The following is a 144179-nucleotide window of genomic DNA, read 5'->3' as shown; positions in this document are numbered from 1 at the left end:
TGCGTATAGTTATGTCTATTAGTAGTTTCTGGACATTTACTATATTTGCGGTTCATTATCCATGCGGCGGGAATTCTGAGATTCCCTCCCACCTGAGCAGTTTGATATAGTCACAGCCCACCTGTTCAAACTAACCTATGACCTTTTGTTATGATGCGAGGAGACATTCCTGTGTCCAATGAACAATGAGATTGTAGGTCCCTTTGTAGTATACTGTACGCAGTGTATATAAGGACAGCCAGCCTGGCCAGCTCAGTCTTCTCTCCACAAACGGTTTTCATCTTGACTAACTCGGAGCTGGTACCAGGACTGCGCAGCGATCATTCCCCAGTGTGTGTAAGTTATTCTCTGTAACCATTCTAAATCTCTGTTTGTATTGCCATATTCTCTCTCTCTGTTATTGTATAAGATTGTGACGCTATTGTATATTTATGTGTAGTTATTCTGCTTAGATATTGATGTTAGCCTGTAGTGTATGAACTGTTAACTGTTTTTTAACTTTTACATAGCTAGATATTGTTAGTAAAGGTGTTGGAACCTTAGCAAGGTATTGTGTGTTTATTACATTGCTGAGAGTATTCAGAGCGTCTCAATCGCTCAAGAGGCTTTCATACAATAGAGGTTAATTAGCATTGCATTGTGCTCACATTACAAAACCAAGGTTTACAGTACAAACTCAATCTTTCACTGTGTTGCATACAAGGTTTACTGAGTGTCATGCCGTGAGCGTCTGCGCCGCTCGTGTTCCCCTCGTGGTCACGAGCGTACGCTACGCTGGTAGCGTAGCATTACGGTAGTCGGCCGCCTATAGCGTGCTCGACACCAAGCGTTAAGCTGTGTGCGTCTCGACCACGGCTAAGCGTCTGTTACGCTAAGTGCGTACCCTTACGGTACCCCATACGCCAATTGCGTACTGAGTCTCTTACCCATTTTATAGTGAATGTAATAAGATAAATAGCTAGCTTTATCAATTGGCGGCTCGTCCGTCCTCCACATATCCGCACCAGCGAACACAGACTTTATCTGTCAGCAAGGGCGGGAAGGCAGTATCCCTTCGTATCGGGATACAGTAGTGCTGGCTAGATAAGCGTCTGTTTCGCTACGCTGTAGGAGTGCTGGTGGAATCCGGAACCGGAAGGTAAGAACAGTACGCTATAGTCTTTTAAAACTGTTTATTTCTGTTTTGCGTACGCACACACGCACGCACGCACACACCTGTATTTCTCTTTTCATTTGTGTATTTTCACACCTCACTTTCCTGTTTGCCATTTCACAATTGATAACGTGCTGAGAAAGATTTGTTGCTATTGGTAGTTAAAAGTAATATTAATACGTTAAGGAGTAATTTGTAAAACACGCGCACGGCTTGCCTAAGATACAAGGAAGTTCGGTGTGGTGTTCAGTAAATGATTACAGTTAAAGATAATCTACATTGATATAAACGTGTTAATTGTATTTCTGTGGATATACCTGGCTTGCGTACATGTGTCTCTAACAAAGGGCGGGACTAGCGTACGCGACGCAAGGGCCGACGCACGGAGAGTATATTACGCAACGGAGCGTCTGGGTACGCCCACATAATACAAATCACACGATAGTATTGTTTTAGTTAGGCGATAAGGAGGCAACGCGATAATAGCGCAAATCAATCTCAGTGTCCAAAATTTTAAGCTAATAGATCCTTCTCTAGTTGCAACTCCTTGGGATTAGCCTGCGATACTGAATGAAAGGGATTTCTGCGCAGAAACGAAAGTAAAGAGTATATGAGGTGAAAGAGTGTGTATATATATATGTTTCTAAAATTTTGGGGTTGAACCACAGGAAATCATCGAGTTCTCGTGAGGTACATACGTGTAAGTGACGGCACGGTGGCTTGGGAGGCATCCCTTGTTAAACATATTAAAATAAGAGCATTAGAGTATAGCAGACCAGGAGGTCTACTGTAGTACAGACCAGGAGGTCCAGACAGACCAGGAGGTCTAGGTACAGCAGACTAGGAAGTCCGCTATAGATAAAGAGATAAAGAAGCACAACACCAGGAAGGGTTGGTGCGGTACCCATATAGGCCATTAAGCTCTGGCTGAAGGAATTCGCAGCCACAATTTTCGATTCCACTGGTCGCTCCGCACATAAGATTAGTTGCTTATGTGCAGAACGATTGTACCGCACGTAATTGTGTGCATTAGTTAGTAACTTGACCCAGTACCATTTGCGTACGCTAGAGGGGTCATAAACGCTATTTGTACATTCTAACGTGATTTGTGTAATTTATTTTATTTTAAGGGAGATTCGCTGGTCACTCGGGAATTCTCTAACAACCAATAGTTACTGGGAAGGGTAAAGTGCTCTTCGGATCACACCCACATGTTCCAGTAAATAGAGGTTCAGGTCGCAGGGGCCCTAGGTTGAGTACGCCAGCGCTAAGGCAGTGTGTGGGTGTATTGGTCGACGTGGGCGAGTGAGTGGAGGTACTCGGTAAACTTCCGCCGCCGGCCTACCCCGGACACCTTGGTTTTTGTAAGGGTTCGCTGAAGACCCTGATTTGAAGGTCAGAGGTAGTGAAAGCAACACCTGCAAAGATGGGGGCCAGTTGTTCAGGTAGGGGGCGATCAACCTCGGTTCGGGTTGACTTAGTAAACCGACCAATCGGGTCGGCAAGGTATGTCATGTGTGAGAAATACGGTTCACACACAGAGGTTTTGTGCGATGAATGGGAAAGAATGACTGTGCATGATGGGGAAAAGTTCCCACGGGTAGGCAGTTTTAGTCCCGAGGTGTTACAAAATTTAAGGAGAAGGATATGTCTCATTAAATCTGCAAAGAGACGGATCAAACATTATGATTATTTACAGTTATGGCAACAGGAAGGTGAAATACAAAGAGGATTGGCTCAAGCGGCTGGATCTAACCCTATCAGAAAACTGATAGCCACCGTGCCACCACCACCATACATAACGGGAGAGAAGGTGGTTACAGAGAATGGCACACTGGTGAATGATAAACATGCACTTAGTAACTGTATAAATGTTAAGAATAATGTAACCAAGATTGTTGATGCTAATATTAACCCGTGCAAGCTGTACCCTGTTTTAAACTTTCCCCAGAATTGTGACCAAGAGGATGAGCCAACAACAATATCGGCACTCTCTCTAGCAGCCACCATAGCAGAAACAACAGTGGGCACGTCCCAACCAGTAAGAGCAGTATCAAAGGCCCCTAGTGGAGGGACAGGTGAGGTCGTATCAACTGGTAAGTACGGCACCAGAGCCGGCCTTAGCTATAGGCAGGCTAGGCATTTGCCTAGGGCATCCAAGCATGTCTAGGGGCATCCAAGCATGTCCCTGCAGTATCTCGTGCTGGGAGGGACAGTCCGCAAACTAACTGTTACTTTCCAAATGTATTCAATCAGTACTTGTATACACTGCTGTTTACATTTGTAAAAAAATGCACACTGTGCCTTAAACTTCCTCTGACATGCTTGAATGCCCCTGACTTGTGAGACCTCAGACAGACAGCAGAAGCCAAGTAAATGCAATTCCTGGACCTGTGACATTTTCACTGACTATATAAGGTTATTACTGGATGGCTTCTATAACACATGTGTATTTTGGAAGACTGCTTCACAGAAACCTGACATCACCTATACTGCTTGTGCACATAGGGAAGGGGGACCCTGTTATCCTGTGTCCCTTATCCCTGTGCAATTCCCAGGTGTCTGCAGGGACATAACATAGGCAATGTTCTCCCCACACTTTATTTCCTAGTCAGTCCATGCCGTAAAATTCCCCTGCCACCCAGCACTGTAACGTGGTCAGTAAGTTGCGTTGTGCTTTTCTATATGAAACATCAGTGCAGCATGACTTTCGGACACATCAGACTGGAGGGCAGAGCATATAACTCCCACAGTATAAAGTAAAGGGCATGCAGTAACAGACACCAGCAAACACACTGAATAGTGAAGAGAATGGACAGTTTCTACATGTTTGATACTGGTCTTTTTGTATAACCAGCAAGTGTGGCAGTATCTGTGGCAGTATATGTGTATTATGGGCATTACTAATGTGGGGCATATGTGTAAGGTGCATTACTGTGTGGCATTATGTGTATTATGGGCATTACTAATGTGGGGCATATGTGTAAGGTTCCTTTACTGTGTGGAATTATATGTATTATGGTCATTACTGTGTGGCATTGTGCAGAGTTGAACTGGCCCACAGGGTAACCCCCCGGTGGGCCCCACTACCTGAGCGGTGCAGGTACAGATGCAGAACTAGCGGCGGAGCTAGGGGGCACCAGACAAAATTTTGCCTAGGGCATCAAATTGGCTAGGGCCGGCTCTGTACGGCACTATACACTATGCTGAAACCATTACACCACATGTTGTAGAATCTACTCAGAATGATGTTATTGAACTTAATCCCGTTAGGGTAATTGCAGTGCCAAATGGGAAAACTGACACTTCAGGACTCACTCCTGTCAGACACATCGCCATGCACTGCCCCTTTTCCCGAATGGAATTAAGATCAATGGTGTCTGAATTCCCTGATCCTAGGAAAGATCTAGTTGCAAGCCAGGAATACATTAGAGAGCTAGGAAATACTGTGGAGCCCAATAACAAAGACTGGCAGATATTGCTGAGGGCATGTTTACCCTCCAATGTCGACTCAGCGAGATTTATAGCTGACTGTAAATTAGATGAAGAGGTACCCCTTACGGATGTGTACAACCAAGATAATGTAAAGAGAATAAATTTACAGTTAAAAGAGTATTTTCCAGCTGTTGCCAAATGGAACAAAATTTTCTCCATCAAACAAAAAGAGGGAGAAACAGCTGCTGATTATTTTCATCGGGCACTACAGGATATGGCTAAGTATACAGGCATAGAAGACATTAAGACAAATGTGAATCATAGAGAAGTAGCAGTATATGTGTTAATGGATGGTTTAAAGGAAGTATTGAGGACGAGGGTACAGACCACCCAACCATGTTGGCGAGGTCTGTCGGTGGCTACTTTGAGAGAGGCCGCTATTGATCATGATCGGAATATAACCAGACACAGGGAGTCACAAAGTGATAAGTTAACGGCCGTAAGTATACAGGCCCTGACCACAAGGCCACCTCAGTATAAGTCTCCGACCCCTGTGGCTAAGTCAAATGTGGTAACTTGTTATTACTGTCATAAAGAGGGACATTTTGCACGAGACTGTAGATCGAAAAATGCACAAAAATCATATCAACCCCCTAGACAACGACATGACACACGAAATTGGGATCAAGGACCGCAGAGACGGAGTTATGAGCCACACGCAGGGGAAACAAAAAGGTATCCCCCAAAAAGAGACTGGCAAGTCACTGATAGTTCCCATTTACCCCCTTCACAGGTAATAGCTGCCAGCGCAATGCAGGGAGGTCACCACGCACCATAGGGGCGGGGCCACACCTGTAATCTGCAGCCAGTAAAATTAATTGCGAGCCTTGGAAGTGAACCCGAGGTCACAATTGATGTAGCTGGTAAATCTCTAAATTTCCTTGTAGATACGGGGGCGGCCAAGTCAGTGATAAATTCGACCGTGGGCATGAGAACCACTGGTAAAACAATTCCAGCCATGGGAGTAACAGGAGTAGTACAGCACTACCCTTTAAGCAAACCTGCAGAGATTACGATAGGGCCTTTGCATACCAAGCATTCTTTTCTGCTGGCTGCATCGGCTCCGACTAATCTCCTAGGGAGAGATTTACTGTGCAAAATGGGATGCGTCATATACTGTACTCCTGAAGGTGTGTTCTTGGACATACCCGAAAACCACGCTCAGGAAGCGCAGGATATGCTAGACTCCCCAACAAGATTAATGTCACACACTGTTGTTGTAAATAGGTGTCCGTCCAAGGTAGAGGAAATGATTTCCCAGATACCGGAATCACTTTGGACCAAGGATGGACAAGACACTGGATTGATGGCAAACGTAGCCCCAGTAGTTGTGCAAGTAAAAGATGGTAGGATAGCTCCAAAAATCCCACAATACCCTCTGAAGCCAGAGGTGGAGTTAGGAGTTTACCCTGTAATAGAGCGCTTGCTACAACAGGGCATTCTGGTAAGAATGTCCAGCACTGCCAATATTCCCATCTTCCCTGTTAAAAGAGTGGGGGGAGGGGTTACAGATTAGTGCAGGATCTAAGAGGGATCAACAAAATAGTTGAGAGTCAATTTCCCGTAGTTCCAAATCCAGCTGTCATCCTTATGCAAATCCCTCCCACTGCCAAATTTTTCACTGTGATTGACCTCTGCTCCGCTTTCTTCTCGGTACCTCTGCACCCTGACAGTCAATACTTATTCGCATTCACATACAGAGGAGTTCAGTACACTTGGACTCGATTACCACAAGGTTTCATAGACAGTCCAAGTATTTTCTCACAGGCCCTGCTTGATTGTTTACAGTCTTTCCAACCAGAGAGTGGATCAATATTGATACAGTATGTGGATGATTTACTGCTGTGTTCAGATTCACTGGAAGCGTCCCTGAGAGATACGAAACAACTCCTGTTTCATCTTTCAGACACAGGATACAAGGTTTCCAAGGACAAGTTACAATTATGCCAAACCCGTGTGAAGTATTTGGGACACTGTCTAACACAAGGACTGAGACACCTTACCGCTGATAGAATTCAAGCAATTCGTGACATGACCCTGCCACAAACCCAGCAACAGATTAGAACATTTTTAGGAATGTGTGGGTATTGCCGTAACTGGATCCCAGGTTTTTCCATACTAGCCCTACCTTTACAGGAGATGGTTTCCTCAAACAAACCTGATCGGATTTCGCACACAGACGAGTCTGAGATGGCATTTGAGAGACTTAAACAGTGCCTAACGCAGGCACCGGCATTAGGTATGCCTGACTATGGGAAACCCTTTGAGCTGTACGGAACAGAGAGTGCTGGGTGCGCAGCAGGTGTCTTAACCCAAAAGCATGGTGATGCCAGCAGGCCGGTAGCCTACTATAGCGCCCAGCTAGATACGGTAGCGTGATCCCTCCCCACATGCTTGCGAAGCGTTGCAGCAATAGCATTGCTAGTCACAAAGAGCGAAGATGTAGTGCTAGGACACAATCTCACAATTCATACACCACATGCAGTGTCAGCCTTACTGAATTCGGCCCAAACCAGACACGTCTCATCAGCGCGGTTTACAAGATGGGAATTGGCATTGATGGCCCCCGTAAACATCACCATAAGGAGATGCAGCGCATTAAATCCTGCAACGTATCTCCCAGGTGTGCCTGGACAGGCACAAAGGGTGGAGGATGAGAGTGATGGTGAAGGAGGATTTAATACAGGGGATGACACGCATGATTGTATGGAATATTTGACCCAAAATTTCACGGCAAGGCCTGACATCAGTGACAACCCACTGGAAGATGTAGATTTTAAATCTACACTGACGGTAGTTGTCACAGACAGACGGACTCGGGAGACTTGTGTACTGGATACGCAGTCGTAGATGACCAAGGTGCCATAGAAGCGGAACCGCTAGGCCCACCACACTCAGCACAAGTTGCTGAACTGGTTGCCCTAACCAGAGCATGTGAATTGGCTAAGGGCAAATCAGCCAATATTTACACAGATTCTAGGTACGCCTTCGGAGTAGTCCATGATTTCGGGGCCCTATGGCGCCTCAGAAATTTCATGACGGCAGCTGGCACACCCGTAGCGCATGCAGCCCACATCAAAAGACTTCTAACAGCGATACAGGAACCCGACAGAGTGGCTGTTATCAAGTGTAAAGCTCACACATATAGCCAAGACCCGGTATCACTTGGTAACAGCCGAGCAGACGAAGCTGTTAAATCAGCAGCTAGTAACCCCATACAAACAGACAGTACACAACTGATGGTATTTAATACTGTAAACACACAGAAATTGTGTGAAATGCACAATTTGTGTTCACCACAAGAAAAGGCAGTTTGGAGGTCAAAAGGATATGGCCAGGAGTCCTCAGGACTCTGGACAGACGGACAGGGTAAGCCAGTGGCACCCAGAGCATACCTTCCAAGTCTAGCGGAAGCGGCACATGGGCTGACTCATCTAGGCAAAGAAGGAATGTGTAAGTTGGTAAGAGCTTATTGGTGCGCCCCAGGATTTTCTTCCCATGCGGGTAAAAGAGCGATGACATGTCTCACCTGCTTGAGGAAGAATATCGGAAAGGCAATACCGACAGAGCCATCCCATATCCCTCCGACAGATGGCCCTTTTCAGGTAATACAAATTGATTTCATACAATTGCCACCTTGAAGAAATTTAAAATATGTATTGGTCTGTATTGATGTGTTCTCAAATTGGGTTGAAGCATTTCCCGCGGCCACAAATACCGCTGTATTTACTGCAAAGAAAATTGTGCAGGAATTTGTGTGTAGGTATGGTATCCCTAGAATCATTGAAAGTGATAGGGGTACCCATTTTACAGGAGAAGTCTTTCAGACAATGTGTAAGTTGATGGGAATTAATAGTAAGCTGCACACTCCGTACCGCCCCCAGGCGAGTGCGAAGGTGGAAAGAGTAAACAGCACTATTAAAAATAAATTGAGCAAGGTAATGACTGAAACAGGACTTTTATGGCCTGAAGCTTTGCCAATCGTATTATACAGCATCAGAACCACTCCCAGGTCCCCTCTTAATCTGTCTCCTTTTGAAATTCTGTTTGGTCGACAACCCCATGTTATGATTAACCCCCAGGATGATTTGAAATGTAACAATGAAGTAACCGTAAAGTACTTGGTTAAGATGAGTAAGCAATTGAGGAATCAGAATGATAATCTAAAGTTGGTGATTCCTGATCTGCCAGACAGTAATTGTCATGACATTGAACCTGGGGATTATGTAATGATACGGAATTTTCTACGCTCAGGTTGCCTTATTGACAGATGGGAAGGACCATATCAAGTCTTATTGACAAGCACAACAGCATTGAAGGTTGCCGAGAGAGAGACTTGGGTCCATTCGTCTCATTGTAAAAAGGTCACTGACCCAGAGAGGTCCCGTGATAAAGAACAGACGGTAGAGGTTGTATCACTAGAGTGTCTGTTCAGGGAGGATGGAGACGACACCTGAGCGCTGAGAATAATAAAACCAGAAGCTTGTCGAGCCAGATTTCTTTTTCCCATTTGTTATTTTCTCCAGTTCCCACCTCCCTCCTATTTCCTTTCCCCCTTCTTATTTTTCTCCTTTTACTCCTCTAAGATGGACTTGCCCCAAGAGACTGTGATCCGGATTTTCCTGTTGACCATGATGTTGACCAGAGCAGTCTGTTTCGGTGAGAGTACCATGGAGGTCGAGAAAGGATCGGGAATGGGTTCTGATGACCAGGATGCAGGCGTAAATTTCCAAGAGCGACATAATCACCGAGTAAAGGCGAGTATCAGAAAACGATCTGGTAGCATTGACAATAGAAGGAATTGTGAAGGATTGTTAGCTGAAGAGAACTGCATCTGTAGGCATTGTGACCATATAGTTGAGGATGGGTGCATAAAGAAATGTCAGTCCAGTTTTAATGTCCACATGGACCGGCATCCATTGAGTGACTATCACTCCTTAGTGGGTAAAGTGTTAAATCAGACAGACTGTTGGGTATGCTCTCAAGTACCTCAAGGTCATAGCAAATCAGGACTAGTACCATTCCCTTTAACTGTAGGAGAGGTACTTGAGCTAAGTGGTGGGAGGCCGGTGGACAAGAGGTTTAATATCTCTAGTCCTCCTAGTTTGAAGCTCCACCAATATCATGTGGATAGGTCCTTAGTGTGCTTTAACATTTCCAATCCCCGAAAGCCGGGAAATTGGGAAGTGTCATGGAGTAATCAAACCATGACCTTTTCATACAGACCCGACAGAATGCCCATAGACACAGAACTTATACGCCAGATAGCCGACCATGGAAGATTTTTCCGGTATAGGTACACTCTAGGAAGTAAGACCATGCGAGTTGGAGAAGTATCACCAGGATACTGTGCACATATCGTACAACCTGATACGTGTACTAAACAGATGGGAGAATTAGGGTTAGGAGATTTCACATGGAAAATCTGTAACATGATAATGTCATACTCCGTCCCATATGTTCTCCCCGATGATGCATATTTCATATGCGGGAGGAAGGCGTATAAGTGGCTTGCCCCAAACTCAGAGGGATTGTGCTATATTGGAAAAGTACTGCCTGAACTAATGACTGTAACCCATAACAAAATGAAAGATATTCACCGCAGTGCTCAAGCTCCTTATACTCACACTCATTACGAGCACGTCGTTAAACGGCACCTGATAGAGAGGACAGAGCATTCAGCCTCTGATCTGGTCCATGAATCCACCGGGATTCAATTCCTACTCGCGTTAGATATCACTCGTACCGCCAGAGGAGTGATAAATTATAAATATATATCTGCGCTAGCGAACTTGTTAGACAATATCACCGAAATGTATGACGACACGTTCAGGTACACTGGGAAAGAGTTACAAGCCTACAAAACAGAACTGGTTCAGCATAGGATGATTCTCAATTACCTCACAGCTGTGACAGGCGGATATTGTGTTACCCTAGCAACTCAATATGGAATAAAGCGCTGCACGTACATTACAAACAGCACGGAGGACCCAGCCGAGGTCATAGACCAAAAGATGGATGACATTTTACAATTAAAATGGGAGTTTCGAAGGAAACACAATCTCACACTCGCTGCTGTGGGTAATGAGCTGACCAGTTGGGTGTCATGGTTGAACCCACGAAATTGGTTCTCGGGCTTAGGAGAATGGGCCCAAGGTATTATTATGGATGTAGGGAAATTTCTTTTGTGTATTCTGGGAGTCGTCATATTGGTTGGCCTGATATTTAGATGCGTTCGGGTTTTAACGAAGAGTAAAAGTAATACCAGGGTGATGAGTTTAAGGAGCGAAGACACTGTAATAACAACAACTAATTTGATTTATGACCCAACGATAGAGACAATGTTGTGATGAAAATGTGATTCCACGGCCCGTTTCTTTCACCCGTTTCTCCTTTGTTTTCCTCCAAGGCACAAAGACATCCGCTTGGAAGAAGAATTTGACAACCTCTTTTATACAGACCATTGATGAACTATGCCACAGACCCCCAATTTCCCTAGTGACTTTAACTTTTACGATAGCCCAATACTTTAGAGACTGTAACTTTATGGACAATGGAACAACTTTTGCTCGTTATTTATAGCAAAAGCACAGAGAGACATCAGACAACATGTACATCAAGACAAGACTTCAGACAAGACATCAATCATCAAATGCATATTAAACTCACATAGTTTACGACTGCATGTATAATAATTGCTTCTTATCTTCACCTCTACAACCTCCAGGTAATGACACACATAGTCGATAGGGAATATAGATACAGATATCAGCACTCACATATCCCCCCATTCATGTATCATCAACTAAATGTGCTCCCCCATTTGTTGCAACCAAAAGCCGAAAAGAGCTCGGTAAAGTTTGACAGGCCATCCACAGACCCGTAATACGGGATAAGAAGGAATTCAAATGTATACTTCGCAATACCTCGAAGCTTGATTTAGAAGACGTACGGCACGATGATACATGACCCCGCAAACATGGATTCATACACACATGCTTCTACTATCTCACTAGGTCATACCTTTTTCCCACCTGCTCCTCTCCTCCCTTTACCCAATCATAAAAATGGTATTTACATTATGACATATATTTTTCTTTTTTGAACTGTTTTTGGAAGTGGCAGTTATTGATGACTGCCAAAGGGTGGACTGTCAAAGTCGGAAAAATATCATGCTGCACGTTGCCATATATTCACCTCATGCGCTTGCCCGCTGCACGTGCACATTCTCTACCGTGCGTCCGGATACTCGCAGCTGCGTGATGGCGCCTCCTCGGCCATGCGCTCGAGCGCGTGGTATGTACATTTACGGTAGAGTTTGTGTGCATCTAGCGGGCGACTCAATCGTTAAATAATAAAACCAAATAGTATGTTTTATAGATAATGTTCCCCTTAATAATGACTGTAAGTTTGTTTAATGTAACTGGTCGCTGGACAGAGAAATTCCTCTTTGCGTGGTACGAAGGGTCAGACAGGGTTTGAGCAGTGGTGTCTGGTACCTAACTAAAGAACATTTTATTAGAAACAATCCGGTGCTGGTTAGGAAAAGATTAATCGCTCCTGCGTATAGTTATGTCTATTAGTAGTTTCTGGACATTTACTATATTTGCGGTTCATTATCCATGCGGCGGGAATTCTGAGATTCCCTCCCACCTGTTCAAACTAACCTATGACCTTTTGTTATGATGCGAGGAGACATTCCTGTGTCCAATGAACAATGAGATTGTAGGTCCCTTTGTAGTATACTGTACGCAGTGTATATAAGGACAGCCAGCCTGGCCAGCTCAGTCTTCTCTCCACAAATTGTTTTCATCTTGACTAACTCGGAGCTGGTACCAGGACTGCGCAGCGATCATTCCCCAGTGTGTGTAAGTTATTCTCTGTAACCATTCTAAATCTCTGTTTGTATTGCCATATTCTCTCTCTCTGTTATTGTATAAGATTGTGACGCTATTGTATATTTATGTGTAGTTATTCTGCTTAGATATTGATGTTAGCCTGTAGTGTATGAACTGTTAACTGTTTTTTAACTTTTACATAGCTAGATATTGTTAGTAAAGGTGTTGGAACCTTAGCAAGGTATTGTGTGTTTATTACATTGCTGAGAGTATTCAGAGCGTCTCAATCGCTCAAGAGGCTTTCATACAATAGAGGTTAATTAGCATTGCATTGTGCTCACATTACAAAACCAAGGTTTACAGTACAAACTCAATCTTTCACTGTGTTGCATACAAGGTTTACTGAGTGTCATCCCGTGAGTGTCTGCGCCGCTCATGTTCCCCTCGTGGTCACGAGCGTACGCTACGCTGGTAGCGTAGCATTACGGTAGTCGGCCGCCTATAGCGTGCTCGACACCAAGCGTTATGCTGTGAGCGAGCGTGCCGCATGTGCGTCTCGACCACGGCTAAGCGTCTGTTACGCTAAGTGCGTACCCTTACGGTACCCCATACGCCAATTGCGTACTGAGTCTCTTACCCATTTTATAGTGAATGTAATAAGATAAATAGCTAGCTTTATCAGGGGATACTGAAGGAAGGGTTGTCCACCAACAGTATCTCCATTACTGTATTCAATTATATATATAACCAGCATCCACGGATAGCTACGTTTTATCATATTCCGAAAATCCATAAGAATCTATCCCACCCCCCAGGGAGACCTATTATTAGTGGCATTGAGTCACTGACCTCTAGGATGTCAGAATTTGTAGATTGTTATATAAAGAAATATGTTCCGTGCTTGGAATCATACATCCAGGATTCTACCTCGGTTTTACATATACTAAAAGAGTTAGAATGGAAGGAATCTTATAGGTGGTGTTCTATAGATGTACAATCACTTTATACATCTATTCCACATAATAAGGGAATCACAGCTGTTGAGGCCCAACTAAGAAATGGTCCTGAGGTTAGTGACATGAAGTGTAAATTCATCTGTCAATGCTTAGAATTCGTTCTTAAATATAACTACTTCACATTTTTAGAGGAGTGGTACCAGCAGATGTGTGGGTCGGCCATGGGCAGTATATGTGCCCCGAGCTTGGCCAATATTTATATGGGACAATGGGAAATGGAAACCCTGAAAGGATAGATGAGGTCTAAGATAATTATGTATAAAAGATACATAGATGATTTGATTATTGTATGGAACGGGAATGAACAAGAATGGAACGAGTTCCTGGGTAGTCTAAATGTGAATACTTACAATCTAAAATTCACGGGTACTTTTAGTACTAATAGGCTGGAATTCCTAGATTTAGTAATTTCAACTGAAAAGTTTAAAGAAACAGGTGAGATAGAAACGTACACGTTCTTTAAGAAAGTTGATAGTAACAGCTATCTGGAATTTAAGAGCTGTCATCTCCCTCAGTGGAAAGAAAATATACCCTACTCTCAGTACACTAGATTACGGAGGAACTGTACAGACCTCTCAAAATTTGACGAACAAGCAGAGGTTTATACAGATAGGTTTGTGGAGAGGGGGTACCCAAAGGAACTTACTCAAAATGCAATGCTTAGAGCAAGAGAGAAGCAAAGAGAATCCCTGTTGGTTTATAAGAAAAATGACAGGGGTGATATCAAGAAAACCTTCAGTCCCTTTGTTACACAGTTCAGTACAGGTTTCAAAGAATTAGAAAAAATAGCTCAAAAAAACTGGCATATCTTACAACTTGATCCTATATTGGGTCCGGAACTCCCGAAAAAAAACAGAAGTTATCTATAGAAGGGCAAAAACGGTTAAATCGATGGTAGCAAAGAGTAAGCTACAAAAAAGACAGATAGATAGAAGTGATCATTTTTTGATACCTACAAAGGGTTTCTTTCAGTGTGGGAGCTGCAAAGTCTGTAACTGGGCTGACAAAGGTGCTAAAAATATAGTGGGGAAGATTGCGACATGTCCCATTGCTATTCAATCATTTATAAACTGTAATACCAGCTTTTGTATCTATATATTAATGTGTCCCTGTGGACTTGGCTATGTCGGTAAGACCAAGCGTGTATTAAAGATACGAATATTGGAGCACAGTAGAAACATTAGAAATCGTGTTATGAACCATAGTGTTCCACGACACTTTGTAGAGAAACACAATGCCGATCCATCTCTCCTGAAATTTGCGGGTATTGAACATGTAGCAGCAGGCAAAGATGGTGGTAACAGAGAAGAACAGCTGCTTAGAAGGGAAACCTTCTGGATTCTGACTTTGAACACACTGATCCCACGTGGCCTAAATGAGAATTACGAGATCACTCCGTTCATTAGGGAACGGTAGGGGATCCCGGTTCCTCTGTTTCATTTATATACAATTGGTTTACTTCATTATAATACTTTCTGGCTCTGATCGAATCTACAATCAATGTGGGTAACGGTGGTAATAGAAGGATGAAAGTAGTATCAGGCCAATATGAGAATGTTCTGAGAGCTGCTTGATAGTATGTTTAACAAGAATGAGATACTTACCATTGGCTCTCTCAGTGAAATCTATATGGCGTGGTATAAACGTGTATCTCTTCTATTATTACTAGTATATATTTCCTATGCTAGAGTATAGTTATATAGCCTCTCTAATTATAGATAGTAATCCAACTGTTACAGAATTGACTTATGCCTCTTGGGACCTGATATAAGTAAATAAGAAAAAAGGAAAAAATGATTTAAAATGGGCATTTAAATATATGTCCCTGTACATTATGATTTTGCCTTTCTTGATATGATCCTTTATGAATCCAGAAATATATATATATGGATGGTGTATAGAATAAATCTGTGGAAAATAAAATATATGTACATTTAGGATACTATGATAGTTTTGATGAATTGGTTGAAGTCATTATTCATGTAGCAGTCAGTGATATGATTCTTACTAACACTAATTAATGGTGTAACAAGTTGTGTAAGTAAGAAAACCTGTCCGTCTTTTTTATTGCAATTCTTTTTTATCATATATCTTGTTTTTACCATGTATATTTTTTTATTATATAGGTATTATTAGTATTGTTTAACCCATTGCAGTAAATGTTTGTAAACTGCCGGCTGAAGCACTTTCTGCTCATCACTAATTATTGTAAATTATTTATACCACCTGTGACAATGTGTGATGGGGTATATTAGGATCTAGATGACATCTGACAAGCCAGCCTCCTGACGAAGTATCCACGAAACGCATTGGGGCGGAGCTTGCCAGACGTGTGTGCTCGCTTTCACTTAGCTCTTACCTCTCCCTGTGCTCGTTACGAGTGGCCAGACGGGTTCGGATTACCGGCGCGGTGTATGGTCCCGGCTTCTGCACACAACGGTGGAGGTTTGCCTTGTGGATGTTTTTATGCTTATGAACTGGCCCAAAGAGTGGGTCTGATTTGGTACGAGAATATCTTAGCTTGTGATGTGTGTTTTTTATTGATGCATTCATGAAATAAAAATAATCTGCACTATGGGCGCATTCTCTTAAAATTCTTGTTGCAGACATCTCTGCTCAAGGGGGTTCTGAGCACCTGGGGAATTGCTGCGGTGTTCGTTACAGCAGTGCCAACAGTCCAAGGGGTGATCACCTATGAACTGTAAACAATCAATTTGAAAAACACCAGCGCACCTGTACATCGTTTTGTCCAATAAATACTCATGTAGTTTATTCTCCGCTATTTCTTGTTACACATATACGTTCCTTTTATTGGAATGTTTCAATGTTTTATTTGTGGAAAATTTTTAAAATGTGTTTTCATCTCTCCTGGTTCTATTGTGAGACTGAATGTTATATATTCTACTGTCCTCTAGACGGACGACCATGTGTTCGAACTGTTATATCTTACTATCTTGATATTCTCTGTCTAGAATTGCTATATTTTCATTTTTTGTAATGTGAGAGATTGGAATAAAAATATAAAAAAAAAAAAAAAGAAAAAGCACTATAAACCGAAATATATATATCTATATATTTATTTGTCTTTATATTTCCTGGTCCATATATTACCGCGGTTACAAAGTGGGCCCCCTATCGAATAGTAAACGTGTATGTGTAGGCCCTAACAATCCCGAATCTTAGCCTAATAAGATTGTTATTCATGCTATATTGTGTAATGTAATGTATTTTATGTCCGTAACGTGTTGAGTGAAATGCAAACTCTGTTTATGGTTTAACCATTTCTAAGTTTTCACAGTGAAGGAAGCGTTCCAGTTGAATAAAACTCTAATTTTCCGATAAGAAGTCGGAGTCTCCAGTCCCGCTCCAGGAAATCCAATGAGCCTGTCATACTTACCCGTAAATTGAATCTAACATGGCACCTTTATAGCAGTGTCACAATTTGACATGGGGACCATGCAATAATGTACTTTTGTCCCAGTTCAGGTATGGTTGGGAGATACTGTATGTCCCACAAAGTGATGGTTCTCCAATGCAGTGTACCAGCAGCAAGTGCATGCAGCATTGGAGGGGTGTTTTTAGTTGAGGAGAAGGAGTCTGCAGAACAAGACTTGTCCCTGTGCAGTATGACCATGTCATTGTGTGCATTTGAGTATTGGGAAGTATGCATGTAGTGGGGCCCAAGCACTACTCATACATACGAGCTCATTAAATCCATTAAACACTTTTTCTAGGTAAACCAGGATATCCAGGGTGCATCAGTATTGGGTTTGAAGATGGTTTTAAAAGCATCACTCTGGACTGTTTCCTAGAGAAAATATAATCCAAACAAATGTGATATAACAGTATTAGGGGTATAAACGATCAAGGTCTGATGTTACCCAGTCTCGATCAAATACTGGCAAGGTGAAATGTTACATGTCTATGAGTAAGCACGGCTGACCTTTTAGAGAAACACCACCAAACAGAACTTCAGCATAAATTATGGAAAGAAGTATTACAGAAATTATATTCCTACCACATCTGCCCACACTGTTTTCTGTAAATGACATTTCCTAATCTGTGGACTAAGTCTGCATATATTATTGTGTGAGAATTTTTAAGTTGAACAAGTGAAGAGACCTCATTTTGGCCTTGATAAAAGAGGAAAGCATTGAGAGAGAACTGAAGGCAGACTGGAAAAATGGCAAATTGGCAAATTTAGCAGTTTAGCAAAGCAGAGATTGTTTGTTTATTAAGGATTGATAAAGAGGATAAGCAATAAGATCCTTGTAAGATGGAGCACAAGTTTGTATTTCTGCACAACGTACCTACTCCCTTAAAATTTGTTTGGAGATGGATTTGTCATCTCCGTTCCCTCAAACAAAGTGTGAATAAGATTTAGTGGAATAAGAGTGCTGGGTGAATAAACCCACAGTTCGTGGCTAAGTCATACCTCCCAAATGGCCCGATTTTCGCGGGACGGTCCCGGTTTTTGGGTCCTGTCCCACTGTCCCACCCGTGGGCCGCAGTGTCCAGCGGTGAGGGGGTACAGTTGGGAGGCTCTTGTCAGTCACTGCTCTGCCTAGCAGAGCAGCGGTGGATAGACGCTGTGCGCATGGCGTCTATTCACTAGAGACGGAGGGACAGGTGGCATCCCAGCAGCTCATAGAGAGGGTGTGGCTTGCAATCGTGACACTCCCACGAAGCCATACCCCCTTTTCTATAGGCCCCTTATCGGGCGGTTTCGGACTTCTCCCAATGTTGGGAGGTATGCCTAAGTACCTACATAATATTATAAATAGCAATAGCTACTTGTAGCATTGACCACCCTGTATATGACCTATGTAATGCATACTTTATAACTAATGAACACGGCATCATTGAAATGAAATTAATATAACTTTATATGAACCTATGCTATCAATTGTATAGTTAGAAGAAGGCTATGAAAGTCTGCTAAGATAGTTAACATGAGTGATATTTCCCAAAAGCCTTCCCTTGTCAGTTATTATTCTGGATCCTCAGGTGATGAGACCTTTGAAACAGTGACGGATGGTGGGGTGAGGCAGGTGAGGCAGAGCCTTTCCTGTCATACTAATGTTTGCACCAGAGTTTTGACTGTATAAAGTAGTGCAGGGGAACTTTTGGCACGCTAGCTGTTGTTGAACTATACATCCCAGCATGCCCTGCTACAGTTTTGCTATTTGGCCATGCTAAAACTGTAGTAGGGCATGCTGGGATATGTAGTTCACCAACAGCTGGAGTGCCAAAGGTTCCCCATCCCTGGTATAAAGTATATGAAAATACAAGGGCTGGGATTAAAGGGGCAATCGTGTACAAGGCTGAAAGATGCCTTGTACACAGTGCCAGATTAAGGTCCATATGGGCCTGGAGCTGAAATTTATGAAGGGCCTATTTTTTGTAGGGAAAAGCGATAGTAGTGAGGGTTTTGGGATATACAGATGTGCCCTTATACAGCTTTCCCTATAAACGGCAGTACAATGTACTTTTGTTGGCATGCGTACATACTCACTGCAAAACAAACCGAAAGTAAGCAAAACGATGCTGCGGGTAGCGTGGAGCGCTCCACACCTGGAAGGAGGAGCAAGCAGCACTACATTAATGTGGATAGCGAAAGGCTGTGCTCCCGCTACCAGGAGATCTCACAGCTGGGTCCATCGGAGTGAGTGGGAGCATGCGTACACACATAACTGCTGGCTATTGTACTGCAGGCGCTATGCTGTGTGGCAGCACCAAGATAAGCTGCATGAAGCGGCAAAGTTACAAGCACACACATCTGTAGGGACAGGGTGAAGGGGTGATTGTACCTGGATGCTGGGACAGGGTGTAGAGGTGAACGCACACTGCACAGGGACAAGGGACACACTGACACACAAACATTATACAGGGACCAGGTGCACACTGACACACACACATTATACAGGGACCAGGGGCACACTGAAACACACACACACACATACACACATTATACAGGGACCAGGGGCACACTGACACACACATTATACAGGGGCCAGGGGCACACTAACACACACATTATACAGGGACCAGGGGCACACTGACACACACACACACACCATAGTTGCCGACTTCTGGGCTGCTCTCTCCGGGAGAGAGCAGCCCGTCGGCTCAGCAGGGGGGGCGGGCAGTGAGGTGACGTGACAGGGGGGCGGGCCAGAGCCGGAACAGAGGCGGGTCAGAGGTGGAACAGGGCGTGGCTTCTGGACCACATCATTTAAGCCACGCCCCCCGCTGTGTAATGCCGCGATTACCGACATTATACAGCAGGGGGCGTGGTTACGATGACGCGATTCAACAAGAATCGCGTCATCGCCTGCCCGGACCGCCCACTTTACTCGTTAAGTGGGCGGCGGGCAGGGGGTGACCCGCGGATATCGGGAGACTTGCCTGCTCTTCCGGGGGGCCGGGAGGGTCACCTGTTTTTCGGGAGCCTCCCGGCCATTCCGGGAGGGTAGGCAAGTATGACACACACACACTATACAGGGACCAGGGGCACACTGACACACATATTATACAGGGACCAGGGGCACACTGACACACATATTATACAGGGACCAGGGGCACACTGACACACACACATAATACAGGGACCAGGGGCACAGTGAAGAAAAGGGTCCTGTTGGCGGGGGATGTAGGTATGTGACCGGTGGTCAGGAGACCACCGAACACAACACATCCCCCTACATCCCGCACTCTCACAATCCCGACGGTCGGCATGTCTACTAAATGGGACTATTCCCACTCGTGGGTGTCCATGACACCTATAGAGTGGGAATAGAACCTGTGACGACTGCAGGTCATGCATACCACACCCGTTGGAGGGTTTGCATTTTACTCTGCATAGTTGTTCATACTGTAGTCACACAGACCTGGGACATTATTACTGAGCAGCAGCAACAGCCTATACTGTACAGTATATATAACCTGAGACAGACAGCAGCTCAGCAGATCCAGTACCTGCGGCTTGTCAGATGTCAGTGAGAGTCACAGCAGGTGGGAGGGTGTACTGTACACTAGCAGCTTCTCCTGCTGCAGTCAGCTCTCCTATTGGCTGGTTGGCGAGAGAGAGGCCTGGAAAGCAGGGATCACCGTATAATAGCTGCTGAGGATGAGACAGCTCCGCTACACCCCCCGGTCTGGCTGTCACATACACGGAGCTTGAGAGCGGTACAAGTTATGAAAAGCAGTCATACTGTACATGTGCTGAAGGGTCCCGTATGTGTCATGGTTCCCATATGTGCTATTGCCGCCGGCAGGAAAGCGCACACTCGGTTCTAGGATTCCCCAGGCTGCGGCTGCTGCCTCATCATGTTATTATCACATACTATATAATATATGTGTCACTGTACAGTGCCCGCGGATATGGTGATCTGTCTGTAACAGCGCCCTCTACTGTACGCGGCTCTATGTGGCCGCGTACAGTACCTTGCATGTGTGTCGGCCGGCCCTGTGTATGCATGGTATATAATACTATATATACCTATACATACTGCAGAAAAGGCAGCTGGGGGGGGTTAAAGGAGGGGCTGCTACATCCAGAGGACAGAAATATAAGGCAAATGTACTGTAGGTCAGGAAGGGGGGAGGTCACACTTATAAAAGTGATTACCCTGTACAGACTATACACATACTGCATAATAGTGTGTGACACACTGACACTACACTTACCATTTTCCGTGTGTGTTCAGGTTGTACTTCTGCCTGCAATTTCATTCTTCAGCCTCATGCCCGGGCAGTCAGTGTATGAGAGTGGGGATTGGCTGAGTGACTGAGTGATGTGTCACTCAGCCAACAGGAACACAGCAGACACTGCTGAGGAGTTCCTGCACAGATCAGGAATCTCCTCAGCGTTACAGCAGCAGAACAGTCCATTGGGCACAGCACAGCAGCTGATGTACTGAGTGCTGGATACAGCTTGTCCCTGACCAGTCACCCGCTGACCTTGCATTGGCCACGCCCCCGATTTTGGTGGGCGGAGCTACAGACCGGGAGTGGGACACACACAGAGAATTTACCAGCAGCCCAGCCAGAGTCTGAATGAGCCATAACTGTTCTGTTGCCTGATGAGGGGGCGGAGCTACAGTCGAGACCGGGGGCCTAGCATAGGATGCGGGCCGGCCTCCTGGAGCAGTGACAGGAGGATTCAGACCCCGCAGAGTTTAAGATAGGCCGTGCGTGGTGTGGTTGGGACGTCTGCAGGTCGGTTTTGCGGTCCTGTGGGCCTATTTTCAATGGGGGGCCTGGAGCTGCAGCTCCATCCGCCCCATTGTTAATCCGGCCCTGCTTGTACATGATTGGCCCTTTAAAAAAACGTCCACGTTTGTCCTGCATCCTGCACGGCCTCCGAACTCGGACTTCATTACATCTTGCCCCTAGACTATGAGAGAAATATCTTCTTTGTATTATTCTACTAATTTTTATAGTCCACACTCTGGAGTAAAAAGTCTGTGGCAGATGAGGACCTACCTTTACTGCATTTCTCTGATCAACACTCACCAAATTTCCAGGAGTTTATACCTCTGCACCTTTGCATAATGCCCACATGAACCCTTTGTCTCATATACTGTGTGTAATTCTGGCTCTGGTACTAGCCAGCGCCTCTTCAGACATTTACCTCACCACATGTCCCTGCTTTGTAATATTCTCCTGGTCTCTATAGGAGAATTATGAAAAATTAAGAGTTTAAAAAAGAAACCTCACCAATATATGATCATCCCTCTCTTAGCTTCTATGTCATTATTCTTAAGATCCTCCTGCTTGCAAAGTGGATGATGCTAAATTAGAGAATCATTTTGCAGAAATTCCATCTATATGAATAAAGATTATCTGGCTCATTTAAACTGGATCTCAGAGAAATATTTTAGTCTAATGGCTAACAGCCCCTGGTGGTGCTTTAAAGTTTAACTAAGGGCCTAATTCAGACCTGGTCGCACGAAGGCTATTTTTTGCACTGCTGCGACCAGGTAATCATCGCCTACAGGGGAGGGGATTAGGGCTTTGCAGTGGTGCGTTCGGCTGTGCAGTGAGCTGCAGAAACAAAAGTTTGTGCAGTTTCTGCACAGCCCAGGACTTACTCAGCCGCTACGATGATCGAGGAAGCAGCCAACGTCAGGAACCCTCCCAGGAAATGGCCGGGCACGCCAGCGTATCTCCGGACACTCCTAGAAAACCTTGAGTTGCCGCCCACGAACGCCTTCTGCCTGTCAATCTTCTTGCGATCGGCGGTGCGATCGCTTTCTTCGCTCGTTTCATCACTGCCCGGCCCGCACGCATGCGCAGTTCAGACCCGATCCAACGGCTGCAAAAAAATGCAACGAGCGATCGGGTCTGAATGACCCCCTTAAGGGCCCCATACACTAGAATGATTATGCCCGATTTCAGCCTAATTCGGGCCGATATATTGAGTGAAATCGGGCATTTTGGCTGTGTATCCGATCCGATGTGCGGCCCCGTGAGGGTCGGATTGGCTCCCCTAGATCATTAGTGCTGCACTCGTCGTGATATGTTGGTTCCCGCAGGCATGGCTGGGATCGCATACGATATATTGCATGCAAAATATACCAAATCGTATGGAACCACTCTTGGGAAGCTCCCGGGAGAGTTCAAGGGAAATCGCCCCCGATTTCAGCCTCAGACATATCGTTGTAGTGTATGGGGCCCTGGTCCTAATGGGCACTGTCTGTAAGAATATCACTGACACATGAAGTGCTTTTTTCAAGAACAAGTCAATGGGAATTCCACTTTGGGATTTCATGGATATGTCACGAATACTATTTCTGCATGTTTGATTATCCACAGCTCGTGACAGAATTATTTTTTTTCCCCAAGTCTTCAGATTCCATTTTTGTTACAAGCAGCCTTATCTGATTTCTGAGGGATGGGTAGTGCTGCGGATATAGGGGGTGATTCAGACCTGATCGTTGGGCTGCTAACTTTGCTATCCTGCTTTCAGATAGTAGCCGCCCAAGGAGGAGTGTAAATTCGCTGTGCAAGTGTGCGATCGCATGTATACACCGAGCTGCAAAAATCCAGTGTGTGCAGTCTCTGCACAGCCCAGGACTTACTGCTACAGTGCGATAAGAACAGGCTGATCGGGGCCGGAGCTGACCTCACACACCCTCCCTGAAGACGCTTGGGCATGACTGTGTTTTTCCGGACACTCCCAGTAAACGGTCAGCAAATGGCCTCTTCCTGTCAATCACCTTGCGGACGCCCATGCAAATGAAATTTTCACACCATCTTGTCGCTGACCGGCGATGGCCGTTGTTGGCCGACGCACGTGCGCATTACGATGCATACGCATGCGCAGTCTATTGCTGATTGCCTGCTGTGCAAAAACGCACAGCATCGATCAGGTCTGAATCATCCCCATAGATCTAATCCCAGTTGTATGTATTTGTTTTTTACAGACTATAGCTTTGCTAGCAGCTGCCTTACGTTTATTTTCCAGGTTCTTGAGAAAATGGATTATGTGACAGGAGGTAGTACGTCACATGATAAATAACTCTTTCTCTTATGTCCTAGAGGATACTGGGGTCCACATTAGCATCATGGGGTATAGACGGGTCCACTAGGAGCCTTGGGTACTTTAAGAAATCAATAGTGTGCACTGGCTCCTCCCTCTATGCCCCTCCTACCAGACTCAGTTTAGAAAATGTGCCCGGTGGAGACGGTCACGCTTGGGAAGCTCCTGAAGAGTTTTCTGCATTTATTTTCTTTATTATTTTCAGGCAGCTCTGGCTGGCACCAGACTGCCTGCTTTGTGGGACTTGGGGAGGGGGGGGGGGTGACGGCCCAACCTCCCTAGGGTTAAAGGTCCCGTTCCCCGCTGACAGGACACTGAGCTCCTGAGGGTCTTTTTCGTAAGCCCCACCACGGCGAACGTACAGACCCACAGCATGCCGCCACCCCTAACAGAGCCAGAAGACAAGAGTGGTGAGTAGGTGGCCGGCGTCCCGGTTAGCGGGTCGCCGGCTGTAATGGTGGCATGAGGGTAGAGCTGCATGCACGTTGCGCTCCAGCTTTAGGGACACTGCAGTGACCGCTGTGAGGGGCAGCTGAAGCAATGCTTATTATTACCCACGACTGGCACTGTTTACAGGGGTTCAACCCACTGTAACCATTTTAATTCAAGTTACCTCAGCCAGCATAAAAGCGGGAAGGCCGCACGCCATTAAGGGGGCGGGGCCTTCACTGTGAGCGGATCCAGCGGCTCACCAGTGTCATTTCCTTTCTGCAGCTCCCCACGCGGACTCCAAAGCACCTCAGTGGTACCAGGGGGTCATAGCAAAGGGGGGGGGAGCAATAATTTGGTATACTAAACCCTATTTAGGGTTTTTAGTTGGCGACCCAGCTAGGTGTATACCTTAGATATAGGGGCGCTGTGTGGCTGGCTCCATTTCTCTGTGTCTCCCTAGAAGGGCTCTGTGTGGGTTAACTGTGCTTTTAACCTATTTCTCACTGTGTGGGTGTGTGGCCTTTTGCATTATCATATCAAAGGATTGTGTATCATGTACAGCAGAGTGCTTTTCTCAATCGGGGGGATCATTACAGTGTACTCAGGATAGTATACATTCTCAGGCTAGTGGATCTGAACCAGTATGGTTAGATTCATTAAAAGTTATGATTTCAAATATTTCAAATAAATTATCCCAAAATGAGAAGGAGACGCAATACTGTAGATTACCTGATGAATAGAGATTCAGTGGTCGTTCCAGCATCTCAGACCCCTGCTATTTGTCCACAGAAGCGTACTCTGGCCCAAATCATGCATGCTGATACCGATGATGATCTATCAGACCCAGAGGAGGGGGAGGTGGACTTGGTGAGCGAGGGGGGGTGCAGCTTTAGTACAGGGAATACAGGCCCTGATTGAAGCTGTAAGAGAGGTTTTGCATATTCCTGACAAGGTGTCAGAGGACGAGGAGGAATCCTTTTTTAATGTAATAAAGAAATCCTATGCTACTTTTCCTGCTTCCAAGGAATTAAATGCCCTTTTTGAAGCAACTTGGGTTAATCCTGACAGGAAGTTTCAGATTCCAAAACGGTTGATTACATCCTTCCTGTTTCCTCAGGATGACAGGTAAAAATGGGAAAACCCGCCGATAGTGGACGCATCAGTTTCCAGGCTGTCACGTAAGATTGTTTTACCGGTTCCTGGGGCAGCTTCGTTGAAAGATGCTGCAGACCGCAAAATTGAGACCACTCAAATCTCTGTACACAGCTGCAGGGGTGGCCCAGAGACCCACTATAGCTTGTGCGTAGATCTCTAAGGCCATTGCAAAATGGTCAGGTAATCTAATTGACGGGTTAGATTCCTTATCCAGGGGGGAGATAATTTTACTCCTACAACATATACAGAATTATGCTAACTTTATGGTGTAGGCCAAAAAGGAAATTGGTTTGCTCAATGCACGCACCACTGCCATGGCAGTGTTAGCATGTAGGGGCTTGTGGCTATGCCAGTGGACTGCGGACACGGATTCCAGGAAAGGCGTGGAAAGTCTACCTTTCACAGGTAAAGCCCTTTTTGGAGATGAACTGGATAAGTGGATATCCAAGGCTACGGCGGGTAAGTCTTCCTTCCGCAGCTCCCCCGGCTAGGAAATCCTATTCTGCACCAATGTTGCAGTCCTTTCGGACAGCAAAGTTTAAAGGTAAGGCCAAAAGCTCTTCTACTGCCTTCAAAGGTAATAGAGGTAAGCCCAGAAACCTGCAAACACAGTCTCACAGGATCAGGCCTCCGGTTCTGCTTCCACAAAGCCTTCAGCATGACGGTGGACTACACTGCCTGGCCAACAGACAGGTGGGAGCCCGGTTATGATATTTCGGTCACGTATGGACCACCTCATGCCTGGATCCATGGCTAAAAGATCTTATCGTCCAGGGCTACAGACTGGAGTTTCAGGAACTCCCACCTCACAGATTTTTCAAATCCGGCTTACCAGCTTCACCCAAAACAAGTATGACCCTCCAAGCAGCAATTCAAAAACTGGTACAGACTCACGTCATTGTTCCAGTTCCACTTCACCTACAAAACAAGGGTTTCTCTTCCAACCTGTTTGTGGTACCGAAACCGGATGGTTCGGTAAGACCCATTTTAAACTTCAAGTCACTAAAACCGTATTTACGGGTGTTCAAATTCAAGATGGAGTCGCTGAGAGCGGTGATCTCAGGTCTGGAGGAGGGAGAATTCCTGGTGTCTCTGGATATGAAGGATGCGTACCTTCATATTCTGATTTGGCCGCCTCATCAGGCTTATCTAAGGTTTGCGTTGCAGGACTGTCACTACCAATTCCAGTCCCTGCCCTTTGAGCTCTCCACGGCACGAAGGGTGTTTACCAAGGTTATGGCGGAGATGATGTTTTTCCTCCGCAAGCAGGGAGTGAACATAATACCGTACCTGGACGGTCTACTGATAAAAGCACCATCCAGAGAAAGGTTGTTACACAACATTACCCTCTCCACACGACTACTCCAGGATCACGGGTGGATTCTGAATCTGCCAAAATCTCACCTGGAACCAACACGGAGGCTTCCATTCCTAGGGATGATACTGGAAACGGGGGTACAAAAGGTGTTCCTTTCTCTGGAAAAGGCATTGGTAATTCAATCAATGGTAAGGGACGTCCTACGGCCGCCCCAGATATCAGTACATCTGTGCATTCGCCTCCTGGGAAAGATGGTAGCTTCTTAGGAGGCACTGCAGTACGGAAAGGTTTCACGCAAGACATATCCAGCTGGATCTTCTGGACAAATGGTCCGGATCGCATCTACACATGCACCAGAGGATCCGTGTGTCCCCAAGAGCCAGGATCTCTCTTCTGTGGTGGCTACAGACTTCTCACCTGTCCAAGGGCCGAAGGTTCGGGATTCAAAATTGGATTCTGCTAACCACAGATACAAGCCTCAGAGGGTGGGGAGCAGTCACCCAAGGGGAACGCTTCCACGGAAGATGGACAAGTTGGAAGCCATTCTTCCAATCAACGTGTTGGAATTAAGGTCAATATACAACACCATTCGGAAGGCGTCTCATCGTCTTCAAAATCGAGAAATCCAGGTTCAGTCGGACAATGTGACGGCGGTGACGTACATAAACCGACAGGGCGGAATGAACAGCAGAGCAGCAATGTCGGAGGTGACAAGGATTCTTCTCTGGGCAGAGGGACACGCTGTTGCGCTGTCCGCAATCTTCATTCCGGGAGTGGACAACTGGGAAGCAGACCTCCTCAGCAGACACGACCTCCACAAGGGAGAGTGGGGCCTTCACCCGGAGGTGTTCGGGTGCTTGACACGTCGGTGGGGAATTCCACAGATCGACATGATGGCCTCTTGTCTCAACAAGAAGCTCCAGCAGTATTGCTCCAGGTCAAGAGACCCACAGGCGGTGGCGGTGGACACTCTAGTGACTCCGTGGGTCTACCAGATGGTGTATGTCTTTCCACCACTTCCGTTTATCCCAAGAATTCTAAAAAGAATATAAAGGGAAAGGGTTCAATCAATTCTCATTGCTCCGGATTGGCCAAGAAGGGTACGCAGATCTACTGGAACTACTTCTGGAGGACCCGTGGCCTCTGCCTCTTCGGGTGGATCTTCTACAACAGGGGCCATTCGTCTATCAAGACTTATCGCGGCTACGTTTGACGACATGGAGGTTGAGCGTCAAATTCTAGCCCGGAAAGGGATTCCGGACAAGGTAATTCCTACCTTGATCCAAGCTAGGAAAGGGGTAACGTCTAAACATTACCACCGGATTTGGAGAAAATATGTATCTTGGTGTGAGAACAGGAAATTTCCTGCGGTAGAATTTCAGCTAGGTCGTCTTCTGCTTTTTCTGTAGTCTGGTATGGATGTCGGTCTGCGCCTGGGCTCCATAAAGGTCCAGATTTCGGCCTTGTCCGTTTTCTTCCAGAAACCGCTGGCGTCCCTTCCTGAGGTTCAGACCTTCTTGAAAGGCGTTCTGCACATCCAACCACCTTTTGTGCCTCCCACGACACCTTGGGATCTTAACGTGGTGTTGCATTTTCTGCAATCGGATTGGTTTGAGCCTTTACAGGAGGTGGATGTAAAGTTTCTTACATGGAGAACCGTCACATTATTGGCCTTGGCTTCGGCACGGCTTGTTTCGGAATTTGGGGCCTTGTCTCACAAGAACCCCTATTTGATTTTTCATGAGGATAGAGCTGGATTCAGAACTCGTCAGCAATTTCTTCCAAAGGTGGTGTCTGTGTTTCACATCAACCAACCTATTGTGGTTCCAGTGCTTACTCACACCTCTGCTACTTCAAAGTCCCTGGATGTTGTGAGGGCTTTGAGAATCTATGTCAAACGAACAGCTCGTCACAGAAAATCGGACTCGCTGTTTGTTCTCTATGATCCCAAGAAACTTGGGTGTCCTGCTTCTAAGCAGTCTATTGCTCGCTGGATCACGCTGACTATCCAGCATGCTTACTCTACGGCAGCTTTGCCAGTTCCTAAATCAGTTCATACCCACTCTACTCGGTCGGTGGGTTCTTCCTGGGCAGCTGCCCGGGGTGTCTCGGCTTTACAGCTCTGCCGAGCAGCTACTTGGTCTGGTTCGAACACATTTGCTAAGTTCTACAAGTTTGATACCATGGCCTCTGAGGGCCTTCAGTTTGGTCAATCAGTTCTGCAAGAACCTCAGCACTCTCCCAGCCGGTTTGGGAGCTTTGGTACATCCCCATGGTACTAATGTGGAGCCATGGCCGGATTAAAGGAGGGGCGGCATGGGCTGTCGTCCCGGGGCCCCCACACTTTAGGGCCCCCCATACACTCTCCCCCTGAATCGGGCACTGCCGGCACTGTAATTGGAGAACAGCATGATCCAGCTGTGTCTCCGATGCGTTGTCCCCACTATACGACCCGGCAGTTAGTGTGGCTGGCGCTGCTGGCTCCTACTGCGACATTGCAGCAGCAGCGGTTCTCCAGACAATCTTTCATGAGGCAGCAGCAGCTGGAGCACAATTGCGTGATCCAAACAAGTTCCCTATGCGTGGCGCAGCCGGAGAGCACCCAGTACCGCGCCGTGTCTACCTCGACCACTCTTACCCTTTGTGCTCCTGCCTCCTGCACCATTCTCTCCCTGTGGCTGATGTTTGGTGTGCAACTTAGACCTCTGCAACCTCCGTATCTCTGCTGACAATGGTGAGTGAGGGTGGCTATGATGTGCCAGCCGCTGGGACCAGGCATCTATGTATCACCAGCTCGCCATGGGGCTGCCAGGATGGGGTACCCCCGTGCCATTGCTGGCTGATAGGCTGGGGGAGAGAGGGCAGTATAGATGAGGCAGGAGGCTTCTGACCTCACCTCCCTTCTCTCCGGTCATGGGGCCAGGTAAAAAAGAAACCCTAGCAGCATCCCGAGTAATGAACCCTTACCAATTAATAGGGGCCCCCACAAGTTTGTTGTCCAGGGCCCCCACAGACCTTAATCCGGCCCTGTGTGGACCCCAGTATCCTCTAGGACATAAGAGAAAATAGGATTTTAATTACCTACCGGTAAATCCTTTTCTCGTACTCCGTAGAGGATACTGGGCGCCCGCCCAGTGATTCGTGTTTCCTGCAGGGTTACTTGGTTAAGTATTATTGTTGGATCAGTGGTTGCTGTTCTTGTTCATGTTGTGTTTACATGGTTTTCTTCTTGTTTGTGTGTGCTGGTTCGAATCTCACCACTATCTTTTTCTGAATCCTTCTCTCAAGAAGTCCGTCTCCTCGGGCACAGTTTCTAGACTGAGTCTGGTAGGAGGGGCATAGAGGGAGGAGCCAGTGCACACTATTGATTTCTTAAAGTGCCCAAGGCTCCTAGTGGACCTGTCTATACCCCATGGTACTAATGTGGACCCCAGTATCCTCTACGGGCTACAAGAAAAGGATTTACCAGTAGGTAATTAAAATTCTATTTTAAGGGACACACCTAGGTCAGGTGCAAAGGTTTTAACAGTGAGGGCTATTATGAAAGAGGGAATGCTAGAATTTTTTTTTTTAATTCAATAAATTTGATTTTACTTATACATTGAACAGTTAAAACAAAAACTTTAACATATCTTATACAGTATACAGCAGCACTGTAATTATCATTGAGTTACGCATATCAGTACACTAAAGATTATACACACGAAACTGTGATTATTGTCTGTATCTTCTTTGAGGGCACAACCAGTGGGTTTAACACTAAATACATATGGCAAGGTCTCCGGATCAGAACCAATAAACAATGAACAGTTATCTAGCCACGATGAAACAGCGAATCCAGCCATCTGTCCCATATTTTATAATATTTAGCCTCCGCTTGTCTAGATATGTATACGAATTTCTCATGCCTAACTACCTCATTAGACAATGTTATCCAATCTGTAAGCCTAGGGCCATCTGACGACAACCATGATCTAGCCAAACAGATCTTTACTAGCGTACAAAGATTAACAATATATCTCTTAGTATTATTATCAAGAAAGTCATCATCGAATGCAGCCAGCAAACATACAGATGGGGTACATGCATCGCGTGGGACTCCAGTGGCGGCAATAATCCTTAAAGTCTCAGACCAGAATGCACTAACTATTGGGCAAGCCCACAATAAATGCCAAAAAGTACCCTCCAGGAATTGCATTTAGGGCACCTGGAATCCTCTCTACCTCCCATTATAAGTAAACGTACAGGTGTCAGGTATACTCTATGAAGGACACAGTTGATCGACGTGTGTGGTAGGACCCACAGCTCACCGATAAAAGAAAATTCATTTGTTTGGAGCACTCTTTTAGGTAATATGTATGTGATGATGAAATGTTTATTCAAGATTAAAACGTAACCTCGTAATCTCTAGTTTATATACTCTATGAAGGATAAATAGCTGAATTTGCTGAAACCTAATAGAGGTAGAGGACCCAAATCAGCATCCCATTGAATACAGAGGCGTGGCAAGTCATTATTATAATAGGCCTCAAGCAAGTTGGAGTAAATCTGTGAGATATGATGTGTGCTACCCATCGATTTCAGCAATTGTTTAATAGGAGAGTCCTGTATTGTGATAGAGTTATTGGGAAATTGTGCATTACATGCATGTCTCAATTGTAGGTATCGAAAAAAGTAGGTGCGTGGAACCAGATAATCAATCTACAACTGAGAAAAGTTTTTAAAAATAGAATCAATATACAATTGACCAATAGAGGTGACACCCCAGCCGCTCCATACCTCACGGAGCTGTAACCCCACTAATTCTTTAAAGTCACTCGTGCCATCTAGTGGAGTATCTGGGTCCCATCCCTGCGTCTCTACAATAGCATTAGCCCGTTTCCAGATCAATATTGCTTGTTTAAATAACGGTAATTTAATAGTCCCAATATTGCCTGCCAATAAGCAATGTAGAGGCGTATACCCGGGAGTCATTGCAGAGACTATCAGAATGGGTAAAGCCACTCCGGTTTCATCCGTTACCCATTCCAGCACACGTGCCAACTGTGCAGCAAAGTAATACAATTGGAAAAAGAGCACTGCCAGACCCCCTCTCTCTCGTGCGGGTCAATGTATCCAATTTAATTCTCACACGCTTACTAGACCAAACAATTGAAGACAAAATGCCATCTATTCGTTTAAACATAGATTGGGGAATATATATTGGGGAGTGCGCCAAGTTAGGCTGTGCTGGCATTTTAATAAAGTTAATGTGCCCAGTAACTGTGAGCGTAAGTTTCCCCCAGACCGCTATTCTGGACTTTAAGTAATATAGTTGGGGTTGCACATTCAGGGCCATATATCTAGACGGACTATTAGAAATCCAGATGCCTAGATATTTAAACTTCTCCACCCACTGTAGTGGGAGGGAGACATCTGGGTTCTCGGGACAAGACCCAGTAAACGGCATAATACAAGATTTGTCCCAGTTGACCAATAACCCAGAAAATTTCCCAAAATCAGTGACAATAGCCAATATGTTGGGCAGAGTATCCACATAATTAGAGACACATAACAATATGTCATCCGCATATAATGCAATTTTGTCCTCCCTCTGGCCCAATACTAATCCAGAAACACCAACATTGTGACGAATGAGATAGGCCAGAGATTTCCACTGCCAGAGCAAACAGGGCAGGGGAAAGGGGGCATCCCTGTCTAGTCCCCCTATATAACGGGAAGGAGGGGGAAACAAAGCCATTGATCGAGACCCTCGCAGAGGGATCCGAGTACAACAATCTAACCCATTTGATAAACCCAGGGCAAATTCCAAACCTCTCCATAACCCCCCACAAGAATGCCCACTGCACGGAGTCAAATGCCTTAGCGGCATCCAAGGAAACAATGACAGAAGTGCGAGCATCCCTGCAGGGGACCTGAAGATGCGTAAAAAGTCTTCTAAGATTAATCATAGTGGATTTACCAGGCATAAAGCCCGTCTGGTCTTCATGTATTATTTGAGAGATAACAGAATTCAGTCTAATCGCCAATATCTTAGCTAAAAAATGTATGTCTGTAGGTAACAATGAAATGGGTCTATGTGACTCAACCCTAGTAGGGTCCTTAGCTGGCTTCAATAATACTATAATCAGTGCCTCTGACATAGATCTAGGTAACACCTCCGACTCAAAGATTCCATTAAAGCGTAATAGCAGTCTAGGTGCATAAAAGTCAATATGCTTCTTACATAATTCAAGAGGAATGCCATCCAACCCTGGTGCTTTGATCCCCATAAATGCTTTTATGGCCGTTTCTATCTCAGGGGCTGAGAGTGGAGCATCCAGAAAGTCACGTGCCACCTGAGTCAAAGTAGGCATAGGGATTACATTAAGGAAGGCCTGCATCTCTGACTCCGTACACATAATTTTCGAAGCATATAATCTACTATAATAAAACATAAATTGTTTAGTGATATCAGGAGTCTTATCATATACAATGTCATCCTGACCAAGGATACCAACAACAGTATTGCTTAATTGTTCAGTCTGGCCAAACAACCACCCGGCCTATCCCCAGTGGCATAATGTGAGTGACTAACAAATAACAGCTTATGTTTCGCCTTATTCACTAGGCATTCATTCCACTCCTTTTGAGCACGCAACCAGACTTTCCTAGAGGAATCTAAATTATTGGTTAAATAAGCCAACTCTAATGACCGACAAGAAGCCTCTAGATCCATCTCTTCTTTCTTATAAGATTTCTTTAAAGTTGCAACTGTTTGTATGAGAGTACCACGTAGAAAAGATTTAAATGCATCCCATAACACAGAAAGGGAGGCAGTGCCTTCATTGAATTCCATAAATTCTGCCCATAGTTTCTCTAACTCTACCCAAGAACCCATACGAGTAAGCCAGAACTGATTTAATTTCCAGAAAGCTTGACCCCGCATACCCCCCACATCCATAATCAATGCAATCGGAGAGTGATCTGATATGCCCCTAGTTTCATATTGTACCGGCTGCACTCTCGGTATTAAATTAAAAGACATGAGGGCCAGATCTATCCTGGAAAAGGCAGAGTGTGTGAGCGAGAAGCAGGAGTATTGTTTAACATTTGGGTATTTATGTCGCCACACATCTACCAATCCCATGCCCTCTACAATAGCCCTAAATGAGCCGCAACCCTGCCTAGAAGCTTCCCTTGAACCAGGAATCCGATCCATAGCCGGATCCAATATATTATTGTAGTCTCCCAAACTAATCACAGGAGAATCAGGAAATTTGGCAATAAATTCAGCAGCTTTTTTAAGGACATCATGTGAGTATGGCGGAGGTATATACACCGCCAGTAGTATTAAAGATATAGAATGTATACAACACTTAAGGAATACCGACCTACCCCAGAAATCAATTTGTACTTGCTCCACAGAGAATGGGATCGAATTCTTAACCAGGATAGAGACCCCCCTGGAGAAGGATGTATGAGTCGAATGATAAGCCCATCCCACCCACGGCCGTTTTAGGGACATCACTTTAGCCCCCACCAGATGAGTCTCCAAAAGACAAATAACATCAGGCTCATATCGCCTCAGCTGCCTTAGAACTAATGCCCGTTTAATCCTATCATTGAGGCCCCGCACGTTCCATGAGAGAAATTTAACTGTGTTGGATGCCATACCCACCGAGTAATACATATAGCCACATGACAGATAACTGGAGTGCCCTGGAAAACTTGGTCAGTCGAGCCCAACAATCACATATGCAGTAACATATAGACATCAATTGAACAGTGCAGTGATAAAAATACACAAAAAGTAAAACCTCACACACCCAACCCAAACCCCCCACCCCGTATACCATCCCAAACTTCGGCATACTTGGATCCCTACAACTCAGCACAAACCCCCCCCCCCCCTTACCATAAACTATCCCAAATTACCTAAACCTAGTACTAGTGGGCAAAAAATACAGTGGTGACTAAACATGCCGCAGAACCCTCCGTGTAAGAGATGGAGCTCTCGGTGCACCAGCACCTATAGGAATATTCAAACGTATACCTCAGTGCAAGAAGCCAACTCTAAGATAGTCCTAGCCCCTGAGCAGCTCCTAGGAACAGCTCCAAAGGTAGATGCCCAGTGGACCCGACCATAATACCCCTAATAAAAAATAAATAAAAAAAACGCCGGTAAGGCAGGCCTATAAATGGGAATCAGGCATTAATTTCAGTGAAACATCTCTTGCATTGTAACAGAATGGAAATCGAACCAATATCAAACGGAGGCAAGAAGGATTATAGCAAAAGGGGCAGTCACACAGTGTTAGTCCGCGACCATAGCACGTCTCTCCGGCCTAGCAGTGTCCAACCACATAGAAGCCTCCCGTGGAGTGGAAAAGAACTTTGTCTCCCCATTGACAACAATCCTGAGTTTGGAAGGGAATGGCATTGCGAAGGAGATGTTCAGTTCATGGAGACGTCTCTTAATAGGAGTAAACTGGGTCCTGGTCTTTTGAACTTCCACAGCAAAGTCTGGGAATACAGACACTCATGATCCATTCCATAATAGTGGGCCCTTAACACGATTTAGCCATAGTATAGCATCTTTGTCCCGATAATTAAGAAACTTGGCTATCAGGGTCCGAGGCGGTGCCCCCGGTGGCAGAGGACGAGAGGGGACTCTGTGAGCTCTCTTTACAGTGAAAAAGGGCAAGAAGGAATCCGCCCCATATGTATCACACAACCATTTCTCCAAAAATTTCTCAGGAGCTTGACCTTCTTCACGTTCAGGCAGGCCCACAAAGCAGACATTACATCTCCTCAAACGCCCCTCCATATCCAGCAATTTGTTTTGTACATCAGTTAATTGAGCAGACACAGCAGTGACTTTAGTACACAGCAGGGTCACGGAGTCCTCCAGGGTGGATGTACGGGCCTCCACTTCACCAACACGTTCCCGAACTTTTTGAAGTTCTATGATGTATAATAGAGAGGTCGGATTGAACCTGACCAATTTTATCCGCTAGTCTGGCTTCGGACGCAGCCATAGCATCTAAAACTTTCTGAATGGCGGCTTTAGGAGGAGTATCAGGGGCAGCAGACCCGCGAGGGGATGGTGGCGATGAGATGGGATCACGATCGGGGGTCACCTCCTTACGACTAGGGTTCGATGTCCTGGAGTATTTCTCTAGCTTAGCAGCAGCAGACTGCTGCGGCTTCACCATTTTGCTATAGTAAAAGGAAAATCACTCAAGTACAGTGCGGTAGTACAGATAATAACAGTGGAGGTTATATGTAAACCGCACTCCAGGCCAATGATGTGTCCAAGCTCAAGCAGGTGCCTGCAATAACTGAGTACACATGTAGTAGTCCCCAGGACACACCAGAAAGCAGCTCACATGGACACCAACAGCAGGGTAATTTAAGATTAAACTGTAGCTTGAAAGAGTATGTTCACGCACAGGGCAAGTAGATATATAGAGCAGATTCAGCCTCCTAAGTAGTATCAGAATTCCCCCAATACGTCTGGTGGAGGAAGCCCGTGTCTGTGTCACAGTGTGCAGGTTATTTATAGACAGGATAGTTCCCTCTGCATGAGTAAAATGGTGGCGTTTCCTGCTCACCAGCACTTCACAGTGCAGACAATAGGGAGACCGCAACTCCTGGAGGAATCCAACAGTATGTAGCAGCGCAATCCGCAGCAGTCTCCAACCACAGGGTGCAAAGTCAGGTGGGCCCCCCCAGAGATCCCAGGGTAATAGAGCTGTAGCAGGCTCCAATATATCTCACCCCCGATAGCTTCCAATTACACCCCAGGCTACTCAGTATTGTACCAGAAGGCAGCGTTGTCGGGTCACGGAAGGGCAAGTATGGAGGCCCCCAACAGCATGCCCGGATAGCAGAGTCCGGGTCACTGGCAGCGCTCACCCCTCACAGCCTCCTTTCTCCTCTCTTCCTGACTGCAGAGTGTCTCAGCGCGCAGTTCACGGCTCCCGCAGTCTCTGACGAACAATGGCGCCGGCGTCTCCCCCTCATCACCGTCCTGACGGGTAAAGCATCCACCACACACGGCCGGGGGGAGTAGCAGGGTAAGCAGCAAAGGTTCCCACACCCGTTCAGCCAAAGGTGATGCACCGGAGAGCTATAAGGAGGTATAAGTCGGCCCATAACTTTATTCTGACACACTTACATTTATAACTTAGTGCTAGCTTAGCACTATGAAATAAACACACGCACACCAATAGCTAGATTTAAAAGGTCAAAACTGGTATTTATTGTTTGATGACCTGTATTTTAAACTAAATATTGGAGGATGGCAAGAAAAGGCGCTACCAACTCACCAGCACTAGTCAACTATAATAAACCAATTAAAACTAGGAGGGGACTCACAACCGCCTCCTAAAACATAAACCGCACTGTGCAGGACTCACCCCCTTTACTCTAGCAGAGCCGTGGACGAAACCGCACGGTAACGTCCGTAGTCCACCCGCAAGGGGAGGACACACTCGCTGTTCTATCAAAAGGGGGTGCCCCACAATGACCACTTATGTGAACTTTGACCGCTGGCTGGTAGCGACTTTCCGCCCATCTGGCTATCAAAGCCGACCATAAATTGAACGTGAGGCCCGCGAAGCGGACCGAAAGCACAAAGTTAACGGGCAGGTAGGAGGGCATCCAAAATGGCAAGAGGAAGATGCTGCCTATCCAGACACTGTATACCCCTGTATACACTCCTCCTACCCAAACCTGATAGGCCCACTCGGTCACCTGACCCCAAACTGTCCATCACTAAGGCTAGCCCAGCCTATCCTTAACCAAATAGTCACAAAAACTTTGGGTGCTTATGTGGCTTCAAGCCTATGCAGCTCTCTGCACTGCCTAAACAGGATTTTTGTAGTGGAGAGCGCTGACTACAAGCTGCTACTCCATGTCCGTGTAGCCACACACCTCCAGAATGCTAGAATTTTACCTATTTAATACAATATGGTACATATGAACCATAGCTTTGAGAGAGATAAAGTACCAACCAATTTGCTCCTCACTGACAGTTTTCCGGCTGGGTATGAAACATGACAAGAGCTCATTGGTTGGTACTTTATCCCTCTCCCACTTTATCTCTCTTCCCAAGCTTTGATACATATGCCCCTACACAGTGCCGTTTCTAGGGGCGGGCGAGCCGTGCAACTGCACGGGGCGCCCGCCGCGGCACGTTAGTTACTCCTTCTCGCCTCTCCCGAGCGCTCCTGCTCGGGGGGCGGAGTTTCGCGGAATGACGCGTTGCGTCGTGACGTCACGACGCAAACGCGTCATTCCGCAAAGCCCCGCCCCCCGAGCAGGAGCGCTCGGGAGAGGCGAGAAGAAGCAAGAAGGAGGAGGTGGCCGGCGCGGGACGTGAGGCGGCGGGACCGAAGAGCGGGAAGACGTAAGTATTCTCTCTCTCTCCCCCTTCCTTCTCCTCAGCTTGAAACCTGCCTGCCGCTGCCGCACTGTGTAAAATGGGGGCACCTGCCTATGGGGATACCTGCCTGCCACACTGTGTAATATGGGGGCACCTGCCTATGGGGATACCTGCCTGCCACACTGTGTAATATGGGGGCACCTGCCTATGGGGATACCTGCCTGCCACACTGTGTAATATGGGGGCACCTGCCTATGGGGATACCTGCCTGCCACACTGTGTAATATGGGGGCACCTGCCTGCGTACTGTGTTATATGGGGGCACCTGCCTGCGTACTGTGTAATATGGGGGCACCTGCCTGCGTACTGTGTAATATGGGGGCATCTGCCTGCGTACTGTGTAATATGGGGGCATCTGCCTGCGTACTGTGTAATATGGGGGCACCTACCTGCGTACTGTGTAATATGGGGGCATCTGCCTGCGTACTGTGTAATATGGGGGCATCTGCCTGCGTACTGTGTAATATGGGGGCATCTGCCTGCGTACTGTGTAATATGGGGGCATCTGCCTGCGTACTGTGTAATATGGGGGCACCTACCTGCGTACTGTGTAATATGGGGGCATCTGCCTGCGTACTGTGTAATATGGGGGCATCTGCCTGCGTACTGTGTAATATGGGGGCACCTACCTGCGTACTGTGTAATATGGGGGCATCTGCCTGCGTACTGTGTAATATGGGGGCATCTGCCTGCGTACTGTGTAATATGGGGGCATCTGCCTGCGTACTGTGTAATATGGGGGCATCTGCCTGCGTACTGTGTAATATGGGGGCACCTGCCTGCGTACTGTGTAAAATGGGGATATCTGCCTGCCGTGCTGTGTAAAATGGGGATATCTGCCTGCCGTGCTGTGTAAAATGGGGATATCTGCCTGCCGCGCTGTGTAAAATGGGGATACCTGCCTGCTGCACTTTGTAAAATGGGGATACCTGCCTGCGTACTGTGTAAAATGGGGGCACCTGCCTGCGTACTGTGTAAAATGGGGATACCAGCCTTCCGTGCTGTGTAAAATGGGGACACCTGCCTGCCGCGCTGTGTAAAATGGGGACACCTGCCTGCCGCGCTGTGTAATATGGGGACACTTGCCTGCTGTAATGTGTAAAAAGGGGACATTTTTATTTTTTCCGTACTGTGGTGGGTGTGATGATATCAGATGAGGCCATGCCCACTTTAATGAGACCACGCCCATTTTAATCAGGCCACACACCCTTGTCGGGAGCGCGCGCGCCTACGGCGCGCGCATTCTTTTTCTTTTTATGGCTATATGGGGGGGCACACTTTTTTTTTTTTTTTAGAGCAATAGGGGGGGGGGGGGGGGGGGGGGCGCATTTTGAAATCTCACACTGGGAGCCAAATTGTCTAGAAACGGCCCTGCCCCTACATTGGTATCACATAAGAATGTATGTGAGAGTCCATCACAGTTGTAATTAGAAATAGAAATAACAGTTGTCATCCAGGGGGTGTGCAGAGCAAAGAATTGTAGATTGCTGCATACTGGACAATGAATGTATACATACTGTGCAGTATATGTCAGTTTTTCCCCCTCATGGTTAATTTAAATCTCTGGGATTTAGCAAACAAGGAGGAGTTAAATAATCCCTAGGCAATAGGATGTTGCAATGGTCAGTGTGATGTAGCCTCTATCTTCTGGGCATTTGATCCCAAAAAAACGGGACTGTCCCGCGAAAATGGTGAATGGCATGTTGGCAATTTTATGTTTTACTGCAGTAAACTTTCCCTTTATTAGAGGTGTTTTTTTATTTACCAGTTTAAAACAGATCCTGCGATACTGCACACCTTACCCCAAGGCAGAGACATATGGGGGGCAGGGAGTTTGTGCAGGAATGTTCCTGGCCAGCGTTCCCGGAAACGGGGTTGTTTCAGATGGGTGGCACTCGTTATACCGGCTGTCAGGATCCCGGCACTCATCATACCGGCGCCGGGATCCCGACTGCTGGTATACTGACAAATTTTCTCCCTCTTGCGGTGTCCAGGACACCCCCGGAGGGAGAATAAATAGCGTGGCATGCGTAGCGCGCCACCATGCCCGCAGCGAGCCCGCAAGGGGCTCTTTTGTGCTCACCCCGCTGCCGGCATTCCGGCTGTCGGGATCCCGGCGCCGGTGTGCTGGCCGCCGGGATCCTGACAACCGGCAATTCATAGTACACCCGTTTCAGATAGATGAGCTCAGCAGCACTGGAGTGGATGGGCACTGGACAGATAGGTCAGCTCAGCAGCACTGGAGTAGATACTGGACAGATAGGTCAGCTTATCAGTATTGGAGTGACTGGACACTGGATAGATAGATAGATAGATAGATAGATAGATAGATAGATAGATAGATAGATAGATAGATAGATAGATAGATAGATAGATAGATAGATAGAAAGAAAGGTCAGCTCAGCCACACTGGAGTGGATGGACACTGGATAGATAGGTCAGCTCAGCCATGGACCGATAGGTCAGCACAGACCATCAGCGGCACACAACTCTCTGGCATCTGCTGTAAAATGGCTCCCGAATCAATACTGCAGGAACTTATATCAACTACAAAACCCGCGAGACCCGACACCAGGATGATGACGTTTTTCCATTTTTGGAATCTGAGCCTGGCTGGTGCTCAGATTCCTTCACATCCCGAAATTCGGCTGAGCTGAGTTTTCCAAAAACCAAGCCAACACATCTCTAGTCAGCATCACCTTAGCAGAGCCTCCATGATGTTGCAGGTGGCTTACAATATATTTGCTAATTAGTTTAACTGAGTCTTCTGCATTTTATAATAATGTAGAGTGCAGGTCTTTTTTGCTGTATTATTGAAGCATACTGGGGGAACATTTGTGGGGGGTTTTCTTGTCTAGATTAAGCCCTCCCAACACGTACCTGTGGTAAGACAAGAAATGTATTCAGCAACTTGCATTTTGTATAACATTGTACGGTGTGAGGAAGATGTATGAAGCAGTGAAAAGAGTGGAGAAGTGAGCCAGTGGAGAAATTGCCTGTGGCAACCAGGGCCGTAACTAGGTATGGGCAAGAGGGGCACTGCACACAGCGCATTCGCTGTGAGGCGGAAAAATCTCCGCAGGCACCCGCCGGGCCACTCAACACTACCGCCCACCAGCCAGCGCCATTTACTGTTGCTGGATGGAGAAGGGGAAAGATTCTCTCCTCTGGCAGATCGGAAGGCCACCTCACCTCCTCCCAAATTGGGATTGCCAGTACCTGCCGTCTGCCAGCTCTGCCCGAGGAGAGGAGCGCCGACTCCCTCCCTCTCTCGCTGAAGTTGTAGCCGAGCGGACAGATGGTTGGTTTGTGTGCAGCTGACGGTAGGACGGCGGCTCCGCTCTGGCTGCCAGCTGTGATCAAAGCTCTCAGCTCAGCTCCGATCACACTGCAGCACAGACAGCAGGGGCAGAGCAAGCTGCAGTTAAGTGCCCGCAGCATTATACAAGGAGGCCAAGTACTAATGAGTCAGCCTGACTCATTTAGTAGGCTCACACTGGCAGGCCGACAGAACTTAATTAGTGAGGAGGTGAGGTGGCCATCCGGTCCACCAGATGAAAGGACCTTTCCCCTTCCCCATCCTGCCCCGGGTATGATTGGTCTCTGTGGGCTGACCTGTCCCTCCCCTCTCTGAACATGCAAGCCGGGGAGAGGGGGTGGGGGTCCGACCTCTATGCTTCTATCCTGGAACCAATTCCCCCCCCCCCCCCCCCCCGTGCAGCGATTTGCGGGTATTTAGGGGGCGGAGCTTAATGCCGTGAAGAGCCCGCCCCCATCAGAGACTTGTGGCTGTGTGCTGTTGTTGGCAATGGTAACTGTCTAATGCTGGCTCCTATCTCCCCCCCCCCCTTCTCTCTCTGACTGACCTAGCCTTTCTCTCTTTCTCTCTCTCCATAATACTCTCTCTATCTTGCTCCTCTCTCTCTATTTTGACACTCTCTTGCTTCTCTCTCCCCTCTCATCCATTTCTCCCTGACACTGTCTCTCTCTTTCTCTAATTCCCTCTTTTTCAATGAAACCCTCACTTTCTTTTCCTGATTCCCCCCTCTCCCTCCTTCTCTCTCTCTCTTCCCCTGTTAACCTCTGTTTCTCACTTTCACTCTCCCCTAAGAAGAATTGTAGTGACAACAGAGAGAGGGGGACGGGGGCCCATTCAAGATCACACCTTCCTGAATCAGCCGCCTTGCCACTGCCTATCCTCCCCTCCTTCCAAGAGCCGTAACTAGGTGTGTGCCGATGGTGCCTTGCCCATAGCGCAAATGCACTGAGGGCGCACCGTCAAGCATCACACCCGCACGGCCGCAGATTCACTGTTTTAGGTGGCGGCGCCGCCTGCGTCCCGCTGATGTTGGCAACGCCTGCATCCGGCTGAAGCCGCTGCCGCCCAAACGACTGAGTCCTGCTGCTGAAGCCGCCACCCGCCCACCCGTGTCCCAGTGAAGCCGCCCGCCTGTGTACAGCTTAAGCCGCTGCTGCTGAGGTCCCGGCAGTGCTGCGGCTGAGTTCTGTGAAGTGGACAGGGGGAGTCAGGAGCCGGTAACAGCACGTAAGTGCTTACACAGACACTACACTATACTACAGTACACTACACTATATTACACTACACTTCACTACACTATATTACAGTACACTTCACTACAGTATATTACACTACACTTCACTACAGTACACTACACCACAGTACACTACACTACACTCTAAGGGGTAAGGGGGGGGGGGGGTAAGGGAGAATCTGCCTGCCGTACTGTGTTAAAGGGGAACTCTGCCTGCCATAATGTGTAAAAGGGGGACCTATCCTGCCGTAACGTGTAAAAGGTGGGGCCTGCCGTAACATGTAAAAGGTGGACTCTTTCTGCTGTAATGTGTAAAAGGGGACGCTGTCTGCCGTAATGTGTAAAAGGTGGACGCCGTCTGCCATAACGTGTAAAAAGGGGACGCTGTCTGCCGTAATGTGTAAGAAGGGGACTCTGCCGTAATATGTAAGAAGGGGACTCTGTCTGCCGTAATGTGTAAAAAGGGGACTCTGCCGTAATGTGTAAAAAAGGGGACGCTGTCTGCCGTAAAGTGTAAAAAAGGGGACCCTGTCTGCCGTAATGTGTAAAAAGGGGGGCGCTGTCTACTGTAATGTGTTAAAAAGGGGGACGCTGTCTGCCGTTATGTGTAAGAAGGGGACTCTACCTAGTGTAGTGGTGCTACTGTGCGGTGTAATTTGAATAATGGAGACTACTGTGCACCATTATATGAATTGGTATTATTTTGTGGTCACACCCCTTTCCTGTGAAGCCACGCCCCTATATTTTTTGCACGCGCCTACGGCGCGCAATGCCACCAGTTTACGTTAAGGGGGGCGCCGATGCCATTTCTTGCACACAGCGCTAAAATGTCTAGTTACAGCACTGGTGGCAACAATCAGCTTTGAAGTAACATTTATCAAGTGCATTCTATAAAATTATAGATAGCAGATTATTGGTTGCCATGGGCAACTTCTTCACTGGCTCCCTTCTGTACTCTTTTCACTGCTTCATACATCTCTCCCTGTATTTTATGTTCACAACTTTGATGGGAATATTTTAAATTTGGGGTTAAGAGGTCCTTTAAGGACTTCTAGTATGGACTTCTAGGACTTCTAGTATGCAGACAAGAGTACACTATACTGCCTGTTACTAACTGAAGCATAGTAATGCATATAACATTATAAATGCAGGTATTTATTTCACTTGTCTTTCCACTGTTCCAGGCAGTTAGCCAAACCACGCACATTGTGTAACAGCCCTTTGCCATCTGATGCAATCAGCCAAGATAAACATTTGCATGAGCAGTTAGAGTACGATAAAACGGAACCATTTTCCCCAACTGTAACTGCTGTCTGTTGGCCAGAGCTCACTATAACTAAGCAGGCATTGAAAGCTTGAGAAAGATGGAAACTAGATTGCATTTAATTCAGATTGACGCAATAAATCATTAGCACACTTAGTGGCAACAGTGTTTAAAGGGTTACACTGAAAAGAAATATAATGCAGAGGAATGCAATGGCTATAATACAGCATCCAGTAAGGTTATATACTGTAAAATACTGATGATGCCTCAGTGGAGTCCCCCGGACTTCATCCATGTCGAGCTGTCCAAGAAAAAAAATCATGTATAAATGTAAACACAAGCAGTGGGCGTAAAAACATGTATATCAAGTAAAAATAAAACAGGTATATACTGTAACAATCCTCTCAAGAGTGAACTTTGTTCTATTCACCTTTAGTCTCACTCTGGCCAGTTGTAGTCCTGCAGCACTGTTTCTGGAATCACTTATGGACCTCATAGCTTTATTCGTCATATGTCATTTGCCATGTGTAACGCGTTTCATCAATCCGTTTGATTTAATCAGGGGGTGTGTTACAAATTGCCTCCCGGGTTTCCTTTTATACCACTTCATATACATAACTAATCAACATCACTTTCAGAACATCTATCAAGCAACCTGGGGTGCTTATAACATTTACAGTGTCTTAATTACAATACATAACATATTTTATTGATTCCAAAACAGTCATGAACACGTGACCAGCGCCATTTTTGGTGACAAAAAAAATCACAGTGGTAGCCATCTTTTTAGTTATACTGCCATAATTTCACATGCACAATCATGTGACCGTCATCATCTTTAAGATTATCTATTTGCCACACAGAAAACCACATTATGAATGTGGACCTGGTTACTGCTGACTGGATGCCCCTGGTGATACTTTCCAGCAATCCAGAATCCAGGACAGGGGGACGAGTTAGTTACACATGTGGGGAGGTGACTGCCAAACTGCCTAATATTGCACAATTCTTTCCTGCTTCCATTAAAGGAGACATATTACCTAAGCCTGTTTGATTTAGCACTGGAACTATAAGCACACGTAGCTATAACTTCTTCTTATATTTCATTTATAGTTGTTTTCTTTTATTTATTTTTTCCCTGATACGAATGACATTACAAAGACATTTTTTCTTTATGTGTTTTTGTGTTGTTGTTGGCTTTGTTATTATCAGTGTTCTCTCCTTTACCTCAAGCAGGATAAATGAAGGGAAATGGGAATTTTCTGTTTAGCACATAGTGATGTCACCTCCTCAGACTAGTTATGTTTATCCCCTGATAAGCCTGATGAAGGTTGAGAGGAGAAATAACGATAATGTTACAGTAGTTAAAATGGGATTAAGTGATCTGTGTTCCAAATCATTATGAGATGTGGAATCAATAGATTATGTATAAATAAATGAATAGAATTTATACACCATAGAAGATGACCTAACGCCCATCATTCATATGAGGACTGATTCAGGGCTGGACCATGTGAGTTTTATGTTAGGATCTTGTCCATTACTGATACCCCTTTCAGACTGACAGAGCTGGGTCACACCCGGGAATGTGTTCCTGGACGCATCCTGGGACACAAATCGGGAAGGACCCCTTTCACACTGCACTTAGACCTGGGATTGACCCGGGACAGCCCCGTTTACACTGATCCCTGGAAATCCCTGCAAATATGTATGTATATCATTAGAAATTTACATTTTTCTGGCTCACATAGATGAGGTCACAATAGGCAAGCAAAGGGAGAACTGCTTTTTCAGAGTCTTCATTTTATTAACAACTTGCTGTTGTGTACGGATAATTCCTCTGGCTTCAAGCAGCTTTGCAATGTTCTTATAAACAATAGCATCCTTCACTGTGCCTGTGATCTGTCTCTTTATTTCCTCCTCCCCCCTTATGCTGAACAGCTCTCTGATCTCTTGATCTGTCCAAGTCGCCATACTGCCTGTCTCCTCCGCTTCCAGGGCTTCTCCTCCGCTTTTCCGGGCTCTGGATGATGACATCATCTTTTCTGAGCCCAAGAAAGCTCCAATGAGAGGCCTTTTAACAGTTCCATGTACTGAATACCGGGTAGGTCCCATTCACACTGCACCGCATCACGGGTCGATTCCGGATTCAACCCAGGTCGAGACCTGGGATGAAATGCCGGGATGCTCGACCCAGGATATTCTTTCAGGACCCTTTCACACTGAGCAAATTCCCGGGTTGATGCGCGTTCATGTGCAATAACCCGGGAAATATATGTCAGTCTGAAAGGGGTATAAGTGTATTCAACTATGGTACTCTCATATGTTTGCAGCGAGGGGCATACGTGGGTGGTAATGGAGCATCTGCACATAAACTAAACTTAGTGAGTGTGTGTCAGATGAATTGCGTGCCATGCAAAGTAGAGATGTGCGGTTCAGTTCACCAGAAATCCGAATCCACATGAATTTTGTGGATCCAAACCGAACCAAAACCTGGTCCAGAACTCCCGAGGAGATCCGATCCGGTTGGTGTCCCGGTTCCGAATTTCATGTTTTGGTTATCGATTTTTATCAATAATTATTGATTTTTTTAAATCACTTTTTAAACCGAATCCGAAACCAAAACACTTGAGGGTGGTTTTGCCAAAACCAAAACGCGATAATGAATTAGAACCAAAATCAAAACATGAGGGTCCGCACACAACGCTAATACTGTAAGTTGTGCATATGTGTAAATCTGCCTGCTCTCAGACATGAAATACAAAAGGGATTTATTTATTGCTCTCAGACATGCCTATTGCAACATGGATAGGGCAGGTGAAAATGTGCATTAATAATGATAATGGTTATTAAACCAAGTCTATGGATGATGTAAGTCATGCATACAATTTTGCTTACGGGCGAATATCGGCATTTCTGTGCAGGCAACGCGATGCAGTTACAGCCAGCTTGCGTTCAGTTCTGCACCACTTTGCATGGCTCATTTGCATTGCACTAGCATTATCTCAGCAAACCTGCATTTGTGGTTACTCTAACGCACATGCCCTGGGAGAGGCTAAGCTATATGACTGATGGGTAGGTGTTACAGAGGATACCCTAACACCACACACCTGTGCCAATACATTAACACCAATAGGTCTGTATGGGTGTGGTATAAAATGTTGACTTTTAGGATTTCAGCATTCAGAATGTCAACACCAGAACATTCATATGTCCTGAATTCTACATGGATGGGATGTCGATATGCCAAATGTTGACATTTTCATAATGTAGCCACTGCCAGAATGTCAATATTATGAAAATAGGTGGCATGTTGACCATGCGGATTTGGTGCTGAGTTGAGTATGCCTAACTTTAGCCCTAAATCTAACCATAACCAAAGCTTAGCACTAACCCTAATAGCAGCTTAAATCTAAGACTAGACCTAATCACAACCTAACCTTAATCCTAACCCAATCCCTACAATCGTTAAAAAACACAACTCATTGTCAACATTATCATTTTGATATTCTGTTATTGTCGACAATGTGAATGAAGAAATTCCTTAATGTTGACATTATGAACATATACTCAAGGCTGTCTTAACAACAGTGTAGGCCCCTTGGTAAAGCAATGCACTGGGGCCCCTACTCATCCTCCAGAGGTAGAGGTGGGGGGTGCTATCAGTGGCAGCTTTGATTTCCCGGTAGGGGGTGTTCTATCTTCCGCTCAGCATGTAGGATCTGGAGCAGTAGTTTCTGATAATTACTCCTTTACTGCATAGATGGTGAGAGATTGGACGGGAGGGAAAACACTAAACTGAAGAAGGGGCATTGGGCTGAATGAGGGGGCCCCAGTACGTGACTTCCAGGGTGGTAGGGGGTGTTTAATACGCTGGGGAGGGGTGGATAGTGGAGTGGGCTTATTATTCATAATTTTCCGATGGGAGGGCAGCTTGCTTGACTGCAGATATCTCCAGTTCCTGGAAATAGATTTCTTAGCTTTCAATGGAATAAAAGACTAGAGAGTTCCACCTTTCAGTAGGTACTGGGGACTTGGGTACTGGAAGGCTGATATCTCTGGGTCTGGACATAGCAGAGACAAGAAGCCAGTGTCCACCAAAAGGGGAAAGTCCCAGCTTTTGGAGTCAAAATTTCTGGCTGAGAAGAGCAATTAACAGGCTCTGATAGAGACCACTGCTTTGAAGTCGGATATCTCCAGTTCCCCAGGGCTGATTTTAAAATATCTGGTACCCCTGGAAAAAGAGGGTCCTCCGCTATCAGCCTAGGGCCCTTATACTCTTGGGTCCCTTGGGCAACTGCCCATTGAGCCCATACGAAAAGTCAGCCTTGCATCATATACTATCCGTACTATCATCCATACACTGTGATATTCCATATTTACTGGGCTTATATTGATTAGGTATATATAATTATCATTTTGATTGTATTTCAAATGATGAATTTGCAATTTTATTTATACCCTTTCTAACTACATATCCTGTGCTGTAAATTGCCATACAATATGTGTCGTTTTTTTACCTATAAGCTGTGATTGTCTTTCTGTGAACTGATGTACAGTATTCTAAATAATGAATTCAGTAAAACATTAATTTTTTTTTTTTCATTTTGACCAAACTCTTCTACAAAAATAATGTACTGTATAAGGCTCAGAGAATAAATGATGAGAATTGCTTTGTACAGTACTGTACTGTCCAGTTTGTCAGTAGTGAGAAATGAGGGCATTTTAGGGACAAAAATTCATAGGAACAAACCTGCAAAACCTGGAAATGTTGAGAACACAGTGACATGTCTACTGAGGCACCAATTTCCCACTGGCCAGGATGTGACCAGTGAGAACCGTAGCTAGATCTCTTTTTGTGAATGAGCATCACGGCAATGTGTACCCACACCAAGGGCTTGTCATTTATACATTGTGTTTGATAGGAAGGTAACTGGAGACATCTGAGAAACAGGATACTGTGTGAAATCACAATCAGCCTGGTTCTGTGGATTTACTGGAAATGTAAACCATATCTATGACGTCTAGGATCTTTTGCAATTATCACTTTTAGTGCACAAAGCAAACTATATACACACCCCACCTATTATTAAAACAAACCATGCAAATAATAGCCTTGCCAGTGAGTGTGTATATGAATTCCCCATTGTGCCATAATGTAACACAGTCACTTTATGTACAAGTAATCTGACCCATATAAACCTTTCTAAGGAAATACTTTGCAGATTTTGAAAGTAGTAACTGATTTACATGAAGCATAGACAGGCACTACATAGGCACCAAGCGGGTGATGTAGAGTTCAGTGTTTGCCTATTCGCAGATTATAACTCGCATAGTTACATTGTGCATGCTGAAAATGGTGCGCAAACAGAGCTGGCTGATGAAGCAAGGCTGAGCTGTGATGGGGAGTTCTTATGTGGGCAATGACCAGTCAGAGATTGTTCTTGGAAATGTGTCGCATGGACACCTGGATGTAAGTGAAAGTACACCTATTAGGGGGTATGTACTTTGCGCCTAGTATACTACTGGGCAGGTGCAACTGCATGTTGATGATCATGATGAAGACTATTAGCAAACCAAGTGCACATTTGTAGTGGATTCCATTACTGCCTTGCAGCACTGAGTTCTTTGGTTTAATTCTCACGAAGGTTCTGTGTAAAGCAGTTGGGAGGAGAGGTGGCATTCATTGGTGGAGCAAGGTGGGAGGGTGAGAGTGTGAGGAAGATATGGACAGAGATGTAAAGTGGAGAACATTGGGTTCTGAAGGGATAGGGGAGCCAGTGTACGGCTTGTAGGAGAGGGGAGGCAGATATAGTAGTACATTTGGATAGGAAGATGAGTTGGGCAGCAGGATGGAGAACAGTTTGGAATGGTAGGTGGCAGGGAGGCCAGATAAGAGGAGGTTACAGTAGTCTATTATGTAAATGGCCAGTGAGTGGATGAGGGTCTTAGTTGCCACAAGGGTGAGAAAGGGTCTGATCCTGGGGATATTTTTTAGGTGGAAACAGAAAGACTGCAAGAGGTACTGCCATTTCCATAAATGACCTGCAACACCTCAGCCAATTTATTGTAATTGACACTGTATATTGCACTGTGTATGGCTTGAAGACTACCACAACACCAGTAATGATCCAATCAAAATGACAAGATGTTTGCTGATGGGATGAGAATGTGTCGGCCACACTAGCAGGCCCCCAGTGGTGAAATACTAAACTGCACTCACAGTCAGTGTAAACCCTGGCGTTCTTTACACTGACTATGAGTTCCACTTTAAATTAGAGATGAGCGGGTTCGGTTTCTTTGAATCCGAACCCGCACGAACTTCACTTTTTTTTTCACGGGTCCGAGCGACTCGGATCTTCCCGCCTTGCTCGGTTAACCCGAGCGCGCCCGAACGTCATCATGACGCTGTCGGATTCTCGCGAGACTCGGATTCTATATAAGGAGCCGCGCGTCGCCGCCATTTTCACACGTGCATTGAGATTGATAGGGAGAGGACGTGGCTGGCGTCCTCTCCATTTAGATTAGATTTAGAAGAGAGAGAGAGAGAGAGATTGCTGTGATACTGTAGATTAGAAGAGAGTGCAGAGTGCAGACAGAGTTTAGTGACTGACGACCACAGTGACCAGTGACCACCAGAGACAGTGCAGTTGTTTGTTTTATTTAATATATCCGTTCTCTGCCTGAAAAAAACGATACACAGTCACACAGTGACTCAGTCTGTGTGCACTGCTCAGCCCAGTGTGCTGCACATCAATGTATTGTATATAAAGCTTATAATTGTGGGGGAGACTGGGGAGCACTGCAGGTTGTTATAGCAGGAGCCAGGAGTACATGATAAATAATATTATATTAAAATTAAACAGTGCACACTTTTGCTGCAGGAGTGCCACTGCCAGTGTGACTAGTGGTGACCAGTGCCTGACCACCAGTATATTAGTAGTATTGTATACTATCTCTTTATCAACCAGTCTATATTAGCAGCAGACACAGTACAGTGCGGTAGTTCACGGCTGTGGCTACCTCTGTGTCGGCACTCGGCAGGCAGTCCGTCCATCCATAATTGTATTATATACCACCTAACCGTGGTTTTTTTTTTCTTTCTTTATACCGTCGTCATAGTCATACTAGTTGTTACGAGTATACTACTATCTCTTTATCAACCAGTGTACAGTGCGGTAGTTCACGGCTGTGGCTACCTCTGTGTCGGAACTCGGCAGGCAGTCCGTCCATCCATAATTGTATTATAATATATACCACCTAACCGTGGTTTTTTTTTCGTTCTTTATACCGTCGTCATACTAGTTGTTACGAGTATACTACTATCTCTTTATCAACCAGTGTACAGTGCGGTAGTTCACGGCTGTGGCTACCTCTGTGTCGGAACTCGGCAGGCAGTCCGTCCATCCATAATTGTATTATAATATATACCACCTAACCGTGGTTTTTTTTTCGTTCTTTATACCGTCGTCATACTAGTTGTTACGAGTATACTACTATCTCTTTATCAACCAGTGTACAGTGCGGTAGTTCACGGCTGTGGCTACCTCTGTGTCGGCACTCGGCAGGCAGTCCGTCCAACCATAATTGTATTATATACCACCTAACCGTGGTTTTTTTTTCATTCTTTATACCGTCGTCATACTAGTTGTTACGAGTATACTACTATCTCTTTATCAACCAGTGTACAGTGCGGTAGTTCACGGCTGTGGCTACCTCTGTGTCGGCACTCGGCAGGCAGTCCGTCCAACCATAATTGTATTATATACCACCTAACCGTGGTTTTTTTTTCATTCTTTATACCGTCGTCATACTAGTTGTTACGAGTATACTACTATCTCTTTATCAACCAGTGTACAGTGCGGTAGTTCACGGCTGTGGCTACCTCTGTGTCGGCACTCGGCAGCCCGTCCATAATTGTATATACCAGTGACCTAACCGTGGTTTTTTTTTCTTTCTTTATACATACATACTAGTTACGAGTATACTATCTCTTTATCAACCAGTCTATATATTAGCAGCAGACACAGTACAGTGCGGTAGTTCACGGCTGTGGCTACCTCTGTGTCGGCACTCGGCAGCCCGTCCATAATTGTATATACCACCTAACCGTGGTTTTTTTTTCTTTCTTTATACATACATACTAGTTACGAGTATACTATCTCTTTATCAACCAGTCTATATATTAGCAGCAGACACAGTACAGTGCGGTAGTTCACGGCTGTGGCTACCTCTGTGTCGGCACTCCGCAGCCCGTCCATAATTGTATATACCAGTGACCTAACCGTGGTTTTTTTTTCTTTCTTTATACATACATACTAGTTACGAGTATACTATCTCTTTATCAACCAGTCTATATATTAGCAGCAGACACAGTACAGTGCGGTAGTTCACGGCTGTGGCTACCTCTGTGTCGGCACTCGGCAGCCCGTCCATAATTGTATATACCAGTGACCTAACCGTGATTTTTTTTTCTTTCTTTATACATACATACTAGTTACGAGTATACTATCTCTTTATCAACCAGTCTATATATTAGCAGCAGACACAGTACAGTGCGGTAGTTCACGGCTGTGGCTACCTCTGTGTCGGCACTCGGCAGCCCGTCCATAATTGTATATACCAGTGACCTAACCGTGGTTTTTTTTTCTTTCTTTATACATACATACTAGTTACGAGTATACTATCTCTTTATCAACCAGTCTATATATTAGCAGCAGACACAGTACAGTGCGGTAGTTCACGGCTGTGGCTACCTCTGTGTCGGCACTCGGCAGCCCGTCCATAATTGTATACTAGTATCCAATCCATCCATCTGCATTGTTTACCTGAGGTGCCTTTTAGTTGTGCCTATTAAAATATGGAGAACAAAAATGTTGAGGTTCCAAAATTAGGGAAAGATCAAGATCCACTTCCACCTCGTGCTGAAGCTGCTGCCACTAGTCATGGCCGAGACGATGAAATGCCAGCAACGTCGTCTGCCAAGGCCGATGCCCAATGGCATAGTACAGAGCATGTCAAAACCAAAACACCAAATATCAGTAAAAAAAGGACTCCAAAACCTAAAATAAAATTGTCGGAGGAGAAGCGTAAACTTGCCAATATGCCATTTACCACACGGAGTGGCAAGGAACGGCTGAGGCCCTGGCCTATGTTCATGGCTAGTGGTTCAGCTTCACATGAGGATGGAAGCACTCAGCCTCTCGCTAGAAAACTGAAAAGACTCAAGCTGGCAAAAGCACCGCAAAGAACTGTGCGTTCTTTGAAATCCCAAATCCACAAGGAGAGTCCAATTGTGTCGGTTGCGATGCCTGACCTTCCCAACACTGGACGTGAAGAGCATGCGCCTTCCACCATTTGCACGCCCCCTGCAAGTGCTGGAAGGAGCACCCGCAGTCCAGTTCCTGATAGTCAGATTGAAGATGTCAGTGTTGAAGTACACCAGGATGAGGAGGATATGGGTGTTGCTGGCGCTGGGGAGGAAATTGACCAGGAGGATTCTGATGGTGAGGTGGTTTGTTTAAGTCAGGCACCCGGGGAGACACCTGTTGTCCGTGGGAGGAATATGGCCGTTGACATGCCAGGTGAAAATACCAAAAAAATCAGCTCTTCGGTGTGGAGGTATTTCACCAGAAATGCGGACAACAGGTGTCAAGCCGTGTGTTCCCTTTGTCAAGCTGTAATAAGTAGGGGTAAGGACGTTAACCACCTCGGAACATCCTCCCTTATACGTCACCTGCAGCGCATTCATAATAAGTCAGTGACAAGTTCAAAAACTTTGGGTGACAGCGGAAGCAGTCCACTGACCAGTAAATCCCTTCCTCTTGTAACCAAGCTCACGCAAACCACCCCACCAACTCCCTCAGTGTCAATTTCCTCCTTCCCCAGGAATGCCAATAGTCCTGCAGGCCATGTCACTGGCAAGTCTGACGAGTCCTCTCCTGCCTGGGATTCCTCCGATGCATCCTTGCGTGTAACGCCTACTGCTGCTGGCGCTGCTGTTGTTGCCGCTGGGAGTCGATGGTCATCCCAGAGGGGAAGTCGTAAGCCCACTTGTACTACTTCCAGTAAGCAATTGACTGTTCAACAGTCCTTTGCGAGGAAGATGAAATATCACAGCAGTCATCCTACTGCAAAGCGGATAACTGAGTCCTTGACAACTATGTTGGTGTTAGACGTGCGTCCGGTATCCGCCGTTAGTTCACAGGGAACTAGACAATTTATTGAGGCAGTGTGCCCCCGTTACCAAATACCATCTAGGTTCCACTTCTCTAGGCAGGCGATACCGAGAATGTACACGGACGTCAGAAAAAGACTCACCAGTGTCCTAAAAAATGCAGTTGTACCCAATGTCCACTTAACCACGGACATGTGGACAAGTGGAGCAGGGCAGGGTCAGGACTATATGACTGTGACAGCCCACTGGGTAGATGTATGGACTCCCGCCGCAAGAACAGCAGCGGCGGCACCAGTAGCAGCATCTCGCAAACGCCAACTCTTTCCTAGGCAGGCTACGCTTTGTATCACCGCTTTCCAGAATACGCACACAGCTGAAAACCTCTTACGGCAACTGAGGAAGATCATCGCGGAATGGCTTACCCCAATTGGACTCTCCTGTGGATTTGTGGCATCGGACAACGCCAGCAATATTGTGTGTGCATTAAATATGGGCAAATTCCAGCACGTCCCATGTTTTGCACATACCTTGAATTTGGTGGTGCAGAATTTTTTTAAAAACGACAGGGGCGTGCAAGAGATGCTGTCGGTGGCCAGAAAAATTGCGGGACACTTTCGGCGTACAGGCACCACGTACAGAAGACTGGAGCAACACCAAAAACTACTGAACCTGCCCTGCCATCATCTGAAGCAAGAAGTGGTAACGAGGTGGAATTCAACCCTCTATATGCTTCAGAGGTTGGAGGAGCAGCAAAAGGCCATTCAAGCCTATACAATTGAGCACGATATAGGAGATGGAATGCACCTGTCTCAAGTGCAGTGGAGAATGATTTCAACGTTGTGCAAGGTTCTGATGCCCTTTGAACTTGCCACACGTGAAGTCAGTTCAGACACTGCCAGCCTGAGTCAGGTCATTCCCCTCATCAGGCTTTTGCAGAAGAAGCTGGAGGCATTGAAGAAGGAGCTAAAAGGGAGCGATTCCGCTAGGCATGTGGGACTTGTGGATGCAGCCCTTAATTCGCTTAACAAGGATTCACGGGTGGTCAATCTGTTGAAATCAGAGCACTACATTTTGGCCACCGTGCTCGATCCTAGATTTAAAGCCTACCTTGGATCTCTCTTTCCGGCAGACACAGGTCTGCTGGGGTTGAAAGACCTGCTGGTGACAAAATTGTCAAGTCAAGCGGAACGCGACCTGTCAACATCTCCTCCTTCACATTCTCCCGCAACTGGGGGTGCGAGGAAAAGGCTCAGAATTCCGAGCCCACCCGCTGGCGGTGATGCAGGGCAGTCTGGAGCGACTGCTGATGCCGACATCTGGTCCGGACTGAAGGACCTGACAACGATTACGGACATGTCGTCTACTGTCACTGCATATGATTCTCTCAACATTGATAGAATGGTGGAGGATTATATGAGTGACCGCATCCAAGTAGGCACGTCACACAGTCCGTACTTATACTGGCAGGAAAAAGAGGCAATTTGGAGGCCCTTGCACAAACTGGCTTTATTCTACCTAAGTTGCCCTCCCACAAGTGTGTACTCCGAAAGAGTGTTTAGTGCCGCCGCTCACCTTGTCAGCAATCGGCGTACGAGGTTACATCCAGAAAATGTGGAGAAGATGATGTTCATTAAAATGAATTATAATCAATTCCTCCGCGGAGACATTGACCAGCAGCAATTGCCTCCACAAAGTACACAGGGAGCTGAGATGGTGGATTCCAGTGGGGACGAATTGATAATCTGTGAGGAGGGGGATGTACACGGTGATATATCGGAGGGTGAAGATGAGGTGGACATCTTGCCTCTGTAGAGCCAGTTTGTGCAAGGAGAGATTAATTGCTTCTTTTTTGGGGGGGGTCCAAACCAACCCGTCATATCAGTCACAGTCGTGTGGCAGACCCTGTCACTGAAATGATGGGTTGGTTAAAGTGTGCATGTCCTGTTTTGTTTATACAACATAAGGGTGGGTGGGAGGGCCCAAGGATAATTCCATCTTGCACCTCTTTTTTCTTTTCTTTTTCTTTGCATCATGTGCTGATTGGGGAGGGTTTTTTGGAAGGGACATCCTGCGTGACACTGCAGTGCCACTCCTAAATGGGCCCGGTGTTTGTGTCGGCCACTAGGGTCGCTAATCTTACTCACACAGTCAGCTACCTCATTGCGCCTCTTTTTTTCTTTGCGTCATGTGCTGTTTGGGGAGGGTTTTTTGGAAGGGACATCCTGCGTGACACTGCAGTGCCACTCCTAGATGGGCCCGGTGTTTGTGTCGGCCACTAGGGTCGCTAATCTTACTCACACAGCTACCTCATTGCGCCTCTTTTTTTCTTTGCGTCATGTGCTGTTTGGGGAGGGTTTTTTGGAAGGGACATCCTGCGTGACACTGCAGTGCCACTCCTAGATGGGCCCGGTGTTTGTGTCGGCCACTAGGGTCGCTAATCTTACTCACACAGTCAGCTACCTCATTGCGCCTCTTTTTTTCTTTGCGTCATGTGCTGTTTGGGGAGGGTTTTTTGGAAGGGCCATCCTGCGTGACACTGCAGTGCCACTCCTAGATGGGCCCGGTGTTTGTGTCGGCCACTAGGGTCGCTAATCTTACTCACACAGTCAGCTACCTCATTGCGCCTCTTTTTTTCTTTGCGTCATGTGCTGTTTGGGGAGGGTTTTTTGGAAGGGCCATCCTGCGTGACACTGCAGTGCCACTCCTAGATGGGCCCGGTGTTTGTGTCGGCCACTAGGGTCGCTAATCTTACTCACACAGCTACCTCATTGCGCCTCTTTTTTTCTTTGCGTCATGTGCTGTTTGGGGAGGGTTTTTTGGAAGGGACATCCTGCGTGACACTGCAGTGCCACTCCTAGATGGGCCCGGTGTTTGTGTCGGCCACTAGGGTCGCTTATCTTACTCACACAGCGACCTCGGTGCAAATTTTAGGACTAAAAATAATATTGTGAGGTGTGAGGTATTCAGAATAGACTGAAAATGAGTGTAAATTATGGTTTTTGAGGTTAATAATACTTTGGGATCAAAATGACCCCCAAATTCTATGATTTAAGCTGTTTTTTAGTGTTTTTGGAAAAAAACACCCGAATCCAAAACACACCCGAATCCGACAAAAATAATTCGGTGAGGTTTTGCCAAAACGCGTTCGAACCCAAAACACGGCCGCGGAACCGAACCCAAAACCAAAACACAAAACACGAAAAATTTCAGGCGCTCATCTCTACTTTAAATGTTCACTTGCCAGGAAGAGGTGGCTTACACAAGCCTGCACTTTGTGAATAAAGACCTTTTCTGTTAATTTTTTAATCAACAGTATATGCTCAACAAAATAATTCAGACTAAAACTGTTTAATAGTGTCAAGTTTTTATGCGCTTTCAATTAAAGCATCCCACAAATGGGACCCAGAAGGTGGAAAGTCATCATAAACTCCCTGACTCTCATTTTATTTAATTTGGTCCGACATTAAAGGGGAGGATAACCCTTAAGCCTGCTCTCAGCATACTTTAAAAAGTTCAACAATTTACCCTAAGATGACTACTTTCGCCACCTGATCTTGATGCACTCCAGAGTATTAGATCCCTAGCCATGGTACAATCATGACCATGAGTACTGATATCAGAGCCCTAGCCATGGTACGATCCTGTCCATGAGTACTGGTATCAAAGCCTAAGCCATGGTACTAACCTGTCCATGAGTACTGGTATCAAAGCCCAAGCCATGGTACTATCCTGTCCATGAGTACTGGTATCAAAGCCCTAGCCATGGTACTATCCTGACCATGAGTACTGGTATCACAGCCATAGCATGGTACTATCCTGAACATGAGTACCATGAGTACTGGTATCACAGCCTTTGCTATTAGGGCCGGAGGCTGGCCATTTGCCCTCTCTTTCAATAGTCTTCTTAGAACATCTACAGGAAGTGACATGGATCGGATGTTACAGCCTACAGGAATGATCCATTGTGCCGGGCGGTGCACGCTTTAACCCCTATCTGTAGTGTCAGGGACAGCTGGGTCACAGTGCAAACATTATCACTGCATCCACCTCTGAATCAGGCCCTCTATGTGAGGAATGAGGCCCCCTAACAGTTTATAGAGGTGTGAACTTGCGGTAAGGAGCATGGCCTCAAGGCCTGACCCCGTTTCATCACTCCAAGTGGCGTGCCCGATATTCCCAGAGATGCTGGGTTTCCCCCGAAGGTTCGTCTGACTCGTCTGCTCTGTGACAGGAGCCGAGTGCTGCACGTAATGTCACAGTGGTATGCGATCAATTTGCCGACTGCCGGGATCCTGGCAGTCAAGATACTGATGCCGGAATCCCGACACCCGGTGAAATGCCGGTGGTTGAAATCATGACCGCCGCCCGGAATCCCCACTTGGGTGGTGGTCCACGCCACCACCCGAGGGGGAATACATTAGTGTGGTGACCAAAGGTCACCACCAGGCCCGATGCGTGGTGAGCGCAGCGAGACCACGAGAGGACACGCTGTGCTCGCTGCCGGTATTCTAGCTGCCGGAATTCTGGCATCGGTCTGCCGACCGCCAGGATCCCGACAGCTGGGATATCATACTGATCCCTTCACAGTGCAGCACCCAGCTCACTTTCACTGTGAAGGCTTTTTTGTTTTACACCTCGGACAGTGACACCTTGGTGCAGTTCGCACACCCGCACCCCATGCGGGGGGTGTGGGGTGTGCGAACCGCACCCAGGTGTCACAGTGACACCTCTGATCTGTGCTATATATTTTTTTAATGAAATCAATTGTATAATTGAACAATAGAAATTGTGTATGGTCATGTTCTTTCGTACATTAATGACTGACATATACTGGATAGTATCCAGGCAGTGAGGTTTCCAGATATTTATATGTGTGGGCTATTTCATACCAGGAAAATGTTGTAAGGTCACGCTATTGTCATCTAGAATTACAAACAAATACATATTTATTGTAGATTAGTGTATTAATGATACAAAATGTGTGTGCTATATTTCTCACAATCATCTTGTACAAAAATTGAGCCATTTTATCTTCTGCACATGTAAAATTAGAATTGTACTAGCATAACTGGCACTTACACCATACAGTGGACCCCTTGAGAAAGAATTTGCTCAACAAAGAACAATTTGACACTGATGAGATCAATGGGCAATTCTTTGTCAAAACTAATTTTTAAAAATAGAACTAAATTGAGATACATTATGGAAATTATTATTAAATGACTGCACAGTGAGATATTGACCTCTAGAATCCTGTAAGCAATTAACTAAAATGTTATCTACTTTTATACAGTTTTGTTTTCTCTCAGGAGATGTAACAGGTGTTTAGGTTTTCATTGTTAGATAAGACTAGCCTTGGGATTATTAATGAGGTAATATGACTGCTGGGTAATGGTGTTATTCTTAAATTAGATTTCCACGAAAGGCTTCTTACATGGAAGCTTTTTCAGAATTGGAGCTAAATAACAAAAACATATTTTGTGGAATTTCAAAACCCTTTTTTTAACATTTCTTTATTTGAAGTACCAATTCTAGAGAAAATAGATTTGGGTGGGATACGCGTTCAAACTGAAATATAAATTTCAGTGTAAAATGAATTAGTATTTATTACCCGATACAGAATCAATATAACCCACCCAAATCTAAATCTCTCTGCACATGTTATATCTGCCCCACCTGCACTGCACATGGTTTTCCCCATTGATGTGCTTTTTTTTTATTTGCTAACAAACCTGAGTAAGGCCCTTTGTTAATATTTTGACAAACAGATTGAAGCAAAAGATACAGGGGGAGATGTATCACACCTTGGCGAGAGATAAAGTGGAGAGAGTACCAACTAAACAGCTTCTAACATCTCTCAAACATAAGGGCTCATTCCGACCCGTTTGCACGCAGCGGTTTATCGCTACGGTTCGAACGGGTGCGGAATGCGCATGCGCGGCGCCCGCAGTGCGCGTGCGCGATGTTGCCCGGCGACAGGGGTCGCCGGGTTACGTTGCGGCTTAAGAAGAAAGTGGTCGCAGGACGGACCGCAAAGAAGATTGACAGGAAGAGGGCGTTGCAGGGCGGATCCGGACCGTTTGGAGCCGTTTTCGGGGAGTGGTGAGTAAAACGCCGGCATTCCCAGGAGAACGGAGGGTGGAGGAGTGACGTCAAAGCCAGGCCCATCATTGCTGGATCCATCGCACTGGGTATGTCCAGGCCTAGTCTTGTTTTGTGTGAAATATTTTTAGCTTAGCAGGGCTGCACAAGCGATCGCAGCCCTGCTAAGCTAAAATACACTCCCCCATAGGCGTGGGCTAGTTGATCGCAGCAGCAGCAAAAAGTTGCTGGCTGCGATCAACTCGGAATGACCACTATAACCTGTAGCAAGAGAGTTAGGAGCTGATTTGGTTGGCACTTTGTACAGCCTGCGATCAGGTCTAAACTGCTCATGTATATGCACCGTAAAGCGCAGGCGCGTCGAACTGGTACAAAGCGGATTGCCACTCAGCGATTGGTTTGTGCGAAGAATCCATTCGCACGGGCATTCACAAGGAAATTTACAGGAACAAGCCATTTGTGGGTGGTAACTGACCGTTTTCTGGGAGTGTTTTGTAAAAACGCAGGCGTGTCCAAGCGTTTGCAGGGAGGGTTCCTGATGTCAGTTCCGGTCCCGGCCAGGCTGAAGTGTTCACAGCGGCTGAGTAAGTCCTGGGCTGCGCAGAGACTGCACAAAATCTGTTTGTACAGCTCTGCTACACATGCGTTCGTACACTTGCAAAGCGAAAATACACTCCCCTATGGGCGGCGACTATGTGAACGCAGGACTGAAAAAAAACCCTAGCGTGCGAACAGGTCTGAATTAGCCCCTTTATCGCTCTCCAAGGTTTTATACATCTCCCTTATAATCACAAATATTAGAAACCAGCTAAACCTTAAAGTAACTATCATCAGGTCTCTTGGCATTTTTTTTTTTTTTTTGCGGTGTACTGGCCAGATTTTCGCCATCCAGTAGAGCTGTAGTGTACATAGGAAGCGGGGGCCTGAATTGAGCACTCTCAACCAGGGCCATAACTAGGTGTGTGCGGAGGGGGCACGGCACATAGTGCTACAGGGTAGGGGGCGCTGTTGGTGGCATTTGTCAATTATCTGTTTTAATTACTTTCACTTGCAGCTTCCCCCGTTTTTGAAGACCAGCATCTCCTGACCGCCCTTTTCTCCTACCCTGACCCCTTCTGTAACTAAATACCTATACAAAATTAATGAAGTCTCCTTGAGATTTCTTTGTTATTCAGTCACACTGTCCTTTATTACATTTGAAGATGGTGACATATCCGAGATTCAAACCCATTGCCTGTGGCATTGCAGTCAGACAGTCTATTCATCGAGCTATCTGCCCTTGCATAGAAAGGGTAAATAATTCTAAGCTATGTAAGTCTAACTATAGATCTGCTCAATGCTGATTATTTTTACAAAGTACAAGTAGCTTCATATGTAGTGTTCATAGTTTCTATGCAGGATCATATATCTCAATGAGTAGGGTGTTTGATTAGATCACAGGTTCTCAAACTAGGTCCGCAGGACCCCACACGGTGCATGTTTTGCAGGTCTCCTTAGAAAATCACAAGTGAAATAATTAGCTCCACCTGTGGACCTTTTAAAATATGTCAGATGTCAGTGAGTAATTAATACACCTGTGCACTTGCTGGGTTACCTGCAAAACATGCACTGTGTGGGGTCCTGAGGACCGAGTTTGAGAACCACTGGATTAGATGAAATGTGGGAAGAAGCATCATAGCATGGACTTTCTCTGGGATCAATCTTGTCATGACCATTCCCCGCGGTATGCGTCTTATATGCCTTTTGGGAAAATGGGGTAGGAGGGAGGCGCCAATTCTCTCTCTGGCACAGGGCACCAAAAATTCTAGTTACGGCTCTGCTCTCAACTGCTCTTCGGCTTCCAAATCAATCTGCCACATTTCACCTGCCTGGGCCAGGGATCCTCTGTTTTTCACAGCTCTACATAACAGATACAATTACCAGAGACACAGTGCTGTAACAGGGCAGTTTTTCCGCACTGTGCCAGCCCTGCCCTCCAAGCATGTGACGTTGTAATATCACGCCAAGGAGACGGGAAGAAGAAGACTGCCTGGAGCATCCTAAGGCAATGCTATAAGATGCAGAGAACAGGCAACTCTGCAATGCTATTTTCTCTTGTTCCCAATGCTTGGTATCAGGTAAGGATTCCTGAACATCACCAGGGCCCATCGTTCCATTGAACTAATTTTGTATTATATTTCTATATTTTACCTTGTAAAAAATGTAAAACATTTTAAAATCAATTTAAAAATGGTTCATGTTAATGATTAAGATATAGCTAATTTCTTCACAATAATAGGATTACAGAATGTTTAAATTAAAGGGAAAACATGCTCCTCATACAGTATATCATTGTCCTAGAAACCACAAACGGATACTGTATGCAATTTTTATGGTACTAAAGTGGCCGCTTAGGGCCCAGTGGATCCCACGAGGTCCGCTGACAGGGCTGAATTATGGTGGACCGTAATCTCATGTCCAAGCACTGGGCTGACTGAATACTCCAGGCAGGAGTATTTCACCCAGTGGTGAAATAAGTGATCTCACTAGATTTGGCATGCATGCATGCCAAATCTAGAGCCAACAACAGCGACACGTGGGGCCGCGCATCGCTGTCACCAGCACCCTACACACGGAGAGATCCGTGCTTAATTTCTAAGCAATCTAGTCAAATTTCTTAGAATTTAAGCACGGATCTATCCGTGTGACCCCCTCAAGCAGCTGACTGGGGATGTACCCAGTGAAGAGGGTGAAGAGATACGTGCTTGTCGCGCAAGCGGCTGTCTGCCCTGCATTCCGTCAAAGTTGGGGTTTTCTGAGTACACGGTAATACTATCTCATCTGCTAAAATGGAGGGGGTTGAGGTTGGGGGGGGGGGGGGCTGGACGGGATCATCCACTGACTGACTGGGGGAGGGATTTGGCATACCCTGACTGACTGGGGGGTTATGGATTGTTTGAGGAAGGGTACACAAAATCAGTCCATCAGTCTTGTTTAGGGCACCATGAAGTCTAAATCCTCCTCTGCCTGGAAGGAAATACTAATAAAGCTATGCATTATTTGAATTTGACAATTTATAATTAAACTATGTAAATTTTTGTGACCAGTTCCTGTTAGCGCACTATCCATGTACAGTGACTCACACAGGCCTGTCATCACATTTAAGTTTTTGGTTTAAAACAGCCAGGTGCTTATAAGCAGGTCAGTGGTGTTCGGCTTTTCTTTTAGTTGGGAGCCCTTGTGTCAGTAATCCAGTGTTCTGATACTCATGTCAGTGTTTAGGGTACCAAAAGAAATGTTCAGTATATCCATACTTGCCTACCTGACCCTCTCCATGAGGGAGAAAATGCTCTGTTCCTGGACTTTCCTGGTAATGTATGATTGCCATTACCTGTGGTGAAACACCTTTCTTATCAATTAACTAGCTCACCACAGGTGATGGCAATCATACATTACCAGGAAAGTCCGGGAACAGAGCATTTTCTCCTAGAGATGAGCGGGTTCGGTTCCTCGGAATCCGAACCCCCCCGAACTTCACGCTTTTTACACGGGTCCGAGGCAGACTCGGATCTTCCCGCCTTGCTCGGCTAACCCGAGCGCGCCCGAACGTCATCATCCCGCTGTCGGATTCTCGCGAGGCTCGTATTCTATCGCGAGACTCGGATTCTATATAAGGAGCCGCGCGTCGCCGCCATTTTCACACGTGCATTGAGATTGATAGGGAGAGGACGTGGCTGGCGTCCTCTCCGTTTAGATAGAGAGTGAGACACTTGATTTACTGGAGCATTAGGAATTTAGGAGTACTCAGAGAGTGCAGAGTTTTGCTGATAGTTATACTAGTGGTGAGCACCAGTTTTATTTATTATTTAATATAATCCGTTCTCTGCCTGAAAAAAAAACGATACACAGTCACATACCATATCTGTGCTCAGCCTCAGTGTGCTGCATGATAATATCATCTATGTATATCTGACTGTGCTGAGTAGTGCTCACTGCTCACACAGCTTAATTGTGGGGGAGACTGGGGAGCAGTTATAGCAGGAGTACATATTTAACAGTGCACACTTTTGCTGCCAGAGTGCCAGTGTGACTGACCAGCAGTGACCACCAGTATATTGTCTGCCTGAAAAAGTTAAACACTCGTGTGGTGTGTTTTTTTTTTATTCTATAAACGCATTCTGCTGACAGTGTCCAGCAGGTCCGTCATTCATTATATTTCTATCTTCTTCATACTAGTAGTTTAGGAGTCTGCAGTGCTGACAGTGTCCAGCAGGTCCGTCATTATACAATATATACCTGTCCTGCAGTAGTGATATATATATATTTTTTATATCATTATCATCCAGTCTATACTAGCAGACGCGCAGTACGGTAGTCCACGGCTGTAGCTACCTCTGTGTCGGCAGTCGCTCGTCCATAATTGTATACCTACCACTGGTGGTTTTTTTTTTTCTATCTTCTTCATACTAGTAGTTTAGGAGTCTGCAGTGCTGACAGTGTCCAGCAGGTCCGTCTATATACAATATATACCTGTCCTGCAGTAGTGATATATATATATTTTTTATATCATTATCATCCAGTCTATACTAGCAGACGCGCAGTACGGTAGTCCACGGCTGTAGCTACCTCTGTGTCGGCAGTCGCTCGTCCATAATTGTATACCTACCTGTGGTGGGTTTTTTTTTTTCTATCCTCTTCATACTAGTAGTTTAGGAGTCTGCAGTGCTGACAGTGTCCAGCAGGTCCGTCATTATACAATATATACCTGTCCTGCAGTAGTGATATATATATATTTTTTATATCATTATCATCCAGTCTATACTAGCAGACGCGCAGTACGGTAGTCCACGGCTGTAGCTACCTCTGTGTCGGCAGTCGCTCGTCCATAATTGTATACCTACCTGTGGTGGTTTTTTTTTTTTCTATCTTCTTCATACTAGTAGTTTAGGAGTCTGCAGTGCTGACAGTGTCCAGCAGGTCCGTCATTATACAATATATACCTGTCCTGCAGTAGTGATATATATATATTTTTTATATCATTATCATCCAGTCTATACTAGCAGACGCAGTACGGTAGTCCACGGCTGTAGCTACCTCTGTGTCGGCAGTCGCTCGTCATCCATAAGTATACTAGTATCCATCCATCTCCATTGTTTACCTGAGGTGCCTTTTAGTTGTGCCTATTAAAATATGGAGTACAAAAATGTTGAGGTTCCAAAAATAGGGAAAGATCAAGATCCACTTCCACCTCGTGCTGAAGCTGCTGCCACTAGTCATGGCCGAGACGATGAAATGCCATCAACGTCGTCTGCCAAGGCCGATGCCCAATGTCATAGTACAGAGCATGTAAAATCCAAAACACAAAATATCAGTAAAAAAAGGACTCAAAAATCTAAAATAAAATCGTCGGAGGAGAAGTGTAAACTTGCCAATATGCCATTTACCACACGGAGTGGCAAGGAACGGCTGAGGCCCTGGCCTATGTTCATGGCTAGTGGTTCAGCTTCACATGAGGATGGAAGCACTCAGCCTCTCGCTAGAAAAATGAAAAGACTTAAGCTGGCAAAAGCACAGCAAAGAACTGTGCGTTCTTCGAAATCACAAATCCACAAGGAGAGTCCAATTGTGTCGGTTGCGATGCCTGACCTTCCCAACACTGGACGTGAAGAGCATGCGCCTTCCACCATTTGCACGCCCCCTGCAAGTGCTGGAAGTAGCACCCGCAGTCCAGTTCCTGATAGTCAGATTGAAGATGTCAGTGTTGAAGTACACCAGGATGAGGAGGATATGGGTGTTGCTGGCGCTGGGGAGGAAATTGACCAGGAGGATTCTGATGGTGAGGTGGTTTGTTTAAGTCAGGCACCCGGGGAGACACCTGTTGTCCGTGGGAGGAATATGGCCATTGACATGCCTGGTGAAAATACCAAAAAAATCAGCTCTTCAGTGTGGAAGTATTTCAACAGAAATGCGGACAACATTTGTCAAGCCGTGTGTTGCCTTTGTCAAGCTGTAATAAGTAGGGGTAAGGACGTTAACCACCTCGGAACATCCTCCCTTATACGTCACCTGCAGCGCATTCATCATAAGTCAGTGACAAGTTCAAAAACTTTGGGCGACAGTGGAAGCAGTCCACTGACCAGTAAATCCCTTCCTCTTGTAACCAAGCTCACGCAAACCACCCCACCAACTCCCTCAGTGTCAATTTCCTCCTTCCCCAGGAATGCCAATAGTCCTGCAGGCCATGTCACTGGCAATTCTGACGAGTCCTCTCCTGCCTGGGATTCCTCCGATGCATCCTTGCGTGTAACGCCTACTGCTGCTGGCGCTGCTGTTGTTGCTGCTGGGAGTCAATGGTCATCCCAGAGGGGAAGTCGTAAGACCACTTTTACTACTTCCACCAAGCAATTGACTGTCCAACAGTCCTTTGCGAGGAAGATGAAATATCACAGCAGTCATCCTGCTGCAAAGCGGATAACTGAGGCCTTGGCATCCTGGGCGGTGAGAAACGTGGTTCCGGTATCCATCATTACTGCAGAGGCAACTAGAGACTTGTTGGAGGTACTGTGTCCCCGGTACCAAATACCATCTAGGTTCCATTTCTCTAGGCAGGCGATACCGAAAATGTACACAGACCTCAGAAAAAGACTCACCAGTGTCCTAAAAAATGCAGTTGTACCCAATGTCCACTTAACCACGGACATGTGGACAAGTGGAGCAGGGCAGACTCAGGACTATATGACTGTGACAGCCCACTGGGTAGATGTATGGACTCCCGCCGCAAGAACAGCAGCGGCGGCACCAGTAGCAGCATCTCGCAAACGCCAACTCTCTCCTAGGCAGGCTACGCTTTGTATCACCGCTTTCCAGAATACGCACACAGCTAAAAACCTCTTACGGCAACTGAGGAAGATCATCGCAGAATGGCTTACCCCAATTGGACTCTCCTGTGGATTTGTGGCATCGGACAACGCCAGCAATATTGTGTGTGCATTAAATATGGGCAAATTCCAGCACGTCCCATGTTTTGCACATACCTTGAATTTGGTGGTGCAGAATTATTTAAAAAACGAGAGGGGCGTGCAAGAGATGCTGTCGGTGGCCAGAAGAATTGCGGGACACTTTCGGCGTACAGGCACCACGTACAGAAGACTGGAGCAACACCAAAAACGCCTGAACCTGCCCTGCCATCATCTGAAGCAAGAAGTGGTAACGAGGTGGAATTCAACCCTCTATATGCTTCAGAGGTTGGAGGAGCAGCAAAAGGCCATTCAAGCCTATACAACTGAGCACGATATAGGAGGTGGAATGCACCTGTCTCAAGCGCAGTGGAAAATGATTTCAACGTTGTGCAAGGTTCTGCAACCTTTTGAACTTGCCACACGTGAAGTCAGTTCAGACACTGCCAGCCTGAGTCAGGTCATTCCCCTCATCAGGCTTTTGCAGAAGAAGCTGGAGACATTGAAGGAGGAGCTAACACAGAGCGATTCCGCTAGGCATGTGGGACTTGTGGATGGAGCCCTTAATTCGCTTAACAAGGATTCACGGGTGGTCAATCTGTTGAAATCAGAGCACTACATTTTGGCCACCGTGCTCGATCCTAGATTTAAAACCTACCTTGGATCTCTCTTTCCGGCAGACACAAGTCTGCAGGGGTTCAAAGAACTGCTGGTGAGAAAATTGTCAAGTCAAGCGGAACTCGACCTGTCAACATCTCCTCCTTCACATTCTCCCGCAACTGGGGGTGCGAGGAAAAGGCTCAGAATTCCGAGCCCACCCACTGGCGGTGATGCAGGGCAGTCTGGAGCGACTGCTGATGCTGACATCTGGTCCGGACTGAAGGACCTGCCAACGATTACGGACATGTCGTCTACTGTCACTGCATATGATTCTCTCACCATTGAAAGAATGGTGGAGGATTATATGAGTGACCGCATCCAAGTAGGCACGTCAGACAGTCCGTACGTATACTGGCAGGAAAAAGAGGCAATTTGGAGGCCCTTGCACAAACTGGCTTTATTCTACCTAAGTTGCCCTCCCACAAGTGTGTACTCCGAAAGAGTGTTTAGTGCCGCCGCTCACCTTGTCAGCAATCGGCGTACGAGGTTACTTCCAGAAAATGTGGAGAAGATGATGTTCATTAAAATGAATTATAATCAATTCCTCCATGGAGACATTCACCAGCAGCAATTGCCTCCACAAAGTACACAGGGAGCTGTGATGGTGGATTCCAGTGGGGACGAATTGATAATCTGTGAGGAGGGGGATGTACACGGTGATGAATCGGAGGATGATGATGAGGTGGACATCTTGCCTCTGTAGAGCCAGTTTGTGCAAGGAGAGATTAATTGCTTCTTTTTTGGTGGGGGTCCAAACCAACCGGTCATTTCAGTCACAGTCGTGTGGCAGACCCTGTCACTGAAATGATGGGTTGGTTAAAGTGTGCATGTCCTGTTTATACAACATACGGGTGGGTGGGAGGGCCCAAGGACAATTCCATCTTGCACCTCTTTTTTCTTTCATTTTTCTTTGCGTCATGTGCTGTTTGGGGAGTGTATTTTGGAAGGGCCATCCTGCCTGACACTGCAGTGCCACTCCTAGATGGGCCAGGTGTTTGTGTCGGCCACTTGGGTCGCTGAGCTTAGTCACACAGCTACCTCATTGCGCCTCTTTTTTTCTTTGCGTCATGTGCTGTTTGGGGAGTGTTTTTTTGAAGGGCCATCCTGCGTGACACTGCAGTGCCACTCCTAGATGGGCCAGGTGTTTGTGTCAGCCACTAGGGTCGCTTAGCTTACTCACACAGCTACCTCATTGCGCCTCTTTTTTTTCTTCTTTGCGTCATGTGCTGTTTGGGGAGTATTTTTTTGAAGGGCCATCCTGCCTGACACTGCAGTGCCACTCCTAGATGGGCCAGGTGTTTGTGTCGGCCACTTGGGTCGCTGAGCTTAGTCACACAGCTACCTCATTGCGCCTCTTTTTTTTCTTCTTTGCGTCATGTGCTGTTTGGGGAGTATTTTTTGGAAGGGCCATCCTGCCTGACACTGCAGTGCCACTCCTAGATGGGCCAGGTGTTTGTGTCAGCCACTAGGGTCGCTTAGCTTACTCACACAGCTACCTCATTGCGCCTCTTTTTTTTCTTCTTTGCGTCATGTGCTGTTTGGGGAGTATTTTTTTGAAGGGCCATCCTGCCTGACACTGCAGTGCCACTCCTAGATGGGCCAGGTGTTTGTGTCGGCCACTTGGGTCGCTGAGCTTAGTCACACAGCTACCTCATTGCGCCTCTTTTTTTTCTTCTTTGCGTCATGTGCTGTTTGGGGAGTATTTTTTGGAAGGGCCATCCTGCCTGACACTGCAGTGCCACTCCTAGATGGGCCAGGTGTTTGTGTCGACCACTAGGGTCGCTTAGCTTACTCACACAGCTACCTCATTGCGCCTCTTTTTTTTCTTCTTTGCGTCATGTGCTGTTTGGGGAGTATTTTTTTGAAGGGCCATCCTGCCTGACACTGCAGTGCCACTCCTAGATGGGCCAGGTGTTTGTGTCGGCCACTTGGGTCGCTGAGCTTAGTCACACAGCTACCTCATTGCGCCTCTTTTTTTTCTTCTTTGCGTCATGTGCTGTTTGGGGAGTGTTTTTTGGAAGGGCCATCCTGCGTGACACTGCAGTGCCACTCCTAGATGGGCCAGGTGTTTGTGTCGGCCACTAGGGTCACTTATCTTAGTCACACAGCTACCTCATTGCGCCTCTTTTTCTTCTTCTTTGCGTCATGTGCTGTTTGGGGAGTGTTTTTTGGAAGGGCCATCCTGCGTGACACTGCAGTGCCACTCCTAGATGGGCCAGGTGTTTGTGTCGGCCACTAGGGTCACTTATCTTAGTCACACAGCTACCTCATTGCGCCTCTTTTTTTTCTTCTTTGCGTCATGTGCTGTTTGGGGAGTATTTTTTGTAAGGGCCATCCGGCCTGACACTGCAGTGCCACTCCTAGATGGGCCAGGTGTTTGTGTCGGCCACTAGGGTCGCTTAGCTTACTCACACAGCTACCTCATTGCGCCTCTTTTTTTCTTTGCGTCATGTGCTGTTTGGGGAGTGTTTTTTGGAAGGGCCATCCTGCGTGACACTGCAGTGCCACTCCTAGATGGGCCAGGTGTTTGTGTCGGCCACTTGGGTCGCTGAGCTTAGTCACACAGCTACCTCATTGCGCCTCTTTTTTTCTTTGCGTCATGTGCTGTTTGGGGAGTGTTTTTTGGAAGGGCCATCCTGCGTGACACTGCAGTGCCACTCCTAGATGGGCCAGGTGTTTGTGTCGGCCACTTGGGTCGCTGAGCTTAGTCATCCAGCGACCTCGGTGCAAATTTTAGGACTAAAAATAATATTGTGAGGTGTGAGGTGTTCAGAATAGACTGAAAATGAGTGTAAATTATGGTTATTGAGGTTAATAATACTTTGGGATCAAAATGACCCCCAAATTCTATGATTTAAGCTGTTTTTTAGGGTTTTTTGAAAAAAACACCCGAATCCGACAAAAAAAATTCGGTGAGGTTTTGCCAAAACGCGTTCGTACCCAAAACACGGCCACGGAACCGAACCCAAAACCAAAACCCGAAAAATTTCCGGTGCACATCTCTATTTTCTCCCTCATGGAGAGGGTCAGGTAGGCAAGTATGAGTATAGCCAGGTATATCTGCCAATCAGTGAACCCTAAAAGTAGATACTGGAGCCTGACGCTTAGTCACCAGTAGCATAGGGTTCTTAGGGGGAGATTTACTAAGCAGTGATGACAGTGGAGAAGTGAGCCAGTGGAGAAGTTGAACATGGCAACCAATCTGCATTAACGTAACATTTAGAATTAGCATACTATAAAAGTATACAGAGCAGCTGATTGGTTGCCATGGGCAACTTCTCCACTGGCTCACTTCTCAACTTTTATCACTGCTTAGTACATTTCCCCCTTATTACAACCTCTGGGAGTGTATCTTAGCTTAGCAGAATAGCGAACGAAAGATTAGCAGAATTGCGAATAGAAAATTCTTAGCAGTTTCTGAGTAGCTCCAGACCTACTCACAGATTGCGATCAGCTCAGGCCTTTTCGTTCCTGGTTTGACGTCACAAACACGCCCTGCGTTCGGCCAGCCACTCCCCCGTTTCTCCAGACACTCCCGCGTTTTTCCCTGACACGCCTGCGTTTTTCCGCACACTACCAGAAAACGGTCAGTTTCCGCCCAGAAACACCCACTTCCTGTCAATCACACTCCGATCACTACAACGATGAAAATTCTTCGTTCGGACGTGAGTAAATCTACTAAGTTTTGTGTTAAAATACTTAGCGCATGCGCACTGCGTACCATGCGCATGCGCATTTTAGCCTTAATCGCTCCGTTGCGAAAATCGGCAACGAGCGATCAACTCGGAATGACCCCCTATGTGTACAATAAAGCATTTGGATGGGAGCACACCAAAGCACATTGCACCTCCAATAGGCATAGTAATACCAGTATGAATTAAATTTGTGTGATATTCTATTACAGATTTTCCTATTTACATTTAAATGTCATGAAATTATATAAATTACTTAATTAAATGAGTTAAAAATAAAAATCAGAAAATGTTATTGTAGCTGCAAAGTAATGAGATAAATTGAAGCATAATGTTGTCATATTGTAAAATGGATTAGTTTGGCATAATTGTGACATCTAAACAAATGTAATTGTCACAGAAATGTAAAGTGTTTTAGACCAAACAGCCCATGTCAGGGTAGTAAGAATTGTGTCTCCAGACTGTACTGCCCCAAGACATCTCATACAATGGGCCCTATCAGTAGAAGCAGCCAAACCTGTAATCAATGCCTGTAAAAAGAGTAGGTGATAAAGACTTTTAGAAACCTCACCTGTAATTTTATCAGATAATTAGTACAGGAAGATTTTAACACTTGATGTGAAAGTTTTAATTAAGCCCTTTAACTGTGTAACTGTGTGTTGCACCACACACTGTGATCACTACAAGGCTAAGCAACGCCCTCATTTGTGTGCATGATCCGTCCTGAGCTGTATCCATCCACATTGTAAACACAACAATAACATCATTTGGGATAGGGTTCATATGACCTATGGCACTGAGAATAGGGCAGGGAAATTTGTGAGGAAGCAGTCATTGTCTGCGGGGCTAATTCAGACCTGATCGCTGCTGTGCATTTTCGCACAGCAGGCGATCAGGTCTGAACTGCGCATGCGTATGCACCGCAATCCAATTGCACCGGCGACCGCAAGAAGATTGACTGGAAGTGGGCGTTTGTGGGTGGCAACTAACCGTTTTCAGGGAGTGTCTGGAAAAACGCAGGATGGACCCGGCATTTTGTGGGAGGAATCGTGACGTCAGCTCCGGCAACGATCATCGCAGCGGCTGAGTAAGTTTTGGGCTGTGCAGAGACATGCGATCGCACCCCTGCACAGCGAATTCCCCCTCCCCCTGTAGGCGGCGACTACCTGATCGCAGGGATTCAAAAAACGCACACTAGCCATCAGGTCTGAATTACCCCCTGTGTCTGTGTCCCTGGGAACTTGTATATATGTCTCCATAGGGATCAATGATCTCTGTTCCAAATGATGTCAATGTTGTGTTCACTGACACTAACAGGCATTCAGTAGGACATCATAAATGAATAGAATGAAAGCATTTTATCCATCATAGATTTATTTCATATGTTTTAACTTGTATTGCTCTAGTACAAATATCTTATATTGTACTTACATAGAATGTTTTTATAGCAGATTAGAAGCCGTGCTCCATACACCAGCATCCATGTACAAAAAGAAAATTATTCCAATTCCAACTTGAAGTGTATTTTTTAAACTATGATGATGTCGGAATTAGTAACTAATATTGAGATGCGATCGCATACTCCTGGATATCGTCCCAGTGCGCACGCAGCGACAGGGAGATGTGATCGCATCTCAGTTATGCTAACGCTTCTGCCTGATTGGCAGGCAGAGGCGTTCGCAGGGTGGTCGGGGGCAGCAACGCGGCATTGTCGGGGTGGAAAAGCAAAAACGGGGGTGGGTCGGAGCCACCTTCAGGGCAGCCACGTGATGTCAAACACGGCTGCTGTGATGCAAAACATGGCGGAAGTGTGCCTGCCTTCGCATGCACGTTGAGCAGGCAGGGGGCATTGTTTTGCGGGATTAGCAATGTGATCGTAATTGAATTGCGATCGCATCGCTGGATGGCCATTTTCATGCAGAGCGGCTTTACCCTGTGCTGGACAGCCCCCAGCATGCAATCATCAGAAGTTGCAGTTTTGCTATATTAGCAAAACTGCAACTGATGCTGAATAGGGTCCATACTAGACCTCACCGCCACTAGTGTGGCTCACAAGAGCCATATAAATCAATATCCAGACTCCTGGGGGTCAAATTTACTAAGATGGGAGTGCTATTTAAGATGGGATGTTGCCCATAGCAACCAATCAGATTTCAGGTAATATCTTCTAGAAGGTGCTAGATAAATGAGAAGTAGAATCTGATTGGTTGCTATTGGCAACATCCCATCTAAAATAGAACTCCCATGTTAGTAAATTTACCCCCTGGAGGGAGAATTATTCGCGACCATGAGTAAGTACAGATATATACTGCACTTACAAAAATCCAGTCTAGTGCGAGTCCAGGACGAAATCGGGCTGCACAGGGGTCTCAAAAGTTTTGCTGCCACTGCCAGCAGTTTTTTTTTTTTTTTTTTTTTACTACGTTACAACAGTAACTGGAGTTGTCGCTCTCGCATGTGGGAGTGAGTTATATATTTAGTTTTTTTTCTCATCTGCATCCTGTATTCTAGTGCCCTGGATATCCTTGGAGAAGATTCAATTAAATGCGAGTTGCCACAATCATCGTCATACCATGGCTAAAATACCAAGACCACTAGTCCCGGAATAAGCATCATACCTGTAATTAGCAGTAAAGTGAATTCAAGGTATTGCATAGTAAAAAAAAGCCACAAGAGGTCTTGAGGTGAATATAAAGATAAGTAAAGGATATATAAGGGCAAAACATTTATTAGTTGCTTTAACTCCCAGATGGCTGCCTCAGATGGTTCCTCCATGGGCAGGATGTACTAGATACAGATCTATTTATACAGTGTATATCACACTGCACGTGTCAGTTGTTCCCATATATGCCTTGGATCCTTGTATGGCTTATCTCACACAGTGTAACCTTCCTAGAGAACACACCATGGCTGCCTCACCTGGTACGCTCGTGGATGGGATGAAAAATAGATGGACCAGATGGTTATGTTAGAACCCTACTCCTAGATTCAGGTTTCTGCAATCACCCATTCTGTGTCATCTTAGGGGTGACATATTCCACCCAGTGTAATCCATGTAGTACGTCCAACATGGCTGCCTCAACTGGAACCTTTTGGTGATGAGGAATACATAATACATGGAATTTATTACTTAGAATGACTGCTCCAACCCTGCATTATGCTTATTCGGCTCTCTAGGTTTTGTGTTCTTTCTTTTATTTCGGTGTGGTTTTTCTTATTGCTGTAATACATAGTGGTCTATTTACTAAGCCTTGGATGGAGATAAAGTGGACGGAGATAAAGTACCAGCCAATCAGCTCCAAACTACCATGTCACAGGCTGGGTTTGAAAAATGACAGGAGCTGGTTGGCTGGTACTTTCTCTTTGTTCACTTTATCTCCATCCAAGGCTTAGTAAATAGACCCCCTAATCCGTTTACCATATGCTATGTCTTTGATGTCTGTAAAGCACCTTGAGTCCTATGGGAGAAGAAGCACTATTATGATTATTGTTATTGTTATTTTTCACCAGGTTACAACAGATAGGAGAGAATTCTCTTCTAGCCCTCGCAACTTCTGCCAAAAAAGTCTTGAAAAAGGTGTAAACAATAAGATTCCAAGTCCCCGTTCCCTGCTTTTTGAAAGCCCTACAGAGATCCACCTGTTGCACATAATTCAGGAAGTGGAAAATAACAGCCCATAGGTATAACTTTACGTTATCCCTGGTAAAACCCAAGCGATGGGCATGTTTGCTCACAACTGTACAGGCTGGCATTATTTGCTGTAGCAATGAGGGTAGGGTCGCAGAAGATAATCTGGTAAGAGCATCAGACATCATGGACCTACAAATCATAAAATATTTCTAGGGGAGCAATTTTTTTTTAGCTCATCCTCTCAATTCCATAACTGTTGATAGGATTTAGTGGAATGTCCTATTTGTTGTTTGAGAAGAGCAATATTGTGAAATGCTGCCATCAGTCTCTGTTCATTTGTGCAAACCTGGGTGGAGGTAGTAACCAGTTGGTCTTTTAAGTCCTGAACATTAGCAGCAATTTTTCAATTCGAGTGCTAACAGCGCTCTATGGTATCCTTGACTGCCTAAACAACCTCAGCATAAGAAACCAGTTGCACCAGTTAGGAGTCTGCATCCGTCATGATAGAATCATCCTGTTTAGAGTTGTTAGCCAATGATATGTCTCTTGGCTCTAGGCCTCTTCTGGTGTGTACCACCTCTCAGCCATACCATCAACAGATGTATGCACATATTACAACAGGTGATGGGCCCAGGCAGAAGCTGTCATCACACAAGCCCCAAGCTACTAGAATGCCCTGCAGCACACAGACGCCATTAGACACCTTTTGTTTGTTTCTATTTCCATTAATGCAGTGTTTGAGCACACATAGCTAATTAAAGCACAGGAGCTGTATAATCATGTCAGTAAGAAACATGCACACAGGAACTATACCAATACTGGGTTTTATCAAACTAAAAGTTGCAGAAAATTGCACCACATGGAAGTTTGCTATGGTGTCAAAGGTTGTGGAAAATTGCAGTAGATCCTGGTGACAGTCAAAACCCAGATGATGTAGACAGTGTGAAAAGTGTCAGAAAAACACATGTGGACAGCAATGCAGGCATCAAATGAGGATGGGGGTCTAATGAGAAGAATAAATATGAGGCATGTATTGTATAATACTAAGCTTTGTCAATGCAGCAGTATGAGTGACTACACTGACAGAATGATGTCTCTACTGTATTTTAGCAACTAACATTTGTAGGGGTACAATTAGATGTTGCAGAGATTGCCACAGTAATGCTACAAATATAATGTCTGATTTGACTTTCTAGTAGTGGTTTAGGAAGCAAATACAGCCAAGAAACCGAAAGACACAGTCAGGGAACCATGCCAGTAGAATTTAATGCATTACACACTGAGAGTAAGAATTTAAGAAAATTAAAGTGCAAGTGTTAAATATGTCACAAAATAATTTACAGAGCATCTGAAAGTATGCAAAAGAATGTAAATGCCATACCGAATAAGAAGTGTTAAGATGTGTTAGCACTGAGTGTCGTAGACAGCCACAGAAAAGATTGTTGGTATACTGATTTAGGTGCTGCTAAGCATTTCAGTGGCAGTAAAGAGTGGTTGGTTTACCACATTAGCCACATGTGATCCTATCACAGTCAAAGGAATTGGGAATGAAGTGCTTATAGCTACAAAGGTTGGAACAATCACATCTTGCTTGAAAGTTGGGACTAAAACTAAAGTCTCAGAAATCCGAGATGTGCTTTATGTACTGTACCAGAGATGGAAAAAAAATCTCATAGCCATTAGTGTCCTAGAGCAAAGAGGCCACAGAGTTTATTTCACAAGTGCATTGTAAAGAACAGGAAAGGGACAGTATTAGCAACAGGTGCCAGATACCGTTCATATTACATTCTTAATACTGTTATAAATGTGATGACGACTGAGTCACAGTCTACAGAATTTTGGCACAGAAGATTTGTCCGCCTTCGAAATGACAGTGTTCACACTGCACTACTGATCATCCTCCATACTGGCTCCTTTAGGGAGGCTTCCATCCTAACCCAAGATGGCCACCATCTGTACTTCTGCACATGTGCAGTGCCCTCTTTTACTATGCTAGAGTGCCACAGTAGGACATGGACATGTACCACTTAGCACTAAAGAGACCCTGCTATTACCGCTGATCCATCCTGTTACAACCGCTTGGATCCAGCACAGCTACTCACATACAGCCGTCTGGTGACCTGTATGCTCTGCTCCATGCTGAGTGCCCATGTATGCATCACTGTGAGTACGTGTGTACAAATCGCAATACTGCTGACTAAACCACCCCACTGGTTAAGTACTGGGCTGTCTCAGGGTATCCGCTTATGTGTACCTACAATCTGCCATGTGAACGGCAGTTGTACACACATATTTTAACAGAATCCACTTAATAGCAGAAGTTTTGGAGCAGGAGAGGAATCATGCTCTGGGCTAGTCTGTAGCAATTGGGCACCATGGCTACTCAGCAGGACAAGAAGCACTGAAGAAGGGGTGAGGGAGAGCTGAGACAAGCCAAGTCTAAAATGCACAAGAAGTGCAGGTTCTACAGGTTACAGCACCCATACTTTCTGGAGCCAGGCCCAGTAAGCCATAGGTGGGTGCAGCAGTAGCTGACCGGCAGGGCCACCTGGAGGTGAGAGAGTATCAGAATGCTGAAGAAGAGGAAGGAGACGGTCACCTCAGATAAAAGGGTCTGACTAGTGGCAGATCCTGTCAAAGTCCCACTGCCATGGGTGACCAGGAAGCCCAGGAGCAAGCAAGCGGAAACCAAGGTGAGTAGAGGAGAGCCTCTGGTAGCCACAAATGGAGTCCTCAGCAGCTACTATGGCACAGGAGCAGGTGTTGGGCCTGGGGAGGACAAGACACCAGGATTACTGCGGCCACCCCACCAAAGTAATGGCAGTGAAGCCGGAGCACTGTGGCGCCACTAAGCAGGAAGATGGAGGTCCCAGGGTTTCAATAGGGGGAGAGGCAGATATAAACATCCCTGTTAGGAAAGAAAATTTATAAAAAGGACCAACAATATGGCACAATAGTACTACAACAAAGCTGCCATCTTAGGCTGTCAGGCCACACCCACCCTCTTTGCTTTTAACCTAAGCCTTACCAGGCACAATTGTTTATTTCCAAGGTAACTGTATCCAAGTAAAAGAAGAAGAACCTGTTCTGACTCAGTGATCAATCCAGTGGGGGGGGGGTGTTCTGCCTGTTGGCGCACACTGCATTGATGTACATTGTAGCCCGGAGGCAGACAGAAGATCCTGTCTGACTTCACAGATTGTGTTTTAAATACAGTAAGGGCAGCAGCCTCGACCTGAGTGGTCGATGCTGGTTTTTCACCAATTAAGTGTAAGAGGGTGGACCCCAGCCTCCTCTGGATCCACCATTGCATTAAATGATATAAAACAATACAAGACAAACCCACAAAACAAATACCACTAGCACACTGCTATAAACCAGTAAATATGCTTGCATTCTATTTATCAGTAAATAAAAAGGCAGTCTTACTTGGGAACAGTAGCTGACAGGCAGTGCTGGTCATTGTACTGTTCTGTTGTCATCTTCCAGTAAGTTAGTTCTCAATTTAACAACACATGAATGTATGACCCGATAAAGGGACTCTCACTGTCTAGAGTCAGAACCATTCGTAGAGAAAACACAGTACTTTGGCATGTGACTTGTCATATATTTGCAAATGTGTCTAACTAAAACGACTGCATTTTTATTTACAAATAGAATGATGTCAAAAAAAGGCTGCAATCATTCTTTTATAACAAAGACAGGAGGCGCCAGAACCAGGGGGCGGGACAGGAGGTGCTGGGAACTTGCAGGAGGCCGGTGGGGAAGCTGACATCGGCGGACAGTCCGGCACCGCACTAGTACAGTAAGTGTTCAAACTTATAATAAACTACAGCTCCTGACAGTCCTGGGAGCTGTAGTTTATTTTGATGTAGTAACAGTACTCCATTACAGATTCGGCCCTGTTGGCTGGCCCCTGGAACCTGCTGGGTCCTAAGTGACAGCTTTGGTCGCACAGCAGTAAATCCACTTCTGGGTGGGGTGCTTGTCCAGGTAGAATGCATCTCCACCATCAAGTGTACATACATACACAATTGCAGAGTATAGAGGGACTATACTGCACACCTTCATTCAATTTTTGCACATTACGGAAGAAGAGTCCCCTATTTACACAGTACGCAGGCAGAGTCCCCTTTTTACAAAGTACGCACGCAGAGTCCCCTTTTTACACAGTACACAAGAATTGTCCCCTTTTTACACATTACACACAGTGCCAGATACACATTGCCCCACAGTGCCAGATACACAATTGCTCCACAGTGTCAGATACACAATTGCTATACAGTGCCAGATACACATTGCCCCGCACAGTGACAAATACACATTGCCCCACACAGTGACAGATACACATTGACCCACACAGTGAGATACACATTACCCCACACATTGACTGATACACATTGCCCCACACAGTGACAGATACACATAGCCCCAAGATACACATTACCACCCCCCACCCCTGCTTCCCCGCTGGCCACTCACTGCTGCCTCTGTAATGTGAGGGGAGGAGAGCGCAGCGCCTCTCCTGCCCCTCAATGCTGCTCCAAGAAGACAGTTCGGTCTCCAGCGGCGGGTATCTTGGCGCCGGTTCGTTAGCCAATCAGAGCTTGCGGACCGGCAGCCAATCAGGAGCCGTATCGCAAGCTCTGACTGGCAAACAAACCAAAACAAACGGAGACCAGACACAGCACATTGAGGGGCAGGAGAGGCGCTGCGCTCTCCTCCCCTCACATAGCAGCGGGATGGGGGACTGCCCGGGGGCAGGCAGAAAAATTGCGGGGACGAGTGGGCATGATGCCCTGGCCGCCGGCGGCGCTCCCCTCTGCTGGGCCTGTCAAGGCGCCCAGGGCACGTGCCCTGCTCGACCCCCCTTAGTTACACCTCTGACCATGGGGTATAGACGGGTCCACTAGGAGACTTCGGCACTTTAAGAATTTGAGAGTGTGCGCTGGCTCCTTCCTCTATGCCCCTCCTACCAGACTCAGTCTACGAAACTGTGCCCGAGGAGATAGACATACTTTGAGAGAAGTATAGATAAGAAAAGTGGTGAGATTACGAACCAGCAAACAGAACAATAGGAAAGCCATGCTAACCAATCTTGAAACATGAACAGCAACAGCTGTCGATTTGTGGATATCCCCACCGACGTGTCAAGCACCTGAACATTTCTGGGTGCAGGCTCCACACTCCTGGGTGCAGGTCTTGTCTGCTGAGGAAGTCTGCTTCCCAGTTGTCTAATCCCGGAATGAAGACTGCCGACAACGCCACGGCGTGTTTTTCCGCCCAGAGGAGAATTTTTGACACCTCTGCTCTGCTTTTCATTCCGCCCTGTCGGTTTATGTACATTACCGCTGTTACATTGTCCAACTGGACTTGAATGGCCTGATTCCGAAGTTAGCAGAATCCAATTCTGAATCCCGAACCTCCGACCCTCGAGAGGTGAGATCCTGGCTCTTGGCGACAGACGGATCCTCTGGGTCATGTGAAGATGCGATCTGGACCATTTGTCCAATAGATCTAACTGGAAGGGCCTCACATGAAACCTTCCATACTGAAGCGCCTCGTAAGAGGCCACCATTTTCCCCAGAAGACAAATGCACTGATGCACCGAGATCCGGGTTGGCTTCAGGACAGCCCGAACCATTGACTGGATTTCCATAGCCTTCTTCACGGGAAGGAACACTCTCTGAGATTCCGTGTCCAGTATCATTCCCAGAAAGGAAAGCCTCTGCGACGGTTCCAGGTGAGATTTTGGTAAATTCAGAATCCACCCGTAATCCAGGAGTAGTCTGGTTGAGAGGCGAATACTGTCTATCTACCGCTCCCTGGACTGTGCCTTTATCAGAAGATCATCCAGGTATGGAAATATGTTCACTCCCTGTTTGCGGAGTAGAAACATAATCTCTGCTATCATCTTGGTGAACACTCTCTGTGCCGTGGAGAGACCAAATGGCAGGGTCTGGAACTGGTAATGGCAGTCCTGAGGTGCAAACTGTAGATAAGCCTGATGAGGTGGCCAGATCGGAATGTGAAGGTACGCATCCGTGATATCCAGAGACACTAGGAATTCCCCCTTCTCCATACCTGAGATCACCGCTCTTAGAGACTCCATCTTGAATTTCAACACTCGTAAGTACGGGTTCAATGACTTGAGGTTCAAAATCGGCCTCACCGAACTGTCTGGTTTCGGTACTACAAACAGGTTGGAATAATGGGGGTCATTCCGAGTTGATCGCTAGCTGCATTTGTTCGCAGCGATAAGGCTAAAAAATGGCAGTTCTGTGCATGCGTATGTGGTGCAATGCGCACGCGCGACGTATGGGCACAACGTCGCACTGGTTGCCGCAGAGTGATTGACATGAAGTGGGCGTTTCTGGGTGGCAACTGACCATTTTCAGGGAGTGTTCGGAAAAACGCAGGCATGCCAGGGAAAATGCAGGCGTGGCTGGGCGAACGCTGGGCGGGTGTGTGACGTCAAATCCGGAAATGAATAGTCTGAAGTGATCGCAAGCGCTGAGTAGGTTTTGAGCTACTCTGAAACTACACCAAAAAATGTTGCAGGCGCTCTGCGATAAAAACGTTTGCACTTCTGCTAAGCTAAAGTACACTACCAGTCAGTGGCGGAATAGCGTTTGCACGGCTGCTAAAAACTGTTAGCGAGTGATCAACTCGGAATGACACCCAATATTCTTTGTTTTGCAGATGAGGTGGAACTGCAACAATGACCTGAGTCTGTACCAGTTTTTGAATGGCATCCTGTAAGGTTATACTTGCTTCCAGTGAAACTGTTAAGCCTGATTTGAAGAATCTGTAAGGTGGGAGCTCCTGAAACTCCAGTCTGTAGCCGTGGGAAATAAGATCTATGACCCAGGGATCCTGGCATGATGTTGTCCAGATATGACTGAAAATTTTTAGTTGGGCTCCCACCTGCCGGTCTTCCAGGCATCGTGGTCTGTCATGCTGAAAGCTTTGAGGAAGCAGAGCTTGAGCTCTGTTCCTGTGAACCTGCAGTTGCTGGTTTTCGTGTTTTACCTCTAACGCCTCCGGTGGCTGTAGATGAACCTCTGGTTTTGCCTTTAAACTTGGCAATCCGAAAGGACTGTAGATTAGGTCCTGAGTTGGTTGGGGGGGCTGCAGAAGGAAGATACGTGGACTTACACGTAGTAGCTTTGGAGATCCATTTGTCTAGTTCATCTCCAAATAAGGCCTCTCCTGTGAAGGGTAGGCCTTCCACGACTTTCCTGGAGTCCGCATCAGCAGTCCACTGGTGTAGCCATAAGCCTCTGCGTGCTGACACTGCCATAGCAGTGGTGCGTGCATTAAGCAATCCTGTTTCTTTTATGGCTTCCACCATAAAATCCGCAGAGTCCTGTATATCATGCAGGAGTAAAATAATCTCCCCCTGAGGCAAGGTACCTAACCCCTTTATTAGGTTACCCGACCATTTGGCGATGGCCTTAGTAATCCACCCACATGCTTTAGTGGGTCTCTGGACCACTCCAGCAGCTTAATACAAAGATTTGAGTGTATTCTCAATTCTACGATCAGCCATGTCTTTTAGGGAAGCTACACCCGGGACAGGCAGTACAATTTTCCGTGACAGCCTGGATACTGATGCATCCACTATCGTTAGATTTTCCAATTTTTTCCTATCCTCAGGAGGAAAAGGTATAGATGATATCAACCTCTTAGGGATTTGAAATTTCCTATCAGGATTAACCCACGGTTGTTCAAACAGGGTATTTAGTTCCTTTGACACAGGAAACATGGATAAGGATTTATTTTTTATATTAAAATAAGATTCTTTAGTCTCCTCTGTTACCTTATCAGGGATATGCAGAACGTCTCTGATAGCTTCTATGAGAGCCTCTATTCCCTGTGACCGAGTAGCCTCCCCTACCTCTGAGTCGTCCTCCATGTCTGACCCGTCATCATCAGAGACAGACTGCAAGATATGAGCCAAGGGACGTTTTGCGGACAAATGGCAGAGGGCTGAGATGCTGGTTTGGGTACTGAGTCTCTTTTCATAAACTCACTCATCGATTGTCTTAAGTATTGCGTATCTTTCTCATTGTGGGACAATTTAGAAGAATTATTGGAAATCATTCCCCTAATGGAATACAGCCAAGCTGGCTCTGCCGCGCTAGCCTGGGAGGGTACACTGCACTGAGTACACTGCAGTGAACCCCCTGGAGAAGAGGAACACTGTACCTTACATGAAACACACTCTTTGTCTGACATATTGTGACAGTGACAGCACACACACACACACACACACACAGCAAAAGGTTAAATGCACAATTAAAACCGAAAAAAAATAGCACTAATAAACTGGATATATTTAAAATTACATACATTTATTACATATTCCACACAATTGTTTGGTGCAATAAATACCTAAAAATATGATAAGGGCATATCAAAGCACTGCTTATATTTGATTAAATCATGAACAAATGAGCTGGGACTTGTAGTTCATCTTAGGAATGTAGCCACAGTCCTGGGAAATAAAGATGGTGCGAAGATTATATTACCAGCTGTGTTGGAAGATGCGAGACCTCTGATGGCTTGATTATGGACTCCACTTTGTCCTAGTGAAAGCTCCGGTCCACCACAAATGTCCACTTGTGATATTCCCTGTTTGGACTTCAAGGCTTATCTCCAATTGTAAAGATGAATCCAATAGTATGCTCAGCTCTCCAGCTCTAAGGTGGACATTTGCGGTGGACCGGAGCTTTCACTAGGAGTCCCAGCTCATATGTTCCTGATTTTAATCAATCAAATATAAGCAGTGCTTTGATATGCCCTTATTATCGTATTTTTAGATATTTGTTGCAACAATCAATTGTATGGAATATGTAATAAATGTATGCCATTTTAAACATATCCAGTTTATTAGCGCTAATTTTTTTTGGTTTTAATATTCATTTGCATTGGGACTAACTATCCCTTTTTCATCTGCTCCTTTTAGCAGAACTAGCTCATAATCAGCGCCAGACCAATTACTTGGTAATTTGTTTCTTTAAATGCACAATTAACCCACAAAGAACCCTTCATGAGAAACACAGAGATAGCCTGGAGCCAGCACACAGTGCCCTTACTGGTAATGCCAAGCTTAGCCGGGTCGCAGACTAAGTACCCAGATTGGGGACTTAGGGGGTAATTCTGAGTTGATCGCAGCAGAAATTCTGTTAGCAACTGGGCAAAACCATGTGCACTGCAGTGGAGGCAGATATAACATGTGCAGAGAGAGTTAGATTTGGGTGTGGTGAGTTCAATCTGCAATCTAATTTGCAGTGTAAAAATAAAGCAGCCAGTATTACCCTGCACAGAAATAAAATAACCCACCCAAATCTAACTCTCTCTGCAAATGTTATATCTGCCACACCTGCAGTGCACATGGTTTTGCCCAGTTGCTAACAGAATTCCTGCTGCGATCAACTTGGAATTACGCCCAGAGTACACTAGTAAGCGCTCCCCCTCTGCTAAGACCCCCTGTTACCACTGAGGTAATCTGGAATCTCTCCGGAGGTGCTGCGCGTCCCTGTCAGTCAGCGTCTGTGTCCAATGCAGAGGGAAAATGGCGCTGGTGAGCTGCTGGATCCGCTCATTGTGAAGCCCCGTCAATGGCGCGTGGTCTTCCTGTTTTTTTATACTGGCTGAGGTAATTTTTAGTGCTTAAAATGGAGTCAGTCACCTTTTAAGTCTGTAATGCCAGTCTGGGTACTGTGTACACCTATAGTGTACTTAGACTCAGTTCGCTCCCTCATTCGCACTATGTACTGAGTCTGGAGACTCCGCCGCCCCCGTAGAAGCCGTGCGTCTCTGTACCCTCATGCCGCCATAATGGGCGGTGACCCGCTAACCAGGACGCCGGCTTAGTACTCACCACTCTTCTATCTTCTGGCTCTGTTAGGGGTGGCGGCGTGCTGCAGGAATGTATGCTTGCCATCGTGGGGCATGCGAATAGTTCCCTCAGGAGCTAGTGTCCTGTCAGCGGGGAACGGGACCATAAACCCTTCAAGTCCCACGAAGCAGGCAGGCTGGTGCCAACCAGTCCTGCCTGAAAATAACAAACAGATAAAATAAATGCAGAAAACTCTTCAGGAGCTTCCATGCGACGTGACCGGCTCCTCCAGCACATTTTCTAAAAGTTTTACACGTTCGATACTTTGGCCTCTGAGGACCTTCAGTTTGGTCAGTCAGTTCTGCTGGAACCTCAGCACTCTCCCACCCGGTTTGGGAGCTTTGGTACTTCCCCATGGTATTAATGAATTCCCAGTATCCCCAAGGACGTAAGAGAAAATAGGATTTTAATTACCTACCGGTAAATCCTTTTCTCGTAGTCCATAGGGGATACTGGGCGCCCACCCGGTGCTTCGTTCTTCCTGCACTGTTACTTAGTTAAGTATTCTGGTTGGTTCAGCTGTTGCTGTTCCTGGTTTCAAGTTTGGTTAGCATGGCTTTCCTCTTGTTCTGTGTGTGCTAGTTCGTAATCTCACCTCTTTCCTTATCTATCCTTCTCTCAAAGTATGTCCATCTCATTGGGCACAGTTTCGTAGACTGAGTCTGGTAGGAGGGGCATAGAGGGAGGAGCGAGCGCACACTATCAAAATCTTAAAGTGCCCAAGGCTCCTAGTGGACCCGTCAATACCCATGGTAACCATGGTACTAAATGGATTACCAGTATCCTCTAGGACGTAAGAGAAATAAACTTTACAATTTAACATGGTAAGTGAGATGACTCTGAGAAATATAGAATTTGATGGCAAGTAAGAACCACTAAGATCCTAGGGATATTTATATGCCTATACCAAGCATGTTTAAATTGCTCTACTGTCTTAGCCTCTACCGCCTCTGATGGTAGGTTATTTCACTTATACACTACCTTTTCTATGAAGTAATTTTCCCTTAACTTCCCCCTGAACCTATCTCCCTCCAGTTTCAGTGTACGTCCTTGATTTCTAATATTTCTCTTCCTTTGAAGAATGTTTCCCTCCTGGACTATGTGAAAATCCATGGTATATTTGAAAGCAGGTCCGGCGCTGCATGCTCAGCAATGGTATGCAAAGCAGAGAGGCGCTGGCCTGGAGAGGCGCTTTCCCTCCCTCCTCTGCTACCCTGCTGCTGTCTGTGGTGCTGCCGACAGCCACTGCGCCTGTCAAACTCTATGACAGGCAGTGGCGCGACAGCTGGGAAGCGCTGCTCTCCTCTCCAGCCCCCCTCTGCTCCTCCCGATGTAGAGGCTACTGCAACTGGCTGATATGTGCACATATAGCCAACAACTGAATTCCCCCTTAAGTGTCCAGAAGTAAGAAAATAAAATATGAAATAAAAGAAACTTTTTACTGTGCACTTGTATTTGCTGGATAGTATACGTTGCACTTGGCAAACTGTATGAAATAGTGGCAGATTTTACCTAGGGGCTTTGAGACTGCAGCCACCTCAGTAAAAATCCTCCACTGCGCCACTATCCCGGTGAGATCTGACTCCAGTCGCCCTCCCCCTCGCAACAAGTGGAAAGTAAATCCTATAAGATTAGTAAGGAAAATATTTTAGAACACTAAGGCTGCTACTATAATTATATATATATATATATATATATATATATATATATGTGTGTGTGTGTGTATATATATATATATATATATATACATACAGTGTATATATATATATATAATATATATATATATATATATATACATACAGTATATATATATATTTTATATATATATATATATATATATACAAAAAGTCATTAAAACATTACCTTTGAGATTTGTCTGATGTGTGACTTTTTTGTGGTGGCGGGGGGTCAGTTGGGAGGCTGCTGCACTCGGAAGTGGGCGGGATGTGGGAAAGGAGCTTACATTTCCGGGGGTGCAGGAGATTCCTGTGTTTGCCGCAGGCCCCAGGAGAGTTGACAAGTATGGTACAAATCATACTTACTGACTTGCCTGCCCCTTTTAAGGGAGGGGGCAGCCCGGTCAGTGCATATGGGGTGTGACCAGCACACAGGTGGTCAGTCTGGTGGCACGATCGCGTTAATGTCGCTTAGAGGCCCCCTGCTTTACAGTGCCGAGAAAACAGTACAGCACTGTATAGAAGGAGCAGCTCACAGAGCACTGGGCATGCCCCCTCAGTGACGGACAAGGGAGGCGTGGCCTAAATCACGGCATCAATGTAAAGTCACACCCCCTTTTCAGAGACCACACCCCTTTGGAGGAGGGGCATGGCTTAGCCGCACGTGTGTCCCTCTTCTACGATGAAGAAAGTTGGGAAGTATGGATAGGTATGCAATATTTGTATTTACATACCCTCCAACTGTACCTTTATAGCAAGTACAGTACCTTTTTTTTATGGTTTGTACCGGCCAAAAAGGGCTCTGTACCGATTTTTTACTCTCCAAATTTACATTGAAAGTATAGGAAAGGGAACGGATTCCTTTATTGACTCAACTATATACCTCGTGAACCATTACCTAGGGTAATATATACCTTTTTTAAACGTGTACATGAATTCATGTTATATGTTCTATGTATGCAGTCGTTATTTTTATTAAATTACTAATTGTTATATTTATTCATTTGAAATCAGTTAGTGTTGTCTATATTCAACTATAGCGCAGCCTCATTCTGCTTTTTATTCCATATATGTGGGAGTGACTTCCCCTAACCTTTGGCTGCAGCTTGACAGAGGATCTCCTTAGCACTAGAGATGAGCGCCTGAAATTTTTCGGGTTTTGTGTTTTGGTTTTGGGTTCGGTTCCGCGGCCGTGTTTTGGGTTCGAACGCGTTTTGGCAAAACCTCACCGAATTTTTTTTGTCGGATTCGGGTGTGTTTTGGATTCGGGTGTTTTTTTCAAAAAACACTAAAAAACAGCTTAAATCATAGAATTTGGGGGTCATTTTGATCCCAAAGTATTATTAACCTCAAAAACCATAATTTACACTCATTTTCAGTCTATTCTGAATACCTCACACCTCACAATATTATTTTTAGTCCTAAAATTTGCACCGAGGTCGCTGTGTGAGTAAGATAAGCGACCCTAGTGGCCGACACAAACACCGGGCCCATCTAGGAGTGGCACTGCAGTGTCACGCAGGATGTCCCTTCCAAAAAACCCTACCCAAACAGCACATGACGCAAAGAAAAAAAGAGGCGCAATGAGGTAGCTGTGTGAGTAAGATTAGCGACCCTAGTGGCCGACACAAACACCGGGCCCATCTAGGAGTGGCACTGCAGTGTCACGCAGGATGGCCCTTCCAAAAAACCCTCCCCAAACAGCACATGACGCAAAGAAAAAAAGAGGCGCAATGAGGTAGCTGTGTGAGTAAGATTAGCGACCCTAGTGGCCGACACAAACACCGGGCCCATCTAGGAGTGGCACTGCAGTGTCACGCAGGATGTCCCTTCCAAAAAACCCTCCCCAAACAGCACATGACGCAAAGAAAAAAAGAGGCGCAATGAGGTAGCTGACTGTGTGAGTAAGATTAGCGACCCTAGTGGCCGACACAAACACCGGGCCCATTTAGGAGTGGCACTGCAGTGTCACGCAGGATGTCCCTTCCAAAAAACCCTCCCCAATCAGCACATGATGCAAAGAAAAAGAAAAGAAAAAAGAGGTGCAAGATGGAATTGTCCTTGGGCCCTCCCACCCACCCGTATGTTGTATAAACAAAACAGGACATGCACACTTTAACCAACCCATCATTTCAGTGACAGGGTCTGCCACACGACTGTGACTGATATGACGGGTTGGTGTGGACCCCCCCCAAAAAAGAAGCAATTAATCTCTCCTTGCACAAACTGGCTCTACAGAGGCAAGATGTCCACCTCATCATCACCCTCCGATATATCACCGTGTACATCCCCTTCCTCACAGATTATCAATTCGTCCCCACTGGAATCCACCATCTCAGCTCCCTGTGTACTTTGTGGAGGCAATTGCTGCTGGTCAATGTCTCCGCGGAGGAATTGATTATAATTCATTTTAATGAACATCATCTTCTCCACATTTTCTGGATGTAACCTCGTACGCCGATTGCTGACAAGGTGAGCGGCGGCACTAAACACTCTTTCGGAGTACACACTTGTGGGAGGGCAACTTAGGTAGAATAAAGCCAGTTTGTGCAAGGGCCTCCAAATTGCCTCTTTTTCCTGCCAGTATAAGTACGGACTGTGTGACGTGCCTACTTGGATGCGGTCACTCATATAATCCTCCACCATTCTATCAATGTTGAGAGAATCATATGCAGTGACAGTAGACGACATGTCCGTAATCGTTGTCAGGTCCTTCAGTCCGGACCAGATGTCAGCATCAGCAGTCGCTCCAGACTGCCCTGCATCACCGCCAGCGGGTGGGCTCGGAATTCTGAGCCTTTTCCTCGCACCCCCAGTTGCGGGAGAATGTGAAGGAGGAGATGTTGACAGGTCGCGTTCCGCTTGACTTGACAATTTTGTCACCAGCAGGTCTTTCAACCCCAGCAGACTTGTGTCTGCCGGAAAGAGAGATCCAAGGTAGGCTTTAAATCTAGGATCGAGCACGGTGGCCAAAATGTAGTGCTCTGATTTCAACAGATTGACCACCCGTGAATCCTTGTTAAGCGAATTAAGGGCTCCATCCACAAGTCCCACATGCCTAGCGGAATCGCTCCGTGTTAGCTCCTCCTTCAATGTCTCCAGCTTCTTCTGCAAAAGCCTGATGAGGGGAATGACCTGACTCAGGCTGGCAGTGTCTGAACTGACTTCACGTGTGGCAAGTTCAAAGGGCATCAGAACCTTGCACAACGTTGAAATCATTCTCCACTGCGCTTGAGACAGGTGCATTCCACCTACTATATCGTGCTCAATTGTATAGGCTTGAATGGCCTTTTGCTGCTCCTCCAACCTCTGAAGCATATAGAGGGTTGAATTCCACCTCGTTACCACTTCTTGCTTCAGATGATGGCAGGGCAGGTTCAGTAGTTTTTGGTGGTGCTCCAGTCTTCTGTACGTGGTGCCTGTACGCCGAAAGTGTCCCGCAATTCTTCTGGCCACCGACAGCATCTCTTGCACGCCCCTGTCGTTTTTTAAAAAATTCTGCACCACCAAATTCAAGGTATGTGCAAAACATGGGACGTGCTGGAATTTGCCCATATTTAATGCACACACAATATTGCTGGCGTTGTCCGATGCCACAAATCCACAGGAGAGTCCAATTGGGGTAAGCCATTCCGCGATGATCTTCCTCAGTTGCCGTAAGAGGTTTTCAGCTGTGTGCGTATTCTGGAAACCGGTGATACAAAGCGTAGCCTGCCTAGGAAAGAGTTGGCGTTTGCGAGATGCTGCTACTGGTGCCGCCGCTGCTGTTCTTGCGGCGGGAGTCCATACATCTACCCAGTGGGCTGTCACAGTCATATAGTCCTGACCCTGCCCTGCTCCACTTGTCCACATGTCCGTGGTTAAGTGGACATTGGGTACAGCTGCATTTTTTAGGACACTGGTGACTCTTTTTCTGAGGTCTGTGTACATTTTCGGTATCGCCTGCCTAGAGAAATGGAACCTAGATGGTATTTGGTACCGGGGACACAGTACCTCCAACAAGTCTCTAGTTGGCTCTGCAGTAATGATGGATACCGGAACCACGTTTCTCACCACCCAGGATGCCAAGGCCTCAGTTATCCGCTTTGCAGTAGGATGACTGCTGTGATATTTCATCTTCCTCGCAAAGGACTGTTGAACAGTCAATTGCTTACTGGAAGTAGTACAAGTGGGCTTACGACTTCCCCTCTGGGATGACCATCGACTCCCAGCGGCAACAACAGCAGCGCCAGCAGCAGTAGGCGTTACACGCAAGGATGCATCGGAGGAATCCCAGGCAGGAGAGGACTCGTCAGAATTGCCAGTGACATGGCCTGCAGGACTATTGGCATTCCTGGGGAAGGAGGAAATTGACACTGAGGGAGTTGGTGGGGTGGTTTGCGTGAGCTTGGTTACAAGAGGAAGGGATTTACTGGTCAGTGGACTGCTTCCGCTGTCACCCAAAGTTTTTGAACTTGTCACTGACTTATTATGAATGCGCTGCAGGTGACGTATAAGGGAGGATGTTCCGAGGTGGTTAACGTCCTTACCCCTACTTATTACAGCTTGACAAAGGGAACACACGGCTTGACACCTGTTGTCCGCATTTCTGGTGAAATACCTCCACACCGAAGAGCTGATTTTTTTGGTATTTTCACCTGGCATGTCAACGGCCATATTCCTCCCACGGACAACAGGTGTCTCCCCGGGTGCCTGACTTAAACAAACCACCTCACCATCAGAATCCTCCTGGTCAATTTCCTCCCCAGCGCCAGCAACACCCATATCCTCCTCATCCTGGTGTACTTCAACACTGACATCTTCAATCTGACTATCAGGAACTGGACTGCGGGTGCTCCTTCCAGCACTTGCAGGGGGCGTGCAAATGGTGGAAGGCGCATGCTCTTCACGTCCAGTGTTGGGAAGGTCAGGCATCGCAACCGACACAATTGGACTCTCCTTGTGGATTTGGGATTTCGAAGAATGCACAGTTCTTTGCTGTGCTGCTTTTGCCAGCTTGAGTCTTTTCATTTTTCTAGCGAGAGGCTGAGTGCTTCCATCCTCATGTGAAGCTGAACCACTAGCCATGAACATAGGCCAGGGCCTCAGCCGTTCCTTGCCACTCCGTGTCGTAAATGGCATATTGGCAAGTTTACGCTTCTCCTCCGACAATTTTATTTTAGGTCTTGGAGTCCTTTTTTTTCTGATATTTGGTGTTTTGGATTTGACATGCTCTGTACTATGACATTGGGCATCGGCCTTGGCAGACGACGTTGCTGGCATTTCATCGTCTCGGCCATGACTAGTGGCAGCAGCTTCAGCACGAGGTGGAAGTGGATCTTGATCTTTCCCTAATTTTGGAACCTCAACATTTTTGTTCTCCATATTTTAATAGGCACAACTAAAAGGCACCTCAGGTAAACAATGGAGATGGATACTAGTATACAATTATGGACTGCCTGCCGAGTGCAGACACAGAGGTAGCCACAGCCGTGAACTACCGTACTGTACTGTGTCTGCTGCTAATATAGACTGGTTGATAAAGAGATGTCTATGTAACTATGTATGTATAAAGAAGAAAGAAAAAAAAACCACGGTTAGGTGGTATATACAATTATGGACGGGCTGCCGAGTGCCGACACAGAGGTAGCCACAGCCGTGAACTACCGCACTGTACTGTGTCTGCTGCTAATATAGACTGGTTGATAAAGAGATAGTATACTCGTAACTAGTATGTATGTATAAAGAAAGAAAAAAAAACCACGGTTAGGTGGTATATACAATTATGGACGGGCTGCCGAGTGCCGACACAGAGGTAGCCACAGCCGTGAACTACCGCACTGTACTGTGTCTGCTGCTAATATATAGACTGGTTGATAAAGAGATAGTATACTCGTAACTAGTATGTATGTATAAAGAAAGAAAAAAAAACCACGGTTAGGTGGTATATACAATTATGGACGGGCTGCCGAGTGCCGACACAGAGGTAGCCACAGCCGTGAACTACCGCACTGTACTGTGTCTGCTGCTAATATATAGACTGGTTTTTAAAGAGATAGTATACTCGTAACTAGTATGTATGTATAAAGAAAGAAAAAAAAACCACGGTTAGGTGGTATATACAATTATGGACGGGCTGCCGAGTGCCGACACAGAGGTAGCCACAGCCGTGAACTACCGCACTGTACTGTGTCTGCTGCTAATATAGACTGGTTGATAAAGAGATAGTATACTCGTAACTAGTATGTATGTATAAAGAAAGAAAAAAAAACCACGGTTAGGTGGTATATACAATTATGGACGGGCTGCCGAGTGCCGACACAGAGGTAGCCACAGCCGTGAACTACCGCACTGTACTGTGTCTGCTGCTAATATATAGACTGGTTGATAAAGAGATAGTATACTCGTAACTAGTATGTATGTATAAAGAAAGAAAAAAAAACCACGGTTAGGTGGTATATACAATTATGGACGGGCTGCCGAGTGCCGACACAGAGGTAGCCACAGCCGTGAACTACCGCACTGTACTGTGTCTGCTGCTAATATATAGACTGGTTGATAAAGAGATAGTATACTCGTAACTAGTATGTATGTATAAAGAAAGAAAAAAAAACCACGGTTAGGTGGTATATACAATTATGGACGGGCTGCCGAGTGCCGACACAGAGGTAGCCACAGCCGTGAACTACCGCACTGTACTGTGTCTGCTGCTAATATAGACTGGTTGATAAAGAGATAGTATACTCGTAACTAGTATGTATGTATAAAGAAAGAAAAAAAAACCACGGTTAGGTGGTATATACAATTATGGACGGGCTGCCGAGTGCCGACACAGAGGTAGCCACAGCCGTGAACTACCGCACTGTACTGTGTCTGCTGCTAATATAGACTGGTTGATAAAGAGATAGTATACTCGTAACTAGTATGACTATAAAGAAAGAAAAAAAAACCACGGTTAGGTGGTATATACAATTATGGACGGGCTGCCGAGTGCCGACACAGAGGTAGCCACAGCCGTGAACTACCGCACTGTACTGTGTCTGCTGCTAATATAGACTGGTTGATAAAGAGATAGTATACTCGTAACTAGTATGACTATAAAGAAAGAAAAAAAAACCACGGTTAGGTGGTATATACAATTATGGACGGGCTGCCGAGTGCCGACACAGAGGTAGCCACAGCCGTGAACTACCGCACTGTACTGTGTCTGCTGCTAATATAGACTGGTTGATAAAGAGATAGTATACTACTAATATTATATATACTGGTGGTCAGGTCACTGGTCACTAGTCACACTGGCAGTGGCACTCCTGCAGCAAAAGTGTGCACTGTTTAATTTTAATATAATATTATGTACTCCTGGCTCCTGCTATAACCTATAACTGGCACTGCAGTGCTCCCCAGTCTCCCCCACAATTATAAGCTGTGTGAGCTGAGCACAGTCAGATATATATATACATTGATGCAGCACACTGGGCTGAGCAGTGCACACAGATATGGTATGTGACTGAGTCACTGTGTGTATCGTTTTTTTCAGGCAGAGAACGGATATATTAAATAAAACAAACAACTGCACTGTCTGGTGGTCACTGTGGTCGTCAGTCACTAAACTCTGCACTCTCTTCTACAGTATCACAGCCTCAGGTCAATCTCTCTCTCTCTCTCTCTCAACCCTAATCTAAATGGAGAGGACGCCAGCCACGTCCTCTCCCTATCAATCTCAATGCACGTGTGAAAATGGCGGCGACGCGCGGCTCCTTATATAGAATCCGAGTCTCGCGAGGATCCGACAGCGTCATGATGACGTTCGGGCGCGCTCGGGTTAACCGAGCAAGGCGGGCCAAATATACCTTGGTATAATCTTTTTTTCTCCAGCTGGTAAACTGACTGCGTTCCCTAAGAATGAATGTGTGGGATGAAAAAAGGCTCAGTGTGTAATAGGGCACCACCAACTCTGACTGAAATAATCTCATCTCACAAAACAAGATCTTTCACATGTAGATGTAATACTGGATGCACTCCTGTGCCCTCACCAAGGAATGCCACTGATATGCCCAACCCTTTGATGAATAAGGGCCTAATTCATGTTATTATGCTAATGCCTACACAGCTGCAATTTTTCAAGCTACGGAACTGCTAAACATCACAAGTGAAGCTGCTGCCCAAAAAATGATATAGACACCCACTGAAGCCAACGCAAAGTGCTCAGCAACTGCATACGCATATGCAGCACCTACACAATAACAAGGACTAGTGACTCCTTGAGACAGTCTATGGTCAGGCAGACTGGCTGTGGCAGTAGCGCCACTGGTGCCATGTGTCTCTACGTACATGAGTGCAGCTGAAGGCAGATACACACCCCAAAACGGCAATAACACGTCTGGGTTTTTGCTGCCACTCCCAGTTACCTCCCCAAAATGGTCCCTTCCCTTTCAATCACTCTGCGTTAAAAATCTCTGTGCCAGTGCGATCGCAATGGCACCTTGGTGCGTACACAGTGCAACTGGAGCACATGCGCAGTCTGCTGATAATCACCCCATTGCGTGAACATCGACATTGCATACAAACACGAATTAGGCCCTGAGATGCCAAATCAGGTAAATGTTTACATTTTGGCCCACACATCTATGCCATCCATGAACATGTGTATTTGCAGAAAGCAGAAACTTGATACAAAATGCCAATTGCGCAGCACCCTTTGCACATTTATTAATAAACCATAAGGAATCAACAGATATTTATGTTCGTGATAATGAGCATCATAGAAATGCTTTTGAAATGAAAAACATACTTCTTTTTGCATGTACTTCTTTCTTTCTCAATCATGTCATCAGACAGTTCAGCAGAAGAGGTGAAACTGGCAGAATGAGTACATATTAGGCAATACAAGGAAACTATCAAGAGCCATTGTCAAATCTATGTTATGCTGCTTGTTCCACTTTCCCTTGGCTGAGAATCCTCCCTGCTTATCCTTTGCATAAATTAGTTGAATGATGTCAGAGTATGGAATAACTCACACTGGTATTCAACATGCAGCTCTCATTACTGTTGTGGAACTACATATCCCAGCATGCCCTGTCACAGTTTTGCTATTAGCATGCCTGCTAACTGTACCATTCCAGCAGGACAGTCCCTCTATTCTGACACTGTCCCACCTGAGCGCAGCATCCTGCGGGCGGGGGCAGTTGGGAACCTTTGATCACCCTTTACCCTGCTCTGCAAAGCAGCAAGTGATCTCTAAATAGATGTCATGCACACACACACGGCATATATTCAGTGCTGGCAGGTGAGCCGGGAGCTGCTCAGGAGCACTGGGCACACCACCAAAATTCTGGAAAACCGGTCCGTGCCACAAGGCCATGTCCACTCGCCTGTGGTCACGGCCCTCCCACTGAGGCCATGCCCCTTTCCGGACGCACGTCCCGACCTTACTATCTAAAAAGATGGGTGGTATCTATACTATCTATGTATTAGTGCTGGGATACATTAAAAATATATGCATATTCTGGAGACAGCAAATGAGTTCAGGTAAAACCTCAGAGACAAAAAAGGACACACCTACACATACACATAGAACAGACTGGTTAAAGCGTGTTATATTATACAGTATAAGGAAATAAGTTCCCAGCTGGGGAATTTACTTTTTACACCAATGACAGGGAAGTTGCTTAGAAATAGTATTCTATTCACAAGTATTGTATGTACACTAGCAATATAATTGGATATCACCATAGTTTTATGAAAACAGGTTTAACCACACGAACAGGACCTGAGTCAGATGTGGTTGGAGTTGCTATTGCGCCTGCTTCCTTGGAAGCAGTGATAGCTCTGTAAGGTAATTACAAGTAGATGCCTTCTGCTTCAGTAATGATCTCCGACCTACGTCCTAGGAGCAGCCTTGGATCACTCACTCACCATCGGGTGGCTTGCGGCACCCATGAGTTTGCGCAAACCACCCGTCGCAGAGGCCATGAAATCTCTGTGCAACCACAGAGATCCCTGGCATCTTCCCTCCCCCTGAACTGAGACAACACGTCTCTGTTTGGAGAAACTGAGGCCACCAGCGCCCCCTCCCCTCCCCCAAACGGCATCAGACTGTCATTCGCTGACAATCTGATGCCGGACTGCGTATTACGTTTCACGACCATTTCGCACACGTGCAGAATGGGTCCTGCTCATGTGCAAAGTACCAATAATTGGTACTTTGTACATCCTGACGCAGATCCTAAGGTATCTGAATAGGGATCCGGTCTCTATGTCCACAGTAACTAGATCGACAGTAACTAGGTTGACAGGGTCTCTAGATCGACAGGGTCTCTAGGTCGACATGTTCTAGTCGACAAGGCAAAAGGTCGACATGAGTTTTTCACAATTTTTTTATTTTTTTTACCTTTTTCATACTCAACGATCCACGCGGACCACAATATTAACCTGTGCTGAGAACAGCGGTAGCGGAGCGAGGCACCTTGCCCAAAGCATGGCGAGGGAAGCGAGCCATGCGAGGGGACATGGTGCACTACTTGGTTCCCCATCACTGTACAGAGAAAACGACACATTTTTTTAAAAAAAAACTCATGTCGACCTTTTGACCTGTCGACCTACACCATGTCGACCTAGAGACCCTGTCAACCTAGTTACTGTTGACCAATAGTGGTCGACCTAGTTACTGTTGACCTTGCATACCACACCCATCTGAATAACCCCCACAGGTTGGTCTTTTATAAAGAAATGATTACGTAAGTACAGAAATAATTGGGTGCAATTTTTCTTGGTCATTACACTTTTTATATATTTAAATATTAAAACACAGGCAATGTGAAATATAATGTAAGTAATACAGACTGTAATAATATGTAGGTGCAGTACGGATGGTGTAATGGTTAGCATTACTGCCTCACAGCACTAAGGACATGGGTTCGATCACCACCATGGCCCTAATTGTGCAGAGTTTGTATATTCTCCCCGTACTTGCGTGGGCTTACTCCGGGTACTCCAGTTTCCTCCCACAATCCAAAAATATACTGGTAGATTAATTGACTTCCAACAAAAATGAACCCGTGTGTACATGTGATAGGGAATATAGGCCCTCATTCCGAGTTGTTCGCTCGCTAGCTGCTTTTAGCAGCATTGCAAACGCTAGGCCGCCGCCCTCTGGGAGTGTATCTTAGCTTAGCAGAATTGCTAACGAAAGGTTAGCAGAACTGCTACTAAATAATTTGCTGCAGTTTTTGAGTAGCTCCAGACCTACTCCTAGACTGCGATCACCTCAGTCCGTTGGTTTGACGTCACAAACACGCCCTGCGTTCGGCCAGCCACTCCTGCGTTTTTACCTGGCACGCCTGCATTTTTTAGCACACTCCCTGAAAACGTCCAGTTTCCGCCCAGAAATACCCACTTCCTGTCAATCACACTACGATCACTCGAGCGATGAAAGAACGTCGCTCGAGTTTGTGTAAATCTACAAAGTTTTGTGTGAAAGTACTTAGCACATGCGCATTTTTGCAGTTTTTTTACTTAATCGCTGTACTGCGAAAATTGTCAGCGAGCGATCAACTCGGAATGACCCCCATAGGGGGTAATTCTGAGTTGATCGCAGCAGCAAGTTTGTTAGCAATTGGGCAAAACCACGTGCACTGCAGGTGGGGCAGATATAACATGTGCAGAGAGAGTTAGATTTGGGTGGGTTATTGTTTCTGTGCAGGGTAAATACTGGCTGCTTTATTTTTTCACTACAATTTAGATGTCAGTTTGAACACACCAGTGACGTGCGGTGAGGTCAGGGGCTGGGGAGGCACTGCAGCTAAACAGACACTCAGTGTGGGGTCCCCCTGGCATGCCATTAAACACCCCCCAAACCAGTCAGCCCAGGGCTGGCATTTCTCAGAAAGTGGGGCCCTTAAAAAATCAAAATGGGGTCCCCCCTCCCGAGCAACAACCAGCACCGGGCTGATAGCCCAGTGCTATGCCCCGCACCCCTGGTGGCGGTGGGTGCGGGGTTCATTGTATGCTAATACTGTTCTTTACAGGTGGCCTACAGATCCCAGCAAGCCTGCCCCAGCATGCTGGCACTTGGAGAACCACAAGTGCCAGCATGCCCGGACATAAATGGCCCACTGGCACCTGTAGTCCACCTGTAAAGAATAGTAATATTGTTCTTTACAGGTGGCCTACAGGTCCCAGCAAGCCTGCCCCAGCATGCTGGCACTTGGAGAACCACAAGTGCCAGCATGCCCGAACATAAAGGGCCCGCTGGCACCTGTAGTCCACCTGTAAAGAAAATATAAAAAAAAAACACTACACGTACTTTAAAAAAACCTTTATTAAACAGGGTCTTCACCTGGGGGCGGCGGCCTTTAAGCTCTTTTGTGTGGCCGCCGCCTTCCCAGGGCTTCCGGCGTCTTCACCTGGGGGGGCGCCACCTCCCCAGGGCTTCTGGCGTCTTCCTCCGGCGTCTTCACCTGGGAGGCGGCGGCCTTTAAGTTCTTTTGCATGGCCGCCGCCTTCCCAGGACTTCCAGCGTCTTCACCTGGTGTGCGGCGGCTGCTAAGCTCTTTTGCATAGCCGCCGCCCATCCAGGACTTCCACGGCGTCTTCGGTCTTCAGGAGCTCTTCTCTGCTCCTCCTCCGCCGTCGGACTGACAGCCGCTGCCTCGCGCTGACTTATATAAGTCAGCGGGAGGGGGGGGGGGGGGCAATGACGCAGCGAGCCATGATTGGCTCGCGGCGGCCATCTTGAATTTAAAAATTACACTGAGGCGCCATTTTTGAAATGGGTACTGCTTCCGTTGCCAAACTCTGCAGAATTGTCCTGACTGACGCATCCCGCCGCCACCCGCATCAACACCGCCAGCACCTCCGCCGCCACCGACGCCTACACAGTGATTGCCAGCGGATCCAGTGACGGATCCGCTGGCCAATCACTGTGGCCTCACTCACAGGGGCGTGCCTTCATAGGTTGAAAGCACGTCCTTGTATGAAAGCGGCACCTCTAATGGTGCCGCTTTCCCATGCAATTTCAATGGGCTTTTCCTGCCCATTGCTAGGCCCCGCCCGCACCCGCCCCCCGCTCCCATATCTTTTCCCAATCACTACGGGAGGCACCACGATCAGTGCGTCCCAAACTAATTATGCACACTTTAATGATGAGTAAAATAATAAAGAAGATACTTATGTGTCATAAGTATCTTCTTTGTATTATTTTACTCATTAATGACAGGGGAGGCAGTGCCTCCCCTGCCTCCCCTGACTGCACGTCCTTGGAACACACCCCACCCAAATCTAACTCTCTCTGCACATTATATTTGTCACCCCTCTCAGTGCACATAGGTGGTCATTCCGAGTTGTTCGCTCGTTGCCGTTTTTAGGTGGAAAATGCGCATGGTATGAAGCGCGCATGCGTTCAGTAATTTAACACAAAACTTGGAGATTTGCACAAGCTCAAGCAACGTTTTCTCATCGCTCGAGTGATCGTAGTGTGATTGACAGGAAGTGGGTGTTTCTGGGCGGAAACTGGCCGTTTTCAGGGAGTGTGCTAAACAACGCAGGCATGCCAGGTAAAAACGCAGGAGTGGCTGGAGAAACGGGGGAGTGGCTGGCCGATCGCAGGGCGTGTTTGTGACGTCAAACCAGGAACTAAACAGACTGAGGTGATCGCAATCTAGGAGTAGGTCTGGAGCTACTCAGAAACTGCAAGGAATTATTTAGTAGCAGTTCTGCTAATCTTTCATTCGCTATTCTGCTAAGCTAAGATACACTCCCAGAGGGCGGCGGCCTAGCGTTTGCAATACTGCTAAAAGCAGCTAGCGAGCGAACAACTCGGAATGACCACCATAGTTTTGCCCAACTGCTAACAAATTTGCTGCTGCGATCAACTCAGAATTAGGCCCATAGTGTGTAAGCTCCACTGGGGCAGGGACTGATGTGAATGGCCAAATATTCTCTGTAAAGCGCTGCGGAATATGTGTGCGCTATATAAATAACTGGTAATAAACCAATAAATAAATAAATGTAGAATAAAAGTTTGCAAGAAAAACAGTTCTGCTTGATGCATATTTACCTACTTTTATGTTTCCTCTCCAGCAGAAGCCCGGAGAGGAGACACTGCAGGATACTTTGGAGGGTGGGGCCGGGCTGCCTTGTCGCTAAGCCCTGTCACCAACAGGAAAATGCTAACTAAGAAGGATACGGCTTGGTATCCAGATGATAGCTTTATAGTGTCTAGGTAGACAGTCAATAGGCCAACACCATATACAGTCAATAGGTCAACACCATATACAGTCAATAGGTCAACACCATATAAAGTCAATAGGTCGACACCATATACAGTCAATGGGCCAACACCATATACTGTTAGTAGACCGACACCATATACAGTCAATAGACTGACACCATATGGTTGACATGCATTAGGTCAACAGATGAAAGGTCGACAGTGCTTATTGTTAACAGATTCAGAAGGTCAACATGTTTAAAAGGTCGACATGACAACGGTTGACACACACACATGGTCGACACATGTTTTTGGAGGGTTCATGATTTCCCAACATTTGCTTGATTTACTATTCATGTGGACTATGACGGGAATAGTAACCTGCCCAAAGCGTGGCGTGCAAAGCGATCCTGCAAGGGTATACATTTCTACTGATGGTGGTTAAATATTACCATACATAAAAGATTTGACCCAAAAAACTTGTCGGCCATTTAGGTCGACCCATAGACTGTCAACCTAATAACTGTAGATCTTCTATACCACAATCAGCAGCATCTATTGGCGGTTGCCCCATTTGCATCTAAATCAAATTGCACACAGACTCCTTCCCTTGTGTACATCCGTGCGTCCAAATGTGTAAGGACTGAGACACCCACTTTTAACGTCCCTGCATGCTGTAATACCGATTGGTGCATTCTTATACGCCATCATCAATCGCACCATTGAAACTTGCACCAGCACTATGGCAGGTGCAGTTTCCCCGTATGATGGCGTCCTATGCTTGCAGGCGCTTGCATTAACATGCCCACGACACTCCCATAATACATCCACTGAACAGCCCTTTTATGCATGCATTTCTAGCCACCTCCCAGTCACTGCTCAGGAACGCCCATCACTGTTCCGCCACACTGCTGATATCGTCTGATCCAATCATAACAGTCCCCTTGAATGTAATGGGTAATTCAGGAGGCGTGGTAGAGGTGGATTGGGCCACCGGTAATGTGGTGAAGCCCCCGCGGGGCCGGCCTCACAACTTACTCTGCCACGTCGACTTACTCTGCCTGCTGATCGATACCGCTTCATATGTCGGCCAGTGCCGTCTGCCTCACTTCAGGAATTTGCGTGCATTCCACTATGGAACGCAAACTGGAAGCTGTCATCTGCTCTGGCTAGTAGGCACTTCCAGATGCCATTAGCTGGGAGCAGTGGTGGGCGGTGTAGATGTGGTCAGCAGTGTCCATTCGGGTCCGGAGCTTTCCCTAAGTGCTGAGGCTGAGAGAAGGATGTGTAGCCCTAGGACATGCTCTATTTCTGGCTATTCCCTAGGATCTCCATGTGAGTGCTCTGTGCTTGTCCTGGGCACAGCATGGTGAGGGTAAGGGCCTCCACAAGTTAGCTGCCCTGAGATCCCAACAAACTTTAATCCAGCCCTGGACAGAGGGCTACCATAATGAGATGCTCACTAATCCAACTCGAATGGGGGCCAACTGCCAGTCCGTTTGGCAAAATAAACTCAGGATGGTGGCCACATTCTACCCATCTGAATGACTTGCGGCATCCAAAGTCACTAACTCAATGACACAAGATACCCACCTGCACCGGTGGTGTTGCTGACCTCAGTAGGGTGAGGGTGATATCAGCCTAACTCAGGCACTCCTGGGGAGAGAACCTCAGGGCACAAGTCAGTAAATGCTAAAAAGAGGCCGTTCTTTCCTTCAAAGCCAACACAGACAGAAACAAAACTTGGTTGGGATGAGGGGGGGGGGGGGGGCACCAGCCCTCAAGGCACCCCAACAGTCCAGGTTTTAAGTATATCCTTGCTTGGCCAGAGGTGACTTAATTAGTACCTTAGTCAATTTGGTTTAACCATCTGTGCTGAGCCTTGGATATACATGAAACCTGGAACGATGGAGTGCCTTGAGGACCGCGTTTGAGAACCTCTGGTATTAACTAAAGAACACAACCACATTATACTTAACCCCATATCATTGGTCTAAAACCCCAATCAAACCACCATCAAACCCAAGATAAAAAATGAACCCCTTGTGTTCCTAGATGTGACCTGACCATTGGTCTAGATGTTCATGCTACACCTGTCGTATAAAAAACTCTCTGTATTCTTACTGTGCATTGTCTATGTCTACCAGGCATGAAACAGCTAAGGTGCTGCAGAAAACCTTCAGTTATGTTAATGGCAGCCTGGATTTCTGTAAGGGTGCACCAAGATTCCTGTCAAAGTGCATGGGTTTATGGAGCAAGATGGTGGTGTTTCCTCCAAACAGGAAATGTTTGTTCCCCTGGTGAAGATTTAGTACCCAGTGGCTAGAAATTCTCCTAACTCTAAGGCTGGGTACACACAAGGACAACAGCCTGGATTGCAGCCGATGGGACAACTTGTGTACATAAGTACGGATGGTGTAATAGTTAGCATTACTGCCTCACAGCACTGAGGTCATGGGTTCAATTCCCACCATGGCCCTAACTGTGTGGAGTTTGTATATTCTCCCCGTACTTGTGTGGGTTTCCTCCGAGTTTTCTGGTTTCCTCCCACAATCCAAAAATATATTGGTAGGTTAATTGGCTCCCAACAAAATTAACCCTAGCGTGAATGTGTGTGTGTGTGTGTGTGTGTGTGTGTGTGTACATGTGGTAGGGAATATAGATTGTAAGCTCCACTGGGGCAGGGACTGATGTGAATGGCCAAATATTCTCTGTAAAGCGCTGCGGAATATGTGTGTGCTATATAAATAACTGGTAATAAATAAATACATATACTTCGATCGACCGTACACACCGCATTCAGCTCTATGTCGTTGTCAGCTGGGTCATGGGCCCTCATTCCGAGTTGATCGCTCGCTAGCTGCTTTTAGCAGCAGTGCAAATGCTAAGCCGCCGCCCTCTGGGAGTGTATCTTAGCTTAGCAGAAGTGCGACCGAAAGGTTAGCAGAACTTCTCGAAAAAAAATTCATGCAGTTTCTGAGTAGCTGCAAACCTACTGCTACATTGCGGTCACTGCAGACTATTTAGTTCCTGTTTTGACGTCACGTACACGCCCTGCGTTCGGCCAGCCACTCCCCCGTTTCACCAGGCACGCCTGCGTTATCTTCTGACACGCCTGTGTTTTTTAGCACACTCCCCGAAAACGGTCAGTTACCTCCCAGAAACGCCCCTTTCATGTCAATCAGTCACCGATCAGCCGAGCGACTGAAAAGAGTCACTCGACCTTGTGTAAAACTGTTTAGTTTTGTGTGAAAGTACTTCGCGCGTGCGCACGGCGGCCCATACGCATGCGCAGAACAGCCGATTTTTACCCTGATCGCTGCGCTGAGAACGGCAGCTAGCGATCAACTCAGAATGACCCCCATGATGCGCTGAACAACAGGCATGTACAACCTCAAATCTACATCACAGTGTAAAAATAAAGCTGCCCAGCATTTGTGGGCTACATGCAAATACAGACAGTATTTACTCTGCATGCAAAACCTTTTTTTTATCTTTTTTTTTTATGTATTTGCACCACTTGCATTGTAACATGGTTTGTCCAGATGCACAGTTACTCCATTTGTGTTTGCTTTGCTCCCTTTTCCCAATAAATCCCTATGTGCTATATGGTAATATAATTCGCAGAGGACAAATATACAGTATTAACATGACAATGCTATTTGGATTAGATTGTTTTATATCTTGCTAAAACAATGTCAGACAAGACTATCATAATCTGAGTGGGGTCCATTATCAATCATTTACTAAGCACAAAACCTGAACATTCCTGTGCCACCAACCTGTGCTCACAGATCAGGGTGTGTGAATGGTCTTCCTACCTCTAAGACTGTTTGTTATTACCCAGTTTTGTCTTATCATTGTGTCCAGTTGTAAAGCGCAACGGAATTTGCTGTGCTATATAAGAAACTGTTAATGATGATAATAATAATAATACTATACCATACTTGCCTACTTTTGAAAAAGCATTTCAGGGAAATGTGAAAGTAATACCTATCAGTGCGGGCGTGTACTGCTACATCTGAGAGGCGTGTGATAAAAATGACTTACATCCACATGTAAAGGAGCCCCAAAGTTAGTAAGATCTACTTGTTGAAGAAAATACTCTTATATTTTGCAGAATTTGTTTGTGTATTGTGCTTTACAAAAGGTTCCATATACTGTAAGTGGCCACGAGAATCTGTATTTAAAATACATGTAGCCATAGGGATCATTGTGTCTTATAACCAATGCAGGGAAATGGCACTGATGTTCCCATTTGAATGTATGTACTGTATCTGTGATTTATTCTCCCCTTCAAGAATGTAACAACTTCACAATGGGGTTAAGGTGCAATCAGGGAGATTGCCGGACTATTCAGGGAGTCAGGGAGATTGCTTCTATTTCAGGGAGTCTCCTGCAGAATGAGGGAGCGTAGGCAAGTATGTAATACCAACAGAATAATGTGCAAAAATGCGGCAAACTACATGTACAGTAGTTTAATTTGGACCACATGGCCTGCCTGGAAGTGGTATCACTTCCTATAGCAACAATATTAATACAAGGTCCCAAAGGTCAAAGCGCAACAAAAAACAAAACAAAAACTATTACACTGTTCAACACTTAAGTCACGTAATCGGTCAGGCAGAGTAGTATCTCTCTGCCGGTAACCTCAGGGTACCATGTGTAAAACGGGATCCGGTCTGAAGATCGACAGTATCTAGGTCGACAATGTTTAGGTCGACCACTATAGGTCGACAGTCACTAGGTCGACATGAATGGAAGGTCGACAGGGTTTCTAGGTCGACGTGTGCTAGGTCGACAGGTCTAAAGGTCGACGTGAGTTTTTCAAATTTTTTTTTCTTTTTTTGAATTTTTTCATACTTAACGATCCACGTGGACTACGATTGGAACGGTAATCTGTGCCGAGCGAAGCGTTAGCGGAGCGAAGGCACCATGCCCGAAGCATGGCGAGCGGACGCGGTGCACTAATTTGGGATCCCGGTCACTCTACGAAGAAAACGACAAAAAAAAATATATCCTCATGTCGACCTTTAGACCTGTCGACATAGCACATGTCGACCTAGAAACCCTGTCGACCTTCCATCCATGTCGACCTAGTGACTGTCGACCTATAGTGGTCGACCTAAACATTGTCGACCTAGATACTGTCGATTTAATGAACCACACCCGTGTAAAACGTGGCACTGGTGCTCCCGAACTGTGAATCTCATGTGGAACACAAAACTGGATATATGCAGCTAGCTCCTCCTGCGGAATGCAACAACTTCTAATGCAGATACCAGTTATACCCCTTTCACATCGCACAAATAACCCGGTATCGACACGGCATATTGCTGTGTCGACACGGGTCAGTCTGACCCGGTAATTCAACCCGGTATAAAAGAAGGATTATACCCGGGTTGAATACCGGGTCAGGTGCAGTGTGAATGGGAGCCGCGTCGATGCGGCACGGTTCCCATTCACAGCATAGGGAGATGCGGCGCAGGAGATGAGCTCATCTCCCAGCGCCGCCTCCACCCCCGCCCCTGCTGCTGCTGCGCCTCCCCCGCTGCTATGACAACCGACCCGGTATATTGCCGGGTCGGAAAGCCAGCAAAGGAGCTCAAATGCCGGATCCCACCCGGTAAGGATACGTTTCTTTTACCGGGTGGGATCCGGAATTTGCGATCTGAATGCGGTATTAGCAAGCAACATCAGTGCACATGTGCAGACCAGTAGAGGCCATATGGTAGCACTGATCCGAAGTGTTGAATGACCAGCTAAACTACAGGAATAATTCATTAAACTCTGAATACCCCAAATAGGAGTTAAAGGGAATGTCCCATATCAGCACATACTGTACTTAGGCATACAATGCTAGCAAACTCAATGTGATATTAGAATATTACTAGAGATGTGCACAGAACCATTTTTGCTGGAATTGGATTTGGCCCTGATTCGTCATCCGGCTTTGTATTTGGTTTTTGCCAAACCGCCGTGACTGGTTTTGTATTTTTGTTTTAAAAAATTCACAAACAAAACTAAAATCACATAATTTGGGCCTTTTTTTTGTTCCATGGGGGTGATTCAGACCTGATCGTAGATGTGCTAAATTTAGCACATCTACGATCAGATTCTCTAACATGCGGGGGGACGCCCAGCACAGGGCTAATCCGCCCCACATGTCAGGCACCTGCAGGAGGCCCGCAGCTATTTTTGTGATCACATCGGCTGCGTGTGATGTCACGCAGCCGCCCCGACTACGCCCCCTGTTTCTCCGCTGCCCCCCCTGTTTTGAAGCCTCGTCCCCACAGTGCTCCGTCTCCGCCTTGGAAATGCGGTCGCATGCGCAGGACGGGCCCTGCGCATGAGCCCGCATCCTCTTAGCAATTTTTGCCGTTGGATCACTTATTGCGATCCAACCTGAATCAGGCCCTATGTGTACAATATAAAATATACATCACAATATTAGATGCCACTAAGTGAGCAAAACTGCGGGCAAATGGTAGTAATAAAAATGTTCTTATGTAATAGTTTTAAATAATAAGTGAAATCACATTTCCCTTAGGTCAGTCATGTAAAAGACAAGGGCCTCAAACCAGAAATAACCAGTCTTAGCCGGTCTGGTAGGGTGTGTGAGGTCATGCTGTGATGTCATAATGGCAACTGCCCATATCAAGGCTGTGCTGTTGCTGTCTCTTGCATATGCCTCAGAGGCCTGGCACGGCATAGCACACTGGTAGAAGGTTAGTGACTGGACAAAGATAAGAGCAGCTTAGTTTGAATTGTCGGCAGACTTTTATCATGACTATTATATGATTTGTGGGGGTCACTCTGACCCGATCGCACGCTGCAGTTTATCGCAGTGGTGCGATCGGGTCAGGACTCTGCACATGTGCCGGTGCATGCCTGATTGACAGGCAGAGGCGGTCGCTGGGCGGGGAGCGGAATTTGGCCGCCGTTTCATGGGCGCGGTCTGGCCAACGCAGGCGTGGCCGGACTGAACGGTTGGCGGGCTGCAGTGGCTACATGACGGGGAACGATGAGTAGCTCCCGGTCAGCACGCTAAAGCTGCGCTGGTCGGGAGCTACTCTTGAAGTGCAAAGGCATCGCCGCTGTGCGATGCCTTTGTCCCCCCGCATGTCAGTGTGAAATATTTTTCTTATGTTAATAATTGATGGCAGTTATTGTTTGCTGCGAAAGGGTGGACTGTCGAAGTCAAAAATATTACATAAAAAGAACATACAAACTACACACATATAAGTCGCTATACTTGCAAATATGCGCAGCGAGCACAGCAATATATGGTAACACACGCATTTACACGGACATGCCACAGAGATGGATTCGACACTTATTTCATGCAGTACATAATTATAATAATATCAAGCACCAGACATCATGATGATTTATAATTATATAATGAAGTAATGTCATGTATGTGTATTATTTGAACGAAACAAGATAGACCAGTCATATTTACTATTAAAGCAACCAGATTAATGTGTAGATTCATTTGATACTTGTTATAAAGTTGTAGGACATTGCATCAAATAATTATGATTAAATGTATGTAAGCTAAAATCACTTTTATTAGAACAATAGATATTCCAAACAGGTAGTGGACAGGAAGCTCAGGCCAGCCCCTTTGGACGTCCCTAAGGCTGAACCTGTTCTGCATATACAAAGAGACTAGCGACTCATCATGAATGAGTGAATCCCCTCCCCCAGAAACTAGATAACACATTGCTGACCACACAGGAAGTTAGTTGCTGTTTTGGTACCAGAGGATGAAGGAGTTGCTGGCAGACCAGTTCCTGCATTTATTTACAGAGAGAGAGAGAGTGATATGGAAAGACGAATTTATATAACTTAAGGATAATGGTATTGTATGCTGGCCTGTAACTGTATGTAACTGTAACTGTATGTAACTGTAACTGTTTGTAACTGTATGTATTAACTGCTTACTGTATGAGTTGTAACTATAGGTATACTGTACATTGTAATATATTGAATCCATATCCTTTTAATAACAAATATATACATCAATGAGCTTTGGAACTCAGATAATGTGTGGGTGTATTGTTTTCTTATGGGATGCAGTGTTTTGCGATGTACAACGCACTTTTATCGTATATGGTAATAAGATGCGCCTGGCGTCTGCAATATATATTAGAGCGGGCATTTTAAATATTTGTGAGAAAGCAATTTGGCATTCACAGATGGGGGCTCGTCCGGGATATCAGGGTCTTAATGATGCACTGTACATTACAAACGCGGCTGTAATCGACCGGCTCCGATGGACGCATCGCGACGCTGATGAAAATAACATCCACGTGTATTGTTGTGGTATCAGTAAGCCAATGATATGAAATTTCAAGGGACAATGCGTTTCTCATAATATTTAAGATGCTAAAATGTATTTTTATTGTTGCAAAACAAAGTTCAAATAAGTCATATTGTGTTTGATTCAGATTGGATTGTTTATCTGTTAATTAGGGTTAAACGTACATTAACTCAGGCCTAAAATAACTTCTGGTGCTTGTATTATGTGTGATTTCTTTGTGACAAAGGAAGCCGCATGGTCTGTCCTCCATTTTGGACTAACCACATGGCCTGTCCACCATTTTGTGTAAACCTCATGGATGTGGAAGGGGGAGGAGCAGTGGCCATTTTAGGAAGGTCATTTTCTAAATAGCTGATTTTCATTCTGCTCAGAACAATCAGCTTTCCTTGGTCACATCAAACACCATTTATGAGTTACCAATGCATTTATTTAACCCATGCCATAGTCAATTACAAATAGTTTCAATTGGGCCTAGTGAGAGTAAATGGTAAGATAAACGCTTGGCTTGGGGTAAGAAATTGGACAGATAGAAAAAGGAAAGAAAGGGTTTTGGGGTTTTTTTTCCTCTTTTTCCTTCCAAGACTTGTAGAATCTACTTGCTATTAGATAGCCATTGAAATGCAAATTAACCTGTGTAACTGCTTTTTTTTTTTAGCAGGGAAAAGCAAATAGCTTTGATATGCAAATAAGAGGTAAGGTGTCTCATAGGAGACCAGTGAACGGTACATATATATAATATTATTAAAATTATGTGTATATTTATATCAGTGTATGTTCTGCAAGATAGTTATCCAATCTGAATCATATCATTTAAATTATTATTCATTCATTGTCATTATAGATCTGTGTGAGATAGGATACATTTGTTGCTATATAGGTAAATTTGAAATAACAGTATTTTAAGGAAGTAAGTGTAAAGACACAAACGCAGGTCTGCATAAAAGTTTATACAGAACAAGTTGTGTCTAGTGGGCAATAGTAAATAGTATTGTTCACATTTATAGAGCTGTGTGATTTGTTTTATTGCGGACGCAGGATTTTGTACATGTGTCTCGGACAAAGTAAAGGACTGCGCACGCAGCGTAAGAGACACGCACGGTCGCGTGTGTACGCAAAGTGCGTAAGAATGCGGGCACTAAGTACAAATTACACAATAGTGTCGTTTAGTTCAAAGTGGGATAGTAGACATTTAATACAATAGCACATAACTATCAGATTTCAAAAGCAGGTTACTCTAAATTTAGTTTAAAAACTGTACTGCCTCTTGGGTAAAGCTGCCTATCTGAATGAATTGAAATTTTCTGTACAGAAAAAAAAACCAAAGTGTATTTGAGTAAGCGAACGTAGGAGTGAGTGGATATTGAACCCAGGGAATTCGGGATCCCGTAGTGTGGTACATCAAGTAAGTGGAGGCTTGGTGGCGTGAGGCGGCTGACTCATGTTAATATAGATTGAAATACGCAAATCGTGAGGAGATTTGCAGAGGAGCGTAATAGGGAATTGTGCATTGTGTAGTATTGAAGTAAAAAGGTTTTTTGTTACGCTCCGAGCTGAGGGTCACAGTTTGTACATTGACCCGTGGTTGTACGGCAGATAGGTAACAAGTACCTATACGCTGTGCGATTGGACAGCGCGTTTGTGGGGGCGATACATAGCGCAACTTGATACCCCTTTTACGAGCTTTTGCATAAAATTGCGGTATCATTAGCGCTGTATAGAGCATATGCAAGCGTGATTTGTGTATAAAAAGTGTATAGGGAGCTTTCGCTGGTCTCTCTCAGGAAAATCTCCAGCGGCGGATATTTACTGGAAAAGGTAAGTCACTCCTAACACTTCCAGTAAATAGAAACTAGATAGGGCCTCACTGGGTACGAGGTGGTCACTATGGAGTGAGTCATGGTACTCAGCGGAGAAGGAGCGAGTGAAAGCGCTAGCTGTCTTTCACCGTCTATTTGCGGTGTGCATTGGGGATTGCGTTTATTGGCAAAAAGTCCGCGATGGGATCCAATTGCACAAGCAGTGGGCGTTTGGTAGCTATGGTTCAGGCTGAAGAAGAGTTGGGATCGAGAAGGTCAGACTCGGGACCGAGAAGGTCATAATTGCGATGAGAAGGTCAGCAAGGTTTATTATGTGTGAAAAGTATGGTTCACACACGGAGGCTTTTTGCAATGAATGGTTATGTATGACTGACAAAGATAGGGTACCATCAGGGCCGTCTTTTCGTATGGGCTCAATGGGCTCTTGCCCAAGGGCCCCAGGAGTAAAAGGGCCCTATGCTAATAGCTGAGGGTCCCCTCTTTCCAGGGGTACCAGATTTTTTAAAATCGGCCCGAGGAACCGGAGATATCCGAATTCAAAGCATTGGTCCCCATCCAAGCCTGTTAATTGTTTTCTCAGCCAGATATCTCGGGTTCTGTCTGACTTAGAGTTTTTATGAGGGTATACTCCAGAAGCTGTGACTCTCCCCTTTCGGTGGATACTGACAGCTTGTCTCTACTATGCGCAGAACCAGAGATATCAGCCTTCAAGCAGCTGGTCCCTGCTCCAGCTCCACACACTCAATATGCAGTTTTATATTTTTGTTGGTGGATTGCTCTGGCTCCTGAAGTCTGATCCCCAAGTCCCAGTATCTCCTGAAAGGTGGGACTCTCTAGTTTTTTTTATCTTATTAAAGCTAAGAAATCTATTTCCGGGAACTGGAGATATCTGCAGTAAAGCAAGCTGCCCTGACCCTTTGGAAAATTATGAATATTAAGCCCACTCCACTATCCACCCCTCCCCTACGTATTAAACACCCCCTACCACCCTGGAAGTCATGTACCAGGGCCCCTTCATTCAGCACAATGTCCCCTTCTACAGTTTAGTGTTCTCCTTCTCGCCCCATTTGTGCAGTAAAGGAGTAATTAGCAGAAATTATTTCTCCAGGTCCTACATGCTGAGCGAAAGATAGAACCCCCTACCCCCAGCGGGACATCAAAGCTGCCGCTGATAGCACCCTCCACCGCTGTTGGGTGGGGGTAGGGGCCCCAGTGCATTGCTGTGCCCAGGGGCCTACACTGCTGTTAAGACGGCTCTGGGTACCATTCCCTAAGGTGAGCAGCTTTGAACCAGAGGTATTGCAGAACTTAAGGATAAGAATATGTCTGATAAAATCCTGAAAACAAAGGGTCAGACATACAAAGTGTTTAAACCTGTGGCAGCAAGAGGGGTTGGTGAGTTTGATCCTAAGGTATTGCAGGTGGTATGTTTAACAAAAGTCATATAAGACAAGAATGGAAATATAAGAACTGTTTGAACTTGTAGCAACAATAAACAAGTAGGAAGAAAAAAAAAGAGAATGCAAGTACACCGCCATATGTAGATGTGGAAGCAGTTACGGCCAGCATACAAACTATAGAAAATAATAAAAATATGAAAAATATGACTGTAACCTATATATGTACTAATGAATGTTGAAGTTTTAATTAGGAGGAGAAGGTGACCTGATTGTTTTCAGCCATTTCTCATGTACCCAGAGGAGTATCCAACCGGTAAAAGAAGAGCGGTAGCCTGTGGGGGATGTGGCTGAGACCAGTGGAACAGGTAAGTATGGTATCATTCGTGTACATATATAGTAAAACCCAAAAATAAAACAAAAAAAAATCAGAAAGTAACGTCAGAAATGGAGAAAAATCTGTCCGCACATTAGTATTTGCCAGTAGGAAAGCGGACAGAGACAAGGTAAGCCCCGGGTATTTCTTTCAGTTACCATATAAGAAGTATTCATTCCTAGTAATGCCCCTAGTAAAGATGAGCTCGGAAATGTTTGTTGGACCATTTACAGACCCTTAATACGGGATGAGAAGGATTGAATGAAATACTTTGCATGACCTAGAAGCTTGTTAAACTTTTTTTTGTTTTTGTCTCTTGCAGTAATAGAAAACTCTCCATCTGGATAAGACCACTGGTAAGCACTAATTCGGCAAATGGGAGGTGGCTGTCTCTGTGCTAATGGACGGGCTCAATAAGGCATTGAGTGTCAGGGTGCAGACTTCTTGGCAAAATTGGAAAGGGGTCACAGTAGCTAATCTTAGATAGTGTGCTATTGAACATCACAAGAATAGTGTTAGGCGCAGAGAACAACAGGTGGAGAGGTTGAGGACGGTAAGTATACTGGCACATACAGGAAAGACCCATCAGTCCAAACCCCAGATCCCTAATGGTCAATAATATGTTACACTTGTAGGAAGGAAGGGCATTTTGCCAGAGATTGTAGGAGTAGTAGCACACATAGTCAATATAGATCCCCTAGACAGAAAACACAAGCCACATTATTAAACACATAGACGGGACCAAGGGACATATAGTAAGGAATCATAAGCCATATAGGAAACACAGATTCCGCTAATGGGAAGAACAAAATAAATGCAACATTACCCTTTGACAAAACTTGCTGGGGTTAAGATGGGGCCTCTAAACTTTTGCTTCTTTTTCCTAGCAGAAATGGCCCCTGATTAACTTAATTTTGTTAGATATGATATACATATACTATGCTCCTGCTCAGGAAGTACAAAGTATGTTAGACACCCACGAAGACTAATGTCGCATTCTACTGTTCTAGATGCATGTCCATCACAGGTAGAGGAAATTATCTCACAGATACCGGGTTACCTATGAACTTAGGATGGACAGGACACTGGATTGATGGCTGGGATAGTCCCAATAGCGATATGATAAACACAGAATTTTTTTTAAGGGGAGTAGACCAAGTAGAGAATCACTTCCCCGTAGTGCCCAATCCAGTTGTCAAATTTTTATAAAATCTTCTTCACCTCTACAAACTCATCTGTCACCAACCTCTATTCTGTTTCTCTACAGTTTCCTCTTCATCTTTTGCGTTCACACAGGGTGGTACAATACATGGACCCAAGTACAGTTCAAACTCCACATGCCTAGGTGCTTCAGAGTTCTGCCCGAACCCAGTATATCTCAACAGCACGATGACACCAGTATTACTGCAGTGTGCCTTGTCATGCACAAAGGGTGGAGAATGGGAATACTGGTGAAGGGAAATTTTGTATAGACACTGATATGTCTGTTGGTGAATGGCAAACCTGACATTTTCTTTTTCATTTTCTTCTTCTTTCTCTCCTCTAGAGATGTTTCTTTTTTCTTTTTCTTTTTTTTGAGTTATGCTCATGGTACTCTACATTGCAAACACACGATAGTTAAATTAAGATACAAAAATTTGTGTTCCCTACAGGAAAAGGCAGTCTGGAGGACAAAGGGGTATGGCCAGGACTCCTCAGGACTGTGGGCAGGTGGCCCCCAGAGCATACCACTCCCATTCATGCGAATGGGGCACACACACGTCTTAGATGTCCAGACGTACGCGGTGCGGTCGTGCCTAACAAGGCGTAATCGCCGTAAGGTGTAGCCACGACGAGAATGGCTACATTTGTACAGTTGTAATCCCTGTTAGCGTCAGAAATTAATGCTATGGTGGTTATGTCTGTTCTCCTCCCCGCCTCACTCCCGCTCATTGCTTGCTCTCTTTTTTCACTCTTTCACCATTGACATATAGGTGCGTTTTTCTCCGGCCTGGTAAATAGCTCAAAATAGCAGATTTGAGGCGAGAGAAGGGATGACTGGGTTAGGCAAGGTTAGTTGGTGGGCGGGAGATCTGGGCAAACTCTGCATAGTCTCTTAATGCCTAGAGGGATGGGCAGTCCTTCAGCCATGGGTCCTCAGAGGTTTCCTCCAAAAGGGTTTTTTTCCTCTTCTGAGTGCTGAAGGATGACTCTTCATGAGTCATGAGGCTCCCGTCATCTTGTTCCTCTTATAGGAGAAGTTTGTAACATTACTGGACCAATCTTAGTCTGAAATTCCCTATTTTACAATGCAGAGTAAATAATTATATTAATATTTACAAAATAATAATAATAATCATCATAAAAAGAAGACAAAGAAGAAGACGAAGATGAAGAAGAAGAAGTAGAACAAAAACAGGCTAAATTTTACTTAAAATAAACATTTATTTTTTAAATAAATTTTGCTTGAAGTTGTCTTTATTATTTATTTATTTATTTATTTATTAACAGTTTCTTATATAGTGCAACAAATTTTGTTGCTCCTTACAACTGGACACAATTAGGAAACAATACTGGGTAACAACAAACAGTCATAGAGGTAGGAGGGCCCTGCTCGCCAGCTATAAATTGTCTCAAAAGGTGAAGAAATGACACATATTTAGGGAGACAAATATATTAGGAGAGTTCAGAACCATGCATTGTTTATACAGAAGAGAGTACCAGGTGAGGCAGCCATGTTGGGTGCACTACATAGGTTACACTGTGCGATAAGTAAAACATGGCACTAAGGCATACAAGGGTAAAATGAAAAGCAACTAACAGGACACCTAGGGCCTAATTCAGACCAGTTCGCTCGCTAGGGTTTTTTTGCAGTCCTACCCATAGGGGGGTGTATTTTCGCTTTGCAAGTGTGCGAACGCATGTGTAGCAGAGCTGTGCACACAGATTTTGTGCAGTTTCTCAAAAGCCCAGGACTTACTCAGCCGCTGCAATCACTTCAGCCTGTGCGGGACTGAAATTGACTTCAGGAACCCTCCCTGCCAACGCTTGGACACGCCTGCGTTTTTCCAAACACTCCCAGAAAACGGTCAGTTGCCACCCACAAACGCCTTCTGTCAATCTCCTTGTGAACGCCTGTGCGAATAAATCCGTCGCGCAAACCCATCACTGAGCGGCGATCCGCTTTGTACCCGTGCGACACACCTGTGCATTGCGGTGCATATGCATGGGCAGTTTAGATCTGATCGCCCGCTGTACGAAAACGTATCCTAGCGATCAGGTCTGAATTAGCCCCCTAGTTTGCAGCTTACACAGTAAGGAAAATGGTCTTGCTCTATAATTGCTTTTAGATAATTTTTTCCTTTATAACTATTTTAAAGTGAGCTGAGAGGAAAATAACAATAAAGGGTCCAGTCACATTTTGAAATAATGAGAATTTTTTTTTAACCAAAATATAAAACATGTACAGGTTGAGTATCCCTTATCCAAAATGCTTGGGACCAGAGAAATTTTGGATATCGGATTTTTCCGTATTTTGGAATAATTGCATACCATAATGAGATATTATGGTGATGGGACCTAAATATAAGCACAGAATGCATGTATGTTACATATACACCTTATATACACAGCCTGAAGGTAATCTTAGCCAATATTTTTAATAACTTTGTGCATTAAACAAAGTGTGTGTACATTCACATAATTCATTTATGTTTCATATACACCTTATACACACAGCCTGAAGGTCATTTATTACAATTTTTTTTTTTTTTTTTTAAACACTGTTTATTGAAGTTTTTTCAAAATACATTGGAGGAAGGGGGTGGGAAAGACAGAAGGAAAGAGGGAAAGGGGGGAGGGGGGGGGATACAGCAATGCAAGCATTTGTTATTCATTTTGTAAGTATATTAGAAACCGAATGTCAACGGAGGAGGGCATTTGAAGTGTGCCAACCATGGGGACCAGACCTCAGTGAAGGTTTCCGCCCTGCTTTCGATTACGCTAGAGAGGAACTCCATGTGATATGTATCCCATACAGCCGCAATCACCGCCGCAATGGAGGGGATTGTATGCGATTTCCAGTGAAAGGCAATCTTACATTTCAGTGCGGTCGCAATGTGCCAAATGAGTCTTTGTCTAGGTTTTGGAATTCCGGGGAGGGGCCTTGGAAAGATGAAGAAAGTTGGGGAGAAGGGCACCGTTACTCCGGTGATTCGTAATATCAAATTCCGAATGGCTTTCCAGCGCGGTGTTATCCGGGGACAATCCCAGAATATATGGAGCAGGGTACCCTCCGACCCGCAATTCCTCCAACACCTGTCTGATGCGGAAGGAAATATTCTACTCAGACGGGACGGTACCAAGTACCATCGGACATAAATTTTAAACAAATTTTCTCTATGTCTGATTGAGGTCGCTGAGGATACTAGGTTTTGTTTAATTTGTTCCCAGGTGTCTGGTTCTAGGTGGTCCTGTAATTCAGATTCCCAGGCTATTTCATGAGGGGTCCTTGTGGGAAGATCATGAGTAAGCATGAGACGGTAAATAGATGACAGAAGGCCCCTTGAGGGAGAGCGCAGCAAGCATAATGATTCAAGAGGTGAACGTGTTAAGGAACTATGTGAATGTAAGTATGCAATGTGAAAACTACGCAGTTGTAGATATTGGAAAAAGCAGTGTGGAGGGAGATTATATTTACTCTGAATATCGGAGAAGGCTGGGAAAGAGCGAGATGGTGCTATGTCGTTGATGAACAATAGGTCGTGCTTCTGCCAGTGTTGGAAAGTACGAGTGAACTGTCCCTCGGGGAACAACGGGTTGCTCCAGAGGGGTGCCAGAGCGGGGGGGGAGGACAATAAGGAGAAAGTCTTAGTGAGTCTGTCCCAAAGTGTGACAGTAAATGCTATTGACGGGAAATTAGCGCTTTCTGGAGGTCTATCAGTTCGTGGGATCCAGAGGAGGGTGGAGATGGATCTCATACGTACGAGTTCGGATTCCAATTGAACCCATCTACGTGACGTTGTCTGTGAGTGCCATAAGACGGCCTGAGATAGGTGGGCCGCGTAATAATATAATTTAATGTTAGGTACTCCAAGTCCACCCTCTCTGTTCCTGTTGTAGAGTGTCTTGAAGCGAACCCGGGGTCTTTTACCTGACCACAGGAAGTGTGAAAATTTCTTCTGTAAGTCTGCGAACACCTTTGAGGGTATTCGTATCGGGAGTGCCTGGAATAGGTATAGGAGACGAGGCAGGATGTTCATTTTCAGGGCGTTGGCTCGTCCGGACCAAGAAATATACTGATCTGACCATTTCTGCAGATCTCTAGTGACATTATGAATAAGTTCAGGGTAATTGGCTTTAAATAGTTGGGAGTGTTGTCTGGTGAGGAAAACGCCTAAGTATTTTAGGTGAGATTTCTTCCAATCAAACTTGAAATTACTGTGCAAAGATATCTTTAACTGGGCATGGAGATGAAAGTCTAGCACCTCTGTTTTAGCATCGTTAATTTTAAAGTTTGAAATGAATCCAAATTCTTGTATAACGTGTAGAAGGTTTGGGAGGGAGATGTGGGGGTTCGAGAGAGTAAGCAAGATATCGTCTGCATATAAGGAGATCTTAAACTGAGAAGATCCAATTGTAATCCCTGAGATATCCGGGCAGCCGCGGATCCTCGACGCCAATGGTTCCATCATCAGCGCGAAGATTAAGGGTGACAGAGGGCAGCCCTGTCTTGTACCATTCGCAATCGTGAATGGAGGGGACAGTTGACCATTTACTAGAACGCAGGCTGAAGGGGAGGAGTAAAGGGATTCAATGCCCGTGAGGAACCGGCCCGTGAATCCAAAGCGTCGGAGAGTGCGGTCCATATATGCCCATGATATGCGATCGAACGCCTTTTCAGCGTCCAGCCCCATCGCTAAGGAGGGAATTGCGGAGGCGTCTGCGAAGTGTAGGGTATCAATAGCTCTTCTGATGTTATCAAACGCTTGTCTGCCTGGGATGAATCCGACTTGGTCCGGGTGGACCAAAGAGGCGATCATCACCGCAAGGCGATTAGCGAGTATTTTTGCGAATAACTTCAGATCTGAATTCAGTAATGATATCGGGCGGTAGTTACTACACTCCGTGGGATCGCGGCCGGGCTTGGGGATGACAACTATTTCCGCTCTAGTGGTGGCGCTGTCGAAGGGCGTACCAGCCAAAATAGCATTGAACAATATCGTCAGGGCCGGGGTCAGTGTTCCACTGAATTTTTTATAGTATAGGGCCGGTAGACCGTCTGGACCGGGAGCTGAGGTATTCCTCAGTGTTTTAATTGTGAGATCAACTTCTTCAGAGGAAATTTCCTGATTAAGTGAGTCTATCTGTAGCTGAGATAGGGTTGGGAGGGAGCAAGTAGAAAGGAAACTATCTATACGTTTTTGCAAACTAGTGGGGTCCTCAGGGGTGGGGAGATTGTATAGGGATTGATAATACTTCTTGAAACAATGGGCTATTTGTTGAGGATCGTACGTCAGTTTGTGCTGTTGGTCTTTTAGGGAGAGGATCCTATTTCTCTGTTTGCGGGCCCGTAGGCGAGAGGCCAAGAGGGAGTCCGCCTTGTCACCCTTAGAATAAAATTTGTGTTGTAGCCACCGCATGGTCTTAGCAGCTTTGGCCGACAGAATTTGATATAGCTGGCCTTTAAGAGCCAGGAGTTTGTTATAAATCGTGCGTTTGGGGGTACGCTGGTGTCGAGCTGTGAGTTCTTTAATTTGGTTCTCGAGATCCGCGACCTCCCGGAGGTCCTTCAGTTTTTGCGCTTTAGTTAGGGAGATGAAGTGACCTCGAATGGAAGCTTTGTGCGCTTCCCATATTATTGCAGGTGAGATCTCGTCAGTGGAATTTAGAGTAAAGAATTCTTTCAAGACTTCGGCAGTCTGGGTAAGATATTCTTTTTTCAATAGGAGGGCCGTGTTCAATCTCCAGCGGAAAGTTGTGGGGAGTGCAGGGGAGGAGTCAATGGTCAGGGACACTGCTAAGTGATCCGACCACACCACCGGGGAAGCTGAAGTTCTGACCAAACCCTGCACAGTGGAGGAGTCTACCAAGAATAGATCTATTCTGGAGTGTAAATTGTGGGGGACTGAGTAGTGAGTGTACGTGCGTTCACATGGGTGTAGTACTCTCCAGGCGTCGTAGAGGCCCGAAGATGTTATGTAGTCTGTCAGTCGTCTGGATTCCCTGATTGTCGATGGACTGGGGTTACTAGATTGGGTGCGGTCCCATATCAGATCTGGCACTGCATTAAAATCTCCACCGACGACAACTCGTCCTTTTGTTATTTTTTCCAGTTGAGGGCGGAAGTCGCTGAGGAAGGCACCCTGCTCCATATTGGGGGAGTAAATTGAGGCCACAGTTAAGAAAGAGTTTCCAAGTTGAAGTACTACTATATTGAAGCGGCCCTTAGGATCTGAAAAGGAGCTCTCAACAGCGCAATGGAGTGAAGCGCGGAGTAGAATGGCGGTACCTTTACGTTTTTGGGGGGTGGTGGAGTAGAAGGCCTGGGGGTAAGCTCTCGAGGCAAGAGAGGGGTGTATCGTTTTGAAATGTGTTTCTTGTAAAAGAATTATGTCCGCCCTCTGTTTTTTAAAGTATTGGATGGCCATAGTACGCTTTTGGGGGGAGTTGAGTCCGTTGACATTCAGTGACACAATTTTAAGAGTCATGGGGGATTCCAGAGCCGGTTTCGGCTTAGGGAGGGTCTAACCCTCGCGGGGGTAGCGCAGAGCTGTGTAGGGGGGCTGTGGGCGGGACGGGAAAAGCTGGGAGAGCAAAACAAGGGAGATTGGGGCCTTGCGGCCATCCAAGTATCCGGGTATGGTCGTAGTCTTAAAGACACGACATACAACACCACTGATGGACTCCATCCGTATGGGAGGGAGGTCCGGTGTTGTGGGGGCGAGACCTGGGGGTGACCAGAGGAACGCCTGGTGTCAATCGAGCACAGCAACACAAAAAGGGTTGATATGAACTTGAGCATGGGGAGGGGGTAATCTGCACGGCAGGGAGGGGGAAATACCCCAATATCTTTTAGGTAGGGTCTGATTGAACCGCAGGAGTCGGTGGGTTATCCCGACGTCTGCATGATCTTAGTATTAGGAAAGGTGATACCCTAGCGTGTACAATTGAAATATCACAGTTTAAGATTTGAACATGGGTGAACTTAAACATGGAACAGTTAATGGAGATAAACAATCCTTAAGCATACAAGCGAACGCGTCATCGTGCCATCGCCGGGCGCCCGGGCGAGGCCACCCCGGGGCACCCCACCGTCCAATCCGCAACGCCGTCAACTCAGGGCGTCGGGAAGACGGTCCATGGGGGCCCCGACGGGGGGCCCCGCCCCGGCACCCGGCGAGACCAACAGACAAACATCAACATTTACACAGACAATGATTCCAAAACATTAATCTATGGAAAGGAAAACCTTCTGTTCATCCATGAACTAGAAATCCTGGGAAATCAGCGGGCGGTCGACCACTCAGCTTGAGGGGGGGTTCTCGACTTCGGGTTGTCCATTGAGTCTGAAGAAGATTCAGGGGGAGAGGTCGAGAAAAGTCCCAGTCGTCTTAGTACAGACAGTCCATCATCGGGATTCTTAACTGAGTGGGTTCGGCCGTTGAACGTGAACTGTAGGGCAAACGGGAATCCCCACCTGTAGAGGATCTGGCGGTTACGTAAGGCCTTAGTGACGGGTAACATTTCTCTCCGTTTTTTGAGGGTGGAGGGAGCAAGGTCTTGTATGCAGGCCGCCGGGCGTCCGTCCGGTCCGTTCCCGGCCTTCTATCTCCGGGTCCCCGGGCAGATGGAGCTCTAGGAGTGCTTGGCCGGCAGTGGGAGGGTCCTCCTTAGCTGCTGACAGCGAGTTATACCGGTTTTGGGCTCCGGAACGAGTCCGAGACGCGGTCCGCGAGTTCCTGGAGCCTTCTTCGGAGAAGCCTGAAAATCGAGGCCCCGGCTTCGTCTGGTCTGTAGGCCGCAATCCGCAGGAGCAGTAAAAACTGCTCCCCGATTCTGCGGCACCTTTAGGGACTCTGTAGGGGGGCCTGGGGAAACAGTGAGGGTCGTTGTGTGCCCAGGGAGGCTTGTAAGAGGGGTTAAACTACTTTTAATCCCCTGTAGTTAGAGGAGCTCTGCAACACTGCTTCTGACTCCATTCGCAGCCAGGCCACGCCCCCATTTATTACAATATTTTAATAACTTTGAATATTAAACAAAGTTTGTGTACATTGAGCCATCAAAAAACAAAGGTTTCAATATCTCAGTCTCACTCAAAAAAGTCTGTATTTCGGAATATTCCGTATTTCAGAATATTTGGATATGGGATACTCAACCTGTATAATAATTCTTCAACACTCCGAAGATGGTAAGCTCATATTGTGAATTGCATAAAATATTTATATGAATCCCACGTAATCACTGTTACACACTGGTTCTCACTGAGCGGAGGTTGAGACAAGAGGAGCGTCATTGGGCTCCCCAGCTGATGAATGTATGCAACAGGTAGCAGTGCAGAATCACTGGAAGTGTTGTGGAACTCTGATAATCTCAGGGCTCTGAGGAGTTAAGTAAAAAACTACTGTCTCCCACTGTGATGCTTTAAGACATTGACATTACGCGTGGTACCCGCCCATTACGCGTGGTACGCGGTTGAGTAAGGCGCCCGGCTGAGTAAGGCACCACAGTAAGGGCAGCCATGGAGCAGACAGCGACAACAGCATTTTAAAAGTGGTGCTGGCTGCAAGCCAATCGGAGCTTGCAGACCGGCAGCCAATCAGTCAGCTGCGGCTCCTGATTGGCTGCCGGACCATGAGCTCCGATGGGCTCATGAGCCAGCGCCTCATTTGAAATGGCCGCCAGCCTGCTTTACAATATATCTGTCTGCCCACCTGCTTTGTGCAGGATCAGAGTCTCCGGAGGGTTCCACTGCTTAAGAGCTCCACCAACTATTGCAGGTGGGTGGTGCCCAGATTGTCCAAATTTTACTGTTGGGGGAGTGGGGGTGGGGGGGCTCTCAATGCTAGATAGCTGGGCACTAGGGGGCTTTTAGCTGCATCAGATGTGACCCGCACCCCTTCTCTCAGGGTCAGATGGGTGGAGGTCCCAGTACTGCCGATCAGCTTACTAATGTCCTGGGGCCAGGCTATACGAAAGCCAGCGCAGACTCACTGCTTAACACTGTCTGCGCTGGAAGCATAATTGCAGGCTGCATCTCTGTCTCTGCACAGTTCATGGGGAATGCTGGGGGGTAACATGGAGGGGAAAGCAGTGCCATTGCCATGGAGACACAGTGCACATTCCCCTGACATAGACCCATCACCCCACTGGGCAATAAGATCACTGTTCGGGCTGTGGGCGGGGTCTGTTTGGCAGGAAGGGGTGGGGCCTAGAAGTAGCTGGGGACTTGGAGACACAGAGCCGACTCAGGTCGGGACACGGAGCGGGATCCTCAGTACTAGCAGCCCTGTAACATCATGTCTGTAGCTGCAGCCGAGGAAGGGGAGGGGAGAAGCTGACGGGTGAGTCCAACAGTTGACTATCACTGCTGTTGTATAGGGGCTTGTGCCAGTATATACTATATAGGATCTGTGGTAATATATAGAGGTCTGTGTTGTTATGTAGGAGGCTGTGGTGCAAGTCACACAGGGAGCTGTGGTACAGAGGGTTGTGGTGCATGTCACACAGGCGGCTGTGGTGTATGTTATAGGAGGTTGTTGTGTGCAGTTTTCTCTCCTAATGTATATTTCAGTATTTGTATAGTTTCAAATGTTATGATAGATTGACATGTTACAATAACACCTACCCTCATAGCCCAAACTGACTTCTTTTTTTTTATACAGGTTTATATACAGCAATTGATGTCCCACCCACATTGTAGCTCCACCCACAATATGCACAGTGAGGGGCGCCAAAATCCATATTCGCTTACCAAAAAAAATAGGCTCGGACCGGCCCTGAAGATGGCGCCCCACTTATTTGCAGTATTTAGGTCAGCAGCCATCTTGGTACAGGGAGTGAAGCCTGCCCGAAGGAACCGTATGGAATCTACGCAGTAGCGCTCTCCCCTGGTTTGAACACTTTTTACATACAGGATAATATAATAGGATAATAATGATAAAACTCCCACATAGTCATCTAAATGGGATGCAGTCACCATCCCGGCGGTCAACATACCGCCACCGAGATCCCGGCCAACAGAATGCCGGCAGGGGGCCGAGGACTATTCTCACTAGTTGGTGTCCATGACACCCATAGAGCGGCAATAGAGCCTGTGGTGAGCGCAGCAAGCTACCGAGGCCGCAGCGTGAAGCCCGCAGCAAGGGGCTTCGTTTCGCTTGCCCCCCTGCCGGCATTCTGGCAGCCGGGATCCCGACGTCGGTATGCTGACCACCAGGATCCCGGCCGCCGGTCAACCATACCCAACACATCTGAATGACTACTTGTGCCTGGTGCAGGATTTTCAAATATGTGTAGTTTACTGTATACAAGGATTTAAAACCTTATAGGAACTGAGATCTAAGGTTTATTACATGTAGTTAAAAAAAAAAGTTTATTTTATGGCAGTAGTTTCCAAACTGGGGGCCGTGACACCCTGGGGTGCCTCGGGGAAGGGGTATGGTGGTCCACGACCAATTAAAATTATTTATACTTAATTTAATTGGCAAAACCAGTCCTTCACCACATAACTGAACCTAAGGATGAAATATTATAAACACAATTTACTTTATTTTTTATTTTTTTTCTGAATTTCTCACTATGAAACTGGTCTAGGGGTGCCGTGACACAAATTCTGATACTCTAGGGCAGTGGTCTCAAACTCGCGGCCATTACCGCATCCAGGGCTGGCTCTACCATTAGGCAGCTTTAGGCGGCTGCCTAGGAGCGCCAGCCACTGGAGGGCACCACTGAATTAATCTAGCAAAAAACTGAAGGATGTCTCTGTATGCGGGTTAGTAATGAACTTACAGATGGGTGGATGGAACACAATAAGGAGCATACAAATATGTCTGTGCATATATATGTATATATACACATACAGTTAAAGGGATGTAGTTGGCATCCTGGTGGATGGGATGTTGGCATTCAGAATACCAGTGCCGGAATCCCGACACTTGTCAGCATGCCCACACCTGAATCCTGAATGTTAGTATGCCGTGGAGGGTTAGGGATAGGCTGGGGGAGGGAAGGTAAGGGGCAAGGTTAATTAATTTAATTTAAAATGCCGGTATTATGGTGGTCGGGATGCCGCTGTTGGTATTCTGACCGGCAGCATCCCATACCGAACCCCAATAAAATATCCCCACCAGACCATATACAGTATATAAAGAATAGATGGCACTCAAGGACTTTTAAAGTGAAGGTATATTGTGAACAAACTCACAAAAGTTTTGGACTTGTTTACCATATACTTTTTCACTTTAAAATTCCTTGTGTTGTCCCTTTTCTCTGTATTTGTATAATGATACAATTCACCCCAGCTCACCTAGTGGCCACCTGCATCTCCCCTCCGGGAGGTGGTGGTGGTGGGTTTTGAAGGTTAGGGGGCGCTATGCTGAAGCTTTGCATAGGGTGCTGGGAAACCTTGCACCGGCCCTGACCGCATCATTTTTAAGCCCGCAGGCAGAGGTCTGGCAGTGGTCCTTTTGCGGCCCAATCACCTTGCTTGCAGCGAGGGAAGGAGAGCGCAGCGCGCGCCTCTCCTGCTCCTCAGTCCAGTCTCCGGTGGCGGCGTGGGTATTTTAAATCAGGCGCCGGTTCGTGAGCCCGCGGACCGGCAGCCAATCAGGAGCAGTGCCAGAGTCTTTGCTTTCTATGTGCAGAGCCATCTTCCCGAAGAGATCACCGGGAAGATGGCGCCACTGCCACTGGCTACAGCACAGGCATACTGGGGAGGGGTAGCAAACTGGGGCCGCAGGCCGGGTTCCTGCAGCAGCCCCTCCATCAATGCACGTCTTTTGGCGTTTTTATAACAACATGGTGATGACACTGTAGCACAGAGATTTTCAACCTTTTACAACTCGCAGCACACTGAACAAGATTTCTCTAACGTCCTAAGTGGATGCTGGGGACTCCGTAAGGACCATGGGGAATAGCGGCTCCGCAGGAGACTGGGCACATCTAAAGAAAGCTTTAGGACTATCTGGTGTGCACTGGCTCCTCCCCCTATGACCCCCCTCCAAGCCTCAGTTAGATCTCTGTGCCCGAACGAGAAGGGTGCACACTAGGGGCTCTCCTGAGCTTCTTAGTGAAAGTTTTAGTTTAGGTTTTTTATTTTCAGTGAGACCTGCTGGCAACAGGCTCACTGCATCGAGGGACTAAGGGGAGAAGAAGCGAACTCACCTGCGTGCAGAGTGGATTGGGCTTCTTAGGCTACTGGACATTAGCTCCAGAGGGACGATCACAGGCCCAGCCTGGATGGGTCCCAGAGCCGCGCCGCCGGCCCCCTTACAGAGCCAGAAGGCAGAAGAGGTCCGGAAAATCGGCGGCAGAAGACGTCTGTCTTCAACAAGGTAGCGCACAGCACTGCAGCTGTGCGCCATTGCTCTCAGCACACTTCACACTTCGGTCACTGAGGGTGCAGGGCGCTGGGGGGGGGGCGCCCTGAGACGCAATAAAAAACACCTTGGATGGCAAAAAAATACATCACATATAGCTCCTGGGCTATATGGATGCATTTAACCCCTGCCAGAATACATAGAAAAACGGTAGATATGGCCGCCGATAAGGGGGCGGAGCCTATCTCCTCAGCACACTGGCGCCATTTTCCCTCACAGCTCCGTAGGAGGGAAGCTCCCTGTCTCTCCCCTGCAGTCACTACACTACAGAAAGGGTTAAAAAAGAGAGGGGGGGCACTAATTACGCGCAGTATTAAAGATACAGCAGCTATAAGGGGAAAAACACTTATATAAGGTTATCCCTATATATATATATATATATATAGCGCTCTGGTGTGTGCTGGCAAACTCTCCCTCTGTCTCCCCAAAGGGCTAGTGGGGTCCTGTCCTCTATCAGAGCATTCCCTGTGTGTGTGCTGTATGTCGGTACGTTTGTGTCGACATGTATGAGGAGAAAAATGATGTGGAGACGGAGCAGATTGCCTGTAATAGTGATGTCACCCCCTAGGGGGTCGACACCTGAGTGGATGAACTGTTGGAAGGAATTACGTGACAGTGTCAGCTCTGTATAAAAGACAGTGGTTGACATGAGACAGCCGGCTACTCAGCTTGTGCCTGTCCAGACGTCTCATAGGCCGTCAGGGGCTCTAAAGCGCCCGTTACCTCAGATGGCAGATATAGACGCCGACACGGATACTGACTCCAGTGTCGACGGTGAAGAGACAAATGTGACTTCCAGTAGGGCCACACGTTACATGATTGAGGCAATGAAAAATGTTTTACACATTTCTGATAATACGAGTACCACCAAAAAGGGGTATTATGTTCGGTGAGGAAAAACTACCTGTAGTTTTCCTGAATCTGAGAAATTAAATGAGGTGTGTGATGATGCGTGGTTTTCCCCCGATAACAACTGATAATTTCTAAAATGTTATTGGCATTATATCCTTTCCGGCCAGAGGTTAGGGTGCGTTGGGAAACACCCCCTAGGGGGGATAAAGCGCTCACACGCTTGTAAGGGCTCTACCCTCTCCTGAGATGGCCGCCCTTAAGGATCCTGCTGATAGAAAGCAGGAGGGTATCCTAAAATGTATTTACACACATACTGGTGTTATACTGCGACCAGCAATAGCCTCAGCCTGGATGTGCAGTGCTGGGTTGGCGTGGTCGGATTCCCTGACTGAAAATATTGATACCCTAGATAGGGACAGTATATTTTTGCCTATAGAGCATTTAAAAGATGCATTTCTATATATGCGTGATGCACAGCGGAATATTTGCCGACTGGCATCAAGTCTAAGTGCGTTGTCCATTTCTACCAGTAGAGGGTTATGGACACGTCAGTGGTCAGGTGATGCGTATTCCAAACGGCATTTGGAAGTATTGCCTTATTAAGGGGAGGAGTTATTTGGGGTCGGTCTTTCAGACCTGGTGGCCACGGCAAAAGCTGGGAAATCCACGTTTGTACCCCAGGTCACCTCTCAACATGAGAAGACGCCGTATTATCAGGCGCAGTCTTTTCGTGGACAAGGGGCAAAAGGTTCCTCATTTCTGCCCCGTGACAGAGGGAGAGGAAAAAGGCTGCAGAAATCAGCCAGTTCCCAGGAACAGAAACCCTCTCCCGCCTCTGCCAAGCCCTCAGTATGACGCTGGGGCTTTACAAGCAGAATCATGCACGGTGGTGGGCCCGTCTCAATGAATTTCAGCGCGCAGTGGGCTCACTCGCAAGTAGACCCCTGGATCCTTCAGGTGATATCTCAGGGGTACAAATTAGAATTCGAGACGTCTCCCCCTCGCCGTTTCCTAAAGTCGGCTTTACCGATGTCTCCTTCTGACACGGAGACAGTTTTGGAAGCCATTCACAAGCTGTATTCCCAGCAGGTGATAATCAATGTACCCCTCCTGCAACAGGGAACGGGGTATTATTCCACACTGTTGTGGTACCGAAGCCAGACGGCTCGGTGAGACCGATTCTAAATCTAAAATCTTTGAACACTTACATACAGAGGTTCAAATTCAAGATTGAGTCACTCAGAGCAGTGATTGCGAACCTGGAAGAAGGGGACTACATGATGTCTCGGGACATCAAGGATGCTTACCTTCATGTCAAAATTTACCCTTCTCACCAAGGGTACCTCAGGTTTATGGTACAGAACTGTCACTATCAGTTCAGACGCTGCCGTATGGATGGTCCACGGCACCCCGGGTCTTTACCAAGGTAATGACCGAAATGATGATATTCCTTCGAAGGAAGGGAATTTTAGTTACCTTACTTGGACGATTCCCTGATAAGGGTAAGATCCAGGGAACAGTTGGAGGTCGGTGTAGCACTATCTCAGGTAGTGTTGCGGCAGCACGATTGGATTCTCAATATTCCAAAATCGCAGCTGGTTCCGACGACTTGTCTTCTGTTCCTAGGGATGATCCTGGACACAGTCCAGAAAAAGGTGTTTCTCCCGGAGGAGAAAGCCAGGGAGTTATCCGAGCTAGTCAGGAACCTCCTAAAACCGAGCCAAGTCTCAGTGCATCAATGCACAAGGGTTCTGGGTAAAATGATGGCTTCCTACGAAGCAATCCCATTCGGCAGATTCCACGCAAGAACTTTCCAGTGGGACCTGCTGGACAAATGGTCCGGGTCGCATCTTCAGATGCATCAGCGGATAACCCTGTCACCAAGGACAAGGGTATCCCTCCTGTGGTGGTTGCAGAGTGCTCATCTTCTAGAGGGCCGCAGATTCGTCATTCAGGACTGGGTCCTGGTGACCACGGACGCCAGCCTGCGAGGCTGGGGAGCAGTCACACAGGGAAGGAATATCCAGGGCTTATGGTCAAGCCTGGAGACATCACTTCACATAAATATCCTGAAGCTAAGGGCCATTTACAATGCTCTAAGCTTAGCAAGACCTCTGCTTCAAGGTCAGCCGGTGTTGATCCAGTCGGACAACATCACGGCAGTCACCCACGTAAACAGACAGGGTGGCACAAGAAGCAGGAGGGCAATGGCAGAAGCTGCAAGGATTTTTCGCTGGGCGGAAAATCATGTGATAGCACTGTCAGCAGTATTCATTCCGGGAGTGGACAACTGGGAAGCAGACTTCCTCAGCACGACCTTCACCCGGGAGAGTGGGGACTTCACCCAGAAGTCTTCCACATGATTATAAACCGTTGGGAAAAACTCGACAGGTATTGCGCCAGGTCAAGGGACCCTCAGGCAATAGCTGTAGACGCTCTGGTAACACCGTGGGTGTACCAGTCAGTGTATGTGTTCCCTCCTCTGCCTCTCATACCCAAGGTACTGAGATTGATAAGATGGAGAGGAGTAAGCACTATATTCGTGGCTCCGGATTGGCCAAGAAGGACTTGGTACCCGGAACTTCAAGAGATGCTCACGGAGGATCCGTGGCCTCTATCTCTAAGAAGGGACCTGCTCCAGCAAGGACCCTGTCTGTTCCAAGACTTACCGCGGCTGCGTTTGACGGCATGGCGGTTGAACGCCGGATCCTGAAGGAAAAAAGGCATTCCGGATGAAGTCATCCCTATCCTGATCAAAGCCAGGAAGGATGTAACCGCAAAACATTATCACCGCATTTGGCGAAAATATGTTGCGTGGTGCGAGGCCAGTAAGGCCCGACGGAGGAAATTCAACTGGGTCGATTCCTACATTTCCTGCAAACAGGAGTGTCTATGGGCCTGAAATTGGGGTCCATTAAGGTTCAAATTTCGGCTCTGTCAATTTTCTTCCAAAAAGAACTAGCTTCAGTCCCTGAAGTTCAGACGTTTGTAAAAGGGGTACTGCATATACAGCCTCCTTTTGTGCCTCCAGTGGCACTTTGGGATCTCAATGTAGTTTTTGGGTTCCAAAAGTCACATTGGTTTGAACCACTTAAATCTGTGGAGTTAAAATATCTCACATGGAAAGTGGTCATGCTGTTGGCCCTGGCCTGGGCCAGGCGCGTGTCAGAATTGGCGGCTTTATCCTGTAAAAGCCCTTATCTGATTTTCCATTCGGACAGGGCGGAATTGAGGACTCGTCCTCAGTTTCTCCCTAAGGTGGTTTCAGCGTTTCACCTGAACCAACCTATTGTGGTGCCTGCGGCTACTAGGGACTTGGAGGACTCCAAGTTGCTAGACGTTGTCAGGGCCTGAAAATATATGTTTCCAGGACGGCTGGAGTCAGGAAATCTGACTCGCTGTTTATCCTGTATGCACCCAACAAGCTGGGTGCTCCTGCTTCTAAGCAGACTATTGCTCGTTGGATTTGTAGTACAATTCAGCTTGCACATTCTGTGGCAGGCCTGCCACAGCCAAAAATCTGTAAATGCCCACTCCACAAGGAAGGTGGGCTCATCTTGGGCGGCTGCCCGAGTGGTCTCGGCTTTACAACTTTGCCGAGCAGCTACTTGGTCAGGAGCAAATACGTTTGTAAAATTCTACAAAATTGATACCCTGGCTGAGGAGGACCTAGAGTTCTCTCATTTGGTGCTGCAGAGTCATCCGCACTCTCCCGCCCGTTTGGGAGCTTTGGTATAATCCCCATGGTCCTTACGGAGTCCCCAGCATCCACTTAGGACGTTAGAGAAAATAAGAATTTACTTACCGATAATTCTATTTCTCGTAGTCCGTAGTGGATGCTGGGCGCCCATCCCAAGTGCGGATTGTCTGCAATACTGGTACATAGTTATTGTTACCAAAAAATCGGGTTATTGCTGTAGTGAGCCATCTTTTCTAGAGGCTCCTCTGTTATCATGCTGTTAACTGGGTTCAGATCACAAGTTGTACAGTGTGATTGGTGTGGCTGGTATGAGTCTTACCCGGGATTCAAAATCCTTCCTTATTGTGTACGCTCGTCCGGGCACAGTGTCCTAACTGAGGCTTGGAGGGGGTCATAGGGGGAGGAGCCAGTGCACACCAGATAGTCCTAAAGCTTTCTTTAGATGTGCCCAGTCTCCTGCGGAGCCGCTATTCCCCATGGTCCTTACGGAGTCCCCAGCATCCACTACGGACTACGAGAAATAGAATTATCGGTAAGTAAATTCTTATTTTAAATATTGCCAAGGCACATTCAAATATAATGGTGATGCATGGTGCAGTTGCGTGTCCTAGGATGTCATGTCGCAGCTTCTCCATAGGTAACGCCTGAGCCACATCTGAGAAAGCCAGAAGAGCCCAACACTGCCCAGGCCCAATATTAGAATTGGCTCTGCAACCACTAAACCCACCGGTATTGATTGTTCCAGGGCCGCAGTAGTGACAAAACACTGAAGGGTCTGGCTGTGCTTCTATGGCGGCACACCTGGGGACTGCTCAGGGCACACTAGTGTGCCACGGCACAGTGGTTGAAAACACTGCTGTAGCATATGCAGAATCAGTCCAATTGGATAATGGGGGTCATTCCGAGCTGATCGCTAGCTGAATTTGTTCGCAGCGCAGCGATCAGGCTAAAAATCGCAATGCGCACGTGTGACGTACGGGCACAACGAACAATGCAGTTTTGCACAGGGTCTAGCGATGCATTTCAGTCGCACTGCTTGCCGCAGAGTAATTGACATGAAGTAGGCGTTTCTGGGTGTCAACTGACCGTTTTCAGGGAGTGTGCGGAAAAACGCAGGTGTGCCAGGAAAAATGCAGGCGTGGCTGGGTGAACGCTGGGCAGGTTTGTGACGTCAAATCCGGAACAGAATAGTCTGAAGTGTTCGCAAGCGCTGAGTAGGTTTTGAGCTACTCTGAAACTGCACAAAAAAACTTTGTAGCCGCTTTGCGATACATTCGTACGCACTTCTGCTAAGCTAAAATACACTCCCAGTGGGCGGCAGCATAGTGTTTGCACGGCTGCTAAAACTAGCTAGCGAGCGATCAATTTGGAATGATCCCCAATGTTTATGCTTTTCATAGATTTACTCCGATTTTTTCATTGTTTTGTCCTTAAATGAGGTTATCACTGAAACACTGTAACAGTAAAAAACAACATACTGTAACAACAGTGGAAATTGGGTTCACACAAAGCCTTACATAGGGACTGTTTATGGACCATCGAGACAAAAAAAAAAAGTGAAATTTAGTCTGTCTAGATGTACGTTCTGGCATCACACAAAAACTACTGTATGAATTTATATCGCATTTTCACTATCGTATAGCTTAGTGTCCTAGAAAAGGGTTACGGTCGTTTGGCTGACACAACTTAGGCAAAACTCATTAGGGTGACCACTGAAGGTCGACAATGCCATTAGGTCGACATGGCCGTTAGGTCGACATGTACTAGGTCGAAAGGTCGACATGAGTTTTGCAAAAAAAAAAAAATTCCATACTTAACGATCCACGTGGACTACGATTGGAACGGTAATCTGTGCCGAGCAAAGCGGTAGCGGAGCGCGGCACCTTGCCCAAAGCATGGCGAGTGAAACGAGCCATGCAAGGGGACACGATGCACTAATTTGGGTTCCCCATCACTTAACGGAGAAAACGACACCAAAAAAAGTCAAAGACCTCATGTCGACCTTTTGACCTGTCTACCTAGTACATGTCGACCTAATGACCATGTCGACCTATTGTCCCTGTCAACCTAATGCATGTCGACCTTCCGTGGTCGACCTAATGACTGTCGACCTAAGTTGTGTCTATCCAACGACCCATACCCCTAGAAAAGGAGTGAGGTATGTTTGGTCTCGATCTAACATCAGGGAGAGGAACAATAAATTAACAACCAGACGCTTGCAGTGTGCAGGCTCCTCAAGTCCAAAAGGGATGCGGTTATGTGACCGGCGGTCACAATACCAGCGCCGGCATCTCGAACACTGACTAGCCCGCCGGTTGGCATGCCGAGCAACAGGGACTATTCCCATAGAGTGGGAATAGAACCTGTGGCAAGTGCAGCGAGCCCGCAAGGGGCTTTGTTGTGCTGGCCGGCAAACCCCCCCACAACCCCGCTGGCCATCTGACAGACCGGATCCCGGCATTGGTATGGTGACCGCCGGTCTCCCATCCACCGGTCACCCAATACCAACCCGTCCAAAATACAGTATGAGTGTAATTATTAAACTCACTTAGTGCAGCTGGACTTCCAGCGTATAGCACTGCACTGACAGTTGGTGTTCCGGTCATGCTTCTGCGGACCTTGACTCTGCCCAGGGAGATGTAAATCTGGCTCTGGTGCTAGCCAGTGCCTTCTGAGCTATTTAGCTCACCGCACGTCCCTGAGTAACACCTATCAGTGCGAACGTGTACTGCTACATCTGAGAGGTGTGTCGTACATCCAAATGTAAATGAGCCCCAACAGTGGCGGAACTAGCGAGCGGTGGGCCCAGGTGCGACAAAATGCTTTGCCCCCCCATCCCATCCAAGTCCACCCCCTCACCATTGGAGAGGATCTGGTGAGGGGGACCTGCCCAGGGCCAGGGAAATGGATACCTAGCAACAGTGCCGTAATTAGACATTTTAGCACTGTGTGCAAGAAATGGCATCGGAGATCCCCCCCTCTATGTAAAACAGGGGCAGTAGGCGCGCGCAAGAAAAATAGGGATGTGGCTTTGTGGGGAAGGGGTGTGGCCACAAAATAATACTAATTCATATAACAGTGCACAGTAGTCTCCATTATTCACATTACGGCAGACAGCGTCCACCTTTTACACATTACGGCAGACAGCGTCCCCTTTTTACACATTACGGCAGACAGCGTCCCCTTTTTACACATTACGACAGACAGATTTCCCTTTTTACACATTACGGCAGACAGCATCCCCTTTTTTACACATTACGGCAGACAGCGTCCCCTTTTTTACACATTACAGCAGACAGCGTCCCCCTTTTTACACATAACGGCAGACAACGTCCCCTTTTTACCAGTGGCGTGCGGTGAGGTCAGTGGCTGGTGAGGCACTGCAGCCACAATGTCCGCTGAAACCCGCCGATGACCCCTACCGCCGCCAAGCTGATGCCCGCAACCGTCCCCAAGCCAATGCCTGCTACTGCCACCGACCCTGATGCCTGCTACCGCTAAATGCTGCCACCACCGGCAATGGCCTACAAAACTGCCGCCATTTCACATCTCAGTCCGATGCCACCAATGGGGGTCATTCCGAGTTGTTCGCTCGCAAGCTGCTTTTAGCAGCTTTGCACACGCTAAGCCGCCGCCTACTGGGAGTGAATCTTAGCTTATCAAAATTGCGAACGAAAGATTAGCAAAATAGCGAATAGACACTTCTTAGCAGTTTCTGAGTAGCTCCACACTTACTCTTCCAGTGCGATCAGTTCAGTGTTTGTCATTCCTGGTTTGACGTCTCAAACACACCCAGCGTTCGCCCAGACACTCCTCCGTTTCTCCAGCCACTCCCGCGTTTTTCCCAGAAACTGTAGCGTTTTTTCGCACACACCCATAAAACGGCCTGTTTCCACTTAGAAACACCCACTTCCTGTCAATCACATTACGATCACCAGAACGAAGAAAAAACCTCGTAATGCCGTGAGTAAAATACCTAACTGCATAGCAAATTTACTTGGCGCAGTCGCACTGCGGACATTGCGCATGCGCATTAGCGACTAATCGCTCCGTTGCGAGAAAAAAATACAGAGCGAACAACTCGGAATGACCCCCAATGCAAGCAGCATGGCTGCTCATCAAACAGGCGGCTAATATGTTGTACATTTTTATAAAATAAAGAACAAATATTAGTGTTTGGGACTGGGGAGGGAGTGGGAGGAGTACTTGAATGCAATTTTGTCCATTGCTACAGTAATCCCGCAGGGGCAAATGCAGGATTTGCGAGGGGGGGTTTCCGTGTGTGTTACACACACACATATAATTAGCACCCACATGCCACTCACACATTTTTATAATGTATAGTGTACAGAGGTGTCCACTAACATCTAGCCTCCCTGTACGTGCCACCCTTCTACTCATGCCACGCTGTGACGCAGTAGTACCGTAGCATTTCGTAGGCAGAAACAGGCTCAATCGCATGCAGAGTATAGGCATTTCATTTTAATCAGCAGAGTCTACTTGTGCTTCCCATCCGCATAGCAATACGAATAAGACACATTTTTGGCAAAAAAGACGTCTGACGCTGAGTTGCACGGGACCTGTCAGCTCGCTCATGCCATGTATCTCTCGCTATGTAGCGTATTGAGGCAAGATGTATGAGGACACATCTGTATATATAGGGTGATGGTATAGAAATCCTGGCAGTCACCACCGCGATGATCAAAATCTTCTCCCACAGCCTAACCATAACACACACCCCCATTCGCAGCCTAAGACTAACCTACCCCACCCCTGCAGCCTAACCCAAACCCTCCGCTGGTATATTGACTGTTGGGATCCCGACTGCAGGGATCTTGACCGCATCTCAGTATAGGTCTATTCCTAATTTGGACTGTAGAATGCCGCATTCCCTACCACGCTTTGACTGCGGACTGTCTCCACACCCCACACATACTTTCACTGCAGAATACACACACACGCACTCCAACTGTAGACTGTTGCGGTCCCACATACATACACACACACACTCAGACTGCCCTCCCACATACACACCTGGACTGTAGATTATACACACACACACACACACTGACTGCAGACTGCCCCCACCCCCCCATACACACTAGGACAGTGCTGATCACACAGACACTGACTGCAGACTGCCCCCCTCCCCCATACACACTAGGACAGTGCTGATCACACAGACACTGACTGCAGACTGCCCCCCTCCCCCATACACACTAGGACTGTACTGATCACACAGACACTGTGACTGCAGACTGCCCCCCTCCCCCATACACACTAGGACTGTGCTGATCACACAGACACTGTGGGGTAAATTTACTAAGATTCGTAATTTCCGAAAAAAGGTCAAAGTTCAATCACGAATGACATCGACAGTGTAAAACTGCAACTTTTTGAATTGATTACGATGGATTTACTAAGCTGTCGTATTCGGGTTTTTCTTTTCTTCCGATGTCGATGTCATTCGTTTTTTTTTACCTATTTTTACGGCAGTGATTAGCAAAACACTGCCGTTTTTTTTTTACAATCAATCTCGGCCGGATCTGTGTGATCCGTGCTGGGGTTCTTTTTTTTTTTTTTTTTTAATTAAACACTGTAAAATAATTAAAAAAAATGCGTGGGGTCCCCCCTCCTAAGCATAACCAGCCTCGGGCTCTTTGAGCCGATCCTGGTTGCAGAAATATGGGGAAAAAAATGACAGGGGTTCCCCCATATTTAAGCAACCAGCATCGGGCTCTGCGCCTGGTCCTGGTCCCAAAAATACGGGGGACAAAAAGAGTAGGGGTCCCCCGTATTTTTAAAACCAGCACCGGGCTCCACTAGCTGGACAGATAATGCCACAGCCGGGGGTCACTTTTATACAGCGCCCTGCGGCCGTGGCATCAAAAATCCAACTAGTCACCCCTGGCCGGGGTACCCTGGGGGAGTGGGGACCCCTTCAATCAAGGGGTCCCCCCCCCCCCAGCCACCCAAGGGCCAGGGGTGAAGCCCGAGGCTGTCCCCCCCCCATCCAATGGGCTGCGGATGGGGAGGCTGATAGCCTTTGTTGTAAAAGAAAAGATATTGTTTTTAGTAGCAGTACTACAAGGCCCAGCAAGCCTCCCCCGCATGCTGGTACTTGGAGAACCACAAGTACCAGCATGCGACGGAAAAACGGGCCCGCTGGTACCTGTAGTACTACTACTAAAAAAATACCCAAAAAAAGACAAGACACACACACCGTGAAAGTAAAGATTTATTACATACATCCACACAAACATACATACATACTTACCTTATGTTCACACGCAGGTCGGTCCTCTTCTCCAGTAGAATCCAAGGGGTACCTGTTGAAGAAATTATACTCACGAGATCCAGGGGTCCAGGCTCCTCGGGAAATCCAGGGGTAATCCACGTACTTGCATAAAATAAGAAAACGGAAAGCCGAGCCACGAACTGAAAGGGGCCCCATGTGTTCACATGGGACTCCTTTCCACGAATGCCAGAAAGCCACTCTGACTTCTGTCTAAGTGGGTTTCTTCAGCCAATCAGGGAGTGCCACGTTGTAGCACTCTCCTGATCGGCTGTGTGCTCTTGTCCTCACTGACAGGCAGCACACGGCAGTGTTACAATGTAGCGCCTATGCGCTACATTGTAACCAATGATGGGAACTTTCTGCCCTGCGGTTGACCTAAAGTGACGTCACCGCTGAGCAGAAAGTTCCCATCATTGGTTACAATGTAGCGCATAGGCGCTACATTGTAACACTGCCGTGTGCCGCCTGTCAGTGAGGACAAGAGCACACAGCTGATCAGGAGAGTGCTACAACGTGGCGCTCCCTGATTGGCTGAAGAAACCCACTTAGCCAGAAGGCAAAGTGGGTTTCTTGCATTCGGGGAAAGGTGACCCATGTGCAAACATGGGTCCCCTTTCAGTTCGTGGTCGGGACACCGTTTTTTTATTTTTGGCAAGTACGTGGATTAACCCTGGATTTGCAGAGGAGCCTGGACCCCTGGATCTCGTGAGTATAATTTATTCAACAGGTACCCTTGGATTCTACTGGACAAGAGGACCGACCTGCGTGGGGCCATAGGTAAGTATGTATGTATGTGTGTATGTAAGTAATAAAATTATACTTTCACGGTGTGTGTGTCTTGTCTTTTTTTGGGTATTTTTTTAGTGGTAGTACTACAGGTACCAGCGGGCCCGTTTTTCCGCCGCATGCTGGTACTTGTGGTTCTCCAAGTACCAGCATGCGGGGGAGGCTTGCTGGGACTTGTAGTACTGCTACTAAAAACAATATCTTTTATTTTACAACAAAGGCTATCAGCCCTCCCATCCGCAGCCCATTGGATGGGGGGGGACAGCCTCGGGCTTCACCCCTGGCCCTTGGGTGGCTGGGGGGGGGGACCCCTTGATTGAAGGGGTCCCCACTCCCCCAGGGTACCCCGGCCAGGGGTGACTAGTTGGATTTTTGATGCCACGGCCGCAGGGCGCTGTATAAAAGTGACCCCCGGCTGTGGCATTCTCTGTCCAGCTAGTGGAGCCCGGTGCTGGTTTTAAAAATACGGGGGACCCCTACTCTTTTTGTCCCCCGTATTTTTGGGACCAGGACCAGGCGCAGAGCCCGATGCTGGTTGCTTAAATATGGGGGAACCCCTGTCATTTTTCCCCCCATATTTCTGCAATCAGGATCGGCTCAAAGAGCCCGAGGCTGGTTATGCTTAGGAGGGGGGACCCCACGCAATTTTTTTAGCAAAAATAAGCACTTTCACACCCCTTCCCACTGATATACATGCACGGATCTCATGGATCCCTGCATGCATCTCAAATCACGGATAAAAAAAGCAGGTCTGTTTTTTTTTAGGACATTTTTACGAGTTGTAATTTTTCACGGCAGTGTTTTGTGTTTTTTTGCTTTGCACTTCTTAGTAAATGACCGAGATTCATACTTAAACAGCCGCGTTTTGACCGATGGTGTATTCATTCGTAATTTTTTACCTGAACTAGCAAAAAATTACGAATGCCCTCATCACTGCCGTGATTAGTGTTTAGTAAATGACCGAGATTTACCGAGATGACACTTTGATGAAAAAACGGCATCTCGGTCAAAATCGGGAGCTTAGTAAATATACCCCTGTGACTGCAGACTGCCCCCCTCCCCCATACACACTAGGACTGTGCTGATCACACAGACACTGTGACTGCAGACTGCCCCCATCCCCCATACACACTAGGACTGTGCTGATCACACAGACACTGATTGCAGACTGCCCCCCTCCCCCATACACACTAGGACTGTGCTGATCACACAGACACTGATTGCAGACTGCCCCCCTCCCCCATACACACTAGGACTGTGCTGATCACACAGACACTGATTGCAGACTGCCCCCCTCCCCCATACACACTAGGACTGTGCTGATCACACAGACACTGTGACTGCAGACTGCCCCCCTCCCCCATACACACTAGGACTGTGCTGATCACACAGACACTGTGACTGCAGACTGCCCCCCTCCCCCATACACACTAGGACTGTGCTGCTCACACAGACACTGATTGCAGACTGCCCCCCTCCCCCATACACACTAGGACTGTGCTGATCACACACACACTGTGACTGCAGACTGCCCCCCTCCCCCATACACACTAGGACTGTGCTGATCACACTAGGTCACACACTGTGACTGCAGACTGCCCCCCTCCCCCATACACACTAGGACTGTGCTGATCACACAGACACTGTGACTGCAGACTGCCCCCCTCCCCCATACACACTAGGACTGTGCTGATCACACAGACACTGTGACTGCAGACTGCCCCCCTCCCCCATACACACTAGGACTGTGCTGATCACACAGACACTGATTGCAGACTGCCCCCCTCCCCCATACACACTAGGACTGTGCTGATCACACAGACACTGATTGCAGACTGCCCCCCTCCCCCATACACACTAGGACTGTGCTGATCACACAGACACTGATTGCAGACTGCCCCCCTCCCCCATACACACTAGGACTGTGCTGATCACACAGACACTGACTGCAGACTGCCCCCCTCCCCCATACACACTAGGACTGTGCTGATCACACAGACACTGATTGCAGACTGCCCCCCTCCCCCATACACACTAGGACTGTGCTGATCACACAGACACTGTGACTGCAGACTGCCCCCCTCCCCCATACACACTAGGACTGTGCTGATCACACAGACACTGATTGCAGACTGCCCCCCTCCCCCATACACACTAGGACTGTGCTGATCACACAGACACTGATTGCAGACTGCCCCCCTCCCCCATACACACTAGGACTGTGCTGATCACACAGACACTGACTGCAGACTGCCCCCCTCCCCCATACACACTAGGACTGTGCTGATCACACAGACACTGATTGCAGACTGCCCCCCTCCCCCATACACACTAGGACTGTGCTGATCACACAGACACTGTGACTGCAGACTGCCCCCCTCCCCCATACACACTAGGACTGTGCTGATCACACAGACACTGTGACTGCAGGCTGCCCCCCTCCCCCATACACACTAGGACTGTGCTGATCACACAGACACTGTGACTGCAGACTGCCCCCCTCCCCCATACACACTAGGACTGTGCTGATCACACAGACACTGATTGCAGACTGCCCCCCTCCCCCATACACACTAGGACTGTGCTGATCACACACACACTGTGACTGCAGACTGCCCCCCTCCCCCATACACACTAGGACTGTGCTGTGCACACTAGGTCACACACTGTGACTGCAGGCTGCCCCCCTCCCCCATACACACTAGGACTGTGCTGTGCACACTAGGTCACACACTGTGACTGCAGACTGCCCCCCTCCCCCATACACACTAGGACTGTGCTGTGCACACTAGGTCACACACTGTGACTGCAGACTGCCCCCCTCCCCCATACACACTAGGACTGTGCTGTGCACACTAGGTCACACACTGTGACTGCAGGCTGCCCTCTCTCCTCCCACCACCCTCGTACTGCAGCTTACACAATGTGTCTGCAGACTGTCTCCCTCCTCCTCCCCCCCCCCCCACCCCCCCATTCCCAACACACAAACTCTGCCTGCCCCACTCCCATGCTATGAGAGGATTGAGGAAGCTGGTACCTGTGTACTAGTGGCAGCTGTGCTGTCTTGAAGTCCAGAGTCTGGAGCCGAGGAGGAGGGCTGGCTGTTCCCCTGCACTGCTCTGCAGCTCACATCATGATCACAGCCCCACTGCTCAGTGCCCAATCACATAAGATCAGGGACAGGGGCGTGCTTTCATATGAGCTGACAGCACGCCCCTGTCAAAGAGGCACTGCTATTAGGTGCCGCTTCCAGGGTTTTTCTTAATGGGTTTTTGCTGCACACTGCTTGGCCCCGCCCCCGCTTCCGGCCCATTCATACTGACATCGGGAGGCACCGAGAGTGGTGCCTCCAACACACATTAAAAACTGATTATACATTGTAAAATAATATAATTGCTAAAGGATTACTTATTAAAATAATACTAAGAAGATATTCTGTGTCATAAGTATCTTCTTAGTATTATTTTAATCAATAATGACAGGGGAGGCACTGCCTCCCCTGACTGCACGTCCCTGCTTTTTACACATTAAGGCAGACAGCGTCCACCTTTTTACACATTAAGGCAGACAGAATAGATAGATAAATAGAATAGATAGAATAGATATACTTACTGTTTCCGCTGGCTCAGGCTCCTCGTGCAGCTTCTGGCAGATCCCGGGCAGGGGAGAAGAAGGAGGAGGGAGCCGCAGCAGCGCAGTGTAAGCGCATCCCAGCATTCACAGCGGCGGAGGACAGCCTATGGTAAAGGAGAGGGACAGCAGTAGTAGCGCCTCCACCAATTACAGTGCGCTGCTGCGCCTCCCTCTTCCTCATCCCCCCCCCCCCCTTCCCCGTAGCCAGTGCACTCCTCTCCTTGGCGGCGTTGGCGGTGGTTGACTCATTACATGCCGCTCTGGCTTTGGGCCCCTTGACAGTGGCGGGCCCCAGTGCAAGGCACAGCTTGCATTGGCGGTAGTTCCACCACTGAGCCCCAAAAAGTTTGGGATTTTGATTGTGTATTGTGCTTTACAAGAGGTTTTATATACTGTAAGTGGCCACGAGAAACTTTATTTAAAATGCATGTAACCATAGGGATCATTGGGGCAGATATATTAACCTGGAGAAGGCATAAGGTAGTGATAAACCAGTGATATGTGCAAGGTGATAAAGGCACCAGCCAATTACCTCCAATATGTAAATTAACAGTTAGGATCTGATTGGCTGGTGCCTTTATCACCTTGAACATTACACTGGTTTATCACTTCCTTATGCCTTCTCCATGGTAATACATCTGCCCCACTGTGATTTATAACCAATACAGGGAAATGGCACTGATGTTCCCATTTGAATGTATGTATTTGTGATTTGTGTGTGTCCCCCCAAGAATGTAACAGCTGCATAATGGGGTTAAGGTGCAATCAGGGAGATTGCTGGACTATTCAGGGAGTCAGGGAGATTGCTTCTATTTCAGGGAGTCTCCTGCAGAATGAGGGAGCGTAGGCAAGTATGTTATACCAACAGAATAATGTGCAAAAAGGCGGAAAACTATATGTACCGTAGTTTAATTTGGACCACATGGCCTGCCTGGAAGTGGTGTCACTTCCTATAGCAACAATATTAATACAAGGTCCCAAAGGTCAAAGCGCAACAATAAAAACAATGAACATTACACTGTTCAACACTTAAGTCACGTAATCGGTCAGGCAGAGATGTACTCTCTGCCGGTAACCTCAAGGTACCATGTGTAAAACGTGGCACTGGAGCTCCCGAACTGTGCATCTTATGTGGAACGCAAGTATGTTTATACCAACAGAATAATGGGGGTCATTCTAACCCGATCGCTCACTGCAGTTGTTCACAGCGCATGCCGGACGGCCCTTCGTTCCCTAGCGATCGCCTCTGCCTGATTGACAGGCAGAGGTGGTCGCTGTGCGGGAGGGGGCGGCATTTAGGCGCCGTTTTGGGGGCACGGTCCGGCCAACGCAGGCGTGGCCGGACTGTGCGGGGGGCAGGCCGCAGCGGCTGCGTGACGTCACACGCAGCCGCTGCGACCAGGGGCAGCGACGAGCAACTCCTGGCCAGCCGCAGGAGCTGCGCTGGCCGGGAGTAACTCAACAAGTACAAAAGCATCGCCACTGTGCGATGCTTTTGCACTTGTGCAGGGGGGGGCGGACAGACATGCGGGGTGGACTGGCACTGTTCTTGGCATCCCGGGAACATGATCGTAGCTGGTCCAAATTAAACTACTGGGGGTCATTCCGAGTTGATCGTAGCGATCAACTCGGAATGACCCCCAGTAGTTTAATTTGGACCACAAGGCCTGCCTGGAAGTGGTATCACTTCCTATAGCAACAATATTAATATATGGTCCCAAAAGCTCAAAGCGCAACAATAAAAACAATGAACATTACACTGTTCAACACTTAAGTCATGTAATCGGTCAGGCAGAGATGTACTCTCTGCCGGTAACCTCAAGGTACCATGTGTAAAACGTCGCACTGGTGCTCCCGAACTGTGCATCTTATGTGGAACGCAAACTGGATATATGCAGCTAGCTCCTCCTGTGGAATACAACAACTTCTAATGCAGATACCAGTTAGCAAGCAACACAGTGGCGTAACTAGGGGCCGCAGACACTGCGGTCGCTTGAGGCGCGCGGGGGTGCCGCCGCCGCCACTGATTGAGGCTGTTTTGGGAAGGAGGACACGGAGGGCACAACGCGCGCCTCTCCTGTGTGTCCCTCCTGGGTCTCCGGTGGCAGCGGCGTGTCTGTCAAAGGAAGTGCCCGTTTATGAGCTCTGATTGGCTCACGAACCGGCACTTCATTTATCAGACACGCCGCTGCCGCCGGAGATGCAGGAGGGACACACAGGAGAGGCGCGCGCTGTGCCCTCCGTG

The 144179-nt window shown here is 46.6% G+C and overlaps 1 long non-coding RNA gene across 1 annotated transcript; it reads right to left on the bottom strand.

The window, feature by feature from the left end:
* Window positions 1-44297: 44297 nt before the first annotated feature.
* On the bottom strand, window positions 44298-141528 carry LOC135057318 (uncharacterized). Its single transcript, XR_010244132.1, has 2 exons — window positions 141339-141528; window positions 44298-44502 (listed from the first exon to the last, which is right to left on the bottom strand). It is a non-coding gene; the product is annotated as an uncharacterized LOC135057318 (long non-coding RNA).
* Window positions 141529-144179: the final 2651 nt, after the last annotated feature.

Source organism: Pseudophryne corroboree, chromosome 1 (genome assembly GCF_028390025.1).
Source record: "Pseudophryne corroboree isolate aPseCor3 chromosome 1, aPseCor3.hap2, whole genome shotgun sequence".
NCBI lineage: Eukaryota > Metazoa > Chordata > Amphibia > Anura > Myobatrachidae > Pseudophryne > Pseudophryne corroboree.
Note: the sequence above shows the minus strand (reverse complement) of the source record. Positions and strands in the feature narration are given on the sequence as shown.